Source organism: Lactuca virosa, chromosome 8 (assembly GCF_052849685.1).
Source record: "Lactuca virosa cultivar CGN04683 chromosome 8, Lactuca_virosa_CGN04683_v6, whole genome shotgun sequence".
NCBI lineage: Eukaryota > Viridiplantae > Streptophyta > Magnoliopsida > Asterales > Asteraceae > Lactuca > Lactuca virosa.
This window is the reverse complement of record NC_136433.1, coordinates 260,255,067-260,399,245: the sequence shown is the minus strand read 5'-3', so window position 1 is coordinate 260,399,245 and position 144,179 is coordinate 260,255,067. Positions and strand designations below refer to the sequence as shown.

At 36.3% G+C, this 144,179-nt stretch overlaps 1 protein-coding gene and 1 non-coding gene across 2 annotated transcripts; one reads left to right on the top strand and one right to left on the bottom strand.

Moving 5' to 3' along the window:
* Positions 1 to 61,667: 61,667 nt before the first annotated feature.
* Positions 61,668 to 101,337, bottom strand: LOC145131477 (uncharacterized). The gene is made up of 3 exons (XM_079066156.1): positions 101,240 to 101,337; positions 63,258 to 64,092; positions 61,668 to 62,915 (listed from the first exon to the last, which is right to left on the bottom strand). The coding sequence occupies exons 1-3, from the start codon at positions 101,335 to 101,337 to the stop codon at positions 61,668 to 61,670; spliced, it is 2,181 nt and encodes a 726-aa protein (XP_078922282.1).
* LOC145134997 (small nucleolar RNA R71) lies at positions 63,358 to 63,464 on the top strand. Its single transcript, XR_013719479.1, has one exon. It is a non-coding gene; the product is annotated as a small nucleolar RNA R71 (small nucleolar RNA).
* Positions 101,338 to 144,179: the final 42,842 nt, after the last annotated feature.

The window sequence follows — 144,179 nt, the reverse complement described above, 5'->3', positions numbered from 1 at the left end:
GTTTAGAAGAACAACTTACTACCTTTTCCAACTTAAAAATTACATCATTTTTTAATAACAACTTATAAATAATTTCTACTTTCTAAAAACCTAACAAATTAACAATCTTTTAATCCAAATAACAGAAAATATAAGATTCTAATTGTTTGAACCATCAATTTTTTATTATTATGTTGGTATTATCATTTGTTTGGATAATCATGTCAACTTACATTTGCACTTGCACGTCCATCTTTCAAAACATACAAGTTTCTAATTCCCTATTCCATGAAACAAAACTAACATTTTGCAAAACTACCCATGATTGTATTAGTTAAATTTTAAATTTTAAATTTGTAATTTAAACTATAAAGTGCACGTCTATATAAAACTTTTATTATATATCTTTAATCAACCAAATTTTAGTTATAGTTTTTGTGAATGGAACAAGTTTGAAAGTTAGGTTCGTCATTTGACTTTTCTTTAGTTTTTATAAGATAGTTTGAAGTTTTCACAAACTTTAATGAGTTTGTGATATATTATTCTAAAAGGTATCATCTTAAGCAAATTTTGTTTCTTTAGAAAAACAAATCATTATCTTTTTCTCCTTAATAAAAACATCATTTCTTAATACAATATATAACTAATTTCTACTTTTAGAAACCTAACAAACTTTTTTATTTAAACAACAGAAAATATAATGAACAGTTTGAACCATCATTTTCTTTATTATGTTGGTATTGTTATTAGTTTGGGTCATCATGTCAACTTACATTTGTAGTTGCACCGTCCATCATTTCATATGATTAAAGTATGCAGTCATAATATATATATATATATATATATATATATATATATATATATATATATATATATATATATATGGGCCAAGATCCTCAATCCTATCCAGGATCTCAGATCTTAAAGGAATCTCAAGATCCCGAACATATTTTAGGATCCTGAGCATCGCCATTATTATTTTCTAACAACTTTAACGGCTATATTTCTTGTTTATTTCTCACATGTGCAGAAATGGTCAACATAAGACTCATTCACAACGAATAATCACTTCAACCAGACTTAAAACCCGAGAATACCAAGTCAAAGCACGTTGCAAATACCAGTTCAACAGGATCCCAGAAATATCAAACTTTTAGTTACATAACTTATACTATATATATATACTTGTAACATGCACACAACGGGACAATTCTTTGACACCTTACTCATTTAGACTCACTTTATCATTTGTAATCGTATTATCATGTTTATCTCTGTAATTCATTCTTCAATCAATAAAATCAAAAAAGGCAGGTGATGATTATCACCTCCCAATGTTTTATGTTGGCGATCCTAACAAGGATCAAGGGCTTTGCTTGTAAGCCACTCTTGTCATTTTAACTTCAATTCGACTCTTGTATTAGATATAACACCACAGTCTCTCATACAATTTGGTTGATCTTCGTATGATCGATTTTTTACCAAAACAATTTGGCGTCATCCATGGGACCGTGGTGCTCATAATTCTCGAAAACCATGTTTACACAACCAACCCTATCTTCCTCCTCTATTTCTCCTATTGCTTCAAAAAATCCCCCACCACCTCCAAGCGGACCCCCTGGTCAAAGGAAAACTTCTGATGCATCGAAGAAGAACGCTTCTCCAATTGTTATCCATGGGACTCCATGATCCCTAGGAACCTAGGATACTCCTGCTTTGATCTCTAACAACGAACTCTTCTCCATGATGAAGACATTGATGCAGCAGGTGGCTCAGCAATCGAAAGACAATAGAACACTGCTCGAGGATGTGGAAAGGATAAGAGCAGATATCTGTAAACCCCAGGAGGCAACACCCTCAATGGTACAGCCCGGGATCCTTATTAACACAGGATCCTTAGGGAAACGTCCAGAGACTACAAATCTAGGATCCACCGCTACTTCAACTTGGGATGTAGTCTCAAAAGAAAGTTTCTGATACTTCAAAGAAGAACACTTCTCCGAGCACCGGCCATGGATGTCCAGGATCCTCAGGGTTCCGGGATCCCCCCGTGTTGGTTTCCAATAATGAAATCTTCTCCATGATGATGATATTAACATAACAAGTAAACCAAAAATAGGAAGACAACAAGATAATACTCAAATAAATGGAAAGAATGAGGGCGAAGATCTATAAACCGCGTGAAACAACACCTTTAATTTTGCAACCCAGGATCCTCGAGTCTAGACAGCGCGGGATCCCTAGGGAATCATCGAGATACTACAACCTCGACACATGTTGCTGCTTCAACTTTGGTAACAACCCCAAATAATCAAACCCCTTTGATGCAAGATCCTAAAGAAACCTTCACTACCCCTAAAAACCAAGACACTGGTCTCTTCCTAAATAAAAATGCATTTAATACTAACTCTGTGGATCTTGATGCAGGCATAAGTCCTATCATGGCTAGGGAAGTTCAACAACTGAGACAGATGATCTCAAGTGTACCAGGAATAGTCCAAACTATACCAGAAGCCTCCCCCGTAAGCCATAGGATCCCAAAATTTTCTCCTACAATAGTCGATACTGAAGTTCCAAAATGCTTCTATACTCCCAACATTAAGCTTTATGAAAAAACTATGGGTTCTAAGGAACACGTAGCATAATACATGGAAAAAATGGAAATCATTCCCATCCCATTACACTTAAAATAAGCTTATTTATGTAAGGGTTTTCGTCCAACCCTCACAGGATCATCCTTGAAATGGCTTCTTAACGTTCCTCCCTATTCCATTACTTCCTTTGCTCATTTAGTTAATTTTTTTAATGACTAATTTTCTTGTAGCGGGACATTCAAAAGGCTCACTAGTGATCCCTATCAAATAGTCCAGGATCCTAAGGAATCCCTTAGGGATTTTGTAAGCAGGTTTGGCAAAGAAGCACTGAATAATCCTAATATCGACATGGCCACTGTCATAGAAACCTTCAAGATGGGCCTAATGAAAGACTCCCCCTTCTATGAAGATCTCGTAATGACCCCATGCAGGAAAATGGACAAACTCAGAAATAGAGTCTTGAGGTTCATCAGACTAGAAGAGGGCAAGGAGATCCATGAGAGGACCAACTCCCCAAATTCATATGACAATCCTAATAGGAAGGCTGATTCCTCAGCCCAAAGTTCCTATAAATCCAAACCGTATTCCAATCCTGATCATCATAGGGTTAATGCCATTGATGATAAAGGGGAAGAAGATAAATTCCCCAAGATCACTGACTATTTGTTTTCTATTGATGTTTTAGGTCTAATCTTTTTCATGTAGGATCTTGGCGACAAAGCAAGGTGGCTAAGGAAAAGAGACAAATCGAGTGGCTAAAAAGGCAAATCTAAATGGTGTGCATACCGTAAAAATTTTGGCCACATCATTAAGGATTGCATAGCCCTTAGAAAGGAGATTAGTTATCTCCTGAGCAAAGGACATCTCAAAGAAATCCTAAGAAGACGAAAATAAAGATCGGAGGAGAAGGATCAGGATCCTGCCAAGATCCTGGAAAAGTCAGGATCCCATCCTCATGATGCTAAGGTAATCAATGTTATCTATGAGGGTTCTGACATTTGTGGAACTTCTTGCTCTGCAGCAAAAAGACACGCTAAGATATCCAAGGTGGAGAAAGAAGAAAGAACCCAGAAGAACACATCGATTACAAGCAAGAAAGAAATCACCTTTGATGAACAGTACATAGAGAACATTCAAGATCCTCACCGTGATGGATTGGAAATAACTCTCGGCATCGCCAATCAGTTCGCCAGAAGGATCTTGGTAGACGGAGGATCCTCGGTGAACATTATACTCTTAGATGCTCTGACCAGGATGAACATCCCAGAATCCGAGACAATAAAAAATCCTCGGTGCTGATAGGATTCAGCAGTGAAACGAAGCATATAGTTGGAGAGATTAAATTGCCTATCTACATCGAATGGGTAAACTTTGTGCAATGCTTTTGTGTTATTGATGCTTTGTATAATGTTATACTAGGTAGACCATGGATCCATGACATGAAAGCAGTCCCATCAACATACCACGAATGTGTCACGATACCTACCCATTGGTGGACAGTGAAGACCATCAGTGATCAATAAGAGTCCAAAGAATGCTATAAGACATCGTTGAAATCTTCAACAGTACCATGACAAGCATATCAATTAAAGCATGAAGCATGAGGTGTGCTAGAAGCAAGAGAGCAATATGTAAAGGAAGTGCCCTAAACCTTGAGGATCCTGACTCTAATGTACTTGTAGGATCCTCATTACCAAATGAAATCGAGCAAGACGCATTGGCCAACTTAGAGTCTTCCCTCAGGATCCCTCAAGAGACCAGGATCCCAATAACCCACATAATGATCCTATTGATAGAAGATCCCTCCAGAAGACCAGACGACCCAGACGATCATGATTAGATGACCAATATAGCAGCAATCAGAGGCCCAATTCCTTGATCCTCTGACCAGGATCCTAATGTTTAGGATCCCGATCCAAACATTCAGGATCCTCAGATACATTTGATATCCTAGACACAACCCATCATAGAGTATCTCCAGAATGGTACAATCCCAAAATAAGAAAAAAGAGATAAAGCGTTCAATAAGAGGATCTCACACTTTGTGATGATCCATGGAGTATTATACAAGAAATCCATAACATATCCATATCTAAAATCAAGACGCCATGGAAGTTCTAAAAGACATACATGAAGGGGATTGTGGCAACCATAATGGGGGTAGATCCTTGTGTTCTAAAGTGTTAAGAACAGGATACTATTGTCCAACCATGAAGAAATATGCCTTCCTACATGCTAAAAAGTGTGATGCCTATCTCATTAATTCAGAAGCAGGAATAGAGGCATATTGGCTAGCTACCCTAGAAGGAAGCATCTTGCCAAGATCCTAAAATGATATACACCTTAAAGCACACTCTATGTAAGTCAATTTAGTCACAATTCATCACAACCGAGTCGAGGTACATACCTACTCCTTACCCTCATTTCTTTTCTTTGTTTATTTTTATTCTAAGAACACTACTGAATTAAGCATCAAAAGGATGTTAGCCAAGCTAACGTTCGCAACATATAAAAAGTCAAGTCTCCTAGCCACTATGAATAGAGACTGATCATCTCTCCTCCGATTAAGGGTACTTAATCCCCTCTAAGGTTTAAAGATTTAATAACCTCTTTCATCCGTGTTTGGGTTTCCACACCCCACTTAGACGCACGATATCTTACTATGGGATGTGAGTAAGGGGAACATTTCACGCTTTAGTGACTTGGAAACCCTCTTATTTTTGAACATATGTTAAGATCCTAAGGTTTAAAGATTTAATGACTTCTTTCTCATGATTTTAAGTTTCTACACCTCGCTTGGACGCATGATATATAACTATAGGATGTGAATAAGGGGATCATTTCATGCTTTAGTGACTTGGCAACCCTCTTATTTATGAACATATGTTAAGATCCTAAAGTAAATTTCTAAGGTTTATTACATTATCATGTTATCCTAAATTGGGATCCTCCCTGTTAGGTCTATATATTTGTTGTGTCAAATGGTTGTGTTCGGAATTTTTATGTACATATTTCGATTCCGAAATGGGCTTGTCCATTTTCGGATTCCTAGCTTTTTCTGTCTATATATAGCGCTTAGTATTCCTTCTTCTGTAGCAATCTTTGTAACAGTCAAGCACACATAGAATAGTTCCAAATTGCGAACTGTTCTTTGTGCTTTGTTAATGAAGATTAAGCTTACTTCATGTAACACCGTTTCCGTTTACTGAATCTTTTTAACATTTCATATTAAATATAGAATCTATCGGCCTCATCAATTGGTATCAAAGCAGGAGATAGTGTAATCAATCGCTATTCTTCTGTCGAGTAAAAGGGTTTTCGTTTAGGGTTTTCAAAGTTTTTCTCAAATTATTTTTTGTGTTATCTCAATCATTTCCGCAATTTTCTCTAAGGTTTAAAGATTTAATAACCTATTTCACCCATGTTTAGGTTTCCACACCCCACTTGGACGCACGATATCTTAATATGGGATGTGAGTAAATGGAACATTTCACACTTTAGTGACTTGGCAACCGTCTTATTTTTGAACATATGTTAACATCCTAAGGTTTAAAGAGTTAATGACTTCTTTCTCAAGAGTTTAAGTTTCTACACCTCGCTTGGATGCATGATATATAACTATAGGATGTGAATAAGGGGATCATTTCATGCTTTAGTGACTTGGCAACCCTCTTATTTCTGAACATATGTTAAGATCCTAAAGTAAATTTCTAAGGTTTATAACATTATCATGTTATCCTAAATTGGGATCCTCCCTGTTAGGTCTATATATTTGTTGTGTTTGGAATTTTTATGTACATATTTCGATTCCGAAATGGGCTTTTCCATTTTCGGAATCCTAGCTTTTTCTATCTATATATAGTGCTTAGTATTCCTTCTTCCGTAGCAATCTTTGTTACCATCAAGCACACATAGAATAGTTCCAAATTGCGAACTGTTCTTTGTGCTTTGTTAATGAAGATTAAGCTTACTTCATGTAACACCGTTTCCGTTTACTGAATCGTTTTAACATTTCGTATTAAATATAGAATCTATCGGTCTCATCAATTGGTATCAAAGCAGGAGATAGTGTAATCAATCGCTATTCTTCTGTCGAGTAAAAGGGTTTTCGTTTAGGGTTTTCGAAGTTTTTCTCAAATTCGTTTTTGTGTTATCTCAATCATTTCCGCAATTTGCTCTAAGGTTTAAAGATTTAATAACCTCTTTCATCCGTGTTTGGATTTCCACACCCCACTTGGACGCACGATATCTTACTATGGGATGTGAGTAAGGGGAACATTTCATGCTTTAGTGACTTGACAACCCTCTTATTTTTGAACATATGTTAAGATCCTAAGGTTTAAAGAGTTAATGACTTCTTTCTCACGAGTTTAATTTTCTGCACCTCGCTTGGACACATGATATATAACTATAGGATGTGAAAAAGGGGATCATTTCATGCTTTAGTGACTTGGCAACCCTCTTATTTCTGAACATATGTTAAGATCCTAAAGTAAATTTCTAAGGTTTATAACATTATCATGTTATCCTAAATTGGGATCCTCCCTGCTAGGTCTATATATTTGTTGTGTCAAATGGTTGTGTTCGGAATTTTTAAGTACATATTCCGATTCCGAAATGAGCTTGTCCATTTTCGGAATCCTAGCTTTTTCTGTCTATATATAGCGCTTAGTATTCCTTCTTCTGTAGCAATCTTTTTAACCGTCAAGCACACATAGAATAGTTCCAAATTGCGAACTGTTCTTTGTGCTTGGTTAATGAAGATTAAGCTTACTTCATGTAACACCATAAGCTTACTTCAAGCACACATAGGAATCCTAGCTTTTTCACAAAATCCCCAATTGTTAAATTATCGAAAACACATATTCATAATTGTCGAATAAAATCCAGGATCCTCCAAAAACATAACTCCATCTCGTGTGTACAATCAAGCCGACGCCTTCCCGCGATCCTGAGAAGTACCTGAAACACATATCACATAACACGGAAAGCACGAAGCTTAGTAAGTTCCCCAAAATACCACACATACCTCATTAGCCTCTCGTGGCTATAACTCAAATAAAACCCTCCGGTCAATGTGTCTTAGTAGGAACCTCCGGTCCCATAACTCGGGTGGACCCTCCAGACCTGTATCTCAGTGAAGACCCTCCGGTCTCACAACTCGGTCTGGACTCTCCGGTCCTAACTCAGTAAGGCACAGAATAATATAGCACATATCACAAAGACAAGATGCATAATAACACATAACTCAATATAAGCACATAGGACCCTCCGGTCGACTACTCAAATAAGACCCTCCGGTCACTCAGTACATATAGTGAGAAGACTCACCTCACAGAGTAAAGCAATGTATCCCACACTTGAGTTTTTGGTCAAATCCCCGCCCCTCCATGGCCTCCAAACTCCAAAGTTGACCAGAACCCTAAAGTCAACGGAAGTCAACAGTCAAAGCTGACCTAACTCTAAAAGTCAGCAGAGGTCAACACTCAAGTCAACAGTCCATGTTGACTCAACTCGCCGAGTACAGCTCATGAACTCATCGAGTCCCCAAGAACTCAGTAAGTCGCGATAACCCGAATCTACTCGCCGAGTTGCTAGCCAACTCGTCGAGTCCATGCAGCGTCCATAAGACTAGGAAAACCCAACCTACTCATCGAGTTGTTTCATCAACTCATCGAGTCCACTCTGAAACCAAAGACGGGTAAAACCCTCTCAACTCATCGAGTTTTCTCATCAACTCGCCGAGTCTGCAACATCTCCAAACAATCGGGGTAAACCCTAACCGACTCGTCGAGTCCATTAAGTCTATTTCTCATTCAGACGTTTTTGGATAGAAATAAGGTCTCATACTCTGGATCTAGCCTCCTAAGGCTGAATCATCACGTAAAGCTGCAAGCTTTACGTTCATGCATGGCATATAGGGCTCAAAATGCTAAAAAAATCTCCATAAAGGTCTTTATGCTTGAAGACTTTCCCAAAGCTTGATAAAGCTCGAATCATTGGGCTCATAGGGACTCATATAACTCAGATCTATAGTCTCAACTTCCATGACCAGCTCAACAACTCCAAACGAAAGGATGGATGGGATAAAGCCCTAAGACTCTCTAGAAAGAGATCTAGCAAAATGAATGATCAAGGAGATAGCTTTTTACCACCAATTGACAACTAGCACCGAAAGAACAATGGAACCAAAGCTTCTTCTCATTCCAAACCTTCATGCTCTTCAATCCTCTTCTAAAAGTGCACTTGAACACAAGATCTTTAGCCTTTCTCTCTCTCATAGTGACTACAACTCGTCTAGGGTTTCTCTTAGTGTGTCTAAATGGTCACGGAGGCGGAAATGAGGGCTTAAGGGCCTTTAAATAAGGTGCAAGCCCTAAAATTAGGGTTTTCTCAATACAGACTCAACTCGTCGAGTTCATCCCTTCGACTCGATGAGTCAGCTTCATAATTCGCGCGGCCAGCTCAACTCCTACACGACGAGTCGGGACCAACCAACTCGTCGAGTTGGTCATACAAAGTGCATTATAACTCTCAAATTTCACATCCAGGATTCGGAGTGTTACACTTCATTCCATCTCGTTTCCGTTTGCTGAATCGTTTTAACATTTCGTATTGAATATAGAATCTATCGGTCTCATCAATTGGTATCAAATCAGGAGATAGTGTAATCAATCGCTATTCTAATGTCGAGTAAAAGGGTTTTCGTTTACGGTTTTCAAAGTTTTTCCCAAATTCGTTTTTATGTTATCTCAATCATTTCCGCAATTTCCCTTGAACTCCATTTTTGTTTACATATCTGGTTCTATATTCAATTTCGATTGAAATCTCTCAAAATGTCGAAGGACGACCTTCATTCACTCTCATTCAATCTTCCCAGTAGCATCAGATTAACTACGAGGATTCCAATCCCTTTCCCAGAAGATTATGAAGTCTGGGCTCTTCACTTTGAGGATTACGTGCTTGGTATTGAAACTCATAGATCTAGCATCCAGCATGCTATGACTGTGGAGACGTACAATGTTTTGGTCAAAAATAACACAAGTATAAATCATCCAAATTGAATGAGAGGTTGTGATGTTCGAATTATGTAATAGAGAAAGGTAAAGAGAATGACACGATTTTTTACAAGGGAAGCCCTTGATCCTTGCTAGGATCTCCGACACAAAACCTTGGGAGGTGATAATGATCACCTGCCTTGATGATTTTATTAATATAAAATAATGATTACAGACAGTATTTCGGTAAGAACAAGTGAAAAGTTCGTAGAGTAAGCTATGAGTAGGTAGAGTGTGCCGTGTGCGAGATACATGTGTCAATTTATAGTCTAAACTAGCTAACAAGATGTCCGATATTCCTAGGATCCTCTATGACCAGCTTTGTGAACGTTGTTTGACTTGGTATTCCGGGTCTTTAGCATAATTGAGATGACTCTTTGTTGAGAATAAGTCGTCTCTTGACTATTTCTGCACATGTGTTAATTAAGAACAAAATATAACCGTTATAAATGTTAGTAAATAATAATAACGATAATAGTCGGGATCCTGAGATAGTTGAGGATCCTGAATATCTGATGAGGTTTGAGGACCCTGAATGCTTTGAGGATCCTAGTCGTAACAATTGACCCCAAGTTATTCCTGAAAATATAGGAGTTAATTTCGAGAATATTTAAGGGATAAATTAAATTAAGAAAGGTAAAATGAGAGAGAGAAAAGTAATTTTCAAAATTAACCCTTAACATTTAAGTAATTTTGAAATCCAACGGGTGGATAACTAGCCGTCAATGGTCAAATCAACCTCAAATCTTCAATATAAATAGAGGTGATCAGTTCCACAATTCTCTTAACTCGTCTCGATTTGCTTTCTTTGTGCTACCAGTGATTTCGATAAAGGTAACATCCTCTCTGCCTCATCTTCTTTCTACCAAATTTTCGATGATGGGACAAGAAGATCCTAGGTCCTCTTGAGGACGATTTCATCGATCAAGGAGTCTTGTCTTATGACGATACGTGCTCCTGCGATGATGGTGATATCGAAGCATTGAAGGCTAGTGGTGCCTTCCCTTCTTAAGGAGTCTTCAGGCCTTATGACCCTTTGATCCAACCAGACTTCATCTCCTCTTCTTGGTTGTGCTTTCGGAGTATCCCTTCTCTATTTTAGGCCATAAATTCCCTTTGTCCGGAGTGGTCTCAGAGTTTTTCGAGATCACGAAACTTTCTTTTGTCAAAGTGATGCCTATCATTTGGAGGATCCTGTACTGGGTTGAGTGTCTGAATCAGACACATGATCTTGGCATGGGTCTGGCTGAATTGACCCATGTCTATGATCTCTCGACTTTCGGTAATTCTCGCTTCCTGTTCAAGGTCAAGTCTGGCAAGCCTCCTCTTGTGTTAAAAACAAAACACAATGATGGGGCTTGGAAGGGGAACTACTTCTTTTTCAGGCATGACTCTATTCCTGGCAGAGATCTCTTACCCAAAGATTGGGTTAAGAAGGGTAGGATTTCAATACTTTTACTTGTGATCCTAAAATCTTATTCTTATTTTGTTTTTTCTGTTACAAGTTTCAAGCTCGGGGAGTTCGTTGCTGCTGCTGAGGACACAGAGGATAAGATTGTTAATTTTCTTTCTCTCCCGGAGGCAGATAGATCTCTCAGACTTGATCAATCCAGTCTCCAAGAAGGATCTTCCAACACAGCTACTATGGCTACAAGTATATCTTTCTTTCTTTTTGATTTTAATTGTTGTCTTAGGATCTTCAATCTCATCAGGATACTTCTTTCTTGTGTAGGTTCCAGGACTGTCCGATCCAGTGTTCGCTTCACTTTGGCAGAACTTGAGGATGACATGACCAGTGGCTTGGTCAGGATCAAGCAGGAGAATCCCTTTGCTCTGCCTCCTTCAAAGAAAGCCCAACTTGACCTGGTTGTGAAGACTCCAGGATCCCAAAAGAGGAAGACTTATGACGCCACAGATTCCAACCTAGAGAACCTCAGCATCGAGGATGCTCTTGGAAAGCTAACCTCATTTTCCCAGGCTATAAGTTTCTTGAGTATAAGAATTATTTATGTTAGTTTATCATACCTGTTTCTTCTTTTGCTGATGTTTGCGTTACTTTCAGGTCTCCACTCATGTTTCTCAGTTCACCAATGATCTCAGGATCCGCGCTGAGAAAGCTGAGTCTGCTCTAAAAGAGCAGGAGAAAATCTAGAGGACCACCAATGAGGATCTTCTCCGTAGGGTGGAGTTGTTGAGCAAACAGAAGGATGGGAAGGAGGAGGAGCATTATGTGGAGCTTGAGGAGGTGATTGTCGATGCGAAGGCAAGTGCTGTTGAGGCTATCCTGGAGGCGAATATCAAGTTGGCGGAGGATCTTGAGCATTTAGGATCCTAGAATGTAGTAGGATGACGCGAGGCACTAGGCAAACTAACTGGCAAGCCTGTCACCACTGTTGAGGATCCTACACCGCAACCAGAACTAGAGAAAGAGGAGAAGAAACCCGATGATGACCAGGATAAGGTCCAGGCCTTTTAGGTGGTTAGGGTAGTGTTGTTTTTTGATGTAACCATTTGACTCCTGTAGGGCTGTAAGCTTTTTATTTTGAATATAATGGTTAATCTTTCCTTTATCTTTCTATGTTTCCTTTACCTGCATAATATGATACTAAGATCTTTGTGTAGTTAGGATCCTAAAAACAGTGAATAATTTTCAAGATAAAGTTCTTTTGGCAAATAATAGATAAAATGATTTGATAAGGATTGAATTAGTTAAACAACTAAAAATAATAACTTAAAATAATAAGAACCGACTTTGTTAAGTAATTTAAATTGTTAAAAGTTTCTTTAAAAGTTTGATGACTGACTTGTAATCCTTAAGAGTTTCAAATAATTTTTATAATAAAACAAGTATAAAAGAATTTGTTAAGAACTAATTTTGGTAAATTTAAGTGCTTTAAAACTTATTTAAATATATCAATTTAAAATAGTAAATGACTCTGAAGTGATGAAAGTTTATAAATCAATAATTGGTTTAGGATCCTGAAAAGTTTAACATCCTTAATTTTACTTAAAAATTTTGAAAGTTAAGAACAAGGAAAGATGGAACCTGATTATCTTCGAGTTTTTCCTTAAGCTTCATAAGTTTTTCAATCTTAAAATTTACTGAGGATAAATCTTAACTTAGGTAAGAACTTTGGATCCATGTTGACTTATGATGATAAGGTTCTTACTGATGAGGATCCTTACCAATGAGGATCCTTAATGATGAGGATCCTTAATCATAAGATCATATGGGAGAATTCCCTTCTTAGGATAACCTTTTTAGGTTATAGACTTTGACAAAATTCTTGGGTAACACCATAAGTTCAATTAATAACATGTTAATGTTATATAATGGGGAGGATCCCAACTTGTGACATATTTCATGGGAAAGATCCCTGCTTATGATAACATGAAGATGTTATAAACCTTATGTAATTTCTGGGGTAAGATCCCAATTTTAGATAACATGAAAATGTTATAAACCTTAAGGATCTAAACTTATGTTCAAAGATAAGAGGGTTGCAAAGCAACTGCATCGTGAAATGATCCCCTTATTCGTATCCCATAGTTAGATATCATGCGTTCAAGCGAGGTATATAAACCTTAGTTCGTGTGAAAGAGGTAATTAGCTCTTTAAGCCTTAGAGGGGATTAAGTAACCTTAAGCGTAGGAGAGATGATTAGTCTCTATCTTGTGTGTATGATAGTTTAAAGATCATACCGCTGATATAAAGGAATTGTCCAAGTGTTAAGATGTTGAGATCTTCGTGTGTCAAGATCCTTATGTTTCAGGATCTTCAACCTTGAGGATCCTTATGTTTCAGGATCAATGCTTATGGTGATCCTTAGTTGTACGTTGTTCTGCATAGCAAACGTTAGCTAGGGGTGGGCGTTAGTCTAGCTAACACCCCTACGATGCTTAAGTTAGTAATGTATTTGAGGAGAAAATAAGTAATGATGAAAATTTTAAGATAAAGAACATGTGCACCTCAGTTTTGTTGAAGATCAACTGATCTTATTTACATATAGTATGCTTTGAGATGTATAGCATTCCAGGATCTTGGAAAAATGTCTCCTTTGAGTGTTGCTAGCCAATATGCTCCTTCTCCTACTTCAGCATCTATGAGATATGGTCCACCCCACTTAGGAGCTAATTTACCTACACTAGGATCCTTGGTGTTTTGGAATGTTTTCCTTAATACCAAGTCTCCTATTTGGATTCTTTTGACTTTTATGTTCTTGTTGTAAGCCTTGGTGATCCTTTTTTGATGAGCAACAATGCGTATATTGGCAAGATCTTTGAGTTCGTCAACAGGGTCAAGATCCTGGGCTAGTATCATATCATTGTTTTCTTGATTTTGGAGCAAGTATCTTGCTGCCGAGATCACTACTTCGGTAGGGATCATTGCTTCTGTCCCAAACACCAAGGAGTAGGGTTCTGGCATGTGGCTACTTTGGAAGTAGTCCTATCTGCCCATAGGATGAAAGGAAGCTCTTCTGCCCATCTTCCTTTCTTTTCATCTAGCCTTTTCTTCAAGTTGTTTACTATGATCTTGTTGCTAGATTCTACTTAACCATTAGCTTGGGGATGAACGGGAGTGGATATTATCATTTTTATTCCCCAACTCGTGCAAAAGTCTCTTGTCCTCTTGCTTAGGAATTGGGATCCATTATCGCGTATGATTTCAGCAGGGATCCCGAACCTAGTAAAGATATTACGTTTAATAAATAAGACTACCTCTTTGTCTCTAACCTGAACGAAGGCTTCAGCTTCGATCCAATTTGATAATTAATCAGTCATCACCAACATGAAGACTTTTCCTCCTACAGCTATTGGTAATTTTCCTACTATATCCGTTCCCCATTTCATGAATGGCCATGGAGAGATAATAGGATGTAGAGGTTCTGTCGATTGATGTAGGATGTTGCTATGTCTTTGGCAAGAATCACATTTTTGAGCATGTAGAAAAGAATCTCTCTTCATGGTTAGCCATTAGTATCCGGTTCTCAATACCTTGGAGCATAAGGATCTCCCCCTATTGTGATTGCCACAGTCTCCTCCATGTATGTCCTTTAAGACTTCTGCAACTTTAGGATCTTCCAAGCATCTGAGGTATGGACCTGCCATAAACTTTTTATAGAGTTTACCTTGGATTATTACGAATCTTGAGACTCTTGTTCTGAATGTTCTTTCGCTTTTTTCTTCTGTTTGGATCGTGCCATTTTGGAGATACTCCATAATGGGATGGATCCATGATCGTAGACTTCTTCGAGGATCTTGTTCATCGGGATCCTTGTGAGGAAGGATCTAAGGGTCATGATCTCTGATGGATGCTACACTTATTGGTTGTTCAGGATCATCGAGTTTGTCGGAAAGGGCTTCTATATATGGAGTTATTATGTGGGTTATAGGGATCTTCATTTCTGGGGGATCCATAGGGAGGATCCTAAGTTGGCTAATGCGTTTGCTTCTGTGTTTTCTTCTCTGGGAACTTGGGTTAGGCTAAAGTTTTCAAAACCAAAGGCTAATTTTTTTAGGATCTCGAGTTATAATGCTAATCTTTCACCTTTCACTACATAAGATCCATTGAAGTGATTAGTTAATAATAAACAATCAACAAATACCTGAAGATCCTTGATTTGAAGATCCTTAGCCAATTGTAGTCCCATGATGAGTGCTTCATATTCCGCTTCGTTATTGGTTGCATTGAATTCACAACTAACTGCCTGGGGTAGGATGTCCCCCTGTGGCAATTTTAGTATGATCCCTAGCCCAGTTCCTTTTTGGTTTGAAGCTCCATCCGTGAATAGTGTCCATTTTCCTAAGTGTTCATCTTCTAGGAGTTGTTTAGCTTCAGTGTCTACTTCGTTTTGTAGATCATCACTAAAGCCAGCCACAAAGTCTACTAATGCTTGTGACTATATGGAGGATCTTGGCTCAGATTTGATGTCAAACGTGCTTAACTTCACTAACCATTTTTCCATCCTTCCTGACATCTCTGGTTTTCTCATCACATTTTAATAGGATAATTCGTTTTCACATGTATAACATGTGTCTTGAAATAATGTCTTAACTTAGTAAAAGCAGTTACTAATGCAAGAATTAATTTTTCGAGATGAGAATACCTAGTCTCAGGATCTAGAAGACTTTTACTTACATAGTAGATAAGATGTTGGTCTCCTTTAAGATCCTTGGCTAGGACAACAGTTACCGCATTTGAGGATACCGAGAGGTAGAGGAGAAGTGGTTCTCCATCTATAGGCTTCACCAGCAGTGTCGCGAAACTTTAGTATCTTTTGAGTTCCTGAAAAGCCTCTTCGTGTTCTTCGGTCCATTCAAACTTCTTGTTCTTCTTCAAGATATCATAGAAGGGCATACACCTTTCTGAGGATCTTGAAATGAACCTGTTGAGTGCTGCTACTCTTCCGGGTGGCCTTTGGATGTCTTTTGTTGAAGATGGAGATTTCAACTTGATGATTGCTTTGATTTGCTCTGGGCTTTCTTCTATTCCTCTCTTGGTTACCATATACCCAAGGAACTTGCCCAACTTCATCCTAAAGTGGCATTTAGACAGATTCAACTTTATGTTGTATTCGTCTAGAATGTCGAAGGCTTCTTTCAGATCCCTGAGATGATCTTTGGCTATCATGGATTTCATCACCATGTCGTCAATGTAGACCTCCATAGGGTCCCCCAGCTTGTCTTTAAACATCCGGTTCACCAGTCTTTGATATGTTGCACCTGCATTTTTAAGACCAAAAGGCATTGCAGTGTAACAATATATACATGTTGGTGTTATAAATGTTGTATCTTCTTGATTGGATGGTTCCATCTGGATTTGTTGGAATCCTGCTGAAGCATCCATGAAGGTTAAGAGTTTGTCGCCAGCCGATGCTTCTATCATGGAGTCAATGTGTGGTAGAGGAAAAGGATCCTTAGGACAAGCCTTGTTCAGATTCATTTAGTCTACAGATACTCGCCACTTGTCGTTCTTCTTCTGTACAACAACTACATTAGCTACCCATCTCGGGAACTTCACTTCCTTGATCATCCCTGTCTTGAGGAGATTTTCCACTTCTTCTTGGATGATTTGATTCCTTTCGGGTGCAAACTTCCTTCTCTTTTGATGTATCGGTCTAAAAGAAGGATCAATATTAAGCTTGTGAGTGATAATACTCTTGTCTATACCTGTCATATCTTTGTGTTTCCATGCGAACGTCTTGCTTCTGGTTTGAAGGAAGTTTAACAGGTCTTGCTCAATTTGCTCGGGTATTGAGGATCCTATGAGGACTTTGGCTTCAGGATCCTCGCTGCTATGGGGCACTTCCTTCACATTTTGCTCCTTCGTTTCTAGAACATGTCGTTCCCCCTGCCTTAATTTCTATTCTTGTTGGGGTTTCACCGTAGGCATCATATAGGTTTTATAACATTCCTTTGACTCTTGTTGATCTCCCATGATCTTCACTGTTCCCCACAGAGTAGGCATCTTTACAGACTGATGATATGTTGATGGATCCGCTTTCATCTTGTGGATCCACGGTCGACCTAATATCACATTATAAGAAGATAAGGTGTCAATAACACATAAATTTTGTATATAGTTTACCCCCTCTATGTATATTGGTATATTTATCTCCCCGACGGTGTGTTTTGTTTCTACGCTAAATCCTATGAGGACCGAGGATCTTTTGATTATCTCCTATTCCGGGATGTTCATCCTCTTCAGTGCGTCCAAGAGTATGATGTTGACCGAGGATCCTCCGTCAACAAGGATCCTTCTGAAGAAGTGGTTGGCAATCTACAGTGTTATCATGAGTCCATCATGGTGAGGATCCTGGATCTCTTCCCTGTCCGTCTCGTTAAACGTGATTTCCTTTTCATTGCTAACCGAGGTATTCTTCCGTGATCTATCCTCCTTTTCTGTTTTAGAGACCTTGGAGTGTCTTTTAGCTAGAGAATAAGAAGTACCACAAATGTTAGATCCGCCTGAGATAACGTTAATTATCTTGGCATTTGGGGGTGGAGACCCTGGTTTCTCCAGGATCTTGTGACCATCCTGGTTGTTCTCCTTGGACTTTTCTTTCTTTCTTCCGAGGATCTCTTTAAGATTCCCTTAGCTAAGGAGATAGTTGATCTCCTTTCTTAGGGCTATGCAATCATGCGTCATGTGACCGAAATCTTCATGGTAAGCACACCATTTGGACTTGTCTTTCCAACTGGTGGACTTGTTATCCTTCTTTGGCCACCTTGCTTTGTCTCCGAGATCCTGCATAGCATAGATTAAACCTGAAACATCCACAAAAAAACAATAGTCAGTGATCTTAGGAGATTCCTCTTCCTCTCCTTCATCTTCGAGGACATTAACCCTATGATGATCTGGTTTGGAATAGGGCTTCGATTCGTAGGATCTTGGAGCCGAGGATTCGGCCTTCCTATTGGGATTCTCATATTGACTTGAAGGGTTGGTCCTCTTCTGGACTTCTTTATCCTCTTCAAGCCTTATGAACCTCAATGCTCGACACCTAACTTCGTCCAATCTCTTGCATGGAGTCATCACGATATCTTCATAGAAGGGTGAATCCTTCCTTAGACCCATCTTGAAGGCCTCCACAACAGTTGCCATGTCAATGTTGGGGATCCTCAGAGCTTCCCTGCCAAACCTGTTAACAAAATCCCTAAGTCGTTCCTTAGGATCCTGAACCACCCGATAGAGATCACTAGTGATCTTCTCGAAGGTTCTGCTACAAGAAAACTGGTTATTGAAAATATTGAATAAATGTGCAAATGAAGTAATAGAATAGGGAGGAACATTTAGTATCCATTTAAGAGCTGATCCCGTGAGGGTTGAACCAAAGCCTTTACATAGGAAAGCTTCCTTCAAGTGCATTGGGATGGGAATGATCTCCATCCTCTCTCGGTATTGTGCTACGTGCTTAGGATCTTTGGTATCGGTTATCGCAGGAGCAAATATCGATATCTTGTGACTTGTTGGAGATGCTTCTGGTATGGGGTGAACTACCCCGGGTACGCTTGAGATCATCTGTCTCAACTGCAGAAGTTCCTTAGCCATGTTTGGACTTATTCTTGCATCAACATTCATAGAGTTAGTATTGATGTTTAAGAAGTTACTAGAATCAAGGTTTCTAGGAGTATTGAAAGGCTCATCGATATCATTGATCATAGATGCTCGATTGTTCATAGTCGTCCCACAGGGTGATGCAGCAGTAGCCGGAAATGTGTTCACCTGTTGATTTCCTGAGGATCCTGCATTCTCGAACTTCAGGATCCTTGGTTGTACAACTGTGGGCATCATTTCCTGGGATCTCTGAAATTCCGCCTTCATCCTCTCCACTTCTCTAAGTAGTGTTCTATTGTCTTCTTGCTGCTGAGTCATCTGTTACGTCATTTTCCTCATCATAGCGAAGAGTTCAGCAGTAGTTACCGGAGCAGTCAAATCCTGGAGTCCTGAAGATCCCAAACTTTCTTGGTTAGTGACCGGAAGGGTGTTTCTCTTGGAAGTATTAGGCGCTTTCCTTTGACCAGGGGTCCACTCGGAGGTGGTGGTAGGTTTTTGGTTGGAATGGAAGGAGCATAGTATGAAGAAAGGATCAGTTGTGTAGACATGATCTTTCGAGGATTTTGAACACCACGGCCCCACGGTGGGCGCCAAATTGTTTTGGTCAAAAATTACACAAGTATAAATCAACCAAATTGAATGTGAGGTTGTGATGCTCGAATTTTGCAATAGAGAAAGGTAAATAGAATGACACGATTGTTTACAAGGAAAGCCCTTGATCCTTGCTAGGATCTCCAACATAAAACCTTGGGAGGTGATAATGATCACCTGCCTTGATGATTTTAGTAATATAAAATGATGATTACAGAGAGTATTTCAGTAAGAACAAGTGAAAAAGTTTGTAGAGTAAGCTAAGAGTAGGTAGAGTGTGTCGTGTGCGAGATACATGTGTCAATTTATTGTCGAAACTATCTAACATGATGTCTGATATTCCTAGGATCCTATATGACCAGCTTTGTGAATGTTGTTTGACTTGGTATTCCGGGTCTTTAGAATAGTTGAGATGACTCTTTGTTGAGAATAAGTCTTCTCTTGACTATTTCTGCACATGTGCTAAATAAGAACAAAATATAACCATTATAAATGTTAGTAAATAATAATAACGGTAATAGTCGGGATCCTGAGATAGTTGAGGATCCTGAATATCTGATGAGGTTTGAGGATCCTGGCCCTAACATACAGGTACTCCGGAAATAGAGAATAAGTTAATACTCAGGCTCGGTATGATGCAACTGTTGCTGATGACACAAAGATCACAAACGATGAGAAGGACAACTCATGTGCAATCTGAAGGCTATGCGAAGCATCCAATTTGCTCTTCCTCTTGACACCTTTCGCCTGGTAAATTTGTACGATACTGCCAAAGGGATTTGGGACAGACTGAAGGAGCTGTACTTTGGTGATGACGAGTTAGAACATTCTCTGCAGACTACTCTCCTATCAGAATTTGGGTCATTCGTACAAAATCCAGAAGAGAATCTCGAAAAGACAGTCAATCGTTTCAATCTTCTGTTGAGCAGGATGTTGAAGTATAACCTTCAGAGAAAAGTTATTGAAGAGAAGGTTACATTCATGAATGGTCTCAGATCTGGATGGAAGTCAATTGTCTCTACTGTGAAAGCTCATGAACAATTCAAAAATTACTCCCTGGCAAAACTGGTTGGGATTCTGAAATCTCATGAAGAAGAGGTTACGAAGGAAGCAAAGTTGGTTTCAAGTGTTGGTTCATTGGCGTTAGTTACAAAAAGTGATAAGCAGATGAAATTGATTGTTGATGATTCGGAATCTGACATCTCAATTGACGATCTCACAAAAGAAGACAAGGCGCTAATGGTGTCCAATCCTAAGAAGTTCTTCAAAAAGAATTTTTCACGTTTCAGAAACAAATACAAGCCTGGAAACTCAAGCTATGAGAAGCCGAGAGAAGAAAACTACAAGAGCTTTCGGAACGATGAAAAGAAGAATGAGAAGAAATTAGTGGGTGACTCTGGATACAATTGCAATTACTGTCATGGGAAGAATCAATTCGCAAATGAGTGCATGTTAAGGAAGCAGAACGAGAAGAAGGAGAAGGTGAAGGATGAATCATATTATGTTCAGAAGATTGAGGAAATCCGAAAGCAGGCAACAGCAAATGCAAAACCGGTGCTGATGGTTCAGGAAGACAGCGATGATAGAAAGATGGAGGTGTGGTCAACAGATTCTAAAGATGATGAAGTGCGAAGGCCAACTCATGTAGAATCTTTCATGGTGAAATCGGAAGAGAAAGGATTTTCTGGAAGGTGTCTGATGGTGAAGAGTATGAATTCAGAAGCTAAGGGTTATGCAACGGATGGTGGAAGAGCTCTTGCTAGCTGCCTCACAACGAAGTCAATCAAGGAGCATGTCAGTGAATGCGAACGAGTCGTGGATAAGGTACATTCTATTCTTAGATCTCTTAATATTCCTGCATCTCATTATGATTCCAAACTGAATGACTTACGTTATAAGATCTCTGATTTTAGCGATAGCTTAAAAAGGACTCATATAAGTAATTCTAATATGAATGATACTCTCAGCAGGGTAACCTTTAAAAATAAGGAGAGGAGAATAAAAATAGAGGCGTTGGAAGTAGAGCTGAATACATCGAGAGACGATATGATTTTACTTAAAAGAGATAGTCGAGTGATTTTGAAACAAAGAAACATATTCTGTTTAATTGCAAAACATCTGTATTTTAATATTTCTCAGTTATATTTGAATTGTGAAGTTGGTAATAATATGCACAAAATGATTTTACCTTTCCTTGAGTTAAAGGAAGATGAAACTGATGCAGAGTGTTATCAGTGTGAATCTATTGTTTATTCAGGAGATGATGTTTCTGGTTCATATAAAGTTGGACTTGAGAAAATTGAAGAATTCATTAATTCCAAAGAAAACAGAAACATGTTGAATAATGTCTTAACTGAAGAAGATAAAAACGAAATATCAATGAACACTTCGCAGAAGTATAACTCATTGTGCGAAATCTCAATGAACACTTCGGATAATAATCTCATTTCGGAGAATATTTCTGAATTTGATGAAAGCAATGAGTGAAATTTATGTGGACGATGAAATTGATTGTTCAGCTTTTGTGAAAGAAAATGATGAACCAAAGAACAATTTAATTTTTGAAGATTCAATTGAATTTGTTCGAATTGTCGAAAATGCAGGTTCAAAAGTTTTGAAAACGAAAGCAACTGTTTTCCCAAGAATTCAGAAAACCCCTAATTAAGTTTTTGTATAATCAGGACTGGACAAAAATGACACTTCTGAATTAACGTCCATTGTTGTTTCTGATAATGATAAAGGTTGTGAAGAATATTTTTGGTCAAAGCCAATTGATAATGCAGATGAAACGAAAGGTCTTTCAGAAATGACATCTTGGAAATCTAAAGGAAAATACGTTTCAGAACCTCTGAATCGTATAAGAAATGGGTATGATGTGGCAGGACTAAGTGGTCCAAAAGATGTATCCAGTGATTCTTCGTTCGAAAAGCGTGATTTACCTCAAAGAAAAGAAAAACCAAAACCAACTGTTCGGAAATCGATTGAGGAAATCATTGAAAGAAAAAGGAGAATGAATGCTCGATATAAAAAGAATTTAGCCAAAAGAAAACAATTTTGGAAGAAAATAATGAATTCTAATCAATGTTCTGTTTGTTCGCCAAAATCTCCAAATCAAAATAATGATTTATCTCACAATGAGAAACCAAAATCAAGTGGTTCTCTAAAATCTCAACCTTCAAAACGGGTTTTAAAACAAATGATGTTTTTGTAAAAAAGAAAGTTGTTTCGAAACCAGAAGTTACTCTTGAAGAGTATGAATCAAAGTTGAGAAAGGAAGAAAATGATTTTAAGGAAAAGATGTGATTACATCACAAAAAGTACATTAATAATAAAAGTTCAAATTTAGTGGAAATAAATCTTTGTGATAACAAAATGATGGTTTACAAAATGGAGAAAGGAGCAAATAAGACCTTGATCAGGAAATCTTTTTGGGTAGATAAAACAAAAGGTTATCCAATCAAAACAAAACTCTCACAAGGACCCAAGTCGGTTTGGGTTCCTAAATCTCATTAATTTTGCAGGTGATGTGTGACGAACAGTACGATTCAGAATGGTATATAGATAGCGGTTGTTCGCGTCACATGACTGGAAGGAAATCAGAACTAAGAGAGTTTCGCACATTAAAAGACGCTTGAAAACTGAAGTACATAAACAACGCAACTGGTGAAATAAAGGGCTACGGAATAATAACAATGGCGAATTCACAATCCGAAAGGTAGCATATGTTGAAGGCTTATGACATAATAGGATCAGTGTTTCTCAATTGGTTATAAGTACAGGGCTTAAAGTTTCCTTTGACGATGAAGGTTCAGAAATCATAGAGAAGAAAACAAATGCTGTTCTTTTAAAGTCAAAAAGAAAAGGAGAAATGTAACCTCTTAACCTCAATCCAATTCAAGGAAAACCTTCTATTTGTCTACTCACGAAAGCATCTTCGAATGATAGTTGGTTATGGCACAGAAGGCTTTTTCACCTGAACTTCAAGGATATCACCAAGCTCGTTCTTGGAGACCTTGTTCGGGGACTTCCACTTTTGAAATTCGAGAAAGTCCACTTGTGTGCTGCCTGTGAACTTGGAAAACAAACCCGGAAAGAGTCATTCATCCATCATGAATACCAAGATCATTGAACCACTGGAGTTAATTCATACTGATCTTTGTGGTCCATCGGCAGTAGAAAGAATTGGCGGTAACAAATATATTTTGGTTATTGTTGATGATTTTTCATGATCAATTATATCAAGCAAGTGGAGCTGCAGTTGCGAAAACTTGTTCGGAATATATGAAGCGATAATGGTTTGGAATTCAAAAATCATGCATTGGAAGAGTTTTTGACGAACAAAGAAATTTCCCTCAACTTCTCTTCACCTTATACTCCACAGCAGAACATTGTAGTTTAAAGACGAAACCGTTCTCTCTGTGAAGCTGCAAGGACAATGCTTTCGTTTGCAAATCTACCTTTGTATTTCTGGGTAGATGTCATAGCTACAGCTTGTTTCACTCAGAACCGATCTTACATAAATAAACCTTTTTCGATTACTCCGTATGAGATTCTGAACAATCGGAAACCTAATGTTAAATTTTTTCATGTGTTCGGATCCAGGTGATTTATCTTCAACACCAAGGAACATCGGAACAAGTTTGATGAAAAGGCAGATGAGGGTATCTTTATGGGATATTCTTTAACATCAAAGGTGTACCGTGTTCTGAACAAAAGATCCAAAAAGATAGAAGAAATATATTATGTCACCTTCGATGATAATTACATGAAGACATATCAAAAAATTGATTGTCAATCGAAAGAGATCTTTCCATCAACAAATACAAAAACTGTTCCACTCATGAATCTATATGAATATTTTCTAAATTTTTTTGATGAACCTGAAAAGGCAATCTCTTTGGAATCCAAAGCCAAAGAAATCAGGAAGATGAATTGTTGAAAACCATTGATGATGTTGCTGAAGTTCTTGAAACTCAGAATGAACAACTGATTTCGGATTCAACTAATCCTCCATATCCTTCCGAACCTCATATTGACGCTACATTCGAGGTGGATAGTCCCACTCTGACTGTTGAACCAAGTGCAGATGTCCAGGGGGAGGATCAAGCACATAACGACTCCGACGCTCAATCGGAATTTGAGGAAGTTGTTGCAGAAATTGATCCCATTTACGATCAAAAATTCCCTCCATTATCAAAATGGACCAAAGATCATCCGAAATCCCAAGTGATCGGAGACACTTTCTCGGGGGTTCTCACTCGTGCACAGCCAAAAGAGAAACAAAATGCTTTATTTTCCAAACTTGAATTTTGCATGTTTAATTCATTTGTTTCTAAGATTGAACCTAAAACCATGAATGTTGCGCTTGATCATGCAGATTGGGTTCAGTCGATGCAACAGGATCTAAATGAATTTTGAGAGGAATAAAGAATGGAGATTGGTTCCCACTCCAGAAAATGCTTCAGTTGTTGGTATGAAATGGGTGTTCAGAAATAAAATGGATAAAGAAGGAAACGTCATTCGAAACAAAGATTTTCTGGTCGTTAAAGGCTATTGCCAAGAAGAAGGCATTGACTACGAAGAGACGTTCACTACGGTGGCAAGTCTTGAATCAGTTTGGATATTTCTAGCATACACCGCTCACAAAAACTTTGAATTCTATCAAATAGATGTGAAGTGCGCATTTCTAAATGGATAACTCGAGGAAACAATGTATGTGGAACAACCACCAGGTTTTGTAAATGATAAATACCCCAATCATTTTTACATACTGGACAAGGTACTATATGGTCTGAAACAAGCACCTCGTGCCTTGTATGAAACTTTGACTCATTTTCTTAAACAATCAAAATTTAAACAAGGTTCGGTTAATTCAACCTTCTTTCGGAAGAAAGATGGTGACCATTTGATGATCGTTCAGATTTACGTTGATGACATTATTTTTGTATCCACTAATCCAAGATTAACAGATGAATTCCAAAATTTAATGGAAACTAAATTTGAAATGAGCTCGATGGGTCCAATTAACTTTTTCCTTGGTTTAAACATTAGACAGAGTTCAGAAGGCATATTTATCAACCAAGAAGAATATACAAAGACCTTGTGTGCAAAATTCGGAATAACGGGTGATTCAAAGGTCAAAGTTCTGATGGATTTCGGAACGAAACTCACTCCATTCTCAGACAAGCCAGCAGCAGATATCTCATTATTTCGTCAGATGATTGGATCAATAATGTATCTAACATCGAGGCGTACTGATATAATGTTTGTTGTCTGTAATTGTGCAAGGTTTTAGGCGAATCCTCGTGAACCTCATATGGTAGCTGTGAAGAACATATTTCGATACCTCAAAAGAACAACATCACTCAGAATATGGCATCCCTCGAATTCGGGAATCTTCGTGCAAGCATATTCCGACACTAACCTTGGTGAGTGTGGCTTTTATAGGAAGAGTACATCAGGTGGATATCAGTTTCTGGATGGCAAGCTAGCTAGCTGGCAATCCAAGAAACAAACATGTGTCTCATTATCCACAGCAGAAGCCGAATCTATTGTAGTGGCTTCTTGTACATCTCAAGTGGTGTGGATTCAGAATCAACTGCGGGACTACGGACTCAACATGAAGAGAATTCCCTTATATTGTGATTCCAAAAGTGCCATCAAAATATGCAACAATCTAGTGCAGCACTAAAAAACGAAGCATATAGCGTTGAGATACCACTTCATGAAGGATCACTTCATGAAGGATCCTCGGATCAGTTAGCTGATATATTCACCAAAGCATTACCTGAAGTATCTTTCAATCGGATCCTACAAGGGTTTGGGATGACTGAAGTTAACTCGGTCCCGAAATCGTCTTCGCAATAATGCAAGTTATTGTAGTATTCCTAATGGTTCCGAGCTTCGGAATCCATCAATTTAACTGTTCACTTCCGATTTATTCCGATCTTCGGAGTACTTTTGAAGTAATTGTTCATTCGGACTTTGAAATTATTTCCTTTTCAAAAATCCAAAAATATTTTTCTTTATCTTTCTTTTTCAGAAAACCAAAATTTTAAAAAATATTTTCTTCATTTCTGCATTTTCTTTTCAGAAATCCAAAAATTCTCATATTTTTTTTCTTTTCTGTTAAAACCAAAAACAACAAAAATATTTTTCTTTTCAAAGGCTCGCAAGGAAATTCATTTATGAATTTCATAATGACATAAGGAATTGACGGTCGACTTCACAACTTCTATCTATCATATCTTATCACATATTCCACGTAATCCCCTGATTATTGAAACAAAACCAGTTTCGGTATAGGATTACAAACCTCTAGTTCGTGATCATAAAATCATTGTCACCAAGATTTTCGTGAAACTCAACCATTCTACTCCCAATCTATTATTCTCCATCAATTTCGTGTTCACAATCGTAACCCTTCTGGCTCTCAGGTATTACCGTTGAGGTTTAGGTTACAGAACATCTGTGTTTATTATCTTGAAATTGTTATCACCACGATTTCGAGTGAAACCTAACATCCGACTCCTATTTCTGAATTGACGGTGAACAATTTATTGTTCTATATTTTTACTTGCTGAATTGACGATGAACAATTTCTTGTTCTAGATATTTACGCATTGAATTGACAGATATACTCTTTTTGTTTTGTACCATAAATGTTCAAAATCTCATTTTTCCTTTGTGTGATCTTAATGAAATGTTCTCATCCTAATACATTTCTTCCCAATAGATCCAGGTTTTTCAAAATTTTAAATGAGATTTCACGTTGAACATTGTTATAACTACCCAGTTACTTCAAAATATTTCCAAAGCTTACTTGTTTTTATGACTACACCGGTCAAACAAGTACTTCATTCAGATGTTCAGACTTATGTTAAGTTTGAGAATCTCTTTGAATCTAAAGCCACCCTTAAAGCCTAATAAAAGAAGTCGTTAACAGTTTCTTAATAAACTGATGATCGTAATTCAACGGGACACCACACAAGCACTTCGGAGTCTCTCTTGACTCTGAAGGAAGAAATTGCTACCCACACTCTCAGTACCACTATCCTCACCAATCTTTACTAATTCCACAATTCCAACCATCTGATCACTATCTACACCACACGAAGTCCCTGCATTCGAATCCGTTACGGAGGAGATGCAAACTTCAACTGTTAATATTGGTGGTTTTTTCAGAACCGGGCTCATTCTCTGTTCCTCCATTCCATAAGATGATGATATCTTGTTCGGAGACAATCTAGAAACCTTTACTAATTGTGTCTTCAGCCCCTTCACTACCAATATCAATAGTGACGAAGACGACGCTCCAATGACCAAGGGTCAAATCAAGCAGTTGGACAAAAAGATTGACTCGATAATTAAGCACTCCAACGCATTCTCTTCTACAAAGTGGGAGAACTTATTAACCACTCACAAGGCCAGTGTTGAGTTCCTCACCTCCACTAATGCGAAGGTCATTGAAGAATCCTCCAAGGCCATCAATGCTTCTGAAAAGAGGATTTCTGAAGTGACCGAAAAAGTCGAAAAACTACATCAAGATGTGCAAACGTTCAATAATGATTTCCGAACCTCTTCGAACAAAAACACGGCTGACATGAACAATGTGATAGAAGGATTTCGTTTATCACTGAAATCCGAGAAAGATGCTCTGTCCAAGATACATGCAGACATCAAGGTTGAAAATGCCGAACTGCATACAACCATCTCCTCCAAGATTGAAAAGTCACAAGATGACTTAGCCATTGAAAATAAGATAATGGATGAATTGGCTGAGAAAACTCATAAAACCAAGGTTCTTTCTGTGAAGTTGAAGAATGCTACCCAGAACATTACCCAACTTGAAGATGAGAGAGTTTTGGTTAAAGGGTGCATTTATGAAATCAACAAATTATTGATGCAAATGATTTAAACTCATGATTCCTCGTTCACTATCTCTGTTAGACGGAATCTCTCTGAAAATCTTCAACCTGTATTTGCCATGCTAAATCAGATGTAGGGTGTTTTGGGAAGCAGGGCTTCTGCGAAACAAGGGGGAGATAAGGAAGAAAAGATAAAGACTGAAACTGATCGGAAAGATAATGAAGCTTCCGGATCAGGAAAACACAAAGGAAAAGGGATCACTGAAGAGGAAAATGATGAAAATCCAAAAATGTCTGAGTTTGAAAGGATTTCAATGGAGAAAAGAGACAAAGACCTTGACGAGCTCAATGGTATTCGGAAGAAGTTTGAGGCAGAAAAAGTTGAGGCCAAGAATGCGAAACTTGTTCTTCAAACTCAAGAATCTTTATTTCTAGCTTGGTCTCATGAGCGCATTCAGAAGGAGGCCATAGATGATCCGAATCTCTACTGGTTGGAGCCCATAATCTCTTTTGATTTAACCAATGATGTGGAATGTCAATTTGATTTTCTCATCACTCCAAGTGCATTTCTCTTTCGGTGTTTCGAATCGATTGAGAAATCCATGATCTCCGATAGTGCAGTAAACCGAAATCTCTTTTCGTTTTACTTGAAATATGCGAAACTGCAGTATGATACATGGAGCTTAAAGAGAATCGTAGTGTTGAAGGTTGGACTGCCGATTTAGACTGAAGACTTCCTGAATATCCAGTTTAAAGGATTTCGAGGTGCCAATCATGTACTTCATGAGTTCACATTGGCTGACTTGCCATACATGAACCCCTACGATTGGTTATCTATATTCTACATTGTGGAAAAGGATATGTAGAAGTATGAGACTATTATTGAACACTTGAAGCGGATGATCGAGTGTTATATTCTTGAAATTGCAAAGATGGATGTCGAGATCACATCTGTTTTGAAGAAGAGGCCCACTATGAATCCAGAAGAACAACCAAAAGATACTCAACACTTGAAGGCAGGAATTATTCAAAGGGAGCAATGGAGTATTGTTTACAAGAGAAAAGAAGGTGAAGTGGTTCACAACTGCATGTTCTTTTTAAAGGACAACCACCTATACTCATCATCAGCTCTCAAAACAATCTTATCCTCTGCTGAAGCTCACAAAGCAAACTATGTTGCTGACATCAAATGTGTTGCGAATATGATACATTGGTATCTATCAGTTCGAGGCGCTCTTCTGAAAATAATGTTGAAGATCTTTGTTACGCAAAGACAACCATGAAGACCTCCTTCCGATTTGACACAAAGGGGGAGATTGTTAGGTCTATATTTTTTGTGTCAAATGGTTGTGTTCGGAATTTTTATGTACAAATTTTGATTCCGTAATGGGCCTGTCCATTTTCGGAATCCTAGCTTTTTCTGCCTATATATAGCTGTTAGTATTCCTTCTTTTGTAGAAATCTTTGTAACCGTCCAGCACACATAGAATAGTTCCAAATTGCGAACTGCTCTTTGTGCTTTGTTAATGAAGATTAAGCTTACTTCATTCCATCTCGTTTTCGTTTACCGAATCGTTTTAACATTTCGTATTGAATATAGAATCTATCAGTCTCATCACTCTTGGGTAAATTTCTAAGGTTTATAACATTATCATGTTATCTTACCAAATGAGATTTTTCCCAGCTATAATCTAAGTTGGGATCTTCCCTAGTATTTCTTAAGTTTGGATTTTCCCCAGTAAAACTCTAAGTTGGGATCTTCCCCGGTGAATTACTATGTGGGATCTTTTCCAATATTACCTGATTTGGGACTTTTCCCAGTAAACTCTAAAGTTGGGATCATCTCCCAAAAACATATTCATAGGAACTCTCTTCAAGATGATAAAACTTATCCAAAGAAATGATCAAAGAGATTACCAAAAGATCAATTGGAGTTTAAGCTGACATCAGGTTCTATCTGTCCTTACACCTAAGTTTGTCATTTACAATTCTTTTTCTTTGAAAAAATTCTGCAACAACTTTCAAGATTTTCTTAAATAAAATTTAAGGATCCCGAATATTACATGATCCCGATCAGATGGTTATTTATTTCAGATTATTAAGATCCTAATAGTGTGTATAAACTCTAAACTTCTTAGGATCTTAATAATCCGAAAAGCTTTGAAAAATTCATTATCCTATTTCTACAACCAAAGCATCAAATTTAAAAGGGGTTGCCCTCCAACCCAACAAAAAAATATTGTTTTACATACCCAAAATTAAATTTTTTTTTAAAAATTAATCAAACCTTATTCAATGTTTGATCACCCCCAGTTGGGGTATCCTTTTTCTCATTCTTCTTTTATTCTTTTCTATAGGATCCTGAATGACATTAACATGCCTACCAGTCAACTTGCCCAGAGCTTCACGCCATCCAGCCACATTCCAAGATCCTACGTTCTCCACATCCTTCGCCAACTTAATCTTCGTGTCCCAGATGGCTTCGGCGACACTGATCTAAATCTCTATAATCACCTCCTTGATCTCCACGGCGTGCTCCACGAGGACGTCTTCTCCTTCTTGGCCACGAGCTGACCGCTAGACATGGCCTCGTCAAGTTCCGAGAGGGAGAAGCGAGCGCTAGAATATGTATCCTTGGATCCTGAAAATTACAAAGAACCCTCATCGGTTCTAGATCCCCAAAATGAAACAAGTAAAAAGAAGGATCCTTACCAGCAGACATCAGAGTAGTGATGGAAGAACCTTCTTGGAAGTTGGAATGGTCAAACTTGAAAGATCTTTCAGCCTCAGGCAAAGCGAGAAAGCTTTCAATCTTCTCCTCAGTATCTTTAGCAGCTAGAACAACTTCCTCAAACTTGGCGTCAATACAAACAAAATAAGGAAGCGTGAATTTCGGGATCCTTATTATAATTAAATAAAATCCTACCCTTTTTAACCTAGTTTATTGACAGGAGATCGTCGTTGGAGATAGAGTTGTGTTTCACAAAGAAAAAACTTTCTTTCCAGGCACCATATTTTTTTTTGATTTCAAAATTAAAAGCAATTTGTTGGTTTTGACTTTAAGCAGGAAATGAGAAGATTCAAAAGTTTGAAGATCATAAGCATTGGCCAATTCAGCTAACCCAATGTCAATGTTTTTAGACTGATTCATCCAATTGATCCAAAAAAGGATCCTCTAGATTGCAGGCATAGTTTAAAAATAAGAAATTTTTGTAACTTCGAAGAACTCATAGATGATGCCAGAAAAAGGGTATGTCAAGCCCAAGGAGAAAGGATATTACGGAAAACAAACCCAAGTAGGAAAGATGAATCCAGGTTTGGCCTTAGCATCAAAAGGATTGAAAATAATATCGACAGGAAAAGCTCTGATCAATTTCAAGGACTCAGTGTTGTTATCATCAAAAAGAGCAAGTCTATTCATAAGATGGGATCTTTTGATTCATGAAGTCCTCGTCGGAAAGACTAAAGATGCTTGAGTGAGAACGGGGTGCCTTTTTACCATGATCATCAAAGAAGAAAAATGAGAAGAAAGGAACAAGAAATTTACCTTCAAGATAACCGATAACGTTTGAAAGAGAGCTAAAAGAAGTAATAGAAGATCGATAACCATTAACCCATACTTATGTGGAGAGCAGAAGATAAAAATAGATTTGACAACATAATCGTATCTTTTGAACGGATACAATTCTATCCGTTAGAGTTTGAATTTCAAATCCTTTATTTCCAATTAAATAAATTATACATTTTAAACACTTAAAATTACTTTAAATATTTTGCAGGTATAATTTGGGGGAAATTGTTAGGGCCAAGATCCTAAGTCCTATCCAGGATCCCTGATCTTAAAGGAGTCTCAGGATCCCAAACATATATCAGGATCCTGAGCATCACCATTATTATTTCCTAACAACAGCTACATTTCTTTTTTATTTCTCACATGTAGAGAAATGGTCAACATAAGACTCATTCACAACGAAGAATCACTTCAACCATGCTTAAAACTCGGGAATACCAAGTCAAAGCACGTTGCAAATAACAGTTCAACAGGATCCTGGAAATATCGGACTTCTAGTTACATAACCTATATATATATATATATATATATATATATATATATATATATATATATATATATATATATATATATATATACACACACTTATGACATGCACACAACGGGATAATTCTTTGACACCTTACCCATTTAGACTCACTTTATCATTTGTAATCGTATTATCAAGTTTATCTCTATAATTCATTCTTCAATCAATAAAATCAAACAATGCAAGTGATGATTATCACCTCCCAAGGTTTTATGCTGGAGATCATAACAAGGATCAAGGACTTTCCTAGTAAACCACTCTTTTCATTTTAACTTCAATTTGACGCTTGTATTAGCTACAACACCACAACTCTCATACAACTTGGTTGATCTTCGTTTGATTGATTTTGACCAAAACAATATATATATATATATATATATATATATATATATATATATATATATATATATATATATATATATATATATATATATATATATATATATATATATATATATATATATAGTCTGAATCTGGTAGTAACCCAAAAATTCGTAGGAACCGCGAAAACTATTCTCCACCAATCATTTCGTCAAAGGTCACAAAAGTCAAACTCATTTACTTGGTCGTGACACGTTCGCATGCGACACACGCCCATGGAACGTAATATGGACACGAAGGAATCATCATATGCGACGAGCGTCCATGGAACGTCATTTAAATTAGTTTTTCTTTTCTTTTTTTATTTTTTTCTTTTTTTTGTTTTTTTTTAATTAAAAAAAATTAGGTAATAGTTTATTCGATTTTTAAGTTTTTTTTTATTATTTTTATTGTTTTTTAGTTATTATTATTATTTTTTTTATTTTTTCGTTTTTTTAAAAATCATTTTTTCTTTATTTCATTTTTTTGTTTTTTTAAATATCTTTAGTGCATACTTGCAGATACTATGGTTTTTTTTTTCTTTTTTGATTTTTTAAACTAATATTGGTTTGAGTTTTTTAATGTTTAACAGTTATAAAATTTTAAATAAAAAAAATATTAAGAATCATAATATTTCCCATTCATACTTTTTTTAATCATATTATTTTTTTTATCATAAAATTTTGAATTATAGTATTTTGAATCATAACGATATTATCGATCATACATTTTTGGATCATATTAATTTGGATCATTTTAATTTGGATCATAATATATTGAATTAAATAAAGTTTTTGTTCAATATAAAATTTGTATCATTATAATTTTTGAATCATTTAATTTTAAATCATAAAACATATAATAATTAAGGATCATTAAATATTTGAATCAAAATATTTTTAGGTCATAACAAGTTAAGGATCAAAAACATATTGAATTATAATATTTTTTAATCGTAAATATTTTGAATTATCTCTATTTGCATCATATTATGTTCAACATTTTTTCAAAAAACTTTTAATATTTTAAAATCAAGTTTGGTATCTAAAACACCTTACTTTTGAAAAATTCTTTTTACAAAATCATTAAAATAGTGAGTAGAAGTATTCCTTAAATTTTTATAATTTTTGGATAATTTTTTTCTGGAGTTTTTTTTATAAATATAAAAAATAAAAATATATATATTTTTTTTTTCAAATTTTAATGATTCTACTCATTTTGTAGAGAATTAAATTGTAAGAAGTTTGGTTTTTTCAGATTTTTTATTCAAAGAAAAAACAAAGTTATGGCCGAAAAACTATGCGGGTGGAAAAAAAATCCATCAGCCAATAAGGGCTCAACATTTGTCATGTTGGGGGTGGGGGCATGTACCCTCAAAACAGTTAAACTTCCTCGAAAAATATTAAAATATCGCAATTAATTATGAAAATGTCATATCATCTCGCGTGTCACACCCCCGGCCACTGGCGGAAAAGCCAAGGTGTGTGATGTATATCAGTGATCACAGTTATTGAACATACATTGAACAGTACAAATATAATCTTCTATTTTTACTGAAATAGAAATTATATTGACAAATGCTATTGCTAAATCGAGACTCACACCTAATAATCTGGCGTTTACAAATATATAATATAAATATCGGAGAGTCTTCTGAGCGAACACTTCCGACCTGCTAAATAACCTGATAATACATGCATTATGATATGTCAACAAAATTGTTGGTGAGTTCTACAGGTTTTGACACAAAGTATTTTTATAACCAAATGTATTTTATAAAATTTAGCTGGTTGACCAACTTTTACAAATATTTACTTTTCTATCAAAAGTGTAAAATAAGTGAGTTATAAAAGTGTATTTGGTTTCATTTAAAAACATCATGCGTTCAAATCCAAAAGTACAAAATTTTGGATATATATATATATATATATATATATATATATATATATATATAAGTAATTCAAACTTATATCAAAAATGCATTTTTATATAAAGATTTTGAATATAAAATAATATAAAAATAAGCTATGTTACCCTTTATGAGAACATAAAATAACCAACTTTACTCTTGAAATTTTATATAAGAAATAGTATAGTTTATATTTAGAACCCATAAGTTTTAAATTTATAAATTTTGTAAAATCGTGTCGTGGCATTAATTAATTATTATCTTACTTAATTTAGGAACCGACACTTAACAAGTGGGGTAAACTCCTCCCACATACATATTGTGTTTTCGTACAAGAACAAAGGGTTTATATAAATAACTTGTCAGCTGTAAGTTATTAAACCTTAATCAGTCGTGTCATGATATTGATTAAGTGTTATATGACTTAATTTCTGGTATTGACACTTATTGTTTTAGGTCACAAACTAATCCACTACCTACACTAATCCACTACCTACAGTCTCTTTCAACTAGTATAAGTGAACAAAAACCCCGTATGAACCCAATATTGATTCTATACGGTAATGAAACAAAACTATGATTTTATAATGAAGTCATAACCGAACTCGTGACACTACACTTTTTGCATCGGCTCCATAGTAGGGCATGCTTAAGTCATTCACCCGGTTATAACACATGGTAATGTTCAATGGTACTAACGTCAACGCCAAAATTCGTCTCGTCAGACGTAGTTGTAGCTAGCAACTCCATGCCGACCGTACAAGATCAATAGTATGACACTTATACTTGTCGTTAGTCACTCTTTGCGGATTAACGGTTATGAAAAAAAATAATGGGTTTTCCACCAAGACACACAGTCTTAGTATACCCAACAACATAGCCCAAATGGCTTAGGAAACGAACCTAACTCATATGGCTTTAGAAACAATGTGACAACTATAAGGAGACCCTGGAGTGTTGGATCCTAACAATGTGTCTAGGCATCCTAGTCCTATACTTCTCGTTATAAGATTGTTGAATATTTATGATTTTTTTTTTTGTTTAAGATTAATGTTTGATTGAAGTCTTTTAGTATTTGAGATACGTAAGACTTAATGAATTTCCAAATTTCTATTTTCTATTATGACAAAATTTAGGCAGCATAACGACTGATTTTATAATATTTTCCAGGTTTTAATCAACGTGAAACAAACAATTCCCATGATATTTATAATTCCAGAGATCAATACAGTACACTATTTCGCAAATAACGACTCTTAAAACTTTAAGTCGATCATGTTATTTATTGTCATAGAAATCCATATCTTAGTAAAAATGATTTATATTTTTATAAATAATATAAAATATATTAATAAATTTTACATTCATTTTTACATAACTTATATATATTAAAAGCTAAATTTCAATAATTTCAACTATTAATTATACGATTTCATAAATTTGACTTTTTTACCAAATATGACAATGTACTTTCATTTTATACGCGGATAATATTTTTCGTCATTTTTATATCTTTTCATGCTTTCATGAGATACTTTAACTTATACATATAAAATCATCATTTTTGTGATTTATAATATCAACTTGTGTTATTATAGCAATTTACATATAATCTCGTGATTTTTCTCAATAATTATATTAATATTCACGACAAGGTATAATTATATTATCTTTTAGCAATCTACTTTAACTTAATGAATTTATTATTGATTTATCACATTTTTAGATTGCTATTTCATATACTTTAACCAATAATAAAGGATGATGTTATTTTGTATATAAAACTTGAAAATCATCAAAACATAAATAGACACGCATGTATTCTCCCTCAAATATGAAAACCGTAAAAGAGGGATCGTAGAAACACACATTCGATGCGTGATCTCTATCTATGTTCGTTTGGTGGAGCTTTCATGAGAATCCGCAATCAACACCTTTTTGAGTTAAAACACACCACCAGACCGTTTTGTAGTATTTTAAACTAAACGAATTGTTTGTAATAATTTAAAATTATGGGAAAAGGATTTTGTAATAATTTAAATTGAATGGGACAATTTTTAAATAAACGAACTATTGGAGGGCTGATTTTGTCAAAACATGTAAGGGCTATTTAGGTCAATTACTACAAAAGAGAAGGTTAATTAGGGCCAAAAAATAAAGATTAGAGATCTTGTGTCTTTTGGGTCTTGTAACACAAACGAGGGGGAAAGGGGAAATGAAACCTCTGATTCTCGTTTGATCGGAGAAGAAAAACGGACGAAAGCAACAACAAGGTGGATCGGTGGTGGCTAGAAATCGTGAGCAGGGAAGGGGCAGCCGACCTCCGGCAAGCTAAAATTATCATTGGATATCATATCATAATTTGTTATATCGTAATTTGTTATTGATTTCAAAAATTATCGTTGGATATTATATCTTAATTTGTAATGCAACATTGGTATACTCGAATCATTAGGATAATTTTATGTTTGGTAGTCACTCTGCCGAAATGTCATGGATAATATTATGTCTACTTGTTATACTGCATAAATATTTAGGATAATAATATGCCCGATAGTTACTCTGCTCAAATATTTAGGATAATATTATGCCTTGTTGTTATTATGGCCAAATCTCATGGATATCATTGTATTTAGACATTACACTGCCCAAATATCCATTCGAACTAACTAAAATAATATAAAAATATAGTAAAATATACTTATATGAGAAAAAAAATCAAAATCAAAAGTATACTATAAGGCTAATCAAAATAGATGTTAATGAGGCAACTATTCATCCGTTAACTAATTAAACTTTAGCAAATCTCAGACCTATAATCGCTAAATCTTAAGTGAGCGAGAAATGTATGTATAGATCAATACAGAGCTAACACCCCCACCTGCGGTTGCTAGTTACAACCTCGACATGGATAACTTTCTAATCTACTATGACGTCCGATGAAGCGTTGTGCGGGGCAAATATCAAGTCAAAAGCTCGATTATGCGAACTCATTGTAACATTGTTCCGCCAGACTTAATTAATTAAACTTCCTAGATGGGAACGCCTTGAACTAGTAATAGTATACATAAAACAACTAGTAGGGAAAATACTTTAAAGGGAAGTAAACAAAAATTAAACGATAAATGTGATATAATTCTTTGAAAAAGTATCTTACAAAAACATCTAAAATACTTAAAACCACACACAAGGATGTGTAGGAGTATTTTCAAAACATAAAAACATGTGAACTCACCAACATTATGTCGACGTTTTAAATCGCATTGATTATTAGGAAAATGAGAGTCATAATTGGCAATGTCATCGGAGATTCACACAAGGCATAGATTTGCAGTGTTATTTGTTTGTCCATGTTTGAATTATAGTTTGTAATTGTCATGATTGTACTACGATAAGACAATGTAATATATTATACTATTAATAAAAGTTTTAACAGCCCAAAAACCAAATAAAAATTTTCATTTTTAAAACAAATACTATAGGTATAAAAATTGTTCCAAAACCATCACAATGTATAAATGTCACATCATCAGAGTACAATATCATAAATGAGGAAATAACGGGAGAGAATGATGTGCCATCATGTCGGACCCTTCCCCTTAGTACCGGACGTACCTGAAACCATAAGCACAAACTATAAGCAAACGCTTAGCGAGTTTCCCCAAAGTACCACATACCAACATACAAATTAATGATATGGGTCAAATCATAGTCTTACATATAATTCTTGCCGAGGGACAAATCTCGGTCTTCCGTACAATTGCCAGGAGCCAGATCCTGGTCTTTCATGCAACTGCCAGGGGCCAGATCCTGGTCTTTCATACAGGTGTCAGGTGTCACATCCTGGTCCTTCATATAATTATCAGGGGCCAAACCCTGGTCTTTCATACACATGTCACACAAATAATCTGTATCCTATAATACAAATAATGGGTCGGACTTGGTGCCTTCGGCCCATTGATACAGTGAGAAAACTAACATCAGTCTACTGGAAACAACAAGATGCTCGGCTGCTGAACCGGAAAGTCCCACACTAACACAAACAAATAACCCTAATCAGAATTAGGTCATAATCCTAAATTATGGGCCTAAACCCTAAGTCCAAACTCCTAATATAAGGGCCCAATTGTCTTTCCCATAATGGGTTTAACCCTTCTTGGCCCAAACACAATAACGGGCTCCAAGGCCCAAAAGGCCCAACTACAACACTTAAGGCCTATTCGCAGAAGTCAAAGGCCCATCTACTCTAAAAAAGTCAAATCCCAACACTAACTAAGGCCCAATGATCCAAAAGCCCAATCGAAAGTCTAAAAGCCCACTGGGGGCATACGCGCAGCGTAATCTCGGCACGTCCGACGTACTCGACCGCATGCAGTACGCGCTGCATACATCCCGATACGCTCGGCATACTGAGCTGCTCAATACCTTTAGTCATTTGGTGCTTAATCCTTGTAGCCACTTAGTCTAAATTCCAGATCTTGATGATTAAGGGGGGGTCCTAGGGCATAAAGTTGGCAACTTTATGCATTAGCATGTCTTGTGGGAGTCCAACATCAATTTTGTTCATCAAAGCTCACATTAAGGACCTAAATTCATGCATGGTTGCATATCAACCACCAAGATAACATTTTTTAGGCCTCTAACACATCATAGGGACTAAGATATAGCATTTCTAACTTATGGAGTTGCCCACACTCACAAAAGAGAATCCATGGACCTAAATGAGCTCATAAAGAAACCCTAAACTCTAACTATCAAAAGGATCAACAAGGTATGAGCTTTTTACCTTCAAATTCAGGATCTGGAAGCTCAACCATGTTCAAAGCTTGATCACCAATTTCTTTTTCTTGCAAACACACCAAAAAGGCCACTAAAGATACTTCCAAGCTCAAATATCACTCACAATGGAAAACTAGGGTTTTAGGGACGTTTATAGCAGTGGAGGCTGATAAGGGTGAGGGTCCAAGGGTCATAAGTATGTTTAAATAGGGCTCATTCCCTAAAATTAGGGTTGTAACTTTGGCTACTTACACCCTGAGTACATTTCGTACGCCCATCTTACGTGGCTTAGGTTCCCGATCCATCATGCCCATGTACGCTAAGCGTACAAAGGCGTACGCCCAACGTACGAGGGGACCTCTTTCGAAAATATATTTTTGTTTCAAGGACTAAAAAGAAAAATACATGGATTCGAGTGTTACAAAAGTAATGTTCGAAATTATATTTTTGTGCACCGTTCAATGTATTCAATATCTGTAATCCATATCAACATCGTGCAACTCGACGATTTCGCCGCCGACTGGGGGTGTGACAATACATTCTTGCTTTTGGGAATTATTTTATGAAAAAAATTAAGAGTTATTGATGGAAATTGACTATATTATTTATTTTAAATTAATTTTATATAATAATACATATGTAAAATATCATAAGTACCCATTTGTGCGTCTGATTCTATGGACAATGATGCATCATTTTACTATGCACCCTTCTAATCTACATCATTCATATAAAAGCTCAAGGGTTATAAGAATAGTTCTATGGTTCTATGAGTTTAAAGTGGTTCTACATTGATAACGAACTGAACGTTCTGTAACATCCCGAGATTCAGGTACTTCTAAATTCATCCCTATGGGTCATATGGCATTTTAGTCCCTAAGTCCATGAGAATGAGCCTTGAAGCCTTGTGGCAATTTGGTAATTTGAGCAGGATGAGTACACTAAGAGTACATGAGGGTACGCTGAGCGTACTAGGGCGCGCCCTAGTACGCGGGCTGTACCCTTGTCAGGAGAAAACCCTAATTTTTAGGGTTTGGGTGGTATATAAGCATCATTATGGCTCATTTCTCCCCACCTTTTCAGCCTCCATACCCTTTGAGTCGTTTTTGGAAAACCCTAGTCCCTTAAGAGTGTGTTTGAGCTAAAAAGCGTGTTCTTGGTGTACTTAAGGAAGAAGGAGTTGCATCAAGGAGCTTAGAAGTTGAAGCAAGCTTATGGATCTTGGATCATTACCTTCTTCAGAAGCTCTAGAAGGTAAAAAGTCTTCACCTTGATGCTTTGTTTGCTTGGATCTCATTTTGGTAACCTTATGTTGTTCAACTTGTCTCAAAAGTCCCATTTCATGCATGTTTGGTTTTAAGACGTTTTGAGCTGTCTTTCTAGACCCTAGGAAGGGTTCTAAGCCATAAAAATGAGGTCCCCTTAGCTAGTTTGGCTCCATGCATCTTGTAGAAGGTCTTAATGGATTAAGACCTTGTGTTAAGGACTTTATGGACTTGTAAGGTCATAAAGCTGGAAACTTTATGACCCTAGTATGCCTCTGGACCTTGGATCTGAAGTATGAGCTTAAGTTTTGAAGCCATTAAGCACTTAATGAAGAATTTAAGGTTGCGAGGTTACGCCCCGCGTACCCGGTCAGCCACCCCGATGGTGGTTCTCTGCGAAGCTTCGTGTACGTTGAGCGTACCTCCGGAGTACGCCTCACATATTCGCATTGGTCAGCCCATTTTGAGTTAACTCGGTTGGGTTGACTCGGTGGGTTTATTGATTTTGACCAGTTGACTTTGAGTTTGACCAAGTTTGACTTTGAGGGTATTTTGGATATTTTGGGATTTTGATGGAAGTGGTCACTTGGTGGATGTAGGAATTGAGTAGAGAGTTGAGATTCAAAGTAAGACCTTATCAGTTCTGTTCAGCTTGTGAGGTGAGTTTTCCTCACTGTACTTTCGGGTCAAAGGCACCAAGGCCGACCCATTGGTTTGATAACCTGATATTTGTTGAAATGTTGAGTATGGAATATATATGCATGCTAGATTTGATATGCTAGTCTGGTAGATCTATAGGACTACATGTGATATTGTCTGTTTATCTGTATATGATATTATCTGTTATATGTCGACATATTGTGTAGGTTGGGTTGAGGTTGTACTGCTCCGTGCTGTAGCCAACAAACGCAAGAGCAAACCAAATATGAGCTGAGGGCCGGGGAGAGCATGCCAAACTCATACTGAGGGCTCATGAGCATTCCAGATACGAGCTGAGGGTCGGGAAGGTCATGCCAGACTCATACCGAGGGCTTAGTGGTATTCAGTTCCAGGACTGATCAGGCTGGGGAGCAAGCTAGACATAAGTTGTGGGCCCAGGGGGCAAGCAAGACTTATGTTGTGGGCTCAGGGAGCAAGCCAGACATAAGCTGTGGGCCGAGGGCAATCCAGACTTATGTTGTGGGCTCAGGGGTAATCCAATCTGTTAGCTGTGGACCCATTGCATGTTGTTATTATATATATGTGCTATTTGTTTATGTATTGGTATTTTGGGTGAAATCACTAAGCTTTGGGATTACAGTTTTGGATTATGTTTCAGGTACCTCAGAGGATCGCGGGAAGGCGAAGGCGTGATCGTGCACCTCCTCGAGTTTTGTTTTATGATTTTGAAATACTTTGATATTAAACTTGTTTTGAAAACTATTTGTAAACAATGATGATTTATGGGTTGTTTGAAAAGTTGAAATTTTTCATGAATTTTATGGATGTTACATGTTCAATGAACTATTTGAGAACCGTTCGGCAGGAAGTTCGTTTATGTTCATTTATTTAATAAATGAACGAACCGGAACACAAATTCCCGTTCGTTTAGTTAAACCGACGAACATGAACAATTGTCTCGTTTGTTCGTTTATGTTTGTGAACATTCGTTAATGTTGTTCGCTTACGTTCGTTTATGTTTGTTCGTTTAAGTTTATCATATGTTCATAGAAGTTCAATTGTTTTGTATTACATTACTATATTATATGTTCGTTTATGTTCATATATGTTAAATTGTGTTTGTTTATCTTTGTTTGTTCGTTTATAATGTTCACGAACATAAACGAACGAACAATGTTCTCGAACATAAACAAACGAAGATGAACATGGTAATTTGTTAAACGAACAAATATATATATATATATATATATATATATATATATATATATATATATATATATATATAGGTTCTGTTGAGATTCCGAAAAAATAGAGATCTGGAGATTCAACATCAGCCACATATTTTTCATTTACCGTTGTAGTGCTCCAGGACCGATGCGGCGGGAGAGTTATAATCGTAAATGATTATAACATTCTTCCACCAGCCTTAATTAATTAAACTGCCAAGACCGGAACACCTTCAGATAGTAATAATATACATAAAACAACTAGTAGGGAAAATACTTTAAAGGAAAATAAACAAAATTAAACGATAAATGTTATAGAATTCTTTGAAAAAGTATCTTAAAAAATATCTAAAATACTTAAAATCATACAAGGATGGGTAGGAGTATTTTTAAAACATAAAAACTTATGAACTCGCCAACATTATGTTGACGTTTTCAATCACATGTATTTTCAGGAAAAAGAGAGTCGAAAGTGGCAATGTCATCGGAGATTCACACAAGGGATTGATTTGTAGTGCTATTTGTTTGTCGACGTTTGAATTATAGTTTGTAGTCGTCATGCTCGTACTACGATAAGATAATGTAATATATTATACTATTTATAAAAGTAATGTTTGTAATTATATTTTTGTGCATTTTTCAATGTATTCAATATTTGTAATCCATATCAACGTCATGATTCCGCCGTCGGCTAGGGGTGTGACAATAAATTCTTGATTTTGAAAATTATTTTATGAAAAAAATTAAGAGTTATTGAAGGAAACTGACTATATTATTTTTTAAAATAAGAGTTATCGAAATTGCCACTTTGAGCCAAAAGGGTTTGGACTAGCACTCATGGTTCAAAGGTTTTCATTTTATTGCCACTTTGGTCCAATTTACTTTAAATTTTTTTATAATGACAATTTTACCCTTGGTTTTTGTTTTTTAAATTTATTTATTTATTTAAATACTTTTATATTTAAAAGAAAATAAAAAAGAAAATGCATCTCTCTCTCTCTCTCTCTCTCTCTCTCTCTCTCTCTCTCTCTCTCTCTCTGCTCCCCCCACAGTCTTTCAATGACACCACCGCCGCCCCAACACTACCATCACCATCACTACATCTTGAAACCATAAGTCTGAAAACTCTGCCTCAAAGTTTGTTATCATTCAGGCCACCCAGTTCCCCCGGCGAAACTTTGTTTCAATCCTCACCCTCGTCTTGTTCAGGCACCATGATTCCACACTCAATTGAAGTAAAATCTCCAAAATCAAAATGAAAAATCGTTGCACAGGTTCTACAATTAATCTGAAACACAATCGTTGCTCAGGTTCGTCATTGGAGAAGGAGATTGACAAAGTCGTCGCCGCCACCACTACCAACCGTAGCTTCGATCTATGTGTTACCGCCTGAATCTTTAGGGTTAGGTTTTTGTTGCGGGAGCTTCGATCTGAAATCCCAATGGAGGAATAGCTCTGATTGACAGTCCCGGTTTTTACAAAATAAATTAGGGATTTCACAACTTCAGCGTTGGTAATAAGTGGTTTGTTATCGTCGGGGAGAGATAGATTAAGTAGCACTGTAATGGCGCACTCTTGAGTCCAAGGATCAGTGTGCTCTTGTAACGGTGTGCCCTAAGCAAACTTCAACCATGGTACCGGAGGCGGTGGTCGTTGACTGCGTTTGTTGGTTGATTGTGGTCTATAGACCATATGTTGAAGATTTACCGTGGTACTGGAGGGTGTGTTCGGGGTGGGTTTTCCGGTGATAGTGAAAATCGAGCCACAGATGGAAAAGATGAACTAAGAAGGGGGTGGTGCTGTAAACCGATCGTGATGAAGAACACAAACATATATGAAAACATATGGAGAAGACGAACATATCTGAAAACAGATGGAGAAGACTAACCCTAGATATGATTTCTCATTCTCTTTTCTCCATCTCTATTGACAACCGACGAGTTCAACAATTTGTTCTGGGTGTTGTTTTGTTCTTGGTGTTTTTTTGTTCATCTGGACAATTTTCAGGAAGAAGAAGATGGGTATTTGGAGAGAGAGAGAGAGAGAGAGAGAGAGAGCGATTTTCTTTTTAATTATAAAAGTATTTAAATAAATAAATAAAACTGAAAAAATAAAATCCAAGGGTAAAATCGTCATTACAAAGAAAATTAAAGTAAATTGGACCAAAGTGGCAACAAAATGGAAACTTTTGGACCATTGGTGCTAGTCCAAACCTGTTTGGCCCAAAGTGGCAATTTTAGACATACCACAGGGACCATTCTTACAATTTTGTCTTTTATTTAATAATACTTACGTAAAATCTCATAGTTACCCTTTTGTGCATCTAATTCTATGGACAACAGTGCACCATTTTACTATGCACCCTTCTAATCTACATCATTCATATAAAAATTCAAGGTTTATAAGAGTAATTGTATGGTTCTACGAGTTTAAAATGATTCTACATTGATCCTTTTATATATATATATATATATATATATATATATATATATATATATATATATATATATATATATATATATATATATATATAACATTAAACGAATTGAACGTTCAATGAACTGTTTGTGAACCGTTCGGCAAGAAGTTCATTAATGTTCGTTTATTTAGTAAATGAACGAACTTGAACAACGGTCTCGTTCATTCATTTATGTTTTTTGATACACAAAAGGCAGTGGACCTGTCAATTGGTGGTATAAATTAGCAAGCAGGGTATCCAACTCAGGGAACGAAAATTAATCTAACTACTAGAATTATCTAAAACAATTAGTAAAATAGAAGGGGTTTCTCTAGTTTTGCAAGACTAGAAACTTAACTGAAACTTAACTAACAGCTAAAAGCAAGTAAAAATCAACTAAATTCACTAATCAAAAGGGTTTCTGTTTAGGTTCGATTCATTTACTCCTATGGTTAATTTTATGACAATGCAATGGATTAATTGTTATTGGTTACCGACTAAAGTGATTAGATTCACATCCGCTATTACCAATCCTTAGAAAACAAATTAATTTAAGCAGTGATCAAGTGACTAAACTAATGAATTTCCTAGTTTAATTATTCGGATTAAATAAGACTTGTAGTTAGCTAATTAAATTGGTAATTCAATTAACCCCTTGTTGATGGTTTATCATACAAGCTAACACATTAATTTACCCATTCTCTAGTTAATCATAGTTTCACATTCACTATTCCTAGGCACATAACAATGTGTTCACATAAATCACATTAGATAAGCAATTAAGAGATGTTCATGCAGCTTAATTACTTAGCAATTAACAGAAAATAGTATATTTAATGCATAAGGGTCTTTAACAAGCTTAATTTAACAAAAATTCACCAAATAACAATCAATCCAAACATAAATTAATCCATATGAGCAAACTTATCTACCCTAAACAAAAACTAACGAAATTAGTTCATAATTACAGCAGATAAAAACCTAAAAACGAATTCAATCAATCCAAACATGGTTCTATTCAAAGATAAAGTGGAAAAGTAAACTTATGTTGCCTTAATCTTCTTAGAATTGAGGATTAGGGTTCTTCTCACATTCCTCAGGTCTCCAGCAGTCTCCTTAGTCGCTAAGTAATCTTCCAAAAAGCCAGAGAGAGTTTTGGACTCGGGTATATCCTCTATTTATAGATTTCAGAAAACAGAGGCTACTCGTCGAGTAGCCAACCGACTCGCCGAGTCCCCTCGAAGAATCCGTGTACGGCAAGGACTTTGTGTTTTACTTCGCGAACATTCGTGCCTACTCATCGAGTAGACGTCCCTACTCACCGAGTACTTCAGGATTTTGGCTCTTTTTCTTCTTTCTTCAATTCCCGAGCTTCCGAATACATCTCCTGCGTCCTTTTGCTTCCGAGCGTATCTTTTGGATTGAAAATACAATTTAAACACAATTAAGCACCTTTTGTCCATAAATTGCAAATAATTAGCCAATAAATAATAAAAATCTATACTAAATATATAGCTAAATATGCACATATCAAAATACCCCACACTTGACTTTTGCTTGCCCCCAAGCAAAACTGAATTTTAGCACACTAATATTACATAAGACAATCCCAATTAAACCCAGCCATTATGCCAAGACCACAACGCATGCATTTGTGTCTAAAATTTTCCTAAGTACCCCCTCAATTCTAAATACTCACAATCCTCATAAACACTCGCCCACTTCTTTTGAACAATGCTCATTTTATGCATCCCTCCGAATCCATCCGCAGAAAACCTCCTAGCCTCAAGGTATTTTTGGTTGAGCAACCCAAGCATACATAATCTAGATAACTACAAAAAAAATTTATACCATTATTGAGCTTTTGGAATTCTTCACTTCTTTGATAATTGATCTTTTATTTGAATTCACCACCTTCTTTGTTTGATTTTTGGGTATCTTCAACTTTTGGAATTTCTTTAGAATTTTGATCTTTTGATCTTCACTTTAATTGCTCCAAAACTCTTTCAACTTTTTGTTTTGATTCCCTCTCTTTTTTTTCACATGTAACTCACTTTTTTTCTCACTCAAAAACTACATGCTTAAGCAAGGGTGCTCAACTTCAACCTTTATTGATTAAAGATAAAAAATTTCCTAGATACATTTCAAGTACACGATGTTAAACATATTGCATCCCTCAAACTAAGCGAGGTTGTGTTTTTGTCCCATGATTTCACTAGAATAAAAGAGGCCACAAATGCACTAGAATGTATATTGGCTCAACTAAACATTTGGGTCTTCATGCAATCATCAAACATAACACTAGCATGATGCCTAATTGCTTTTTACCAAATTTTCTAAATTAAGTCCTAGCAAATTTAATGCAAAATTTTGAAAATTAAGCCTAAAATTAAGCCTAAAATTAGGATTCTAATTAACTAACATAACCAACCCCCTACCCCACACTTAATTCATGCAATGTCCCCATTGCATGTTATGCATGATAAAGAACATAAAAGTAAAGAGAGAATTGGAACAAACTCCCCTGGGATAGTAGTCGCGAGGTTGATTTTCTTCTTTGAAAGCTCCATCTTCAATTGGCTTTAGACATGGGAACAGCTCATCCATGTCTTGGGTGTCAAATCTCGTGTGGTATAGCTCCAAATATGCAGGAAAAATAGTCTCAAAAATCTTCAGGAATTAATCTTCAAAGAATATCAGCAAAGCCCGTATCATATGTGGTCAAAATCCAAGTTTTGGTAGTGGAATATTGAGTGACTCGCCGAGTCACTACGGCTGCTCGGCGAGCAAAGGGCTTTTAGAAGAAAAGGCGTGGTATCTCAAGAGGACTCGTCGAGCCCAACTTATGCACTCGACGAGTACAACACTGAGTGATAAATAAATCTTCTGCTTTTGAGTCCGTTTCTGATGTGATTGGGTATGGCAATTTAGTGTCTCTCCTTCATTTTTCTTCAATAAATAACACTCTTAAACCCTCTTCGATAACAGACTCGACCTTAAACTCAAAACTTGCACATTCTCATCTAGACCCGACTCGTACTCTACCCTTGACATTTGAGACTCTTGCATGCATCCTAGCTTCAATCTGAAAAATAAGAGCAAACACAAGTGATAAAAAAACAAACTCCTACTTTAACGTCCTAAAAGTTCAAAACCCACAAAACAAATAAAAATAGTTTTCAAACATCCAAATTAAAAACAAAACAAAACATCAATATTCATCCTCCTCTTCGTTTCCTCCAGTTCCACTTCCACCAACTTGGTTCCTTCTTGCTTGCACTCTCTCCTCCCAACTTGGCACATAAGGAAATCCGGGTCCGGGCCTTGGTGCGATATTCATTTGTTCAAATAAATAAACAAATGATTCATTGTTTTAGTTCATGCTTCTTCCAAGGTCGTCCTGGTACCTTCTTGCCTCCATGTTGTACCAGTCCATGGGTAACTCTTCATCCACCAGAATGACCGGTGGGTCTTCTCGGACGGGCTCTCTTCTTTGCCTTACCCTTCTTCCTAGCTCCTCGGGCTCTAACACTGCATCTGCATTCGGGATTCCAAAATGTCCCCCACTATAATCCTCAATGATCCTTGTCATCCTGAATAATGTGGTGCTAAACGGAGGAGAAGGAATCATTGTCAATACCCTTGTTGCACCTTGGTCCAAAATCCCATACGACCTCGCCATCTTCGTAACAAACATGCCCCCGTTGATTTTGGAAGTGATCCGCTCCTTAACCGCTCCCTCTGCTAAATATTTTGCCAAACAATATGGCAAATTGCAGAAAACATCGGGAGTGATAATGCTCCACATGTAGAAAATGTCAAGAGTAGGGACCTTATCATCATCCTTTCACATGTTAATAGTACTTGCGATTAGACGATGTATCAGGCGATGAATTGGGGAACAGATACTCCCCTCTTGAGCAGACGATGGAATGTAGACCCGGTTTGCAATTGTATTCCACCAAGTAGATGCAACCACCTCTTCGGGCAAGTCCTTGTGACAGTGTTCCAAGAATGTTACAAAGTTTTCAGACATGATCACATTTTGATCATAAATTCCCAATCTCCATGCGAGCTCCGCCATGCTGCACTGGCGCACTTCTCCTCCAAGACAAAATGTAATAACATTTAGACTATAATAATCATCACCGCCTCAGAAGGAGATGGTAGCAAAGAATTCCCAGCAAAGTTCTTGGTAAACTGGCTCTTGAATCTTGAACAATCGACTCCAACCGTCACAAACTATTGTCATCCCATCATTTTTGAAAGACTTGACCAAATAAGGAGTTAACTCTTCCTCCAACCCGGTTTGACCCATCCAATGCCAGTCGATTGCGTTGGGGACATAAATCTCCTTTCGTTTTAGTGTTTCCAGCTTAGTTTTCGTACGGGCGAGTGAAGATTTGGAGGTTATTTGAGGAAAATTCAGCCATGGGATGTCCCCATAACCGCCTCCCCTTGAACTTTGTCCACGCCTAGACATATTATCTACAAAATAAAACCAAGAACACCACAAACAAAATACCGAAAAATTAAAAATGTCAAAATAATGGGCATCTGCAACATGGACTCGCCGAGTAGAAGTCCTGCTCGACGAGCAGGATGAACTGTGCGAGTCGGTCCATGTTTTAATTCTGATTCGGGCAAAATCAACCATCCAAACACACAAATTAGTCCAGGGGTTTGTCTTGGTATGTCTATTAAGCATAAATTTGCAAGAAATTTCGTCTAAAACAACCTAATTCGTCCTAAAAATCAAAACCCTAAGATTGGAGTAAACCCCAAAATTGGGTTTTTCATGGATTACAGCCACAAATCTACCCAAGACATGAACTTTAACAAGATTAAGTGGGAAAAACGTATGAAGTTGTGATTTACCAATTAGGGGAGAAGATGAAGGCTTGAGGGGAGAAGATGCTCGACGAGCGGATGGTGGCTGCGTATGAAGTTGTGATTTACCAATTAGGGTTAAAACCCCTTATTTACAGAATGTAAATTAAATATTTTTTTCGGGTAAATACGTGTACTCGCCGAGTAGGCGTACCTACTCGCCGAGCAGATACGTGAATCCGCGTTTTCTCGGGAATTTCCAAATAGACTCGCCGAGCATATATATCGACTCGACGAGTTTTTCGTTTTGTTTAAAAATTTTAGTTTTTAATTTTTATGCCACCAACCCCACACTCGAACAATGCTTGCCCTCAAGCAATCATTTTAAGCACATAAAAATATTGATAAAAGCAAATCCTAAAAGAAACAAACACAAAAGGAAAGAGAAATGTAAAAGAAAGCAAACTCTAAACTCGGGTTGCCTCCCTGAAGCGCTTCTTTTTGAGGAGTCTTTAGCTGGACTCCATCCCGCTTTACGTGTTGCTGCTTCCTCCATTAGAACCTCCTTCTTCAGTTTCGGCACTTTATATTTTGTCTTGTAAAGATGGATCCTTTTCTTATATGCCCTTTTCACTTCTTCTATTCTCTTTCTTGCAGCATTTTCTTCAGCCTTACGCTTTATCCCTTGACCATGCTTCTTCTTATTCACTCCTTCCTTTTTATGCCCCATTGTTTCCGTTCCTTCTTGATTTCCCCCGGTTGCCTTATGGGTCATTACTTCATCATTACTTGAAGGCAAAAATTGTTCCTCACTTTTAGCACATATAACGGAATCCGGTGGTTTGAAAGTGAAAACCTCAAACGTAGTAGAGACAAGGGCACGAGGCTTGGTTCGTTTGCTTTTGGTTGACATTCCTTCTTGATCTAGTATATGTGATTCAATAGAAGAGTGATTCTTATCATTATTCCAAGTTTTAGTATCCTCTTTATTTTCGAAAGTTGCGTTATCCACTTCTTGGGCAGCCTCATCATTTTGCACAATTGTTTCAAGACAAGCCAAATGTGCATTCTCAAAGTTGATAAAATGTCACACCCCCGAACCAGACGGTGGAAACGTCTGGGGGCTTGTGTGTGACTACATCTTGAAATATCATTACAGTGAATATAAATGAAACATAACATCATCATTATCATGCATAATATAATACAACTGCCATTGTTTTACATCATGTACAATCTTTTAAATAACATGACCAAAACATTCAATGTATGATGTTTAACAATACACAAAACAAAATCCCATATTCTTGTTGATTCTTCTGCTTAACGAGTCCCTGAGAATACAAGTTATTTTGAAAACGTCAACATATATAATGTTGGTGAGTTCATAAGTATATTTGAGAAAATGATTTGTATAACTTTGTAATCACAAGAAAATCCTGTATTTTCTTAAAATAGTTTGGTAAGTTTATGTCCGATCTTGTATTAATGCATGTGTGTTACTGTTTAATAGAATGTCGAAAGTGATAGAAGAAAATGTAAATATAATGCCCCCAGACAACCCGATGTTGCCCGAAAAAGAAGAATAGATCATGTTGCCGTACCAACACCGAGGTTGAGTACCAGTGTGAGTAAGTTTCCGAGTAATCCAAAATAAAAGAAAATAGTCTTCCGCAAACTTCATAACGTTAATTCCTCTAAGTGAGCCGTCATAACCATACTAAATAATGACAATTTCGCCTGTCTTGGCGTTTGTGAACGCCGACTAAAAAATAGAATAAGGTTATAGTCACCCTAGACTGATGTAGTCTAACTGTTGCGAACAGCTCAGGTGTGGGGTGTCATCCCCGTATAGATCTATACACAAAGAGGCTACGATCGTACACTCAATAGGTGTCAACTGACTAAACTCACTAGATCCTTAATCGAATTTACGCGAAGAGAAATGTACAAAACTCATTCCAGGTCCAACGAACCATGTAAGCGAACCACTAGGGCATCGCTAAACATGTGAGTCATTTTCAGACCTAATATGAATGAGATTTATATCACATGAGCCCGAAATATATGTAAAAGTACAACTAAGGCCCATCTCACATGTAAAGTATTTACAGGCCCAAATAGCACGCAAATAGTATCCAAGGTCCGTCACACATGATAATGGGTTAATAAGGCCCAATAAACATATAAATAGTATTCAGGACCTATCAAACATATAAATGGGTCACTAAGGCCCAATAAACTAAAAATGATCAAAATTAATCCGTTTATTAGTTTATTGTTGGTTTTGGTCCAATTAGTCACTAATATAGCAAAAATACCAACTTTTTGTAAAAATGACGTTCTTGGCCCAATAAGCCAAAAATTTACATTAAGGCCCAATTTTAGTAAAAACAACACTTTAGTCCCCATTTTGTTCAAAACTTGTATTTATCACTAGTTTTTGGTAAAAATAACATTTTAAACCCATTTTTGTCAAAATACCATTTTGGCTTGAATTTTTGTGAAAAGACACATTTTTCTGGTTTTTGACTTTTCTGACCTGGTTGTTGGAAAATTTGTAGAAACATCATCGTAAGTATAAATTTGGATCCGTAAATTCTGGAAGTTTGGAAACTTTGTCTACTTTGTTCACAATTTTTCTCATAATTTTTAATGGCCTCTAACAGGTGTGAAATTGCTCACCTTCACAGGATGGTCCGGAATTATTTCAAATATGATAGGCAGTTTTGTAAAATTCGCCAAAAATTGTAGAAAAATCGTATGAAAACGGGAGCGTAGTCATTTTAAAGGTATAAACCTCAACCTTTTGCATGTAAAATATTTTTGAAAAATATTATCATTAAGTTGATCAAAACAGTCCGAGATTGGACCAAAACGTTTCTGTCAAGGGCTGATTTATGAGTTTAGTTTATAGATCTTTGAACACAACACTCATTTTTGCTATTTTAAGTGTATAAAACCCAGATCTACAAGTTTACATGTATTATATGTGATAACACATACTTTTCTCAAGGTTTTCATGTAGATCCAAGTGATAAACTTAATGTTCTTAACATATTTTTAGATTTATGAAGTAAATAGCACATAATCAACAAATAAGTCATGAAAAACACACATATTCATGCATATACACATAGATCTACATAAAGCAACTTGTATTCTCCCCCAAAACCAAGTAAAAATAAAAAATAGGGGGTATGAACTTACATTTGCTTTGATGTTTCGGTTTTGAAGAAGAAATGAAGAGATTTTTGGTCCTAGCAACACCTTGGAGTAGTTTTCGGACTTAGATGATTTCTAGGGAGTTAGATCATGAATAATTGTTTAGAAGGAGTGTTCTAACATAAAAAAAATGGAGTTATGAAACTTGGATATGTAAGAACTCACCAAGGAATGATGATATTAGTGAAGAGTCTTCTTGGAACACATGCAAAAATTTTGAAAATCTTGATGGAAGGAGGAGTGTTCTTGAGAGATTTGAGAGTGTTTGAAAATGAATCATGTGTGTGTGTGTTTCATGCTCACGGCCAAAGAATAAAGAGGAGAGGGGAAGAGAGGGCTTGCATGGATACATGAGAGTGCTTAGTTGTTTGTTGTATAATGTGCCTAGTTGTCCATCAAACAAAAATGAGGTGGCATGGCTTGGGTAATTAACCATTATATAATTAAAATGTTCTTTTTTTTACACTAATGGGCCGAGAAAGGGAAAGTATGGAGGAGCTTGGGCCTTATCTTGATTTGGTTCGAGTTTATGAGGCTCATAGAAAAAGGTTTTCGGCCCATTGGGCCTTTAGATGTGTTTATGGTCCATTAAAAGTCCATTAGGTTGTTTTATGGCTCTTTAGGGTGATTGGAGTTGTTATGGCCCAATAAGGCCAATTAAGGGTAAACTAATCCATTTTAGGCTCATTATGGCCCAAAATGTTTAGTTTTATGAATGTGGGTTCATTTTGAACCCAATGAGTGTTTCTAGACCCCAAAATAGTCAAATTGAAGGTTTATTGGCCCAAAAGGCCCAATAAGAGGATCCTAGTCCGTAATGAACTTGAATCGGGATTTCTAGGGTTTTCAACCCATAGTTGAACATGTGAGATGTATTGTATTAGGTTTTGACCTTCATTCAAGAGTTTGGATTCAAATGGATGACGTTGATTGAACATAGAATATGATATTAACTTAGAGTACAAGCCTTACAATAGATGATGTTTTCATGAGAATAGAATTTCCTAGCAAAAATGCCAGTTATGACATCATCCCCCCGTTAGAGGGAATTTCGTCCCGAAATTCTTTCGAAAGGTAGGGTCATGAATGAGAGAATAGGTGAGGGTACTTCTACTTCATCTGATCTTCGCGTTCCCATGTGAATTTCGGTCCACGCTTAACGTTCCATCGAACCTTCACAATCGGAATGCGGCTCTGCTTTGTACGCTTTACTTCCCTATCCAATATCTCGACTGGTTCTTCGACGAACAGGAGATTCCCGTTGATCTCGATCTCTTCTAGAGGAATGACAAGTTTTTCTACTGATAGGCACTTTTTCAGGTTTGAGATGTGGAACACGGGGTGAACGTTGCTAAGTTTGGCAGGTAGCTGCAGCCTATAAGCCATTGGCCAATCCGGGCGAGAATCTCGAACGGTCCGATGTATCGTGGCTTTAGTTTTTCCCCATTTTGCTAAAACAGATCATTCCTTTCCAGGAAGAGGCCTTCAATAGCACTTGATCTCCGACCTGGAATTTCAGAGGTTTTCGTCGTTTGTCGACATAACTCTTTTGTTTGTCTCGTGAAGCTTGAAGTCGAGTTCTGATTTGGATTATCTTCTCCGTCGTTTCGCGAATGGTTTCTAGTCCCGTGAGAGTACTGGCGAGTGATCTGCATTTATGACCATAAAGAGCCTCAAAAGGAGAAACCTTGATGCTTGTGCGATAGTTGTTATTGTATGAGAATTCAATCAAGGGCAACCGGGTATCCCATGACTTGCTGAATTCAAACACCCAGGCTCAGAGCATGCCTTCCGAAGCGACTGTCAAAATCTTGAAGTAAATTCGTTATCCCGATCCGAGATAAAAGATGCTGGTTCTTCATGGAGTCTCACGATCTCCTTGATGTAGATTCGTGTTAATCTTTCAGTCTTGTTTGATTCCTTTATTGGCGTCAAAATGAGCAGATTTGGTTGACCTATCGACTATCACCCAGATAGTGCTCAATCCAACTCTTGTAAAAATAAGCTTCGTCTTTTTGACTGCGAGAGTTTTATCCAGTCTACGCAGTGCTTCCTTCGCGATATTCACTGGCTTCGATGCCTCCAAAGCCGGTCGTAGGTGTTGATAGTGTTTGTTCTTGTTTCGTGAGCCGTCGAGTATGTTATCGATGAAAATAATTAAAAGGCTGACTAGGAATGAGTGGAAAGCTCGGTTCGTGGGGTCCATGAATACCGTGGGGGCATTCGTTTGACCGAAGGGTATCGCGACGAATTTGGAATGGCCATATCGAGTTCGGAAAGCAGTTTTTGGAATGTCCTCTTCTCGGACTCGGAGCTGATGATAACCGAATCTTAGATCTATTTGGAGAAGTAACTAGCTTCTTAAAGTTGGTCAAATAGGTCGCCAATCCGAGGAAGTGGGTATCGGTTTTTGATAGTGCATATTCAATTCCCTAAAATCGATGCACATTCTGAAGGATCCATCTTTTTTATGAACAAGACCGGAGCTCCCCAGGGTGAGAAGCTTGGTCTGATGAATCCTTTGCTCAGCCATTCTCTTAGTTTGACTAGATAACTTCTGAATTTTGGCGGGAGCTAACCTGTAGGGTGAATTGGCAATTGATGTGGTTCCCGGTATGAGGTCGATTCGAAATTCGACCTGTCTCTCTGGGGTACTCCCGGAAGTTCTTCGGGAAATATATCCGGAAAATCATATGCTACTGGAATACCTTGTATGCTTACTTCTTCCTTGGCCTTATCCACAACGTGAGCGAGGAAAACATAGTTTTTCTTGTGCAGGCACTTCTGTGCCTTAATGCACGAGATAAGACGAGGATTGGCGCCAGGTTTATCGCCATAGTTTATTAGAGTTTCGTGATTGGGGAGGTGAAGGCAAACGACCTTCTTGCGACACATAATATCAGTATGGTGGGGGGCTTAACCCGACCATGCCGATTATCACATCAAAACTCCTATTATTTACTGGCATCAAATCTATTTGAAATGAATGGTTGTTTAGTGTTATGGTGCACCCTACATAAATATCTTTGTTGATTCGGTCTTTCCCATTAGCCATCTCCACCGTGAAGGCTTCGTTTAGCTTCTGGGGTTGTTGTTTTAGTAAGTGCTCGAATTTGTTACTAACGAAGCTTCGCTCAGCTCCACTATCGAATGAGATGTAGGAGAAAGGGTTGTTAAGTGGGAACGTACCAGTAACAACCATCGGGTCTTGAATTGCTTCGCCTTGACCTAGGGTTAGGACCCTTCCTGATCCTCCTGTCCCTTGATTGTTAGCCTTGGGGCAATTGCATCGGGAATGGCCGGTTCCTCCACACCCATAACAGGTGTGACTGGCCCCAACATTGATGTTGTTGTTACTGTCGTTGCGATTGTTGTTGTTGTTTGGCTGTTGATTCTGTTGTGGATAAGTTCTGCAGTATTTGGCGGTGTGACTCTTTCGGTTGCATCTATTACAATACGGCTCCCGGCAGGCTCCCTTATGATGTAAATTGCCTTGGTTGCATTTTGGAAGGCTTCCAGCATATGATCTCGCTGGTGTTGATGTAGTAGGTGTTATGGTCGCATGGACAACAACAACATGTTGCTTCTTCGAGAACCCTTGAGTTGGCTGTCCCTTTCTCTTACTTCCAGACTTTCGCTTCCTGCTCTTACACTTGGGGTTTGGAGTGCCTTGATAAGCTGTCACTTGTTGGTTTCCGTGCTCATTCCTTCGGCTGGAGTTGTCGATGCTATTTCCACCTCTATTGGTGTTGTTTGCGTTGAGTTGTGCCATAGCAGCAGTTACTGCCGTTGTTACAGCAGCTTGGAATGTAGCAGAGTCCATCTGTAGGAGCGGTGTCTCGCGGGTGTGCTTGTTATTTCTGTGGGATGACATTTTCCTGCTGCATGTTGATAAGCCAGATCGTAAGTAATGATCGTCATTCCTGGTTGTACTCTATAAATTTCGCGTCTTGTCGTATGATTCTCATTGTTTCCATCTACATCCCTATGATCTATTTACGGTAGTAGGTAATCCCAGATTTGGCACGATCGTTACGTCTATCCTTAGAGTATATGGGTTGTTTTGGTTTCGAGATCCTTAAGTATCTAGCGGTTTCGAGGGTTCGGTTGTGCATATAATTGAATTTATGCAATAACATGAAATAAAGATAGCACATACTTGTTTCATTGGTAAGTACCGTCTTAGTACACGAAAGAGAGTCATATCGGATAGTAGGGGGAAAAGCTGATCCTAATCGTGACGGAAAGTGTCTAGTGGTGGTGCTGATGAAGTGGATGCTCCCCGGAGACGAGCTACTTGTCGCTCGGTATCTCGTAGTCGTACCTCCCAACTAACTGTCTTGCTTGGGAGTCCCCGATCACTCCCCGTGTTTGTCTCTCAGCTCTTTCCACAGTAGTCCGCATTTGGTCCATTTGATTGGGGGTTTCCTGAGCTCAGTTGCCAATGTCTCGGGTGTTCCGGGCCATGACTGGGAGGGCCCGGTCAGCTAGTCCTCTATGACTAAGATCGAAAAGATCTCGGGTCATACCGTAGGGCGGTCGTATCCCCTGCTAGCGAATCTATCTCCAATATCGAGTGCCCATGAGGCGGGGGGCCACCGAGGCCCATACGATAAGTCGGTGCTCTGGCCATGTATGGAGGATTGATGACATCGGATTCTGCATCCGAGGCATCATCGTCATTGCCCTCGAGCTCTTCCTCTTCGAGGTCCACCACTGATTCGGCGGGTCCATCTGCAAGTTCTACTTCATGTTCCTCCTCTCGTTCTTCCTCTGAGTCTCCTTATGGGTCTTCCTCTGGGTCGAGCCACCCTGATTTTCCCTGACTAGGGAGATAGGGATTTCCTGGCTAATGATACCCGTCTATAGTGTATGGCACGAAGGGGTATAAATACTAGAAACAAATAGCACACCAATTACTCCCATAGTATTTTAATTTTGTTTAGGTTTGGTTCTATAAGCTCTTTGGATAATTAAATGGTAAGTTTTTGATTCATTGTCCATCACAATTACTCCCGAACACATGTTGTTCGTATTTTGAATGAATGTAGTTGATCAGGCTACATTCACCCCCAATACGACTACATTACTGCCCGGGTTTAATAGCGATGTTCAAATCCTCCAAAGACTTTTACTGTTCTTGTTGTGTTATTACTCTAAAATGCACACATAAGTATGTATTTTAATTATTATGTTCAGAGTAGTTTAGTCCCATTGTATTTATAGTTGCATATCTTGTATGGTTAGATATGTCAGTTCACTATAAACAATGCTCTGATACCAATCTGTCACACCCCCGAACCAGATGGCGGAAACATCCGGGGGCTTGTGCGTGACTTCATCTTGAAATATCATTACACAGAATATAAATGAAACATAACATCATCATTACCATGCATAATATATTACAACTGCCATTGTTTACATCATGTACAATCTTTTAAGTAACATGACCAAAACATTCAATGTATGATGTTTAACAGTACACAAAACAAAATCTCATATTCTTGTTTATTCTTCTGCTTAACGAGTCCCTGAGAATACAAGTTATTTTGAAAACGTCAACATATATAATGTTGGTGAGTTCATAAGTATATTTTAGAAAATAATTTGTATAACTTTGTAATCACAAGAAAATCCTATATTTTCTTAAAATAGTTTGGTAAGTTTATGTCCGATCTTGTATTAATGCATGTGTGTTATTGTTTAATAGAATGGCGAAAGTGATAGAAGAAAATGTAAATAGAATGCCCCCAGACAACCCGATGTTGCCCGAAAAAGAAGAATAGATAATGCTTTCATACCAACACCGAGGTTGAGTACCAGTGTGAGTAAGTTTCCGAGTAATCCAACATAAAAGAAAATAGTCTTCCGCAAACTTCATAACGTTAATTCCTCTAAGTGTGCCGTCATAACCATACTAAATAATGACAATTTCGCCTGTCTTGGCGTTTGTGAACGCCGACTGAAAAATTGAATAAGGTTATAGTCACCCTAGACTGATGTATCTAACTGTTGCGAACAACTCAGGTGTGGGGTGTCATCCCCGTATAGATCTATACACAAAACCCCGCTCTCCCTCAAAGAGACTCTGATTATAACTACAGGCTACGATCGCACACTCAATAGGTGTCAACCTACTAAACTCACTAGATCCTTAATCGAATTTACGCGAAGAGAAATGTACAAAACTCATTCCATGTCCAACGAACCATGTAAGCGAACCACTAGGGCATCGCTACACATGTGAGTCATTTTAAGACCTAATAGGAATGAGATTTATATCACATGAGCCCGAAATATATGTAAAATGACAACTAAGACCCATCTCACATGTAAAGTATTTACAGGTTCAAATAGCACGCAAATACTATCCAAGGTCCGTCACACATGATAATGGGCCACTAAGACCCAATAACCTATAAATGATCAAAATTAATCCGTTTATTAGTTTATTGTTGGTTTTGGTCCAATTATTCACTAAAATAGCAAAAAGACCAACTTTTTGTAAAAATGACGTTCTTGGCTCAATAAGCCAAAATTTACAATTAAGGCCCAATTTTAGTAAAAACAACAATTTAGTCCCCATTTTGTTCAAAACTTGTATTTATGACTGGTTTTTGGTAAAAATAACATTTTAAACCCATTTTTGTCAAAATATCATTTTGGCTTGAATATTTGTGAAAACACACATTTTTCTGGTTTTTGGCTTTTCTGACTTGGTTGTTGGAAAATTTGTAGAAACATCATCGTAAGTCTAAATTTGGATCCGTAAATTCTGGAAGTTTGGAAACTTTGTCTACTTTGTTCACAATTTTTCTCATAATTTTTAATGGCTTCTAACAGGTGTGAAATTGCTCACCTTCACAGGCTGGTCCGAAATTATTTCAAATATGATAGGCAGTTTTGTAAAATTCGCCAAAAATTGTAGAAAAATCGTATGAAAACGGGAGCGTAGTCATTTTAAAGGTATAAACCTCAACCTTTTGCATGTAAAATATTTTTGAAAAATATTATCATTAAGTTGATCAAAACAGTCCGAGATTGGACCAAAACGTTTCTGTCAAGGGCTGATTTATGAGTTTAGTTTATAGATCTTTGAACACAACACTCATTTTTGCTATTTTAAGTGTATAAAACCCAGATCTACAAGTTTACATGTATTATATGTGATAACACATACTTTTCTCAAGGTTTTCATGTAGATCCAAGTGATAAACTTAATGTTCTTAACATATTTTTAGATTTATGAAGTAAATAGCACATAATCAACAAATAAGTCATGAAAAACACACATATTCATGCATATACACATAGATCTACATAAAGCAACTTGTATTCTCCCCCAAAACCAAGTAAAAATAAAAAAATAGGGGGTATGAACTTACATTTGCTTTGATGTTTCGGTTTTGAAGAAGAAATGAAGAGATTTTTGGTCCTAGCAACACCTTGGAGTAGTTTTCGGACTTAAATGATTTCTAGGGAGTTAGATCATGAATAATTGTTTAGAAGGAGTGTTCTAACATAAAAAAATAGAGTTATGAAACTTGGATATGTAAGAACTCACCAAGGAATGATGATATTAGTGAAGAGTCTTCTTGGAACACATGCAAAAATTTTGAAAATCTTGATGGAAGGAGGAGTGTTCTTGAGAGATTTGAGAGTGTTTGAAAATGAATCATGTGTGTGTGTTTCATGCTCACGGCCAAAGAATAAAGAGGAGAGGGGAAGAGAGGGCTTGCATGGATACATGAGAGTGCTTAGTTGTTTGTTGTATAATGTGCCTAGTTGTCCATCAAACAAAAATGAGGTGGCATGGCTTGGGCATTTAGCCATTATATAATTAAAATGTCCTTTTTTTTACACTAATGGGCCAAGAAAGGGAAAGTATGGAGGAGCTTGGACCTTATCTTGATTTGGTTCGAGTTTATGAGGCCCATAGAAAAAGGTTTTCGGCCCATTGGGCCTTTAGATGTATTCACGGCCCATTAAAAGTCCATTAGGTAGTTTTATGGCTCTTTAGGGTGATTGGAGTTTTTATGGCCCAATAAGGCCAATTAAGGGTAAACTAATCCATTTTAGGCTCATTATGGCCCAAAATGTTTAGTCTTATGAATGTGGGTTCATTTTGAACCCAATGAGTGTTTCTAGACCCCAAAATAGTCAAATTGAAGGTTTATTGGCCCAAAAGGCCCAATAAGAGGATCCTAGTCCATAATGAACTTGAATCGGGATTTCTAGGGTTTTCAACCCATAGTTGAACATATGAGATGTATTGTATTAGGTTTTGACCTTCATTCAAGAGTTTGGATTCAAATGGATGACGTTGATTGAACATAGAGTATGATATTCACTTAGAGTACAAGCCTTACAATAGATGATGTTTTCATGAGAATAGAATTTCCTAGCAAAAATGCCAGTTGTGACATAAAATCTTTAATAGCTTTGTTCCCCTCCAGAAGATTCTCCAAGTAATCAGGCAAAACGTGCACCTCTGGTCCAGAAAGGGTACTAATGGGTTGCAAACCAAAATCTTCAATAAATCGGGATTTTTCGTATGTACTCGTCGAGTCAGTAGGTGCTACTCGGCGAGTCATTGAGCTTCCAAAACTTTTGAGGCCTTCTTGATAATCAGCTTCCTCGATCAGCCTCTCAATCTCCTCCAGATCTCCTTCAACATCAGAATTCTCTTCCAAAGATAATAAGAACTACTTTGGATTGCTTTCTTGTAAATTTGCAAGCTCTTTTTCTAACAATTTATCCTCTAAATCTATTGAGGAAACTTTATCTTCTTTGGACTTTATGTGCTTAACCTTTTCATCAGCTTTAAAAATCACCGATTCATCCCCCACCCTCAAGGTTAGTGTAGATTCACGCATACATACCAAGGCATAAGCGGTATTCAAGAACGGTCGGCCAAGAATGATTGGTACCTTAAGGTCTTCTTCCATGTCATATATTATGAAGTCAACAGGAAATACTAGTTTATCAACTTTGATAAGAATATCTTCACACACTCCCATTGGATGTATTACCGTTTTGACGGCTAGATGAATCTTCATTTGAATAGGCTTTGGAACCGGGAGGTTTAACTTTTGGAAGAAAGAATATGGCATGATATTAATGCTTGCCCCCGAGTCAGTCAATGCTCGTGTAGTCATTATGTTCCCAAATTGACAAGGTACGGTGATGCTTCCCGGATCGCCCCTCTTTTCTGCCAGTTCATTCAGCACTATTTCAGCTACTTCTCCCATATTTTTCCGAGTCGTAAAGAGGTTTTTAAGCAAACTTGCGTATTTTGGTGTTTGAACTATTGTTTCAACAAACGGAATATTCACTTGGAGTACCTTTATGTGCTCCATAAACCTCCTATATTCTCGAATCTGCTCATTAGGTATAGCTCGGCTCGGAAATGGAAAAGGGGCCCGATAAGGTTTTAAAAGAGAGTCGTTTGTGTCATCAGGTCTCGGACTCGTCGAGTCCTTGTTGGTGACTCGGCGAGTCGACTCGGGTTTACTCGATTCCCAGATATTTGCCTCTTCTGTTTGCACCTTGTTGGGATTCTTCTGGATAGGGGTCAGAGGAGTGAAAACTGTCTCAGAATCCGTTGTTATGGCCTTCATATGCGCCATTCTGGGGTTTTGTTCGGTATTGCTAGGAAGTTCACCGGGTGTTCTTTGGTTGATTTGTTGCGCAAGTTGGCCTAGCTGTTTTTCAATGTTATGAATAGAGGCTTGCTGATTCCTAAGCATATTTTGCTGATCTTTCATCATAACTTGGTGCTCTCTAAGCATAATTCGTTGCTCCTTCAATTCATTGTCGGTATCATTATGCCATTTCTCGGACGCAGCTACAAATCTTGTGAACACATCCTCCAAATCAGATTTCTTCTCCAGCACCGGTTCCTCTTTTTGATAAAAACCCCTTTCCTTTTGCTTATATTTCTCTTCCTTCGCCTTTTTGTATTCATCATAAGGTAGCCATACTTTCTTGGGTTTCCGCCAATTGTCATCATACCTATCACCACTTGAATATCACACTTGCACTTTCCGGTTCCCGTTTTCGTCAAGATCGCAATCTTTGGTAAGGTGAGGCCCTTTACAATTCTCACAACCCACCCTAATGGCATGGATGGATTGGTCCATCTTAGTCATTCTTCGATTCAAATTCTCCAACTTAGCCATCATCGCTGCCATGCCATCATTCACTGAATTCACTACCCGTCGACTTAGTTCATTCCTTGGGTTATGATATTCTCTAGAATGTTTAGAGAATTCTTCAATTAGCTCTTTTATCACCGAGGGTGCTTTCTTTGTGAGAGGTCCTTGCGAATCAATGAGCTGCCTAGTTGTTACATTTACTCCATCATAGAAAATGGAGACTTCTTGTTGACTATTCAAATCGTGATGTGGGCAGTTCCTTAGTAATCCTTTGTATCTCTCCCATGCTTCATAAAGTGACTCTCCAGCTTGTTGTTCAACATTGGCTATGGTTTTCTTCAACTTGGCTATCTTTGAGGGAGGGCAAAATTGGTCTATAAATTCCGTCTTCATTTTGGCCCAAGTAGTGATGGATCCGGGAGGGAGTGATTTCAGCCAATCTTTCGCGGCTCCCTTGAATGTGACCGGTAGCATACGAAGTAACACGGTGTCGCGAGCCATATTGGGGACATTAAAGTAATCGGCTATATCGTTGACCTCGTCTAGGTGCTTGTATGCGTCTTCATGATCCTTCCCGTAGAATGGAATCTCCTTAAGTTGACCAAGTATGTAGCCTTTAAGTTCAAAGGTGGCAGTCGCAGGAATTGCGGGTTGCACAAGTCCTGGGCCGGTATCATCACGTATCCTTTTCTTCCATTCTCCCATGGGAACTTCATCGATGTTGGCCATGGTGTTGTCAAAGTCTCCTTCTAGGTCGCTTCCTTCTTCGTATTCTGAATCGTACTCGTACTCAAATTCGGGTTCTTTGTGGAATGTATCATCTCCAAGATTTTCAAGGTTGCTTATGTCACTCTTTTGACTGCTAGACTCACCTACGTTGTTGTTCTTTTTCTTCCCAAAAACAGATTTGAGATTCTTCAACGGCGAATTCTTCAATGTTGCGGTTTCTCCTACGGTTTTGCCTTTGTTTTTCCTCAAATTTGCTTTCGGGTCTTCAAGTGGTGGAATCAACTATGTACCTCCTCCTCTGGTCATAAGCGACTGCAATCAAAACAGAAAACACGCGTAAAAAGAACAAAAATAAAATCAAATCAAATCAAAACTGGAAAACAGCTATGGACTCGACGAGTAGCTTTGAGTGCACTCGGCGAGTTCAAGGCAAAAACAGAAAAAAATATTAACTAAAATTCTAGAAACAGAAAACTTTAAAACTTATCCTAATAACTAATTACTAAAGCAGTAACTTTGTGCAAGATAAATCTCACACAAAGGATCGATAACACTAGAAATTAGAATTAATTTTTGAACCGTTCCCCGGCAACGGCGCCAAAAACTTGATGTGTGTAAAACGAACAAGTTTTATCCTACTTTTAATTATGGATTTGATACACAAAAGGCAGTGGACCTGTCTATTGGTGGTATAAATTAGCAAGCAGGGTATCGAACTCAGGGAACGAAAATTAATCTAACTACTAGAATTATCTAAAACAATTAGTAAAATAGAAGGGTTTTCTCTAGTTTTGCAAGACTAGAAACTTAACTGAAACTTAACTAACACTTAACTAACAGCTAAAAGCAAGTAAAAATCAACTAAATTCAATAATCAAAAGGGTTTATGTTGAGGTTCGATTCATTTACTCCTATGGTTAATTTTATGGCAATGCAATGGATTAATTGTTATTGGTTACCGACTAAAGTGATTAGATTCACATCTGCTATTACCAATCCTTAGAAAACAAATTAATTTAAGCAGTGATCAAGTGACTAAACTAATGAATTTCCTAGTTTAATTATTCGGATTAAATAAGACTTGTAATTAGCTAATTAAATTGGTAATTCAATTAACCCCTTGTTGATGGTTTATCATACAAGCTCACACATTAATTTACCCATTCTCTAGTTAATCCTAGTTTCACATTCACTATTCCTAGGCACATAACAATGTGTTCACATAAATCACATGAGATAAGCAATTAAGAGATGTTCATGCAGCTTAATTACTTAGCAATTAACAGAAAATAGTTATGGTTAATGCATAAGGGTCTTTAACAAGCTTAATTTAACAAAAATTCACCAAATAACCATCAATCCAAACATAAATTAATCCATAGGAGCAAACTTATCTACCCTAAACAGAAACTAACAAAATTAGTTCATAATTACAGCAGATAAAAACCTAAAAACGAATTCAATCAATCCAAACATGGTTCTATTCAAAGATAAAGTGGAAAAGTAAACTTATGTTGCCTTAATCTTCTTAGAATTGAGGATTAGGATTCTTCTCACGTTCCTCAGGTCTCCAGCAGTCTCCTTAGTCGCCAAGTAATCTTCCAAAAAGCCAGAGAGAGTTTTGGACTCGGGTTTATCCTCTATTTATAGATTTCAGAAACAGAGGCTACTCGTTGAGTAGCCAACTGACTCGCCGAGTCCCCTCGAAGAATCCGTGTACGGCAAGGACTTTGTGCTTTACTTCGCGAACATTCGTGCCTACTCGTCGAGTAGACGTCCTTACTGTTGGATAAATGTCTAAGTCCATAACTATATTTGGTATGTACTTGACCCGACCCGGCATGGTCCATTTGGGTTGCACTTCACCGGCATAATTTATATGGATAGTCTTTTGAGAATAGTATATTTATAATTTATATTAATATATTATAAGTTCTAATATATTAATATGGAATCATATTATTTAATTAGTATTGATCAAGAATTAATTAAGTGATCAAAAAGAACTAATTAAATATGGACTCTTATATATATGGAATGGGCCAAGTTCATTTCGGTTGGGCTAAGCTTTTATGGATGGTCCATGGAGCTTTTAACCCATGGATCCTATGTAAATGAAAGGTCATGGGTATTAGGGTTTACATGGATGTAACCCTAATCCTCCATGATATATAAAGGGGTCCTTGGCTCACAAAATTGGCACAAGTGTTTGAAAATAAGAGTGGGCCGATTTTAGTGTGCATACATATTCTCTCAAGTTCTTCCAAGGTGTTTTGGTGATTTGTGATTCCATTTGAGGCTTCCACACTATTGGGGCTAAGCTTGAAGACATCAAGCTACATCAAAAGGTATGTCATCTAACTAGAACTTTGTAGTATAGGTGCTTCATAATATGCTAGTTAGGATGAAACCTTGGAATAGTTAATATTTGCATGTATAATAGAGAAAACATAGATCCAAGGTTTATAGGGTTGCATGTACACCATAGGAGTGTTAGAATGCTCAAAACCCAACAGTGATATCAGAGCCAGGTTGTTTTCTATTATATTTGATGCAAATGTATTTTTTTTTTCAAGTTGAAGGAAAAAAAAGGAAAAAAAAACATGAAGTTTGTCATATTTTAAGATAATTACTTGATTTTATGAAAAACTAATTATTTTTAAAATTTGAGTCACTTTACTATATGAGTTGAATTAGGTCAAATTTAGTAAAAAATAAAATGATATGATTATTTTATTAGTTTTAAAAGTTTGATCTAAAGAGTTTTTTGAAACCTCCATAAGTTATGGAACATGAAAAGTTTTTTTGTGTTACCTTGTTTTATGAGTTAATTTAGATTGATGAAAAATATTATTTGTTAAGTTGCTTTCAATCCATATTAATCTAAAAGAAGTTCATAAAAGGTGTTTTTGTAACTTTTCTTCAAGTCACATAAAAGGTCACATTTAAGAATCTTAAAACTCATAAAAGTGTCATAGGTTACACAAAAATGAAGAGTTTTTTTTTCATTAAACTATTTTATGACTCCATAACTTGTCCTCAAGTTATGGATGTATAAGAGTCACTTCTTTAAAAGTGTTATTAAAGAATAAGAGGTTACATAAAAATGAAGAGTCTTCATTTTAAAGAACCATTAAACTCATAAGTTATGAAATGAAAGGTTTTGAATAGTTTCAAAACTTGCCCTCAAGTTTTGGAATTTGTAAAGTCTCACACACATTAATGCTTTAATTCCAAACTCTACAATTTTAAAAGTTAAAATTCAAACTTTATGGACTTCATTAAATTAGTTAAAGTGTTTAATTAAAATAGTTAATAATTCCATAAAGACATGGTTTAAGTTTAATTAAATTAAGAGTATAGTTTAATTAATAGATTAAACCACCAAGTATTTTAAATGTTTAAAATACACCCTTATACTATTATTATAATTTTAATTATATAGATATGTATAAGATAAAGTCAATCTTACCGTTAGTAGGCCTCATTCACAAAGCCGGTCTATAAGGGGGGTATAAGGTTGTTGCCTATAAAATGACAGCTTAATGGGTGTACACTCTCACCCACCGCTTCCTTGACTGGTGGAGGGTCGTTAGCCGAACGGGTAGGACAAGGACTATAATTATCCCTTCATTAAAAGTATTAATGATAAATACTAAGTAACTAAACACTTATAAATTCCCAATCTTAGTTACTTAGGAAAATGTGAATTTGGTGCTAACCCATGAAATTACACTTTGCACTTTGTTTAAGTCGGTTAGTGGAGCGTGTGTGGTTAACCGGCACACTAACTCGTATTTAACCAGGTAGGCAAAGGGTAACTTAATGTTTATCATAGTATCGATGGAGCATGTGTGGTTAACCGGCACATCGATTGAGGGGTAAATATTAAGGGTACCAAGTATATTTGCATGGTTACTTCACACCTTGTTTTGTGATCCTCGGCATCCCAGTCACAAAACCTGAAGGGCACACTCGAGATTGAAACATGCCATTGAAAAGTTCAATGAATCTCAAAAGAATCTAGGAGTTTCAAAACCAATTAAAACCTAATAATACATTTCGTTTATCTTGGTGGAAATTGGTGAATCGTCATTCACCTACCTTCAAATATTTTATAGCTTGGATTACAGCATCCCTCTTCCAAGTTATAAAATAGTTTGTTGGGTCCTAGCCTTAATATATCATATTGGGTGTTATATTAAGGAATTAAATCAACTTTACGTGAATTTCTCCCATTGTTGATATCTGGTTTAGATAACAATGATCTTCCCAAACCAAGCTTTCCTAATGAATATGACTTCCCGAGTTTGGCTCATGGAAGTCATACTTCTCTTCCTCCACCTCCTCCAATTATTCTCCCTAGCCCACAAGTTCAAGGTCACTCAAGCCCTAATGCCAAGCAAGGTCTATGTGTGATCACATCTTAGAGATGAAGTCACATATTGACAAGCCGGGAGAGTTGGGTGTCAAACTCTTGAGAAAGTTGGTGGTTCAATCACTTTCTAAGTCACATAGTGAATTCCTTTGGGATTACTATGAAACAGACTATGACATGACCCTTAATGATCTTATCTGTTTGGTTGGTGCTGCTGAATCAGCAATAATTTGGAGCACTGGGAGAGCAAATTTGATTAGTAGATCAACTTCCCAAACTACCATGGACATTCACAATGGTAACATTGGATATCTAGAAAAGCCTTCTCTTCCCAAGGAAAGGGATTGACCATAGTCAACTAGGTTGACCAAATGGTAAAGAGAAAGGCTAAGTCTGCGATAGTCCCATGTACCATTCCCAAAGAGTCCCTATGTTTCTCTTGCCAAAGGAAGGGGCATTGATTGCGAAGCAGCCTATTTACCTGAAAGATCATAAGGTTGAGCAAGTCAAGAAGATTGACTCTACTTCAGGTAAAGCCCACTATCTAACTCTGTTAAGTTTCTATTCTGAGATTCTTGTTACATGATGTGACTGGGTCACATGTTGATGTTTTAAGAATCAAAGAAAAGTGAAGAAACTTAAAGGAAGTATATACTGATTCTGATCGCGAAGATAGATCTCGATCGCATGGTTCTGTGATCAGAATTTTGAGTGTTTGCTTAGGAGTTATGATATATTGCTTAGGAATAGATAACAACAAAGTTTTTCATGTGCTTTTGCACTGTAAGGATAGTTTTTCCGCAAAGTTTTTAAAATAAAAGAAAAAAAATTTGATTTTATTTATTTTAAAATATCCTTACAATGGCATTTGTGAAAAGGAAAAAAATTGTTGCTTATATGATTCCATTAATAGCAAGAGTGGAAATATGAATTTGATTCTTTCATTTGTGGTAGTGTCTAAATTTTCCAAATAAGGAAAGATTCTCATCACCCAAGTTTCAGTTGGATAGAAACTTGGAATCATGCAAGTTGTATAGTATGATGAATGAGAACTTTCAAGCATTGGAAAATTAAGACTAATTACTTCTTCACAAGGATGTGTGAGTCAAGTAAAGGAATAAGGGATCGAGTACACATTCTTGTGCACTGATCAAGCCCACCACAAATGTAACTTGAGTGACACATCTTAAAGAAGGTTTATTAACACTAGTGAAATGTAAGAGTAAAAGGTTTTCTACTCTTGTACATTTGAATTTGGTAAATTGTGATGTTTTGGATAAAACAGAGACCAACTTAGGCCAATTGTGTTAAGTGTTTATCTTAATTAGAATCCACACTATCTCTTGAATATTTGGCAAGAAAGTCTTATAGGTCAAGGAGACAGTGGGAGTCTAAAAGATCCTGAAAGGGTTTCAAGAAGTAATCAAGAATAAAACCTGTATTTCATCACTAGTACACAACTAGAGGTTTATAACCTATCGTGTTGACATTTCTGTGCCCATTCCAGTTAAGTTGGCTATATATATTTGAGTTCTACATGTTCTCAATTGTTTGCATAACTACTTGGAAGCAATGGTAGGCCCTTGTGCTGCCAGGTGGCAAGAGGTTAAGATTGCACAAGTTCAATCCATATGAGTTAGGATTTGTCACTAACCTAGTCTTGTGATTATGGTTTGACAAATTCACATGGATAAGAACACATACACCATAAAATCTAAGTGTCATAAGGTTTCTCTCCGATTCATGAAAATGATGGTGAGGAAATTCTTTCACTAAGTAGATTTTAATTGATAGCAATTGTGATATTTGCAGTTCTCAAAGTCGTTAGTGGAGCGTGTGTGGTTAACCGGCACACTAACATTGACTTATGAGAAATGGCAAAAGGTCTAAACAATTGAGACTATGATTATGGCATCCTTTTTCATAGTTCTGAAATTGTTTAGACACACCTGTGATCTATCTAAGATAAGGTGTATGATTTTGATAAAGTCTTATCAAAGCAATCTAGTATCAGAAATCTGAACTTTGGTAAGAAAGTCAATAAAGTATTGATTTCTAGAAGTCCAGCTGATTTCTGAGTACATGTCAAAGCTAGTGGGAGCATAAGTGTTATGGTAATAATCATCATGTTAGTGGGAGCATGATAATTATTGTTAGTGTTGCAAGTTAGCAATGTTAATTATAGAAAACAAAAGTTTCAATTCGTGAGGCTGCAGGGATTAAAAAAGTTGTTTTGCTATAATTAAGGGAGAAGATATACTTCATTTCAGTTCTAAAGGCTTAGATTGAGACCTTAATAATCTTTAGTCAAGAATATATATATGAATTTCATGTTGGATTGATTCAACTTAAGGAAATTCTATATATTGCGTTCTTAAAATTTGATTATGATTACGGCATCCCTCTTCATAGTCAAATTTTGAAAACATGGCAAATAAAAATATTGTAGCAAAAGACTGGTTTAGAATCATGTCTTTATGTGAGACATCATGAATCGTGTACCATTTGCTTTGGGTACAGGATCGATTGCATGTGCTATAATATTTGTCATTTCTAAATTTTTCCAAATGCCCAGAGGCATTAAGAAGGGAAAAGGTCTAGAATTGGATATGACTAAAATGATTAAGCAATTGTCGAGGACAATCTGAGGTTTACCAAAGATTGGTTGCTCAGGGACAGTTGGAAGTATAGTGCTAATTTTGGAAGGACCATATTGACATATTCTGAAAAGAGGCATCTCTTATTCAGAAGTGATAGTCAAAATGAGAATATGGAGTTGTCTCCATAGGTGGAAGTTATATGTGTAAGATTAGAAAACTTAATGCAAGAAGCATGTCCAAAGCAATGTACTTTGAATATGAGACTTAGTTTCCATGGAGTTGATCTCCATTAGAATTCCTTATAATGACTGTTGACAAGTCTTTGTGACTTTGTACATATTCATTACAGGAGGGTCAGTGCATATAAGTTTAAAATCTAAACAGATTTCGATAAATGATAGGAATTTGAAATTCTCACATTTTTCGATAAGGATTTGGGAGTGTGAAATTAGAATCATTGAAATTATGTTCAATTGGTTTATTTCACAAAATAAGGATCATAGACAAACATAGAGTGCATACTTGGTGTATGGCAAAACTATTGTTTAAGAAAAACATAGTGTACATGCTTGGAGCATGGGACAACTAGTGTTTTTAATTCAAGTATAAAGTTGATAAAACCGAAACAATGAATAATGAGTAATCAGTATGGTGATAAATAAAAGTGTTTATTTATATTCATAGGGTTTGATACAATATTTGATTCATTTATTCTTGTGTTTCACTTTGCATGTTTTGACTTCCAGAATAACTAAGTCGCTCTTCCTGAATGATTAAGTTATTCAAACCATCCACAGTCGTTCATATGTTGGAAGTAGATATGAATCAAGACTGTCATGGGTTGGTTTGTAGAGGTCCAAGTTGGTGGAAAAAGTGGTGCTACAACACTCATGAGTGCTCATAAGTTCTGAGTATTGGATTCAACCCGCGCTCATTTGAATCACTTCATGGATTTTATCACGAGTGATCATGAGACGATAATATCTTATATTCTTCAAACCTGGAGATATGAGTTGTTACTATGAGTTGGTTATACATTGATTGCACGAAAACGCATTTGGTAACTCAATGTTATAAAACGTGCCTTTGTGTATGATTCAACAAGTAGTAGAACAAGCCATATGAGTCGAAGTTTATCCATTCCTTTTACCTTCCGGATAAAAGCGATATATGTGGGCCCCTCGATGATTTAGCGATGACACATGTGAGTGCTTGGCCAAGCCAGGACTGATTTGATTTGTTCAATCAGACAGTCATCATAAATCGAAAATCGGGAAACAACAAATGGACAGAGAGAATGATTATAATCCATGTCTCAGTCCATATGATATCTAGAATGGAGGAATATATGATCCCTTATCTAATGGACAAGTCATTGACAAGGTCAGAGTTCGACAGCGGCTTTAAGAGCTACGATTGCCAGTTAGGTTTTGAAGTCATACTCAATAATAGTTTTAGACTTATCCAAGTGGGAGACTGTTGGATTAATGTCTAAGTCCATAACTATATTTGGTATGTACTTGACCCGACCCGGCATGGTCCATTTGGGTTGCACTTCACCGGCACAATTGATATGGATAGTCTTTTGAGAATAGTATATTTATGATTTATATTAATATATTATAAGTTCTAATATATTAATATGGAATCATATTATTTAATTAGTATTGATCAAGAATTAATTTAGAATTAATTAAGTGATCAAAAAGAACTAATTAAATATGGACTCTTATATATATGGAATGGGCCAAGTTCATTTAGGTTGGGCTAAGCTTTCATGGATGGTCCATGGAGCTTTTAACCCATGGATCCTATGTAAATGAAAGTTCATGGGTATTAGGGTTTACATGGATGTAACCCTAATCCTCCATAATATATAAAGGGGTCCTTGGCTCACAAAATTGGCACAAGTGTGTGAAAATAAGAGTGGGCCGATTTTAGTGTGCATACATATTCTCTCAAGTTCTTCCAAGGTGTTTTGGTGATTTGTGATTCCATTTGACGCTTTCACACAATTGGGGCTAAGCTCTTAAATCTTGAAGACATCAAGCTACATCAAAAGGTATGTCATCTAACTAGAACTTTGTAGTATAGGTGCTTCATAATATGCTAGTTAGGATGAAACCGTGGAATAGTTAATATTTGCATGTATAATAGAGAAAACATAGATCCAAGGTTTATAGGTTTGCATGTACTGTTGAAAATATACGATCTGATTACCACGAATAAAGGCTCGGATACCAGTTACTGGGTGACAGATATATATATTTAAGGAGATAAGATGCGGAAAAAAAAATAAGAAGTGCGGAATAAATATAAACTGGAAAGCTATAAATGACTTAAATCTATAAATGAAATAAATGACAGTATTTAAATGACGTAAAGCTGTAATAAAATATATAAATATATAAATATATAAATATATATAAAGTCGGTTCGTCTATAAATTGACTGAACTGGTTTAGAATTGGACTGGATCTTAATAGACTGTGTCTCTATTTGTTCAAAGTTCAATCCGGTAAGTAACAATAAGTTCTTTTTATGTAACAATGAATTGTTTACAAAACGATACAAAATACACGGGTAATGTTTTTTGTATGTGGGTATGGGGTTTTTTAAGGTGATTTGATGAGGTTGAAGTGGGTATTTGGAGGGTGGTAGAAGGTGTAATAAGGTTGTAGTTTTGGTGGTATAAGGTAACAAAGAGGGTGATGTTGAAAGAGCTTTGGGTGGTTATGAATATAGATTTTCGTAGTAAATCTCTCTGGATAGCCAATACTCTCTCGCGTCTCTCTGGGGTTTGCATTGTTCAAAAAAATCGAGGAAAATTCCTGGATGTAGGTAAGGTCCTGAATAAATTGCGGTGCAAATCTCTCCCGTATTATCTTGTTGAGTTGTGCTCGGTGAATTTTTTCTTAACTTGCAAATTCTGATGTCGAAAATCAGCAAGGTGATGATGGTTGTGGTGATTTGAAAGGGTTTTTTGGAGGAGGTTTAAGGATGGTATTTGGAGGTGTTTGGAGATTATTTTGAGGTTGTTTGTAGGTTGTTTTGAGATGAAGGAGTGCAGGAGATATTACAAAGAAACACACAAAACACTTAAACTCTCACAATGACAAACTCACGTATGTATCTATATATATATATATATATATATATATATATATATATATATATATATATATATATATATATATATATGCAAAATTAATCAAAAGAAATCTTCCACTAGTGTTTGTAAATGAAAAAGAATTTGTTGGTGGATGTAATAGTTGGTAGCACACATGGTGTTGGGTTCTTTTTGCTTTGTTCATTTCTTTCCATTATATATATATATATATATATATATATATATATATATATATATATATATCCAATTGTGAATTGAATTTCCATTTTTGACCCTTGAGGTTTTTAAATTCTTGACAATTTTAGTCATGATTTGTTTTGTCTTCAAACGACCAAATATTGCGTCTATTTTTCCATCTTTGCGTATTTCGTCTTTTGCATATTTTTCTATTTCATAATTAAGCACGAATCCACGCAACTTGAAATAACTGATAATATTTGTTAGATAATATAAAACCAATTCGTCTTATTTCAGTGATGATCACATATAAAAACATTTTTCAACAATTTCCCCCTATGTGATCATTGATGAAATAAGGATAGATATAATCACATTAACAATTTTAATCTTGAAGATTTGGGATAAAAGTTTTGTCAATGAGAAGATATATATATATAAAACCATTGTAATCGTTTTGAAAGTTTGTGACTTGGTTTAACATATCTTATGTAAAAGATTTTCAGAAATTTGTTTCCGAATCAAAGTCTCGGGTTCGGTTATCAAAGGGTAGTCATATATGTATCTAAAGAAATTTCCTTAGATTTTATAGCATTATTAATGACGACAAGTGGTCTAACAGGTCGATTCAGATGAACGCTCATAGGTATAGCTCACACTTCACTTGGGTGTTTGGTTGTTCTGGCAGCAGAACAAGTTAATGATCACTAAAAATGAGTGATATCTCTCTCTGACGACTCACACTCATATCGGAGGTGTTCACCTATGCTTTTCCTGTAAAGTCACTTAGTCGCATTATTAGATAATCAATCACATAAGACTAGTTTCGGCATTACTCAGCGGGTTTCTTCATTCATGCCATTAAAGTTCACTCTCTCTCCGTCGGGAAATACATGTAGAGGGGTTTAGCAATTTTCATAGTGCAGTTTGCAACTAAGATTCTTCAGTGATGAAGGCTACAGTATCCCGGGAAATCCATTGTTGTTGCAGCTTCTTCTTTGATAGTATCCTGTTTGTTGATCAATATCGATTTATTGTAAAAAGATATTTTGTTTTAGCATTGAGAATTTGCTACATTTGAGACCTTTTTAAGAGTATTTGACTTGAGTGATTGAGATATCTTCTTTTGTGAAAAATGGTTAAAACAAATCGCGGGACTTTATGATTTTTGTTTTGAAATAACCATTTGGTTGAAAGTTTGTTTGAAAATACCAAATATAGAATATATTTTTTTTGTTTTGTTTGGTATATCTTTATTGAATCCATTTGTTTTCTTGTTGATTTGTCTTTGAGGATTGGATGTTGATAGATATTTGTTTTTCCTTTGGTTTTCTTGTAAGGATATGTCGTTGTTTGCTTGATGGATCATGGGATCGCAAGTCTTCATTTTTGGTTGGCTTTTATCTAGGTAGGGATAGGTGGCATAAAAGACAGTTTGTCTAGTATGTAAGAAATGAATGTATCGTCCCTGGTCATTTTGATATCTAAGCAAAAATGAGACCGTGACAAGGTATAATTGGGTATACCTTATAAGCAATAGTAACACACCTAAGCTCACAAGAAATGATTTCCACAATGATTTAGATCGACGAGGCACAAATTCTCACATGGGTTTTTGTTTTCATCTGAACCTCCTAACCTTATGTCCCTTGATTGTTTAAAATCGTCAATAATGAAATAAAATCGAAGGAAATAAAGTTATATACATTATTAAAAGTAGGATATTTGAACCTTCACTCCAATTGAGAATCAATATGACTTAAAATCTTCATCGAGCATAAGCATCTGAAAATTAAGTCAAGAGAAGATTAATCACAAGGTTCTATAAAAGCTTATTATGGCAAGTCTTTTATTAATTTTTTTTTTGAAGATTTGTTTTTCTGAATGTTTTTGGAAATATTGGTTATTTGAATGTTTTTGGTATTTTTTTAAAAGGAAAGCAATTTTCAATTGTTTTTGAATTTTCCTTTTGAATGAAAGTAAACACACTTTTGTACAAACAAAAAGTAAAAGTTTAAGGATAGATGTTATCTGGATTTAACATTCCTAGACGGCCTAGGAAGTATTGAAACTTTGTTTCATTGAGAGCCTTAGTGAAGACATCGGCAATTTGATCTTCGGTGTTGATGAAGTGCAATTCGATATGACCCTTTTGAATGTTGTCTTTGATGAAATGATATCGAATATCGATGTGCTTTGTCATGGAATGGTGAACGGGATTGTGAGAAATGGCAATTGCACTGGTTGAGTCACAAAATATGGGAATTTGTGAAATTTTGAAGCCATAGTCTCGCAGTTGAGTTTGCATCCATATGACTTGCGAACAACAGCTGGCGGCAGCGACATATTCAGCTTCTGCTGTTGATGTGGATACACAAGTCTGTTTCTTTGAAGTCCAACTCACTAGTCTACCTCCTAGGAATTGACAGCTACCAGATGTACTCTTTCTATCTAACTTGCATCCTCCATAGTCTGAGTCGGTGAAAGCGTTCAGCTGAAAATCGGATTTAGCTGGATACCAAAGGCCAAGTTTGGGAGTGCGTTTTAGGTATTTGAAGATGCGTTTCACAGCAACTACATGGGATTCCATAGGATTTGCTTGGTATCTGGCACAGACACATGTAGAAAACATGATGTCAGGTCTGCTGGCAGTGAGGTATAAGAGTGATCCGATCATTCCACGATATCTTTTCTGATCAACAGGTTTTCCATTTAAGTCTGCATCGATTTTGTATCCAAAAGCCATTGGGGTTTTTGCGGTATTGGATTTGTCCATTGAAAAGCGAGTGAGTAGGTTTTTGACATAATTCTCTTGGTTGATGAAAATGCCATCAGTTGACTGTTTGATTTGAAGTCCGAGAAAAGTAGTCATCTCCCCAATCATGCTCATTTCAAATTTGCTATTCATTAGATCTGCAAACTTAATACTCAAAGATTCATCAGTAGAACCGAAAATAATGTCATCAACATATATTTGTACGATTAAAAGATGTTTATTATAGATTTTACGAAAGAGGGTTTGATCGATTGAACCTCTTTTAAAACCTAATTCTTCGAGAAAGGTTGTCAATGTGGCATACCAGGCTCGGGGTGCTTGTTTCAAGCCATAGACAGCTTTCTGCAATTTGAAGCTGTGATCAAGAAATTTGGGATCTTCGAAACCTGGTGGTTGTTGGATGTATACATCGCGATCTAACTCTCCATGTAGGAATGCACATTTAACATCCATTTGGAATACTTTAAAGTTCTTATGTGCAGCATATGCAAGAAAGATGCGAATTGCTTCAATTCTGGCAACTGGAGCATATGTTTCATCGTAGTCGATTCCTTCTTGTTATGAATATCCTTTGACTACGAGACGTGCCTTGTTTCGACAAACGATTCCTTGATCGTCAGTTTTGTTTCTGAATACCCATCTTGAACCTATAACAGAAACATCGGGTGGGGTAGGGACAAGATTCCAGACGTCATTTCTTTCAAATTCTTCTAGCTCTTCTTGCATAGCTTTTACCCAGTCTGGATCTTTGAGAGCAGAATGTATGGTTTTGGGTTCAGTCATGGATAAGAAGGCTCCAAATAAACAATCATTAGAAGTTGCGGCTCTAGTTTGGATGCCTGAGTTTGGATCTCCGATGATTTGGTCAGTTGGGTGGTTTCTGGTCCATTTTATTAAGCGATTCTCTTCCGCTATAATAATTGGAATTTCAGTATCCCATTGTTCTTCTCCGGGAGTTTCATATTGGAATAGGTTTGAAGGTTTCCTCATAAATGATGCATCAGGATTGTTTTGGATATTTGGGGATGGGGTATTTAAAGGAGGATGTGGTGTTTGTTCCAATGAAGAAGTATGTGTAGGTGGTTCCCCCTCGAATTGATCTGCATCATTTTGGTTTGTTTGTGGAGTTCCTTCAGTGGTTGTTCCTGTAGAATCAATAGAAGTAGTTAGAAGTTCAGAATTGTAAGCGGTTTTGGGTTGTTCAAAAAGTAAATCAAGATCGATTTCAATATCTCTGTCAGGAGAAGGTGTTTGTTGAATTGGATTTTGAAAAATATTATCGATCATTTTTGAACCAAAATGTTCACGATCCAATTTCCTGACATAAAATTCATCGAAATGAACATCGGTACTTTCTTCAATTACTCTGGTACGTTTGTTCAGTACTCGATAAGCAGCTGAGGAAAACGAGTAACCAAGGAAAATTCATTCGTCCGACCTTGATTCAAATTTTGAAAGGTGATCTTTATTGTTCTTTATGAAGCATCGACAACCAAAAATATGGAAAAATTTGATGTTTGGTTTTCGGTTGTTAATGACTTCATATGGTGTTTTATGAAGATGTTTATGGATTAAGGAACGATTTTGAGTGTAGCAAGTTGTGGCTATTGCTTCTGCCCAGAATTATTGTGGCAGATCAGCGAAGATAAGCATTGATCTTGCAGCTTCACATAGAGTTCTGTTCCTTCTTTCGACAACGCCGTTCTGTTGTGGAGTGTATGGGGCTGAGAAGTTATGTTCAATTCCTTTGTCTTTGAGAAATGAATCTAGAGTCTTGTTTTTGAACTCTAAACCATTATCACTTCGGATTCTTCGAACAGGTCGTTTGAGCTTCAGTTCGATTTGTTTGATGAAGTTGATCATCTCTTCAGGTGCTTCTGATTTTAGTCTTAAGAAAAAGACCCAAGTAAAGCGCGAGAAGCCATCAACGACAACAAGAATGTACTTCTTCCCTTGTATGGTTTGGGTTTTGGCAGGGCCACAAAGGTCTATGTGCAGCAATTCTAGTGGTTCGGATACACTAGATTCTGAGATGCTTTTGTGAGTGGATTTGGAAAGTTTTCCCTTTTCACATGCAGCACACAGAGTTTCATTATCAAGCTTCAGAAGTGGCAGTCCTCTAACAAGATCATCGCCGATCAGTTTGTTGATGTACCCAAAGTTTAGATGGGAAAGGCGGCGGTGCCATAACCAACTGATATCTGCTGGGGCTTTTGATAGCAGACATATATCGGGTTTACCATAGATAAGATCCATGTCAAGTGGATACATATTTCCGGCACGGTAAGAATCAACAATGATTTCTTTGGTTTTGGCGTCCATGATCAAGCTTCTTTGTTTGGTGAATAGGACTTCAAGATTGTTATCACACAGTTGAGAAACACTGATGAGGTTGTGTTTCAGGTCATCGACATAGGCAACTTTCTTTATGGTGAAGTTACCATTTGTTATGTTTCCATAACCCTTGATTTTTGCCGTCATGTTGTTGCCAAAGGTAACGTCTTGATTGGTTTGGGTGGGTTTGAAGTCACGCAGGTAGTTTCGGTTTCCTGTCATATGCTTGGAGCAGCCACTATCAATATACCATGTATCATCATTGGGTTCTCCAACATTAAATACCTACAATTAGACAGAAGGTTTAGGTACCCAAATCTGAATGGGTCCTGGTTTGTTAGTTGTTGTTATTTTGGGTGTTTTGCTTAATGAATTTCTTATAGCATTTGACTTCACGTTTCTATAAGAGTTTGGTTTATTAGGATGGAATGGTTGAGGTTTGATTTTATTTATCAAGTTTTCCCAAAATGTGATTTGTTTTTGAAAACATGTGGGTTTATAAAATCTGTGATTTGGTGAACGATATCCTAGATGTGAAGATTTGTTTGAAAAGTTCTCTTCATATATGGGATGTGATTGGCGGTTATGAAAAGCTTTTTGAAGATGATGGTTTGGAACTTTCTGATTTAGTCGTTTTTTAAAGTTCCTTGAATGGTTAAAGGTGATATCTTGAAAGCGGTTTTCAAAAGGTTTTTGAAAAGGTTTTGGTTTTTGTTTGGAAACCTGTTTTTGAGGTATGAGGTAAGGTTGAACTGGTTTCTTTGGTTTGTTTTCAAAAACTTTTGGTTTGTTAAGTGGGGTTTTGGTGGTTTCATTGGTATGTTTGATTTGGTGAGTTGAAGAACTAGCAGAGTTTGTTTCAGATTTTACAACTCTTTTTATAGACTTTTTGGAAACAGTGAAAGCAGTATCATCTGGGCTACAGTTGATAACTGTTTCGTCATCAGAATCTTCCTCATTAGCAGATGTGAAAAGATCTGGAAGAGTGGATTCAAAGTTTTCACAAATTGTCATGTTTTCTTGTTTAGCTAGTTCATTTTCAAAGGATTCTCTTCCAATTCCTGGTCTGTAATTCGTATCAATTTTGCCAGTTCCTAAGGTGTTTGCTTTGGTGAAAACATCATCACTTAGTTTTCTAGCAATTTTGATAGAATTCATATTCCATATCAATCTTTTGTTTTCAGATTCAAGAAAATTGGTTTGGTTTAAAGAATCAGTCAGTTTTTCATTTAAAGTTTTGTATTTTTCAGTTGATTCTTGAAAGTTTTGTTTCAACTGAAGGATTTCCTTTTCTAAAACATCTTTTGTTTCAGAGGAAATGACTGACTGATTTTTTTGTTCCAAATCCTTTTTCTAAATTAGGGTTTGATTTAATTGTTCCAAGACGTGATTATAATCTTCTGATTTTCTTTCAACGTCTCTTTCCAATTTGTTCTTTATCCTTGTTGATTCTCCAAATTTGAGTTGTAAGGTTTGTAACTCAGATTTGCAGATATCGGAATTGATCATTGTGTCATGATATTTTTTGAGATCAGCTTCTAGACTTTTCTCAATCTTGGTTATATGGGACTCAAAAATTGATTTCGAAAGACCACGTTCAGAGATCATAGACCATACCTGTTCTATGACGTTTGGAGCTCTTGAAGGTCTATCAACACCAACTACGAAATAGAAGTTTGATTGTGTTGGTTCATTGTCAGCTTTGTCTTCAGAAGTTGGCCAGTATTCCACGTTTGGTTCATGGATTGCCATCAATGCTCTTTGCTTATCTTGATTTTCCTGTTTCTTTAATTCATCGGCTTTTTGAGCGTAGTATGCTGAGTCTTTGACTTTGGTTTTGTTTTTGGCTCGGCATTCTCTGGCATAGTGATTAGTTCCTTTGCAGTTGTGACAAATGATCACTTCTTCATCACTGTCATCCTTTTGACTTTTAATCGGAAGTCTTTCAGGAGCTTGAGTTTGGATTTGTTGGGAATATTGGGAAGGGTTCTGTTGGAATCCAAAATTTTGGTTGTTTTGAAAGCCATTGTTTTGATTAGTGTAACCTTGATTTTGGAATCCTCTGTTTTGGTTTTGAAAACTGTTGTTTTGGTTATTGTTATGATGACTTGAGTTGGGATTGTTTTGAAATCCCTGGTTTTGAAAACCTTGGTTTGAATTGTTTTGGAAGGAAGGTCTTTGAAAATTTTGTCCAAAATAAGGTCTTGGTTGAAAACCTGAGTTGTTTTGAACAGGTTGAGGTCTTGGTTGAAATCCAGAATTATTTTGTCCAAATGATGGTCGGTTTTGAAAATTTGGTTTAAAATTCAATTGACCGTGATTTGGAATAAATCTCTGGAGGTTTGTGTTTGCTACCAAAGCACACAGTTGTTGGTAGTCTGCTTCATCATTTAAATCAGATTGATCAAAAGAATTGTTCAAAAAGGGTTGGTTTTGAAAAGATGTCTGATTAAAATGATTGAAGTTTTGTTCATTAAAAGGTGTTTGGTTTTGAGAAGATGTGGAAACGAGAGCAAGTGGTCCTCCAAAAGCTGTAGTGGTTGGTGGGTCAATCGAGGATTCATACGATTGAAGTTCTCCATACAAATTGTATAAAGTTTCAGTATGAATGGCTGGATTTCCCTGAATGATGAGTTTAACCATCTTCCAGCTTTCGTAAAGATTGTTTAGAAACTTGAGATTTATCTCGTGTTGTGTCTTTTTGATGCCCAAATTGTTCATTTTTACCATGATAAAATTGAACCTATCATGAGCATCATGGATGGTTTCTGATGAAAGCATCTTGAAATTATCGAATTCATTTAAAACGGATGTTCTTTTGTTTCCAATAATTCTTTGATTTCCACAAAAACGATTTTTTAAATTTTCCCAGATTTGATTTGCAGTCAACAGTATTATGTCATCCATTTGACTTAGAATACTGTGGGGAATTCCAGACACAAGTTCCTTTTTGGCTTGGAGTTGCAGCCTTTTTTCGGTTTCAGCAAGAGTGGCTTGATTTGTAACAAGAGTAGTCATGTCTTCTGGAGTAATATATGTTCCTTCTACACAATTCCAGACATCTTCACTTATGGTGTTAAGATGAAGATTCATACGGCCAACCCACGAATTATACTCTTCAGGAATAAGTATGGGTGCCCGTGAACCAGATCCCAAGCTGTTAGCAATAGAAACAGAGTTCATGTTGGAGTAATTAGCAGAAGACATATTTTTGTTTTGAAAGGATTTTGAACAAGTGATATTAAAATGAAATTTTTAAAGAAAAACTTATGGAAGGTTTATAAACGCTAACCAAAAGTTTTCGACAAAAATTTCAAAGTAAATCACACAAGCTCTGAATTTTTTTTTTGTTTAAGATTTTTTTTTTTAATTTTTTAATTTTTTTTTAAGGATTTTGAACAAGTGATATTAAAATGAAATTTTTAAAGAAAAGCTTATGGAAGGTTTATAAACGCTAACCAAAAGTTTTCGACAAAAATTTCAAGGTAAATCACACAAGCTCTGATACCAATTGTTGAAAATATACGATCTGATTACCACGAATAAAGGCTCGGATACCAGTTACTGGGTGACAGATATATATATTTAAGGAGATAAGATGCGGAAAAAAAAATAAGAAGTGTGGAATAAATATAAACTGGAAAGCTATAAATGACTGAAAGCTATAAATGAAATAAATGACAGTATTTAAATGACGTAAAGCTGTAATAAAATATATGAATATATAAATATATATAATGTCGGTTCGTCAATAAATTGACTGAACTGGTTTAGAATTGGATTGGATCTTAATAGACTGTGTCTCTATTTGTTCAAAGTTCAATCCGGTAAGTAACAATAAGTTCTTTTTATGTAACAATGAATTGTTTACAAAACGATACAAAATACACGGGTAATGTTTTTTGTATGTGGGTATGGGGTTTTTTAAGGTGATTTGATGAGGTTGAAGTGGGTATTTGGAGGGTGGTAGAAGGTGTAATAAGGTTGTAGTTTTGGTGGTATAAGGTAACAAAGAGGGTGATGTTGAAAGAGCTTTGGGTGGTTATGAATATAGATTTTCGTAGTAAATCTCTCTGGATAGCCAATTCTCTCTCGCGTCTCTCTGGCGTTTGCAGTGGTAAAAAAAATCGAGGAAAATTCCTGGATGTAGGTAAGGTCCTGAATAAATTGCGGGGCAAATCTCTCCCGTATTATCTTGTTGAGTTGTGCTCGGTGAATTTTTTCTTAACTTGCAAATTCTGATGTCGAAAATCAGCAAGGTGATGATGGTTGTGGTGATTTGAAAGGGTTTTTTGGAGGAGGTTTAAGGATGGTATTTGGAGGTGTTTGGAGATTATTTTGAGGTTGTTTGTAGGTTGTTTTGAGATGAAGGAGTACAGGAGATATTACAAAGAAACACACAAAACACTTAAACTCTCACAATGACAAACTCACGTATGTATCTATATATATATATATATATATATATATATATATATATATATATATATATATATATATATATATATATATATATATATATATATATATGCAAAATTAATCAAAAGAAATCTTCCACTAGTGTTTGTAAATGAAAAAGAATTTGTTGGTGGATGTAATAGTTGGTAGCACACATGGTGTTGGGTTCTTTTTGCTTTGTTCATTTCTTTCTATTATATATATATATATATATATATATATATATATATATATATACACACACGAACACTTGTATATATATATATATATATATATATATATATATATATATATATATATATATATATATATATATATATATATATATCCAATTGTGAATTGAATTTCCATTTTTGACCCTTGATGTTTTTAAATTCTTGACAATTTTAGTCTTGATTTGTTTTGTCTTCAAACGACCAAATATTGCGTCTATTTTTCCGTCTTTGCGTATTTCGTCTTTTGCATATTTTTCTATTTCATAATTAAGCACGAATCCACGCAACCTGAAATAACTGATAATATTTGTTAGATAATATAAAACCAATTCGTCTTATTTGAGTGATGATCACATATAAAAACATTTTTCAACAATGTACACCATAGGAGTGTTAGAATGCTCAGAACCCAACACTTACTCGCCGAGTACTTCAGGATTTTGGCTCTTTTTCTTCTTTCTTCAATTCCCGAGCTTCCGAATACATCTCCTGCGTCCTTTTGCTTCCGAGCATATCTTTTGGACTGAAAATACAATTTAAACACAATTAAGCACCTTTTGTCCATAAATTGCAAATAATTAGCCAATAAATAATAAAAATCTATACTAAATATATAGCTAAATATGCACATATCAATGAGCAAGCCAAATGAAAGCATCAAGTCTTGTATTTATAGTAGAAACAATTCCTTACTTTATGAATAAAATAATCACAAGACCATGCCCTTATTTAAATAATCAAAGAACCATTCTCTCATTTAAATAATCAAAATGCCATATTCTTATTTAAATATTCAAAGACCCATTCTCTCATTTAAATAATCAAAAGCCCATAACTCTTTTCTTCTTGAAAATTATATAAAAAAAAGAAGCGTTTGTTTAAATTTTATAAACTCAAAGTTTATAAAATATAAACTTTGTCTTTTGAGCAAAAGACAAAAGGGTTTCAACTGGTCCATAAAGTTGTACATAACTTATTAATCCATACAATATGAATTATATAATATTACTTGCTAATGAAAATTATTATTTCCATGAAATAAATAATTTCCAATTTAATTATAAGAGTTTTATTGAATATTGATTAAAATCAATTTCTAATAAATAATCAATTTCTAATAAATAATCAATTTCTAATAAATAATCAATTATATCAAGTTGTTGTTAGTGTGACCCATTAGTATCAAATGTTAATTAGCAATATCACTTTAATATGATTCTTGAGCATACTAGATCTTTCATTCCCGAGTTCAACTTAACGAAAGAAAAGAAAAGAAATGGGTGGAAATGAGAAGAAAATAAAAGAAATTGGAGTTCCCGAGTTTCATTAAATGAAAGAAGAGGAGGGAAATAGAATGATCACTTTCCCTCCTAACTTTCCTTCTGATTTGGGAGGATTTTGAAAGAAATAACAAAATGATTAATTTTCCTTCCACTTCTCTCCAACTCGAGAACAAAAAAGAAAATTTTGTTTTCCTTTCCTTTCTCTTCTTTTCTCTTCTTTTGTTAAACTTATGAACTAGGCTTTAGCTTAACAAACAAACAAACATGGATGTAACATCCCAAGTTCAGGTATACCTTGTAACCCTTGGACTTTTGAGTATTTGTCCATTTTAGCCCTTTTTGAGAAAAGGTGGTGAATGAGTACGCGGGGCGTACAAGAGTGTACGCTCAGCATACTCATGTGCACGCATTTGACGCGGAAGCCACCTAGTACGTTGGGCGTACCAGAGGGTACACTGGGCGTACTAGGCCCAGAGTGAAAACCCTAATTTAGGGTGAGTCCCCTATATAAAGGATATGATGGCCTCATTTCTGGTCACCATTCTTAGACAACAAACCCTTTTGTTCCCTGACCTTCGTTTTTAGAGCTTGAGAGTGCATTTGAGAGCCTTTGAGAGTTCTTGTGTTTTCTTGAAGTAGAGAAGAAGCTTTGGGGAAGAAGGAATGGGAGTCCAGGCCCTTGGACCTGATCATATCTGAATTGGGAGCTTCACATAGAGGTATAAAGCTTCAAACTTTCCCACTCTTTTGTTTTGTGCATCATAGTAGGGTATTTTAGGGTTTTGTCCCAAAAGGTTGAGACTTTATGAGATATTGAGCTCCAGAGACTATGACCAACCCCCTTTGAGTGTATTAGTGGTGTAATGTCATAAAAATCCAATCTTCGTCGTTGGAATCAAGCCATGCATAAGATATGAGCTTTTTGAGATAAGAGAGTGAGTGTTTTGTGTGTTTGTGACCATATCAGCCATGTAAAGGCTTAAAGTTACTGAATTTATGGAGGAAGAGCTATTAGGGAGTCCAGATCTAGATACGAGACAAGGTCTGAACTGGTTAAGACCAAATGAGTGAGAAGAGTGAAACTGGGGCGTACATTGGGCATAATCCCAGTACGCGCAGCGTAGGGGTCAAGCATCCCCAATGCTTGCATGGCAGCCGAGTACGCCCAACATAGAAAGCTGGTACACGCAATGTACTTGAAACATCCCAAAAACACAGTCTGAAAATTTCGTTTAATTTAATAATAAAAACCATAGTCGATAAACATCATATAAAAATCATAAGCAATGTATCTCAAAATATTATAACAACTGTCAAGTATATCAGAGTATAAACATCCCAGGCTGAACAAATGGTGTGTGCACTGCAATCTTCCTGAGCTCCTCTTTTGAAAACTGAGTACCTGAAACCAACACTGAAAACTATAAGCACGAAGCTTAGTGAGTCTCCCCAAACTACCACATACCATACAATAACACATAAAGCACATACTGGGCCTTGCCCACTACATCGGGCCCCGCCCGGCATCAGACCGAAGTTTGGCATAATTTGGGCCCCGCCCACTGCATCAGGCCCCGCCCGGCATCGGACCGAAGTCCGGAATAACTTGGGCCCCGCCCACTGCATCGGACCGAAGTCCGGAATAACTTGGGCCTTGCCCACTGCATTGGACCAAAGTCCGGAATAACTTGGGCCTTGACCACTACATCGGACCGAAGTCCGGAATAACTTCAGCCTTGCCCACTGCATCGGACCGAAGTCCGGAATGACTGAACATAACATATACATAAACTTGTAACATAAACATATAACTACTGCATCGGGCTTGCCCGGCATCGGACCGAAGTCCGGAACACAAAGCACATAACATAAACATGCGTGAATCACAAAGACATCAGGCATACACACTACTTCTCGGGATCACCCCGGCATCGGACCGAAGTCCGGAAGCATATAAACTGCATCGGGCTAACCCTGGCATCGGACCAAAATCAGGAACTACTAATATCTAAACGGGTCGGCATTGTGGCCGTAGACCCGTTCCTAAAGGAGGAAACTCACCTCACACTGCTGAAGTCCCGTTGACAAAACCATAGCTGCTCGATGACAGATTCCCGATCTGTCAATATCAAAATAACACCCAATTAATAATTGGGTTCCAACTCATAAACATAAGTCCATACTTGGGGTAAAAGACTACTCTACCCCTAACTTGGCTTGATTCAAGCCCAAGGCCCAATCCAAAGGCCCAAAAGTCCAATTATGGCTTAAAGCCCAACATATGGCCCAATTTTCCAAATTGGTCCCAAACCTCTATATGGACTTCCCTTAAGGCCCAATTGTTCAGTCCAGTCCAACATGTCTCATTCTAAGGGCCCAATATCATACAACCATCTAGGCCCAAACTGTCACACCCCGCTAAAGCGGAAACACAGGGCGTGGCAGTACAAAGGGTTTCATCGCAAAAGTTAAAAGACAACACCAACCATAGTATTAAAAATCATTACAAATTCACAATGGGTTTGAACAACTTTTAAAAGAAATTACAATGTAAATTGAAATACAACACATGCGAATGCTCCTAAAAGTGAAGTGTCCCTAAGTGCCACTTACTCGATGATTCCTGAAAAAAAGCATGTAAAACGAGCGTCAAATATAAAAATAGTTGGTGAGTACTCACAGATAAACAAAATAATACTGGTTCCATGAATTGAAATCAAAGTTTTGATAAAAGTTTCCAATAATAAAAGTATATTGTTAAGATGGGTAAATAAGTTTGTAAAAACAAAGTTCTTTGTCATCATGAGAGATAAGGTATGTTGCCCAAATAAGATGCAACATTCATATTCTCATGGAAGATAAAGTTCGTTACTCAAACGAGTAAACAAGTTTCATTGCTAAAATGAGCAATCAATTTCGTTGCTACAAGGAGCAAACAATTTCATTGCTAAAACATGTATATAAGTTTTCAGTAATAACAGTTCGTTGTTGTAATGAGAAACAAAGTTCATTGCTATAATTAATAAACAAGTTTATTGCTATAACGAGAAACGAGTTTGTATGTGTATGAGCAAACAATGAGTCTCAACCAAACCTATGACTGAAGCCCTATCAAGATCTATGCTTATCGTTCCATAGATGAATATGGTATCATGCACTCCAGCAATAGGGCGAGTGAGGAGTTGTCAATTCCTAATAGCGCTATCCATAATGACCATTGGCTCAAAGAGTTAATGGTTAGAGATAAGGGAAGGGCATTAGTACGATAAGTTCTCATGTTCCGTGTTGCATAGACATACATAGAGAGACATAGCAATAAAATAGCAATCATGTTTGATACAAATCAATTTAAATACAACATTCAAATAATAGTTTTTCGGGACATGCTTTTCCACCCCAAAACATAAAAACTGAAAATAGGGGAGTGCGTGAATACTCACAATATGCAAAATATAGCAACCAAGTTTATACGAGTCAAATAAATACAACGAATATAAATAGTTTAGGACATGCTTTTCCACCCCAAAACATTTAAAAACCGAAAATAGGGGATTGGTGAATACTCACAATATGCATTGAGATGATGCAAATGATGCCTTGAGCTAAGTTCCACTTGTACCACTATCGATTCCTACAATAATGGTATTCGCTAGTGAGTCTCTAATCGAAATCTAACATTAGTATACTTACTACTACAATAGAATTATGCCAATATTGTGTCAAAATTTAATATTGATAAGTTACAAACATTTTTCTATGAAAATTAAATTTCAATGAATCAATTGTTATATAACAATTTAAGTGGAAATTTCCCATTATTCAAATGCTAATATTTAACAATTTAAGAGGTGTTCCAATGATTAAATATTCAAAAACTAAATTAATTTAGTTCTAAAATTTCCCAAAGTTTGCATTTCAGTTTTAATTGAAGTGAAAGACCTCAAGATAAATTTTCTTGAATTTTTTATTTGTCTGACTATTTTTCACGATTTTAGTTTCTTGAATAACCATAAAATCTTGAAAAATACTAAACAGTTAATAAAAATTACCAAACTTCAGATTTTGGTTCTAAATATACTAAAAGACTTCTAGATAAATTTTCATGGAGTATGAATATGTATAACCATTTTTCATATATTTAATTCTCTAAATAGATACAAATTCATGAAAAATAGAAATCAGTTTCCAAAATTACCCAAACTTTTTGTATTACTATTATTAAACATTATTAAGCTGGGAAAAATATAAAAATTGATTTCTAAACTGTTTAACCCAATTTTATGATTTTTGAGCATTTATTCTAATAAAAATTGAAATAAATAGAAAACAGTTTTCAAAATTGCCCAACATTTTTGTAACACTTTTATTATACATGTAGAAGCTGTGAAAAATATAAAATATATTTTTCAATTAGTCTTTCTATTTTTCTTTGTTTTATCCTCTTAAATAATCATTAATTGGAGAATAATTATCAAACAGTTAAAGTAAATTACCAAAATTTTTGTACACTTCATTTACAGAGTAAATAATCTGGGAAAAATACCAAATGTGGTTTTTATATACTGCAATCCGATTTTGTGTATTTAAGTGTATTTAATCTTAGAAAATAGGAGAAAAATAGTATATAGAAGAGAAATATCATCAAAAATTTTATGTAGCCTCTTAACGTACTAAAAAGTGTTCTGGTAAATTTTCATGAATTTTGGGTTAGCAGAACTATTTTTTCTATTTTTAGGCCATTATAAATACAAAAATCGGGGAAAAATAGGAATGCATTATGAAAAATTCTGAAAATATTTTTCTAAGTCTTATACCTCTGGTAGAAGCTGCGAAAATTGTTATACAGCCTTTTCCAATTGTCTAAAGTGGTTTTATGATTTATTGGGGCTAAACAAAAAGAAAATTCAAAACCATATTAAACAGTAACAAAAGTCATTGAAACTTCATGGGAGATGTTTACTAACTTAAAGAACCATCCAAGAATTTTTTCTGAATTTCTTTACTAGTGTAAGTATTTTATATGATTTAACACTTTATTTTCTTATTATTTTCATACAAAAATAAAGAAAATATATATTGAGCTGAAAATTTCCAGAATGCATCTTCGTACAAGTTAACAACAATGAAAAATTGTTTTCTTATTTTTGATGTTGAAAACCATGCCTAAAGACTCAATAAAATGTATAGAGAAAACTTGGTTCTTGTGATTTATGTAAAGATTATTGATGTTACTTTGACAATTTTTGCAACATGTTACAAAGACTTTTGAATCAAGATCTTTTTGTTCCTATTAATACATGATATTAAGAGTTTAAAATAATTTTTGAATGATTTGTAGTGATGAATAAGTCCTTTGAACATGCAACACAAAACAAATGTTCATAAGGAAAGTGCTGTTTGAGTAACAGTTTTGTAAAAATTGGTAAAAATCGAAATATTGGAATTTTCCAGTGAGGTCAGATGGGTTTGAAAGCTAACTCAAAATATTATATCTCAGAAAAAGAATCACGAATTTTGGCTAAGAAATGAGTGAGATATGACAGTTTAAAGTCAGATAAAGAAATCTGGCAGATTGCATGCATGATGATTGGTTAGAAAAGTGGGTTTTCATCATTTCCTTGAGTAAATCTTTTCAAGTATTTTAAATATATCATGATAAACTCATATTTTAGTCATGTTTTCAGAGATCAAAAGATTAAAACTTATCAAAATGTATACATGCATTTATGAACAAAATTTTGTTTCTCAAAAACTCTTAACTTGAGTTTGATGTTTTACTCCTTAAAATCGATTTTTGCACTAAGATAATGAACATGCAACCTTGTTTATCATACATGCATGGTGTTAAAACACATCCATCATGTTGTAAAAACCATTTTAACAAAAATAAAACAAGTTTGAAGAAGATGAAGAAGGAGAAAGTGTAAGAAAAAGAGCAAAACTTGAAGGAAAAGTGAAGTAGAAATCGATTTTACCTTCAAGAATACCACAAGATGATGAAGATTTCGAGTTTGAGGAGTGTTCTTGGGTTTGTTTTCTGGAAAATTTATTGGTTCTTAGAAGGAGGAAGAGAGAATGGAGTGGTGTTTGGAGAGAAAAAGTAGAGAGAAGGTAGAGAGAGTTTTCTAGAGAGAGAAAGAAGAGAGATGTGTGTGTGTTGGAGAATGAGAGTGTGAGAGAGATATGGGGAGAGAGGGATCCGATTTTAGGGGAGGAGAGGCTCTCTCTCTCTTGTTTCTTTTATAAAAATTCAAATCTTTTATAAAAATATCCAACTTTTTATAAAATGTGCACCTTAACCTAGTTTTTATGCATAAAACTCTTGATTTTTGACTTATAAATCAAGGGTAAATGTTAATAACTAAATCTTTATTTTTCATTGAATTTTATTTCATAATAATTATTATGATAAGATAATATTATAAGGTTCATAATTGTTTTTATAGGATTTTTAAGGTTAAAGTTTATAAATATGAGTTTTTAGGGCTTTTAGGGTTTTAGAGTTTAATAAACTTTGAATATCAAAATAAATAGAATATTTGAGACTTTAAATTATCTTATGGTATTATAACTCTTTTATAGTTATAAATAATGTTTGTAATTTATTTTTTATCGGTTTATTGGCATTCTATGTAGTGATTCCGAGATTCAAGCGAAATTGAGGAATCAAGTATACTAGTCCTAGTCTTCAAATTTGACTTAAGTTTCTATGAGACTTTGAACTAACTTCTACTTCTAGGTCAAGTGCATGATGTGTGTACATGATTCATGAAATATTGTTCGAGTCAAAGAGTGATCCAAATATGGATAGTCACTACAGCTTAGTAGATGTAGAATTCACATATCAAGGTGAAATCTAAGTACACCATCCATTGTTTCTATCTGTTTCCAAGTTTCTAGTAGGGTATAACTTAGCTTCTAATTACTAAGTCTAATATGTGTTGTGCCTATATGTGCAACTAAGTTTATCAAATCTAGAACTAACTCGAATTTTGACGGTTGTCACAGTCTCCCCCGGTTGAAAGAATTTCGTCCCGAAATTCAATTCGTGACACATTCTATTAGAACTCAGCCGAATACAATTGTATAATTGGAAAGATGATGACTTGAAGAGCTCTTTGATTATTTTGGGTTAATTCCTCAAGGGAACAGCCCAACTCTTTAGCTATAATCAAATTAATGGTTCCCTAATTCGAGTTCTACAGTCTAGATTGCGAGAAATTAGGATCATGGAAATCATGATCCAACCATGGCGACCTAGTTGAAAAAGATTATATAGTTAGATATTATCTAACTTAAAAGAACGTTATAAGTTTTGCTGAAGCACCAACTGCACTGAGCGTTAAATCCGCATTGATGCTTAAGTCGCATTCTAAATTAACACTAAGTGTAACTTCGCCACTTAAAAAAAAAGAGATTAGGAACAATTTGTTCACTTTCGGGTTGGCTACTAAATCTGGAAAAGATATATTCCAAAATAAGAAGGGGTACCACGAATGAAAGGGAAGCGGTCGAGGGTAAGTTCCTAAAAATACGTAGTAAGGGTAGGCAACGAAGTTTTGGTACATCTCAAATGTAAAGGCTAATTAAGTGTCGTCGACAAAATAAATTACGAAATGATTGAGCATCTCCGAGGCTATAATTACTACTACGGTTACTCTTACAATAATAAAACCTTATTCGAAAAATAAATATATTTAGAGAGTCATTGTTGCAAATGGAAGCGATGAAAGTTTATGATAAGTTAAATCACATTGTGTAGATAGCATTTTAAGTGTTTAGAAGTGATAAAAATCTCACTGTTATCAAAATGTGTGTTTAAAAATGATAATTAATCTCACTATTATCAAAATGTGTAATAATTCCAAGATAATGAAGATACATGTGTGGCGATCCAACAAAGTAGTAAAATAATATAAAGATTAATTAAGGTTAAAGGTTTAAGTCGTCATTAAAGGAATTTGTATAGAAATATTTGTATTAAACTTTTGAGAAATTGTCCAATTGTCTAAGTCAGGACAAATTCAAGCTTACGGGCCAGACTATTTATGAAAACAAGTTTGAGAGTTTAGGGACTCACTGAAAATTGCAAAGTAAAATACTATTTTAAGAAAGGTGTAAAAATGTTAATCTTTGAAAATAGTGCATTCATAGTTTAGTGTTTCTACAAAAACAATCATTTAGAGAATAGATAATTGTAAAATTCAAAACTTTTGATGTATTTAAAGAAAAGAAGAAACATAAGGAAATATATCCTTCACATATATTTTTCAGATATAAAAAAATTATAAGCATAAGGGTATTCATCTTTGTATTACTTATAAGGAAAAATACAATGAAACTTGCATTTTAAATCAAGTTTCCGAATTTAGAACGAAAGGGCAAATGTAAATAAGGAATACTTGTTTATTGTAGATTTCAAAATAAAAACAAGATGTATATGGTAAAAGGCGTAATTGAATATATCAAAGTTGACTAAATCAAAATTATGTCTCACGACTATACACGTATAAATCGCTCAAAACGAAAAGGGTAGACTTCTAGTCTGTATGTGTACGAACATGATACTAGGAGAAGCAAAATAGAAAGAAACAAAATTAGACAATGTATTATGTTACTATTATGGGCGTGCGAGATCTAAAATCATAAGGAGAGCAAGAAATCAAGTGTGGGGGAAAGAAAAAGGAAGGTAGCGGCGGCAATGATTGTTATTGTTAAAATTATAAGAACAATACCTATAGGTAGATTAAAAACCAAGTTTAGATATATTTCAAACTTCAATATTTGATGTATATTGATGATTAAATAGACATATGGGAGTTCTAAAGTGTTTGCTAAGGATTGCTAAAAATTCATAAGTTACATATTAAGTTAAACTCCATTTGTGAAAAAAAAAAGAAGCCCTACAAATGGCAATTGAAAATCTGACAATTTTGACTTTTTTTTTTACTGGGGTCCAACAATGGTTAAAACGGATAAGGTAAAAACTTACATATTTAGATGAATAATTGTGCATTGTCGAAAGTGCGTCACTGGAATTTTAAAAGTGAGCACTAAGTTTTCAAATGCTATAAATTTTAAAAAACGTTATAGATTATAAAACCATATTGAAGCAAAGTACACAAATAAGCTATGTTTTGAAATACAAGCATTAGAGATGTCTTATAAACATGTTTGAAGTAGAAATTTTCATAAATATCATGTTGGGTTTCGAGAAAACACATTAAAGTAAATTACAATGTCTAAATGAGAAAGCTGTTAAAAAGTCAAATAAAAGTGTTTTGAAGATTCAATGAAACTTTTTCACATAATATGAACTTCAATGTCATATGTTTAAGTTTTATAGCATAGAGTTTAAACACTTTTATAAAAGAAAATGTTTCTAAGTTTTTCGAAAACGTGTCAAAATGGTAAGCAAGGTTTAAAATGGTTTATATGCCCTTAAAAGCATATCTATCCGTTGAAATGGATTTGAATTGAAATTGAAATAGCAATGTTAAAAAAAAACCAATATTGGTTAAATTGAGTTTTGAAGAAAAGTGTTAAGTTAAAGCAAGTTATCAAAAGATTTTTATCGAGAATATGGCTTAAATTGTTAGGAAAGGTCTAGTAAGTTGTATGAAGTGGTTATAAAGTATTTTATCGATGATAAATAAAACCGATGAAACGAAATAACTTTTCGATGGAAGATTAGGAATTAAGGAATAAGTAGATTAGTGTAGCTGATCGTACCTAAATACTAAGGAGAGTATAAGACGAGTATAAGGCGAGTACCGATGTCTTTTTCCTAAGATAAAGGACAAGAAAAATTGTTTGAAAAACATTTCATGGCGTCAATGCAGTTGACGACCTTTTATAGAGGTCAAAGGGATATCATATGTTAAGTTTTAACCTCAAGGTGGAAACAACCTAGACCTAAATCGTAGCGTAGAAATAAGATCTCACATATAGGTTAAACCTCCGTGTCTCCTTGTGAGTCGAATCCGGAATGCCCGCCAATGGTATCCAAGTGATTATTTAGTGGAGACTCATCTACCTCCTTACGCGATGCTCCAATTATCATTCGTGTCGGTATCGAAACGCTTTTTCCTAGTTGTAACTCTAGTACGAAGAGGATGAAGAGGTATTGAGGGATAACTGGTATTGGTTTCGACTTAAGATTATTACTAGTGTATATCTAACTACTAACCTTATATCTAAAGTCAATAGCTACCGAGGAATACCCATTATCAGTACTATGTGCATTGCTCTTAGAGTGGCTAGTGATATAACCTAAGTGGTTAACCTAGCACTTGATAGGGGATAAGAATATTTCTAAATAAGGGCATTGATATAACAGTGAACTTGGTTTCTAAGTGTATCTAGATGAATGCCTATAATATGCAATGCCCGTACGCACACTAAAAATTTTGTTTTTCAAAAGTTTAAGTTGAAAATTGTTTTGAACATAATTCTACTATAACCGTTTCAAGCCTCGCATTAAGTTTCCTTAATTAAGCATAGTTGGCCAGGCTATACTTAATTAAAGTCCAATAATGTGTACTCGAATTAGTTATACCAGTAGTATGTTCAGTATTTTAAAAACATTTTGAAAATTTTTGGCTATAGTTGTGGTTCTCCAAAGGAAAACCGGTATTCTCTATAACCTTCGGCTCTGATACCATTTCCTGTCACACCCCGCTAAAGCGGAAACACAGGGCGTGGCAGTACAAAGGGTTTCATCGCAAAAGTTTAAAGACAACACCAACCATAGTATTAAAAATCATTACAAATTCACAATGGGTTTGAACAACTTTTAAAAAAAATTACAATGTAAATTGAAATACAACACATGCGAATGCTCCTAAAAGTGAAGTGTCCCTAAGTGCCACTTACTCGATGATTCCTGAAAAAAAGCATGTAAAACGAGCGTCAACTATAAAAATAGTTGGTGAGTACTCACAGATAAACAAAATAATACTGGTTCCATGAATTGAAATCAAAGTTTTGATAAAAGTTTCCAATAATAAAAGTATATTGTTAAGATGGGTAAATAAGTTTGTAAAAACAAAGTTCTTTGTCATCATGAGAGATAAGGTATGTTGCCCAAATAAGATGCAACATTCATATTCTCATGGAAGATAAAGTTCGTTACTAAAACGAGTAAACAAGTTTCATTGCTAAAATGAGCAATCAATTTCGTTGCTACAAGGAGCAAACAATTTCATTGCTAAAACATGTATATAAGTTTTCAGTAATAACAGTTCGTTGTTGTAATGAGAAACAAAGTTCATTGCTATAATTAATAAACAAGTTTATTGCTATAACGAGAAACGAGTTTGTATGTGTATGAGCAAACAATGAGTCTCAACCAAACCTATGATTGAAGCCCTATCAAGATCTATGCTTATCGTTCCATAGATGAATATGGTATCATGCACTCCAGCAATAGGGCGAGTGAGGAGTTATCAATTCCTAATAGCGCTATCCATAATGACCATTGGCTCAAAGAGTTAATGGTTAGAGATAAGGGAAGGGCCTTAGTACGATAAGTTCTCATGTTCCGTGTTGCATAGACATACATAGAGAGACATAGCAATAAAATAGCAATCATGTTTGATACAAATCAATTTAAATACAACATTCAAATAATAGTTTTTCGGGACATGCTTTTCCACCCCAAAACATAAAAACTGAAAATAGGGGAGTGCGTGAATACTCACAATATGCAAAATATAGCAACCAAGTTTATACGAGTCAAATAAATACAACGAATATAAATAGTTTAGGACATGCTTTTCCACCCCAAAACATTTAAAAACCGAAAATAGGGGATTGGTGAATACTCACAATATGCATTGAGATGATGCAAATGATGCCTTGAGCTAAGTTTCACTTGTACCACTATCGATTCCTACAATAATGGTATTCGCTAGTGAGTCTCTAATCGAAATCTAACATTAGTATACTTACTACTACAATAGAATTATGCCAATATTGTGTCAAAATTTAATATTGATAAGTTACAAACATTTTTCTGTGAAAATTAAATTTCAATGAATCAATTGTTATATAACAATTTAAGTGGAAATTTCCCATTATTGAAATGCTAATATTTAACAATTTAAGAGGTGTTCCAATGATTAAATATTCAAAAACTAAATTAATTTAGTTCTAAAATTTCCCAAAGTTTGCATTTCAGTTTTAATTGAAGTGAAAGACCTCAAGATAAATTTTCTTGAATTTTTGATTTGTCTGACTATTTTTCACGATTTTAGTTTCTTAAATAACCATAAAATCTTGAAAAATACTAAACAGTTAATAAAAATTACCGAACTTCAGATTTTGGTTCTAAATGTACTAAAAGACTTCTAGATAAATTTTCATGGAGTATGAATATGTATAACCATTTTTCATATATTTAATTCTCTAAATAGATACAAATTCATGAAAAATAGAAATCAGTTTCCAAAATTACCCAAACTTTTTGTATTACTATTATTAAACATTATTAAGCTGAGAAAAATATAAAAATTGATTTCTAAACTGTTTAACCCAATTTTATGATTTTTGAGCATTTATTCTAATAAAAATTGAAATAAATAGAAAACAGTTTCCAAAATTGCCCAACATTTTTGTAACACTTTTATTATACATGTAGAAGCTGTGAAAAATATAAAATATATTTTTCAATTAGTCTTTCTATTTTTCTTTGTTTTATCCTCTTAAATAATCATTAATTGGAGAATAATTATCAAACAGTTAAAGTAAATTACCAAAATTTTTGTACACTTCATTTACAGAGTAAATAATGTAGGAAAAATACCAAATGTGGTTTTTATATACTGCAATCCGATTTTGTGTATTTAAGTGTATTTAATCTTAGAAAATAGGAGAAAAATAGTATACAGAAGAGAAAAATCATCAAAAATTTTATGTAGCCTCTTAACGTACTAAAACGTGTTCTGGTAAATTTTCATAAATTTTGGGTTAGCAGAACTATTTTTTCTATTTTTAGGCCATTATAAATACAAAAATCGGGGAAAAATAGGAATGCATTATGAAAAAATTCTGAAAATATTTTTCTAAGTCTTATACCTCTGGTAGAAGCTGCGAAAATTGTTATACAGCCTTTTCCAATTGTCTAAAGTGGTTTTATGATTTATTGGGGCTAAACAAAAAGAAAATTCAAAACCATATTAAACAGTAACAAAAGTCATTGAAACTTCATGGGAGATGTTTACTAACTTAAAGAACCATCCAAGAATTTTTCCAGAATTTATTTACTAGTGCAAGTATTTTATATGATTTAACACTCTAGTTTCTTATTATTTTCATATAAAAATAAAGAAAATATATATTGAGCTGAACCAGAATGCATCTTCGTACAAGCTAACAACAATGAAAAATTGTTTTCTTATTTTTGATGTTGAAAACCATGCCTAAAGACTCAATAAAATGTATAGAGAAAACTTGGTTCTTGTGATTTATGTAAAGATTATTGATGTTACTTTGACAATTTTTGCAACATGTTACAAAGACTTTTGAATCAAGATCTTTTTGTTCCTATTAATACATGATATTAAGAGTTTAAAATAATTTTTGAATGATTTGTAGTGATGAATAAGTCCTTTGAACATGCAACACAAAACAAATGTTCATAAGGAAAGTGTTGTTTGAGTAACAGTTTTGTAAAAATTGGTAAAAATCGAAATATTGGAATTTTCCAGTGAGGTCAGATGGGTTTGAAAGCTAACTCAAAATATTATATTTCAGAAAAAGAATCACGAATTTTGGCTAAGAAATGAGTGAGATATGACAGTTTAAAGTCAGATAAAGAAATCTGGCAGATTGCATGCATGATGATTGGTTAGATCTTTTCAAGTATTTTAAATATATCATGATAAACTCATATTTTAGTCATGTTTCCAGAGATCAAAAGATTAAAACTTATCAAAATGTATACATGCATTTATGAACAAAATTTTGTTTCTCAAAAACTCTTAACTTGAGTTTGATGTTTTACTCCTTAAAATCGATTTTTGCACTAAGATCATGAACATGCAACCTTGTTTATCATACATGCATGGTGTTAAAACACATCCATCATGTTGTAAAAACCATTTTAACAAAAATAAAACAAGTTTGAAGAAGATGAAGAAGGAGAAAGTGTAAGAAAAAGAGCAAAACTTGAAGGAAAAGTGAAGTAGAAATCGATTTTACCTTCAAGAATACCACAAGATGATGAAGATTTCGAGTTTGAGGAGTGTTCTTGGGTTTGTTTTCTGGAAAATTTATTGGTTCTTAGAAGGAGGAAGAGAGAATGGAGTGGTGTTTGGAGAGAAAAAGTAGAGAGAAGGTAGAGAGAGTTTTCTAGAGAGAGAAAGAAGAGAGATGTGTGTGTGTTGGAGAATGAGAGTGTGAGAGAGATATGGGGAGAGAGGGATCCGATTTTAGGGGAGGAGAGGCTCTCTCTCTCTTGTTTCTTTTATAAAAATTCAAATCTTTTATAAAAATATCCAACTTTTTATAAAATGTGCACCTTAACCTAGTTTTTATGCATAAAACTCTTGATTGTTGACTTATAAATCAAGGGTAAATGTTAATAACTAAATCTTTATTTTTCATTGAATTTTATTTCATAATAATTATTATGATAAGATAATATTATAAGGTTCATAATTGTTTTTATAGGATTTTTAAGGTTAAAGTTTATAAATATGAGTTTTTAGGGCTTTTAGGGTTTTGGAGTTTAATAAACTTTGAATATCAAAATAAATAGAATATTTGAGACTTTAAATTATCTTATGGTATTATAACTCTTTTATAGTTATAAATAATGTTTGTAATTTATTTTTTATCGGTTTATTGGCATTCTATGTAGTGATTCCGAGATTCAAGCGAAATTGAGGAATCAAGTATACTAGTCCTAGTCTTCAAATTTGACTTAAGTTTCTATGAGACTTTGAACTAACTTCTACTTCTAGGTCAAGTGCATGATGTGTGTACATGATTCATGAAATATTGTTCGAGTCAAAGAGTGATCCAAATATGGATAGTCACTACAGCTTAGTAGATGTAGAATTCACATATCAAGGTGAAATCTAAGTACACCATCCATTGTTTCTATCTGTTTCCAAGTTTCTAGTAGGTTATAACTTAGCTTCTAATTACTAAGTCTAATATGTGTTGTGCCTATATGTGCAACTAAGTTTATCAAATCTAGAACTAACTCGAATTTTGACGGTTGTCACACAAACTATGGCCCAATTTTCCAAATTTGGCCCAATACTTCATATGGGCCTTACCCTATAGGCCAACTAATTACTCTAGTCCATTTGATTATTCTTGGATGGCCCATTAATAAACCAATTACCAAAGCCCAATGGAAAGGCCCAACTCAAGGCCCAAGTGAAATTAGGGTTTCACATAAAATGACGATTAGGGTTAAGTGTTTCTCACTTAACCCATTAAGGACTTAATCCATTAAGTCCTTTACTCTACTAGATAAATGATATGGAATAATTTGGGCTTAATACACAATCCAATCCCAATGGCCCAAAGGTGGGTCTCAATAAGTCCAAGGCCCAAAGTATCAAGAATTAGGGTTTTCTAAACCCTAATTAGGGTTTCCCACCCAAACATGGCCCAATAGACCCAAAACTAATCTTTAAGCCCATTAGGGTTTTGCTAGTGGGGCACCACCCACTACCACCTCGGGTAGTGGTGGTCAATGGCGGCTCATGGCGGCGGCCACCACCTTACGGTGGTGGTTATGGTTCTTTTCATTACATCTTATACTAATTACAATTACAAGCTTTTAATCCACAAATAACACACACACTAACTACTCTAACACACACACAGCCACTCTAGTGGTGGCCGGCGGTGGTTCAAGGCGGCAGCCACCACTTCACGGTGGTGGCAGTGGCTGTTCTTGGGAATTCCGGCTAAACAAAACACACACACACACACATCACACACTAAATATAAAAATATTGCCCCACACACGTTTCTCATTAATTTGCACTAAGGACCCAGCCACCCACCTGGTGGCTCACGGCGGTCCGGCAGCAACAGCGAGATGGCGTCCAACAGCATCAACAGCGGCACGGTAGCGGCTGACGACGGCAGTAGCTTTACGGAGGTACAACCGCATTGCGGCGACAACAACAATGAACCCAACAGCCGCAAACACGACCGGTTCTCCCACGACCACAACGTCGGTCCCTGAGGTCTTTTCCCGGCTACAACAGCGCCCGGTGGCAGAAGCTATAAGTGGAAGAAGGTGAGGCGGCGATCGATCGTTTATCCCTCTGGCAGCAGGTCCGTCATGGTCTTACGGAGGCAGCGGCTGTATGGAGGGATAAGGGTGGCAGCGCCGGACTTGCATGATTGGAAGAACGGACGAAGAAGGAGTCGGCAGTCGACTTTGAGCTCCGATCTTCCTTACTCGCACGCCGGAACCACGGTTGCTGCCTTTGTCGGCAGCGGAAACAGCAGCACGGTGGTCTTAGGTTTCAACGGCGGCGGCTGGGGAGACTGAGAAGGAGGTGGCGCCGGAGATGGGAGGCATAAGGTGAAGGTGGCGGCTGCATAAATGGTCCGTAGGGTTAGGGTTTCCAGCGAAATAAGGATACATATATACCCGCCCATATGACCTCTTTACCATAATTACAATTATGGTCCCTCCCCATGGGATCTTTTCATTTTTAATCCATTATTTACCCTTTTACCCCTGGTTCTATGATTTCCTTTCATAATAGATCCCTAAATTACCAATAAACCCTTAAGCCTTCAAATATTTTCAATTTAAGTCCATTAATTACCGAACACACCCTGACTTCAGTAATTATGACTTTTAACTCCTCGAAACTAACGTCTCGCTCAATTATTATTCATTTTAGGGATTCTATACATTTATTTATTTATTTTATAAACGGGGTGTTACAGTACTCCCTGTCATTGACTTTTGGTTGACTTTTAGGTTTTGGTCAATTTGTGGACAACCATGGCCATTGAGGGGTAAAATGGCCGTTTACCCTTCTGTGAGTTTGTAGAAGGGATAGTGTAGCTTCTTGAGAGCCGCGATTAATTAGGGATAATTGTTGTATGTGTTATGCAGAGGCTAGACCGGTGATTTGAGTTCGAGTTAGCCGATTTCTTGCAAGGTGAGTCTTCTCACTATACTTACCATGTGCGGTATCTTTGTGTGACTGAGATGTCTTATGTGCTTATCTGTGTATTGTGATATTCTGCATTATGTCTTTGTGATTTATGCTGAGTATTATTATTATGAGCTTATTGAGTTAGGACCGGAGGGTCCACCCGAGTGTAGGACCGGAGGGTCTCCACTGGAACACATTGATCGGAGGGTCGTATTGAGTTAGCCTCGAGTGTCTAACGGGATGTGTGTGGTATTTTGGGGAACTCACTAAGCTTCGTGCTTACCGTTTTATGTGTTATGTGTTTCAGGTAATAATGAGGATCGCGGGAAGGCCCCGGCTTGATTGTACACACACTTGCATTGGAGATATGTTTTTGGAGGATCCTGGATTTGTGATAAACAATTTTTGAAAAATGTGTTAATGTTTGATACCTGAGATTTTGAGAAATGTGACATGTGTTTATTTGTGTTTGAAAATGAAAATTTTGGTTTGAAAATTTACGGTGTTACAAGTTGGTATCAGAGCCTTGGTTTGAGGGATTTGGATGCACCTTCGGGTGTGTTTGGACTCAAACTGAGGATTTGAGAAAAAATTTCAAAAGAAATGATTTTCTAAAACGAGAAAGAGTTTTAAGAGAAAACGAGCTGGAGCAGTGTGTACAATGAGCCAGAGCCCGAACGGTGATTTCCCAAAATACCCTTACTTATTCGAGTTATGAGATACTTATGAGATATTAGAAATGCATGCTAGAGAATAGGCTAGGTAATTCATATTCTAGGGCTAGAGTTGCCTGATTTGTGATGCCTTAGCCTAGGAGATGCTTTTGAGCGGTGTTATGTGCTATTTTCTCTGAGTATGTGCTGAGTTATGAGTTGAGGGGTGATCTAGGAGAGATACTTAGATGAGCATGTGAGTAGCCTGAGAGAGTAGTCTGATATTTGTGAGAGATAGAGTACTTGTGAATTAGAATCCTAGGAGGAGGAATTGGGGTGGCTACAGGTGTAGTGTGGAAGGTAGTATTGGGCCCGTACTACTAAAAGCACTAGATCTGCAGGCAGCCTAAGTAAGAATCCTTAGGGTGCTAAGGAGCAAGTAGGGGCGAGTGATCGAGTGTGAGTATACTCGAGCGAGTCTCTAATGATTTTGTGTTGTGTTTCAGAGATATCATGGTAGGTACACGCCACACCCCAGAGAGCAGTGGAGTTAGCGATGACGAGATTCGCAGGATGATTCACGACGAGGTGGCCGCAGCCATTCGAGAGGCTATTCCGGAGATGTTTGGGTCTATTAAGACCACTCTGATCGAGACATTTGACGAGCGATATGATGTTGTTTCCGAGGCGGCTGCTGCTACTGCCACCGCTGCTGTCGCTGCTGCCAGGCCACAGGGGGTGACTCGTTGCTGTATCGGGAGTTCAGCAACAGGAAGCCACCAGAGTTTGATGGGACTCAGGATCCGATTACTGCGATGAGATGGATCTCTTATATCAAGGGATGTTTCTACACTTGTTCATGCCCAGAGCATTTGAGGGTTCGGTTCGCGCTAAACCAGCTTCGCTTGGGAGCGAATGACTGGTGGAAGTTTGCGACAACCAGTTTTACTCCTGCAGAGCATACTGCAGTGACTTGGGAGAGGTTTGTTGTGATGTTCCGAGAAGAGTATGTTCCCCCAGTGGAGAGGGAACGGTTGGCCCCAGGAGTTTCTGTCTCTCAGGCAGAAGGCATAGTCGGTGACTGAGATTACACGGATGTTTCATGAGAGGGCATTATTCTGCCCTGAGCATGTGTCGACTGAGCAGGCACGCATGAGCCGGTATTTGAGCATTCTGAGGAGGGATATTCGAGAGTTCGTGGCGAACTCGTCTTATCGGATATTTGTTGAGCTTTAGGCAAATTCCAGGAGGAGGGAGATCAAGCTTGAGACTCAGGCCAGGGAGGATGCGGAGTCTCAGGGGAGAGACCGGCGGCCGGCACAGTCGCAGCCGACACCCAAGCAGGCTAAGCCCGTTGATTCAAGATCAAGAGGCCATAAGGGCCGCACTTGTGGCAAGTGCGGAAAGAGTCATGAGGGATCTTGTCGGGTGGGGATTTGCTACAAATATGGCAAGGAGGTGCATATGGCGAAGGATTGACCCAAGGGATTTGCAGTCTGTTTTCACTGCAATCAGACCAGCCATCGGAAGGCTGAGTGCCCTCAGCTCGTTCAGGGATCATCATGGGGTTCCACTACTGCTGCTTTGCGTGCTACTGATGTTTGGCCGGTGAAGGCCGAGGTTCCAAGGGCTCGTGGGAGAGCTTTTCAGCTGACAGTGGAAGAGGTCCACGCAACACCTGATGTCGTGGCTGATGGGTTTTAGGTGAAAAAAATAAACTAGAAAAACAATTCCTAAGTTCACATGCAACCTACTTTGGATCTATGTTTTAACTATTGAACATATAACTTTGATTTGCAAAACAAGAACCCTAAGGAGAGAGGCTATTTTCTAAAATAACAAATTAGGGTTTAGAGTTACATACCTTTCAATTGTTATAGCAAATAGTTGGTAATCCTTTGATCTTGATCTTTTTGGAAGCCTAACACCACAAATGTAATGCCTCTAATGGAATCACAACCAAGAGCTAGCAAGAAGGAAACTTATGAGGAGAGAGGCTAGGGCATGCAAAAATCGGCCTAGGGTTTCTTCAAAAGAAGGAGTGCTAATTTTGGGAGCCAGGAGGCTCTTTATATAGCTGAGGGATCTAGGGTTTAGGGAAAACCCTAATGTTCCTTTGCTTAGGGCCTAAGCTTATCCAAAGGCCTTATCTAAGCCGCTTGGACGAAATCATTAGGGTTTCCCCTATAGATTTCGTCCACCCCCTTCCAAGGAGGTTCTGGAACCTTCCACTCAACTATTGGATAATTGCAAACTAGTCCCTGCACTTTATAATTAACACAGTTAACCCCAAAATCAATTCTAATTAATTTTTGGCTAACTATTAATTAAATAATATGATTTCTAATTAATATATTAATCTTTTAACATATTAATAAATCATTTATATTAATTTATTAATCTTATAATAAATAAATATCTCTCCTTTCATAATTTCCCTGTCTAGTTGCTAGGTTTGAGGGCAACCCAAAAGGACTATGTTGCTATCAATTCAAGTACATAACAATTATAGTTATGGGCTTAGACACCTAATCCAACAGTCTCCCACTTGGATAAGTCTATAACTATAATTTCTAGTATGACTTATAAATTTGACCAGCAAATTGTAGCTTCCAAAAGCTGTTGCTGAACTCTGACCCAGTCAGTTACGTGTCCTAAGATAAGTGATCATATAATCCTTCGTTCTGCAAGATATCCCTAAACATAGGACATGGAATATAAGCAATCTCTTTGTCCAAAAGCTATGTTTCCCGATTTCTGATTTGTGATGATATAGGACTTCTAGTTGAACACATCAATTTAGTCATGGTTGGGCCCAACACATAATTCAACACCAAATTATCGAGGGGCCCACAGATATCGCTTTTCCCGTTAGGGCAAAAGGAACGAATAAACTTTGACTCATATGCTTGTATCTTTCACTCATCAAATTATACATGACAATGCGTTTTATAACACCAAGTTACTGATGCATTTTCGTATCACCAATGTATAACCGACTTGCAAATTACAACTCATATATCTCCATTTCAAGATTATAAGATATTATCGTCTCAATATTACTCGTGATGAATTCCATGAAGTAATACTTTGAGCGAGGGTTTATCCAATACTCAAATCTCTATTTCTAAGTACTCATGAACATTGCAGCAATTCTATTGCTATGTCTAACTCCCTTAGATAATCTGCAATCCAATTCATGACAGTCTTAATTCACTACTTACTTCTAAAAGTACGAACGACTGTGGAGTTTGAATAATCACATTATTCAGGAAGTAAAACATGCAAAATACGAAACACAAAAATAAACAATTGACAAAAGGCAGTAAACAAACTCATAAATAATACTTTATTATTTAATTACCAAAAGTCGATTACATTTACTTTGTTACAAGTTTCAAAATAAAACTAATCTAACTGCTAAAACTAATATCATCTCTCAATCCAATGCTCTGAGCATGCTAAATATGCTTAACCCTACTCAGACTCTTTGTGAGGGGGTCTGCTGGGTTATCCTCAGATGATACCCTCTTTACAACAAGATGGCCTTCTTTTACTCTATGTCTTATGAAATGGTACTTTCTGTCGATATGTCTGGTCTTACCATGATCCCTAGGTTCCTTTGTCAAGGCAACCGCTCCTTCATTATCGCAGAACAGTTCCATGGGCTCCAGGATGGTCGGAACAACTCCGAGATCTTCGATGAAGTTCCTTAACCAAGCTGCTTCTTTCGAAGCTTCACTCGCTGCTATGTACTCTGATTCACAAGTAGAATCAGCCACCGTATCTTGCTTGTAACTTTTCCAAGTAACTGCTCCTCCATTCAGTAGAAATACCCATCCAGATTGAGAACGGAAGTTATCTCTATCCGTTTGAAAGTTGGCATCACTATAACCATCTACTCTCAAAGTATCATTGTCACCAAGTACAAGGACCCAATCCTTTGTACTTCGCAAATACTTGAGTATATTCTTAACCGCTATCCAATGAGCTCTACCTGGATTTCCCTGATAGCGACTGACCATGCTCAAAGCAAAGGCTACATCAGGGCGAGTACATGTCATAGCGTACATGATCGATCCGACAGCGGAAGCATAAGGTACACGACTCATGTCAGCCATTTCCTCATCTGTACTCGGGCATTGAGTCTTACTCAATTTGGTATTGCTTTGGATAGGTAGCTCTCCCTTCTTGGAATTTTCCATACTAAACCTCTTTAGTACATTGTCCAAGTATGTGCTCTGACTAAGTCTAATCAATCTCTTCTTTCTATCTCTCAATATTCTAATCCCAAGAATATAGGCAGCTTCTCCAAGGTCTTTCATGGCAAAACACTTTCCAAGCCAAGACTTAACATCTTTCAAGGTCGGAACGTCGTTGCCAATGAGTAATATGTCATCGACATATAACACCAGAAAAGTCACTATACTCCCACTAGCCTTGATATATACACAGAACTCATCTTCACTCCTAGAGAAACCAAACTCTTTGACTTTCTCATGGAAAAAAAGATTCCAATTGCGAGATGCTTGTTTCAATCCATAAATGGATTTCTCAAGCTTGCACACTCTATTGGGAAACTTTGCATCAACAAAACCCTTTGGTTGATTCATGTAAACATCCTCAGCCAACTTCCCGTTAAGGAAAGCAGTCTTGACATCCATCTGCCAGATTTCATAGTCATGAAAGGCAGCTATGGCGAGCAATATCATAATAGATTTAATCTTAGCTACTGGCAAGAAGGTCTCATCATAGTCAACCCCCGGGGTTTGAGTGAAACCTTTTGCAACCAGTCGAGCCTTGATGTGTGCACATTTCCATCCATGTCTGTCTTCTTCTTGAAGATCCATTTGCACCCAACTGTCTTACGACCTGGTGCACTATCAACCCAATTCCAAACTTGGTTGTCATACATAGACTTTATCTCGCTGTCCATTGCCTCTTTCCACTTGGAAGCCTTTGGGTCTGCCATTGCTTCCTTGTAAGTAACTGGTTCATCTAAATTTACCAGTGTCCTATCACTGATGAATGTGTCACCATCTGAAGTTATATGGAAACCATACAACTCAGGTGGCACACACACCCTAGTGGATCTTCGAAGAGGTAATGAGTTATCAACTGGTTCAACAGGAACTGTTTCCTATGGTTGAGTGCTAGTGTCATCTAAGGTTCCTTCATTGGTTAACTCTTGAATTTCTTCAAGGTCAATGGTGCTCCCACTGTCCTCTTTCAATATGAGATCTCTTTCTAGAAAGACTCCTCTTTGTGCCACAAAGACCATGTTTTCACTAGGTCTGTAGAACAAATATCCAAAAAACTCTTTTGGGTAACCAATAAAAACACATTTCTCACTTCTAGCTGCTAGCTTGTCGTGAGTCTCTCGTCTTACAAAAGCTTCACAACCCCGGACTTTAATATGTGCTAATGAGGGAACTTTCCCCGTCCACATTTCGTGAGGTGTTTTGGCAACCTTCTTTGTAGGGGCAAGATTGAGGATGTGGGCAGCTGTCTCTAAGGCATACCCCCAGAAGTGAATAGGAAATGAAGCACGAATCATCATAGAATGAACCATGTCTAACAAGGTTCGATTATGCCTCTCAGCCACACCATTTAACTGTGGTGTCCTAGGAGGAGTTAATTGTGAAACTATTCCACATTCCTTTAGATAGTCGTTGAACTCGATACTAAGATACTCTCCGCCTCTATCGGATCTAAGTACCTTTATCTTCCTGCCTAATTGATTTTCGACCTCATGTTTAAACTCTTTGAACTTTTCAAAGGTTTCTGACTTATGCTTGATTAAGTAGACATAACCATATCTGCTATAATCATCAGTAAAAGTCACATAAAATCGATTAGCATCCCTTGTAGTTGATCTGAAAGGTCCACATACATCTGTATGTATGAGGTCCAACAGACCTTCACCTCTTTCACAAGACCCTGTGAATGGTGATTTTGTCATCTTTCCCAAAATACAAGATTCACACATATCATCTGATTTTAGTTCAAATGATTCCAACACTCCATGCTTTTGGAGTTGGGCTATGCGTTTCTTGTTAATGTGTCCAAGACGACAATGCCACAAGCATGCCTTGTCTACACTATTATACAAGTCAATATTAAATACATTATTACCTAAGCTATCAACACAAGTCACTGTTTCATACACACCGTCACAAGGTAAAGCTTCAAACACAAAAACACCATTCTTATAAACAGAAATTGAACCATTCAAATCGTTAAAAGAATACTTAAAACCTTGTCTGAACAATGCATGTAATGAAATAATGTTTCTCATCATCTCAGACGAATAGCAACAATTCAATAAATCTAATCTAACATCATTATTAAGCAAAAGTTGATAAACTACGATCTTGGTTACTGGTGAAGACTTTCTGTTTCCCATAATCAAGTTTATCCTCCCTCGCTCCACCTCCTCACTTTCTTTTAGCCCCTGCAAATCAGAACAGATGCGAAAACCACATCCTGTGTTAAGGACCCATGAACGAGAAGATAATGAGTTATTAAAAGAAATAGTGTAAATACCTGCTGAAGATGGCTTTACTTTGCCATCTTTGATGTCCTGCAGATACTTTGGGCAGCTTCTTTTCCAGTTCCCTTTGTCATTGCAACAAAAGCAATCGGCGTCTTTTGGGTCGGAAACATGGGGAATTACAACATTGGGCTTGGCCTTTGGGCCACTGCTTGATGACCCAGCTTGGGTCTTGCCCTTCCAATTTTGCTTAGGAGGACCTTTCCTCTTTTTCCCCTTTCCATGTCTAATAGCCAAGATAGGGGCACTAGCAGGAGTGGAGGCTACACTTTTACCCATCATTCCTGCCTCTGCTGTCTGCAACAAGTTGTGCAATTGGGCCAATGTCTGCTCGGTGTTGTTCAAATGGTAAGTTAGGATGAACTGACCATAACTATCGGGCAATGAGTTCAAGATCATGTCTATGGCTAATTCCTCATCAAATTCCACGTTGAGCTTGACCAAACGCTCTATGTAGCGTTGCATTCTTTGCACATGACTAACAACCGACTCTCCTTCCTTCATCCTGCAAGCCATGAGTAATTTGACTACCTCGAACTTTTCTTGATGAGCTCGCTTATGGTAATTTTCCATAAGGTCCTTGTTCATCTCAAAAGGCCAGTAGCCCTCATAGTACCTCTGCAGTTCTGGGGACATGGTTGCGACCATGATGCATGCCACCTTGGTGGCATCGTCATAGTGCTTCTTGTAGGCAGCATATACTTCGGGAGTGGCTTTGGATTCATCAATTTCTTTGAGCTCCTTTTCAAGGACATACTCTTTGTCCTCAAAACGAAGCGCCATTTTGATGTTGCGTATCCAATCGTTATAGTTTGAGCCATCTATAACGACTTTGGAGCAAATGTTGAGCAAAGAAAAGTTGTGGTTGGAGGCTGATGAAGCAGAAGTGTTTCCAGGAGTAGACATATGAAAAGAAAGATAATTTTAGTTAGATTTCAAAATACCTTAATATAATAACCCAAAAATATAATATTAAGATTAGGATCCAACTATGAGGATTCACAACTTAGAAATGGGATGCCGAGATCCAAGTGTGAATTTCATAAAGGTAAGTGAATGACGATTCACTAATTCCACCAAAAGACGAAACGAATGAAGTGAAATTCCTAATTCTTTTGAGATATATTGAAACTATTCAATGGCATGTTTTGATCTCGGATTATGCTCTTCTATTTGTGACTGAGATACCGAGGATCAAAAACAAGATGTGAATAACCATGCATATTTGCTTGGTAACCTCATTGTCTTTATCATTATCTATTGATGTGCCGGTAAACCACACACGCTCCATCAAAATAATAATAATGAGATACCCATTACAACTCTTTATTAGTCCTAATTAGTGTGTCGGTTAACCACACGCGCTCCACTAACGACTTATAAAGCCTAATGTGCAATTTCATGGGTTAGCATACTTTTCACATTTTTCCTAAAGTAACTAGAGTTGGGATTTTATAAAATAATGTTCTAGTAATTCATTAATAACATTATACTTTTAATGAGATTAAGTTGTCCTATCAAATCCGTTCTGCTAACGACCCTCCACTAATCAAGGAAGCGGTAGGTGAGAGTGGACACCCATTCAACTACCATTTTATAGGTATTTTCCTCATACCCCCTTATAGACTAGCTTCGTGAATGAGGCATACTAGCGATTTGACTAACCAATTCTTATACATATATAATATTTAACTTTTAATTATAATATATATAAGGTGTGTTTTAAACTTTTTAAAATTTTAGGGTTTATATAAAATTTTCAAAAATTAAACCATTAATTTTTTAAATTTAAAATAAACCAAAAAATAGATTTAATAATTATCTATTAATTAACTTTTAATTAATTTATTAAATCTTGTGAGGATTATCTAATCAAATTAAACAATTAATTTAATCCTAATCCTTATCCCTCTAGATTTCGAAAATTAGGGTAAAGGATAATTTCCTTATTTTTCTCAATTATCCAATTAGGCAATAATTATCCAATAAGATAATAATTATCCAAAATAAGATAAAACCCTAAAATAAGAAGCAAATTTCGAAATTCAAGGGAGGAGGCTAGGGTTTTCCAAAACCCTAACCCTAATTTCGATTAGGGTTCATGGAGGCTAGGGTTTTTCGAAAAACCCTTTGAACCAAAAACCCTAAAAACGAACCATGGCCCTTTAGCGTTTAATACTTATAAACCCTAATTTGCAATTCAACTATAATAGCTATTCAATTTAAAACAAAACCAATCGCTCTGATACCACTGATGGGTTTTAGGTGAAACAAATAAACTAGAAAAACAATTCCTAAGTTCACATGCAACCTACTTTGGATCTATATTTTAACTATTGAACATATAACTTTGATTTGCAAAACAAGAACCCTAAGGAGAGATGCTATTTTTTAAAATAACAAATTAGGGTTTAGAGTTACATACCTTTCAATTGTTATAACAAACAATTGGTAATCCTTTGATCTTGATCTTCTTGGAAGCGTAGCACCATAAATGTAATTCCTCTAATGGAATCACACCCAAGAGCTAGCAAGAAGGAAACTTATGAGAAGAGAGGCTAGGGCATGCAAAAATCGGCCTAGAGTTTCTTCAAAAGAAGGAGTGCTAATTTTGGGAGCCAGGAGGCTCTTTATATAGCTGAGGGATCTAGGGTTTAGGGAAAACCCTAATGTTCCTTTGCTTAGGGCCTAAGCTTATCCAAAGGCCTTATCTAAGCCGCTTGGACGAAATCATTAGGGTTTCCCCTATAGATTTCGTCCACCCCCTTCCAAGGAGGTTCTGGAACCTTCCACTCAACTATTGGATAATTGCAAACTAGTACCTGCACTTTATAATTAACACAGTTAACCTGTCCAGTTGCTAGGTTTGAGGGCAACCCAAAAGGACTATGCTGCTATCAATTCAAGTACATACCAATTATAGTTATGGGCTTAGACACCTAATCCAACAGTGGCTGGTACGTATTTCCTTAATTATTTATTTTAAGATTTATTGTGCTTATTCTGTGCTATATTTAGGTACATTTATCGTGAGTTCTGTACCTGATTTAGTGTTATTTGACTCTAGTGCGAGTCGATTCTTCGTGTATTTAGCTTTTTGTCGTCGCATCAGTATCCGATGTGAGGCGTTGAGTGGACCTATGAGGGTTTCCATAGCTGACGAGCGTGCAGTTTTTGCTACTGATGTGTTCCGAGGATGTGTGCTGGAGATTTTTGGTGTCGAGTTTCCGATTGATCTGGTACCGATTGCGATGGGTGATGTTTGTGTCATCGTGGGCATGGATTGGTTGAGCCGTTTTGGAGCAGTAATCGACTGCAAGCGTCAGTTGGTGACTATACGAGACCCCGGTGGGGGAGTGCTTACAGTGTATGGCGAGGGTACCAGGTGTGGGCCAGCCTTTTGCTCTGCTGCCAGAGCGAGGCAGAGTTTAAAGCAGGGTTGTATGGGCTTCTTGGCGTACGTGATGGATACGCGGATTGTTTCAGAGAGGCTGAGTTCTATCTCCAAGGTTCCGATAGTGTATGAGTTTCTTGATGTTTTTCCCGAGGAGTTGCCGGGTGTGCCTCCCGAGAGGCAAGTGGAGTTTCGGATTGATTTGGTTCCGGGAGTGGCGGCTATCGCCAAGGCACCTTATCGCCTTGCGCCACCAGAGATGCAGGAGTTATCCTTAGAGCTTCAGGAGCTGCTGGGGAAGGGATTTATTCGACCGAGTAGCTCGCCATGGGGAGCGCCAATCGTTTTTGTCAAGGAAAAGAATGGTTCACACCGGATGTGCATTGATTACCGGGAGTAGAACAAGCTGACGGTCAAGAACCATTATCTACTTCCGAGGATCGATGATTTATTCGATCAGCTGCAGGGGGCATCTTGGTTTTCCAAGATTGATTTGAGATCTGGATATCACCAGATGAGAGTATGCGAGGAGGATATACAGAAGATGGCCTTTAGAACTCGTTATGGGCATTAAGAGTTTGTGGTGATGCCTTTCGGGCTCACCAACGCACCGGCGGTGTTCATGGATCTCATGAACTGGGTGTGCAGGCCTATGTTGGACCAGTCGGTGACCGTGTTCATCGATGAGATCTTGGTGTATTCAAGGTCCAGAGAGCAGCATGAGGAGCACCTGCGAGAGCTTCTTGGGGTATTGAGGTCGGAGAGACTGTATGCCAAATTCTCCAAGTGTGATTTCTGGTTACGAGAGGTCCAGTTCCTGGGACACCTCATTAATTAGAATGGGATATTGGTCGATCCGGCCAAGATTGAGGCAATTATGCAATGGGAGGTGCTGAGATCCCCATCCGAGATTAGGAGTTTTTTGGGATTGCCCGACTACTATCGGAGATTTATCAGGGATTTCTCCAAGATTGCGGTTCCCCTCACCAGATTGACCCGGAAGGGCGTTAATTTTGTTTGGGGGCCTGAGCAACTGGCATCATTCGAGACTCTTCGCTATAGATTGTGCGAAGCTCCAGTGTTAGCCCTTCCGGAGGGAGTGGAGGACTTCATAGTCTATTGTGACGCGTTCATTTCAGGGATGGGTGCAGTGTTGATGCAGAGGGGTCATATGATAGCATATGCGTCGAGGAAGCTAAAACCGCATGAGTGGAGGTATCCCACCCATGATTTGGAGTTAGGGGCGGTGGTGTTCGCCCTCAAGATTTGTCGCCACTATCTTTATGGTGTCCGGTGTACCATATACACGGACCATAAGAGCCTGAAGTACCTGATGGATCAGCCCAATCTGAATATGAGACAGAGGAGATGGTTGGAGGTAGTGAAAGACTACGACTGTGAGATCTTATATCACCCAGGCAAGGCTAATGTGGTAGCCGATGCCTTGAGTCACAGAGCCGAGAGCGCTCCGATCCGGGATGTGTGTATGAGAATGACGGTGATGACTCCAGTCTTGGATACCATCCGAGAGGCTCAGGTGGATTTTGTGAGGCCGGAAAACCGCAAGAGAGAGCGTGTGATTGGCTAGGTGTCCGATTTTATGACAGACAGTCGTGGGCTTATGACCTTTCACGGGTGGATTTGGGTGCCCTATACAGGTGGAGCTCGTCGTGTATTGATGGAGGAGGCGCATAGATCGATATTCTCGATCCACCCAAGGGCCACTAAGATGTATTTGGACCTGAAAGAGACTATTGGTGGCCCTGTATGAAGAGAGACGTGGCGTGGGTTGTAGAGAGGTGTTTGACCTGTCGTTGGGTTGAGGCGGAGCACCAGCGACCACATGGTCCATTGCAACCTCTGGAGATTCCCCAGTGGAAGTGGGAACAGATTTCTATGGATTTTATCACCAAGTTACCGAGGACTGTGCGTGGAGTTGATGCGATTTGGGTGATTGTGGACCGGCTGACGAAGAGTGCCCACTTCCTTGCTATTAGTGAGAGATCTTCTGCAGAGAGACTGGCCGAGATTTATGTGAGAGAGGTGGTAGCTCGGCATGGAGTGCCGACCTCGATAGTGTCAGATCGAGACGTGCGCTTTAATTCTAGGTTCTGGAAGAAATTTCATGAGGAGTTGGGTACACGGTTACACTTCAGTACTGCATACCATCCGCAGACAAACGTGCAGAGCGAGTGGACGATTCAGACACATGAGGATATGTTGCGAGCATGTGTGATGGACTTCGGAGGAAGTTGGGACACTTATTTGCCCTTGGCTGAGTTTTCTTACAACAACAACCACCATTCCAGCATCGGTATGCCCCTCTTTGAGCTTCTATATGGAAGGAGGTGTCAGACTCCCATTTGTTGGGGAGAAGTGGGGCAGAGAGTGATGAGTGGCACTGAGATAGTGCTGAAGACGACTGAGAAAATTCAGCAGGTCTTACAGAGGTTACTGACGACCCAGAGTCGCCAGAAGAGTTATGCAGACAGGCAACGATCCGAGCTAGAGTTTCATGTTAGAGATTTTGTCCTCCTGAAGGTATCCCCATGGAAAGGGGTGATCCGATTTAGGAAGCGGGGCAAGCTGGGGCCCCGATACATCGGTCCTTTTAGAGTGGCCGCCAGAGTGGGCAAGGTAGCTTACCGATTGGAGCTACCTGCAGAGTTGAGTCAGATTCAAAACACCTTCCACGTGTCCCAGTTGAGGAAGTGTGTAGCCGATGAGACGGCAGTGGTACCCCTAGAGGACATTCAGGTGGATGCGAGCCTGAATTACATTGAGAGGCCGATCACGATTTTGGATCGAAAGGTGAAGGTTCTGAGGAACAAAGAGGTGGCCCTGGTTCAGGTTCAGTTGCAACATCGAAGAGGGTCCGAGTTGACTTAGGAGCCGGAGTCAGAGATGCGGGAGCAGTATCCAGAGTTATTTGTTGAGCATAACTTCGAGGGCGAAGTCTAATTCTAGTGGGGGAGAATTATAACATCCCAAGTTCAGGTATACCTTGTAACCCTTGGTCTTTTGAGTATTTGTCCATTTTAGCCCTTTTTGAGAAAAGGTGGTGAATGAGTACATGGGGCGTACAAGAGTGTACGCTCAGCGTACTCATGTGCGTGCATTTGACGCGGAATCCACCTAGTACGCTGGGCGTACCAGAGGGTACGCTGGGCGTACCAGAGGGTACGCTGGGCGTACTAGGCCCAGAGTGAAAACCCTAATTTAGGGTGAATCCCCTATATAAAGGATATGATGGCCTCATTTCTGGCCACCATTCTCAGACAACAAACCTTATTGTGCCCTAAACTTCGTTTTTAGAGCTTGAGAGTGCATTTGAGAGCCTTTGAGAGTTCTTGTGTGTTCTTGAAGTAGAGAAGAAGGAGTGGGAGTCCAGGCCCTTGGATCTGAGCATATCTGAGTTGGGAGCTTCACATAGAGGTATAAAGCTTCAAACTTTCCCACACTTTTGTTTTGTGCATCATAGTAGAGTATTTTAGGGTTTTGTACCAAAAGGTGGAGACTTTATGAGATATTGAGCTCCAGAGACTATGACCAACCCCCTTTGAGTGTATTAGTGGTGTAATGTCATAAAAATCCAATATTGGTCGTTGGAATCAAGCCATGCATGAGATATGAGCTTTTTGAGATAAGAGAGTGCGTGTTTTGTGTGTTTGTGAGCATATCAGCCATGCAAAGGCTTAAAGTCGCTAACTTTATGGAGTAAGAGCTATTAGGGAGTCCAGATTTGTGATATGAGACAAGGTCTTAACTGGTTAAGACCAAATGAGTGAGAAGAGTGAAACTGGGGCGTACGTTGGGCGTAATCCCAGTACGCGCAGCGTAGGGGTCGAGCATCCCCGATGCCTGCATGGCAGCCGAGTACGCCCAACGTAGAAAGCTGGTACGCGCAGCGTACTCCCTGTCGTTGACTTTTGGTTAACTTTTAGGGTTTGGTCAATTTGTGGATAATCATGGCCATTGAGGGGTAAAATGGTCTTTTACCCTTCTATGAGTTTGTAGAAGGGATAGTGTAGCTTCTTGAGAGTCGTGATTAATTAGGGATAATTGTTGTATGTGTTAGGTGGAGGCTAGACCGGTGATTTGAGTTCGAGATAGGCGATTTCTTGCATGGTGAGTCTTCTCACTATACTTACCATGTGTGGTATCTTTGTGTGACTGAGATGTCTTATGTGCTTATCTGTGTATTGTGATATTCTGCATTATGTCTTTGTGATTTAAGCTGAGTATTATTATTATGAGCTTATTGAGTTAGGACCGGAGGGTCTCCACTGGAAGACATTGACCGGAGGGTCGTATTGAGTTAGCCTCGAGTGGCTAACGTGATGTGTGTGGTATTTTGGGGAACTCACTAAGCTCCATGCTTACCGTGTTATGTGTTATGTGTTTCAGGTACTACTGAGGATCGCGGGAAGGCCCCGACTTGATTGTACACACACTCGCATTGGAGATATGTTTTTGGAGGATCCTAGATTTGTGATAAACGATTTTTGAAAAATGTGCTAATGTTTGATACCTGAGATTTTGAGAAATGTGACATGTGTTTATTTGTGTTTGAAAATGAAAAATTTTGTTTGAAAATTTATGGTGTTACAAACGAACGAGATTTCTTTGTACATGTTTACTCGTTTAGCAAATTACATTGTTCATGTTCGTTCGTTTATGTTCATGAACATGCAAAACTAACATAAGCGAAAAACATAAACGAATATAGATAAACAAACGTAAATGAATATATATATATATATATATATATATATATATATATATATATATATATATATATATATATGAACATAAACAAACATATAATATAGTAATGTAATCAAACATTTTAACATATATGAACATAAAACAAACAACATAAACGAACGTTTACGAACATAGTTGAACGACCACGATATTTTTCACGTACAATCATTAAATTAAATGAGCGAGAATTTATGTTCATAGTCGTTCATTTATTAAATAAACGAATATAAACGAACTTTATGCCGAACGGTTCACGAACAGTTCGTTGAACATTAGGTTTGTTTACAGCCCTAAACATGTATAATAATATATGATTATACCTTTCCGACATATAATCATTTATGATTAGACATTATCCCCTCGTGCTGATACGTTGGAGCGCTAGAGCGGCAAATGAGAAATATGTGGCTGAAATTGAATCTCAAAATCTCTATTTTTTCGGAATTTCAATGGAACTGTCATCTCTCTCTCTCTCTCTCTCTCTATATATATATATATATATATATATATATATATATATATATATATATATATTTGTCATTTTTACTCTTGTTATGTAGTTTATCTACTAAATTTTATTTAATATTATAATTTTAGCAGATAGTTTATGACGTAAAATTTAATTCTTCGGTTAAAAATTAATTTTTAAGTTAAAATTTTCAATCAAACACACAACAAATAAAAACACAACAAATGAAAAGATAAAAAGATAGAGATAAGGTGAACAATTATGCATATTAGGTCATCCGTTGTATCTATCACTAACCATAAATATGGTGGATGTCATCTCATTACCACACACAACCATTAAGACCATCTCCAACCCACTCTCATTTTCCCCCCAAAAATGGAGTAAAAAATGACGTAAATAGTATTTCATCTCCAACTCTACTATATTTTTACCTCGTTTTTACCCCCAAAAAATATATTTCATTCTTCCAACTTATATAAATTGTCAAACATACCCCTTCTATTAATTTGATTTTAACAAATATATAATCTATATTTTTTTATTACAATAATATTAAATAAATAAGATTATATTTATAACACTTAATTATAAGCTTTTGTAAAATACGTTATCATGTTTTAAAATTTCAGTATGTATTTAAATTTTAATATGAATTTGATAAACAAAAAACAAACTTTATATTTATAATTAATTAATAAATTTAATATATAACACAATATTATAAGTATTAAATATTACACTTAAATCATAATTAGTAGATAAAAATAAACAAGAAATATATAAATATATAAAAATAGGAATTAAAATCGACAACTCAAAGTTCATCCCCATTTTGGGGGAAATGAATAGTATAACACCATATTCGGTGTTATACTATTCATTTCCCCCAAAATAGGGAAATAAATGGGGTAGGGTTGGAGAGGAACGAGGGAGAAATGGGGGAAATAATGGAAATGAGAGTGGGTTGGAGATGTTCTTAAAGGTTGGTATACTCACCATTATATCTCTTTTATTTTTTATTATTTAATTAAAAAGTATGTTTTTTTAAATTAATTAAAATGTAGAAAGAGATAAAAAGAGAAAAAAAGATGATTAAGTGTGGTGGTTAGTGCTCCCCACCACTAAACACTTAAGATGGTGTTCACATTCGTGGTTAGTGGTCAGCTACACCACGAACCTTTTCGTTGCGAGTATAAATGGGGCTCTTATCTATATATTTATATATCTATTATAATAGATGTCAAAATATTTGAACCTCATTCATTTGAAACTCTCATTACAATGTAAAAAGTGTTATAATTAATCATTACAACTCTTAAGCTTTTTAACTTTTGAGTATTAATTGAGCTATATGAATAATATATAAGTAAGTTTTATTCACAAAAAAACTCATGTGTTTGTAGAGGATTTTTATTCAAATATGAAGAGTTGCAAAAACGAGTTTTGTCACATCAATGAATATTGCAACACAAGGTTTTTTTTTTTTTTTTTTTTTTTTTTTTTTTTTTTTTTTTTTTTGAGATAATAGTTTTTCTATATATCAAATCTATGTTGATTTTATATTCTTTTGGTATGATTTGTATGTGTTTAATAAGTTTTTTTTTTTCATTCAAATGATGTAGTGATTTTGTAGTTTTTTTATGTTATTAAAAGTTATAGTATTCTTTTTAATACTATTTGTTATCCGTGTTTTATATATATATATATATATATATATATATATATATATATATATATATATATATATATATATATATATATATATATATATAACATACGTTTAATATACAATTTACACAATTTAAAACGGTCAATAAATTATAAAAAATTATAGTATTTATTTTATCATATTATTTTTTATTTGTTATATATAAAAATCATCATGCATTCTATAAAACGGTCTATCAAATCAGCAGGTCGACACAACCAGTTATTTATAACTATTGTGTTTAATAAAATATAGGCTAACTACAAGTTTGCGTTGCTATTAATTGAATTTTTCGTATATAAATATCCATTCATAATTTTGTTAAAAGTTAATAACGTATACCATGACGCACGCTTTTTTGCGTGTGAAGCCTTGGAACATGATCACTCCCTCTTTCATGTATTTATTTTATGCTTTTCCTTTTTACACTTTTTACTTTTCGCATTTTCATCATGGGTTGCACACTTGCAGTACATGATTTATGCTTATTCGTATCCATAAATCTTTAATATTTATTAGACATATCTTTAACCCTGATATAAGATTTTTTGATCAATACAATTGCTTATTAGAAAATAAAAAAAAGTTTTAACTGTTATTCCTAAAAGGTTTGGTCTAGTTACAAAATAGTTGTTAAAAAAATGCTTGTTATAATCGGTCCTTTTATGATACAACTAGCTCAAATCTCGGCATATGAAAAAGTTGCGCTTAGAACCTCCATTGATAAAATGATGACCACATGGTGGAGCCTTTTTTTTTTACTTTAAATGCTTCATTTCTTCATTAGGGGACATGTGTACAAAATTTGTTTATTGATAATGTAGTAATAAAATCTAACATATACTCATGTTTTTAAACTTTCTTATATAATTAATTTAAAATAGGAACTTTTATTTATAGCTTTGACTTTGATTTTAAAAAATAGTATAAATTGCTTGATTAGATGGTCTAACTAGCATAGTTGAACAAACATTTGGTAGGGTAGATTGACTTTCTATTCTATTATACAAATCCCCAATGATTGTTTCTTAATAACACAATGATGATTTAAAATATTTAGTGTATTTTTAATGTTTATGTTATCTTATAATTTAAAAGAAATGCTAACTCATAATTATATTAATATTGATCTCCAAAAAAATTATCACTTTAGTGGTTAAGTTTATTTATATTATAAATTAAAATAATATATATCTAACTATCTAAAATGCTTTTAAAAACTTCTTCATTTAATTAGTCAATTTTAAATATAAATCTTAATACGAATGTATAAATACGATTATATTGGTTTTTTTTATATGTATACGTAACATGTGAAAAAAATGTTATATTATAGTTAACAAAAGAAAAGAAACATTAAAAATATTATGTTATCTTTATAAAATTAATATTTTATAAATGAGATGTCACTAAATATTTAATAGGAATAACTAATTATTAAAGAAATAAAAAATATTAAAAACTAAATTGAAGTTAAAGGGGTAAAATGAAATATCATTAAAATAAAAAGGGTTATATATACAATTTATGAAAATACAGACCACTCAATATATATTGAGTGGTCAAAAATAAAAAGAGTAAATTACACGAATGGTCCCTATGGTTTCGGGTAATTTGCATGTTTGGTCAATAACTTATTTTTTTAACTCGGAAGATCCATATTATTTGTTTTTGTTACGCATTCGGTCTCTGTCTTACCTAAAAATACTATTATTTAAATAGGAAAAAAATGATGAGATAGGTAAGGTAAGGTGAGGGTGAGATTGTGGGTGTGTTTTTATAAATAATCTAAAAAATCAAAGGCAAAATAGTCTTTTTTTTAGGTAAGACGGGGACCAAGTGTGTAACAAAAACAAACATTAGGGACCTTCCGAGTTAAAAAACTAAGTTAGGGACCAACGCGCAAATTACCCTAAACCATAAGGACCATTCGTGTAATTAAGTTAAATAAAAATAGAAAAAGTTAAAAGGTCCAATAAATATATATATATATATATATATATATATATATATATATATATATATATATATATATATATATATATAAGATCACATTGAAGATGCTCTTAGAACATTTCTAATGGTTAACTTTTGTTATAGTTTAATGTTATTGTCACCTCATCATGCTACTAATTTTAACCTCTAAATAAATGACTTTTGTAATGGTTAAGGTTATTATAATGGATTTTTTTATAAATTAACTAATTTATCGCCGTCTATCTAAAATATTTTGTAAAACTAGTCATTTAATTAATTCTTTTCTAAACATGGATCATATTTTAATATGAAAATATAAAATACAACTATTTCAATTCTTTATATATATACGTAAAATATGAAAAAAAATTAGTATTTTTAATTTAGCTATAAAAATAAAATAAAAATATTGAAAATATTATGTAATACTTTTAAAATGAAATATGTTTAAAGTAGAAGGGGTTAAATATACAACATATGATAGTATAATGACTGCTCAATATATATATATATATATATATATATATATATATATATATATATATATATATATATATATATATTGAGTGATCACAATAAAAAAGAAATAAATTATTTACTCTAATAATGTTAAGTGGTTAATAAAAAAAAGTCAACTGTAACAAGGTTTAAAAAACCTTTCCATTAAAAATGCTCTTAGTTTTAAAAGACTAGGTTTTTTTTCAAGCTAAAGCAAAACAAAGATATTATAAAAAATTAATAGTAAATTGACATCCAAGTTAAATTTAATCAATAAAACTATAAGAAAGACTTTGTAGCAATTTTGTTAAATAATTTTTTTGGAACAACAGAAATTTTATAAAAAACTAGAAAGAAGCAAGAAAAAGTCATCACAACAAATTACAAGCTAAAAGAGGATTATGTAACCAAGAGGTCTAACCAAATTTAGCTTTTCTACACCTATTGGAAATCCAAAAGAAAGCTCTGTTTATCACCTCATCTAAAATAACTGATTTCCTAGGTAAAGCCGATCCAAAAATGACAGAATTAAGAAATTTCCATAAACACCATAACGTAGTCAAAATGACCGCATCAAAGGCTTGGCGTTGCCCACTTCTCAAGGAAATAGAATCCGACCATGAAAGAAGATGTTCAATAGAAAAGTGTTGAGGAATTTGGACACCCCACCAAATAGCAACACGGGTCCATATCTTTAACAACTGGCTACAACCTGCAAAAAGGTGATCAATAGTCTCAACAATATTGGATTAAGCAGGGCATAAAATCGAATCCACAGTAATGCCTCGGTGAGAAAGTGTCTCTCTAGTAGGAATACTTCGTAACTGCAATCTCCAGATGAAGATGTTCACCCTGATAGGAACCCAACTATTCCATCTAGTTTCACAACCACCCATGAACAACATCTCATTGTCCAAAAAAGATCGGGTTGAAGAAACAGAAAAGGAATCAGGCACGTCGATAGTCCACCCCAAACGGTCTGGTATCGACTAAAGTTGTACATCCTGCATCAAAGAAGTAAAAGCATCCCACTGAGTCTGCTCAATGCTTCCCCTAGGAGTCCGCCTGAGAGAATCAGAATCCCATCCAAAAACACTCTATCTCGAATCGACAAAGATCTATGAATGTCCAGCGCGAAAATCCTATGAAAAGACACAGCCAGAGGAGCACCCCCCTTCTACACATCAAGCCATAAATAAGCCACTCTCCGATCACCAATCCTAATGGGGCAAAAAGACTGAAGATCTAAACCACGATCTTTGAGTTGGACCAACATCCGAGTAATTCCATTCCAAGGACCCACCATCCCTCTCCTCATGGAAAGAGAGCTACAACCACCATCAGAACCATAAAGAGCTTTGACGACCATAACCCAGATCAAATCCGGATTATGAAAGAATGTCCAGCACCATCTAAAAGGTAAAGCTCGGTTGAAGGAGATCAAACTACCAATACCAAGACCCCCCTCTTTTTTGTCAACTAAAGCTCTATCCCAACGAACCCAATGCATGCATCTCTCATCCAAATTTGCACCCTAAAAAAACTTGGCTCGAAGAGACTCCGGTGTTGGCAACAGAGATCAGAGCCATAAAGATAAACATCAAATAACTAACCAGAATTCCAAGAACATACTTAATCAAAGTAAGGCGACCTCCAAACAAAAGGCATTTCGCCTTCCAACCCGAAAGTTTAGAACGAAACCGATCCACAACAGGGGACCAAGCAGAAACCCGAGACAACTGGAGCTCCAAGATGAACAAAAGGACAAGAATCCAGAGCACACCCCACCTTACGAGCCACCACCTCCACCCAAGGAAAAGGAACTCCCACTAGTTTATTAGTTTAACTAATGTAGATCTTATCAAATGTTGTCTTTTTATTTATTTTTATTTTTATTTTTTTGTATTTTTTTCTAGCTCACAGATGACAACTAGATTTTTTTCCTTTTCTTTTTTATAAAATCTTAGACAATCTAAAAAATATGTTATAAACCATTTAAAATATACATTACTTATTGGAAATACATAAAATTTCATCTATGAAAATGAATATTTTATAAACATGTCTTCAGTATATGGTCATGGTTATAGAAACAACATTTCTTATATAAATTTTCCAAATTTAGCCTTTTAACTATTTACTATAGAATATTTTGTTTAAAAATGAAGCAAATTAAACAAAGAGAAGAGGTATTAGTTCTAAAAACCTAATATTTATTAATTAAAGAAATGACTATTTATATGTCTTAAATAAACGGGAAAAGAGAAAATTTTAACATATAATTATTGGAAAATATACCCTTAAACTTCTTGCATCCTTAATAATAAGACTTCCTAAAGACATGTTAAACAAAATAGAAATTGAAAACATAATCGACTCACAATCTCTCATTTTCTACATATTTTAATTCACACACACAACAGTTTTTTAAGTTTTGAAACTGTAAAGCGTGAGAGACTTTGTGAATATATCTGATATATGCTCCTAAATTCCATAATGGACCAACTAGACTTTTATATTATTTGAAGATTCTCGTAAAAAATTAAATTAAACTCCAATATGTTTTCTTTTCCCATGCATGATTGTGTTATTGAACATTTCAATAGTTGAACGATTATCATAAAAGATTGTTACGCATCCATTCCTTTTGTAGCCAAGAGGATTATTTTCATCCATATTGCCTAACATACACATGTTACATCATCTACGAGTTCCGCCTTATATGAAAGAGGGGTAATTGTTACTTCGTGGAAGACCAAACTAGAGTTTCTTAACGCATAATAAATGCATAACTTGATGTACGTTTCCCATCATCCACACAATCTGCATGGTCATTATATGCATATCCTACTTTAATATCATTAGAATACTTCTGATATAGGATTCGATACCTGCTTGTGCCAAAATAATATTGTAGTGGTGTTGATTATGATGGCATGTGCGGAATAAGAAAAGATCTAGTGAATCATCATGCAAACTCAAGAACACAAGGAGTAAATAATTATGTGTAAGCTCATATTAGATCTAGAAAGGATATACAAATGGGTTTGTACACAATTTCTCTCTCTAGTCTAACACTCCAAAATGATCCTTTACTCTAAATATGAGTGTCACTCACTTCCTATTTATAGGAAAGACAACTCATTAATACATACAAAGGAGTAAAGCACAAATACATCCAAGACTGACTTTGCACCCTAACATTCTCCCCCTCAAAGTTAGGATCGGATGTCCGGCTTTAATATCCAACGAGCTCGCGCGATCAAGACCAAACTCCCCCTCGAAGTAACACCGGTCTTCAAATCCGCAAAGAATACCCGAAAAAGTTGCTTCGAATACCCATCATTCTCTCCCTTTTTATAATCAAAAAATGATTATAAAACCCATTAAGGGTGAGAAGCGCCCGAGGAATAAACTTCATAATACTCCCCCTTGATGTGTACCAAAAAAGAATCACCAAAAATCTTGCACGGAAAAACAATCACGAAAAAGCCTCAAAAAAATTTCCAATTTGTGAAAATTTTTGACTTTTTGGGTGAAAGTTGCAAGATTTTCCAAAATCCAGGTAAAAATCGTCACTTTCTGAACTCTGCAGGGACCCGTTGCGCCAATAACAGCCAAATATGCGAAACTCTATCCCATTTGCGAAACTGGGCATAAAGCGTAAATTCGCACAAACTACAGGGACCAGAAATGAACATTCTTCAATTTCTCAGAAAATTAGTCCAATTTCGAAGTTGGGTATTTGTTGCCAACTTTTCGAAACATTAGGGACTCATATCGAAACTTCTGCATTCTTCACATCCAAACTTTCGAAAATCAGTCCATTTTCGAATTTGGGTAACAAATGTCAATTCTTAAAAGTTCCAGGGATGCAAATCGAAAATGTTTCATGTTCTTCCCCAATTCACTTCGTTCCCAACACGCTAAAGAGTAGCAGCAACAGTCGAATATGAGTTCGACCCCACTAACCCCAACAAGTAATATTGAGTATAGACTAAGCATCCACAAACCTTCGTTACAAACTCGATGAATTCGACATCCAAATCAAAATACCAACATTGAATACTCGATTTCTACCCCAACACGACCTAATCCAAATCAAACTTGACTCCAATGAGTTCCATATATCCATACCATTCGACCTTAAGCTATTTGATTTCGACACTCAAATCCAAAACGCAATTTCAGATGCGAAAATTGATCAGCACACAACGAAATCACTATTCACAAATCGACTCAATCACTTCAAGTCATTCACTTCAAGTCAAAGGAGTAGCACATTTTCATAAAAACACGGGAACGCATATTGAACATATAACACATAACATACAATTGTTCCTATAATTTGAACTCACCGTGAAATAACCGGAGGTTAAAATAGTAATTTGGGCAGCACTTCGTTCCTATAAATAACTTTCTTTGATGAAAATCGGGAGTTTTATTGAAAACCGAGCCTTGCGAGGGTTGAGCTTCAAACCGAAAAGATAAAATTTTCAGGGTCTTCGGGCACTTCGGGATGTTTTTCAGGTGTTAGGCAGGTTCCCGGGACTTCGGGGGTTGTAAAGAAGTTTATGGGAGTGAAAAATGTGTAAAAAGTGTGAATTTTCAAACCAAAACCGGGAGGGTTCGCACCTCCCTTATATAGTGTGCGAGGACTTGGATCGAAGAGAGAAGAGAGACACGCGACGGATGCGAGGCGAGGGGGAGGGGTACGCGGCTCGCATGCGAGGGGCCAGGTGGCTCGCTTCGGACGCCTCCACCACGAAGACACACATCGGTCTCGGACTGGGCCGCACATCGGATGAGTCAGCAGCTTCAGACACGGGGCAGCATGCGAAGATCCGGATGATGTGGCTGATTCTAGGCCTTGCATGCATGCGAAAATTCTCGGATTTTGTGCCCTAATCTTCAAAAATTCATATATTTTGCATACGAGCTCCGTTTTTGACGTTATTTATATGCACGCATAGGCGAGATTATACTCTACAACTTTCGTTTAGACTCTGTCAGCTAATTTTGACTTTATTTTTAATATTATTATTTTTAACAGACCGGGATAAGAAAATCCGTTAAAAATTCATAACTTCTTCATCCGACGTCCGTTTTCGTATGTCTTTTACCGTTGTACTAATATTGATGAGACCTTCGATTCTCGTTTAGGTTGTGTCGGCTAAAAATCATTCGATCTTTATTTTGAGTTTTTAGCTATATACTGCTATACTGAAACTTAGAAAAATCATAACTTCCTCATACGAAGTCAGATTTGGACGTTTTTTTTATGAAAATTCTCGGTTTAACAAATACTACGACTTTCATTTAGATCACTAAAGCTAAAAAGTAGTTTATTGAAAACTCACTTTTTACGCTAAATAGTGTTTTGCCGGTTTTGTCGCGAATCTTCGATTGGTCATAACTTCTTCGTTATAACTCGGATTTCGATGAGTGTTTCGCCTAAATGTTTCTAACGAAATTATCTACAACTTTCAATAACATTATTTTTAGTTATTTTCAACTTTATATTTTCGTTAATTTCAATATTGACTTTTAATTGGAATCTCATAAGACTTCCAATACATGTCTGGTGATTCTCAACATAGTTTTACTTTAATTCTCGTAAAAACTATCTTGTTAGAAATCAACACTCAAAAACATATAATATTATTCATTTTAAGCTAATAAGCTTTACAAAACACGATAATCGAACAAGGTTATTAACGTGTATGTTACAAATACCTCCTCCTTTTGAGGATTTCGTCCCCGAAATCAAAACGATTAAAACAAATGGGGATATTTCGTTCTTATCTCGTTCTTATTTTCCCAAGTATAATTTGGGTCTCGATGATGTTTCCAATTGACAAGCATCAACTCCACTTCTTTATTACGTAGATTAGTCGTTCTTTCGTTAACGATCTCTTCAGGCTCCTCTACATATGTTAACTTATTATCCAGTTTCACTTCGGATAACGGAACCGTTTCATCATATATGCTCAAACATTTACGTAGATAACTTACATGAAACACATCATGAATATCTGCCAAATCTTCGGGCAATTTCAAGCGGTATGCTTGTTTACCAATTCTCTGGATGATTTTGAAAGGACCAACAATTCTAGGACTTAGTTTTCCTTTCTTCCCAAATCACATAATTCCTTTCCATGAGGATACCTTTAGCATTACGAAATCACCCACCTGGAATTCTATGGGTCGTCTCTTCCTTTCTGCATAGGACTTTTGTCGATCCTGGGCCGCTTTCATTCTTTCTCGTACAATTTAAATCTTGTCAGTGGTGTCTTGAATCATTTCAGGGCCTCCAAGGATTTTCTGTCCTACAACACGCCAACATAATGGAGTACGACATTTACGCCCATATAGTGCTTTATATACCTTCAATATATTTTCTACTGTTTGGATTGTTTCCTCCGTCTGATCATCTTTCTGGGGATGATAAGCTGTGCTGAGAGTAATATGAGATCCTAATTCATATTGCATACTCGTCCAAAAATGAGAAGTAAAGCTACTATTATGATCGGAAGTAATTCTTTAGCGGTACACCATGTCTCGCAACAGTTTCATCCAAGTATACCTGTGCGTATTTCTCCATTGAAGTTGTTTCACGCATGGCAAGAAAATGTGCACTCTTAGTTAGTCGGTCGATAATTACTCAAATTCTATCATTCTGTCTAGCAGTCTTTGGCAATTGGAGCAGCACTAAACATAAAGTCAGTTCAGAATTCTATTTGCCTATCCGGAGTAGTCTAGGCAAATCATCGGGGAAAGCGTCAGGATTTTCATTAACAACGGGAACATCATTTATAGTTTTCTTCCCCTCTTTTGAGATATCAACTGTATAGGCTAGATAAGTAGAATACTCCTTCGATATAAGTTTACGAGTTTTTAGGAAAGAGATTATTTTTAAGATTTTAAGTCTTTGTTCACCGTAGACATAAATAGGATTCTTTCCTTCAATAGGAATGCGTATTATCTTTTCGTAACACAAGAGTTCTACGTGGTTCTTTAAGAATCAATCCATGCTGAGAATAATATCAAAGTTGGGCAAGGAGATAGAAATCATGTTAGCAAGAAAACTATAACCTTCAATTTCTATGACACAATCTATATAGACTTTATCAGCAAGTAATGATACACTTCCCGCGGTATCTACATGAAATGATTGGGCGAATGTATAACAAGCAATTTGAAAAGAATGCGCAATTTCATGAGACACAAAATAATCTGAGGCATCAGAATCAAATAAGATGTGAGTAGGTCTAGAGTTGACGAGAAATGAACCAGTCACAACTTTCGGGTCCTTGCGTGCCTTTTCTATGGTAATCTGAAATGTACGACCCTTAATTAAACGATTGTCAAACTCTTCAAACTTCTTAATTGATGGCGGTGCTCAAATCTGCACTTGCTCTTCGTTCTCTATTGGGCTTTCTGTCCTAATCTCCGAGTTAAAAACTCAATTCTCATTGCAGACTCTTACTCCTTCATGAATTTGGGTTATAGACTCAACCCAAGATAAGGTCTTCACTTTTGCTACAACAACAACTCGAATGGTCATATTCTAATGACCTTTGATTTCATAATGCAGAAGACAGACAATGAACCATACTCTTATTTCTAGTAGTCTAACACTATTATAGAAGAAACCTTCCTTCATGTTCTAATGTGATATAATGTCTTCATAACTAGTAGCATTTCTAGCTAATAGTTGTTTAATCCTTTAATGAAGGCTGTTATACTTTTATCGACTACCTCGCCCATCTCCTTCTTCAATCTTCTGACTGAAGTTTCGTCGCTACACAAGACATGGTTCTCTGAACCAATCAACTCAATTCACAGATTTATATTAATCATAATCGATTCTTTATGACCACTAAGGTCTGAACGAAAATCATCTTCTTAGTCATCACCAAAACGAAGGTAATGACATACTCGAACAAAAACGGAATCAATTTCTAGCTTCTTGGTCACATTGTGACTTTCCCTTATCTAAGTGTGAGTCTTGTGCTTACAGTAGTATAGGCCTCTACTACTATTCACACCTACTCATACTCGTCCCAAGTATTGTCTCGCAGTTCCCAAGTCACCATTCAAAAGTTTTCACAAAGCAACTTTTCACACCTGAGTGTGTTCAAACAAGTACATACAACAATTTCTCCTAGACTTAACTAGGGATTTCACGTTTCTATCAAACATATCCTGGATTTCTTAAATTCACCTTCTAGAATTCTTTTATGCATAAGCTCGATCTAGCATATCCTAATATTTTTCTTAGGTCGATTGAAATTTCACTTCCAAATTCTTCATATAAATTCTTTCTCGGGTAGTGTCTACTTTACAAGACACACTATACCAGAATTTACCCTAGTAGTGTGGAGACAAGCGATCTCCAACTATCTGCATCATTTCCTAATTCATGCAAGTCAACATGCATATTTATTCATTTCATTATCCTTTCATGACATCGTCATTCCTTTATATGGAAAAAAATTTCCTCTCATGGGTGTATATTTTAAGTCTACTTCATAGGAATCTATCCTAGGAAGTCTGCATTTTAATTGCATCTCATCATGTTCTACTAGCTTCGACTTGGTTCTCTATCATTCCTAACAACAACATCTCTTCTCATACGACACTATGAGTGTATATCTTCTTCAACTATATACTCTACCTTACTCTGACTAGTAAGTCATTCAGCCTAACTAAATGAATCATTTCACCATCCTAATCAAGTATGTTAAAGTCGGCTTAACATGCTATGGAACTTTCATAAGGATGTGATAGAAGTCAATTGTCACTCGGTATTATTAAATACTAAGTCTGAGCATCTTGTATAGGGTTACATATCAGCTCTTACCATACTACTCGAACTGCATACTACATCACAATGTTAGGCAAGGTCTTGGCCTATTGAGTCTGAAAACATTGTTAGCCTTTCCTTTGATCTTCATTGAATTCTTCTAAATCTTGCACAACATCAATTTCGATATTGTTGAAGTATTTATCACCATCTTCAGTTCTTCTAACTATGTAAGCAATCACTGCTTCAATCTGGTCAGCGATGGAACAACTTCATGGATTACATCAAAATATTCATCTCGTCCGAATGTACTTTGAACACGCAATATTCCTCCAAAGGTGTTATTATTTCATCATATATAGTTTGAATGTACAACACCACTCTATAGGTATTAATATACTATTTACGGTATCACTTGATAAATTTTATTTTACGATATTCTTTTACTGTTTATTTATGAAGTTATCGATTTCAACTATCGTGAGTCTCCTTATCATCTCGAAAAGTTTCATGCCGATGGAATAAAAGAAACAGAAACAGTTCTACCGACACGTGGATGCTTCGAAAGAGTGACACCACGTATCTGTTGGGTTATAAGCATACTAACACTCCTATGGTGTACATGCAACCCTAGAAATCTATGTTTTCTCTAAAATACATGCAAGTTTGATTTCCAAAGTTTACAACCTAACTAGCATGTTATGGGGTACTTATAATACAAGACTTTAAGTAGAATAACATACCTTTCTTTTGTGGTTGATTGCTTGGAGTTTATGAGCCTAGCACCAATAGTGTGGATGCCTCAAGTGGTGTCACAAATCACCAAAACAAGTTGGAAGCACTTGAGAGAATAAGAACGCTTCTAGAAATTGGCCACACCTATGCTCACACACACATTAGTGCAAATTCTAGAACCAATGACTCCTTTATATAGTATGGAGGATTAGGGTTAAACCCTAATACCCATGACTCTTTATTTACCTAGGATCCATGGGTTAAAAGCTCCATGGACTATCCATGGACTCCATGTACTCTTAGCCCATCCTAAATAAATCTTAGCCCAATCCATATATATAAACAAGAGTCCATATTTAATTAGCTACATTTTGATCACCAAATTAATTCTAAATTAATTCTTGATCAATCTAATTAAATAATTATGATATCATATTAATATATTATAACTAATAATATATTAATATATATCATAAACCTCTTATTCTCAAAAGTATATCCATACAAGTTGTTAGGTGAAGTGCAACCCAAATGGACCATGCCGGGTCGGGTCAAGTTGATACCAAATATAGTTACGGACTTAGACACCTTATCCAACAGTCTCCCACTTGGATAAGTCTGATAACTATAATTGCAAGTATAACTTCAGGAACTAACCAGCAATCGTAGCTCTTTAAAACTCTGTTGAACTATGAAGCGCCATTTTAGATAAGTGATCATATACTCCTCTGTTCTCAAGATATCAGCCGGACAAACACATGGAACGTGGTCTATCTTATTGTCCAACATTTGTTTCTCGATCTCTGATTTTTCTGACATAGAACTAAATTGAACACATCAATTAGGTTCTGACCGGGCCCGACACATAGGTCAAACCAAATCATCGAGGGGCCCAGATATCGCTTCTATTGCTAGAAGGAACAGATAAACTTCGACTCATATGCTTGTACTAACTACTTGTTGGATTATGCACAAAAGCACGTTTTATGACATCAAGTTACTGATGCGTTTACGTACAATCCATGGATAACCAACTCATAGTCAACAACTCATATCTCTAGGTTTGAATATATATATGATATTACCGTCTCGCGATCACTCGAGATAAATTCCATGAAGTGATACAAGCGAGCGTGGGTTTAATCCAATACTCAGAACTTATGAGCACTCATGAATGTTGTAGCTACCATTGCTATGTCTAATGCTCCTTAGACAAATCTTACAAACCAAATTCATGACAGTCTTGATTCATATCTACTTCTGACATATGACCGACTGTGGAGAGTTCGAATAAAATAATTATTCTGCAAGTCAAAACATGCAAATTGAAACAATAGTAAACGATCAACTTAGGATAGTAACACTTTACTCATAAATAAACAACAACTTTTATCATCAAATGTCAATTACATTTTACAAGTTTCAGGAATCTAATTATTAAAACTAATATCGTCCCTCAGCCCGATGCTTCTTGCATGTTGCAAATGCCTAACCCTAGTCAGTCCCTTCGTGATGGGATCTGCAGGGTTCTCTTCTGACGATACCCTCTTTGCCACGAGGAGTCCTTCTTCTATCTTGTGTCTTATGAAGTGGTATTTTATGTCAACATGTCTGGATCTACCATGATCTCTCGGTTCCTTGGCTAAGGCAACCGCACTATTGCTGTCACAGAAAATATCCATAGGCTCTTGTATAGCTGGCATAACTCCAAGATCTCCAATGAAGTTCTTCAGCCATATTGCCTCCTTCGCCGCTTCACTCGCTGCTATGTACTCTGACTCACAAGTAGAATAAGCTACTGTCTCCTGCTTGGAACGTTTCCAAGTAACTGCTCCTCCATTTAGGGTAAAGACCCAGCCTGACTGAGAGCGGAAATTATCCCTGTCAGTCTGGAAGCTAGTATCACTATACCTAATCACTCTCAAGTCATCACTCCCACCAAGGGTAAGAACCCAGTCCTTAGTCCTCCGTAGGTACTTGAGAATATTCTTTACCGCAGTCCAGTGCGCCATGCCAGGATTTCCCTTAAATCTGCTAACCATGCTCAAAGTAAAGGCCACATCAGGGCGAGTACAAGTCATAGCATACATGATCGAGCCGACAGCGGAAGCATATGTAAATCGACTCATCTCAGCTATCTCAGCCTCTGTACTCGGACTCTGAGTCTTACTCAGTCTGGCATTGTGCTGGATCGGTAAGTCCCCTTTCTTGGAATTCTGCATGTTGAATCTTTTCAATACCTTATCCAAGTAGATACTCTGACTAAGTCCAATTAGTCTCTTACTCCTATCTCTCATTATCCTTATCCCGAGGATATATGCAGCTTCTCCAAGGTCCTTCATAGCGAAACACTTCCCAAGCCAGGACTTAACCTCCTGCAAGGTTGGGATGTCATTTCCTATGAGAAGTATGTCATCCACATACAACACCAAAAAGCTAACTATACTCCCACTAGCCCTGACATATACACAGGACTCATCCTCGCTCCTCAAAAAACCAAACTCTTTGATTTTCTCATCGAAGCAAAGATTCCATCTGCGAGATGCTTTTTTTAATCCATAAATGGATTTCTCAAGCTTACACACCCTATTAGGGTACTTTGCATCGACAAAACCCTCTGGCTGAGCCATGTAAACATCCTCAGCCAACTTCCCATTGAGGAAAGCGGTTTTGACATCCATTTGCCATATTTCATAATCATGAAATGCAGCTATGGCCAGCAAAACTCTAATAGACTTAATCTTTGCTACTGGTGAAAAGGTCTCATCATAGTCAACTCCCGGAGTTTGAGTAAAGCCCTTTGCCACCAGTCTTGCTTTGTAGGTGTGTACCTTCCCATCCATGTCGGTCTTCTTTTTGAAGATCCATTTGCACCCAACTGTCTTACGACCTGGTACATTGTCAACCAAGTTCCAAACTTGATTATCATACATGGACTGAATCTCGCTGTCCATGGCCTCCTTCCATTTAGCAGACTCAGGTCCTGCCATGGCTTCCCTGTAATTTTTAGGTTCATCCAAATCTATTAGTGTACTATCACTGATAAATGTATCACCTTCAGTGGTGATATGATAACCATAATAAAAATCAGGTGTGTTCCTCACTCTAGTGGAACGCCTCGGAGGTACAGACTCATCTATCGGTTCAACAGGAGTTTCCTCCTCAGGTTGGACGATAGTATTTGAGGTTCCTTCACCACTTGACTCTTGAAGCTCTTCAAGGTCAATTTGCCTCCCACTGTCCCCTTGGCTTATAAATTCTCTCTCACAAAAGACTCCTCTTCTTGCTACAAAGACCACATTATCACTGGGTCTATAGAAGAGGTAACCAAAGGATCTCTGTGGGTAGCCGATGAAAATACACCTCTCACTTCGAGGTTCAAGCTTATCATGAGTCTCACGCCTCACGAAAGCTTCACAACCCAAAATCTTGATGTGATCTAAATTGGGAACTTTACCAGTCCACATCTCGTGAGGTTTTTTAGCAACCTTTTTAGTAGGGACTAGATTAAGGATGTGGGCGGCAGTCTCTAAGGCATACCCCCAGAAAGAGATTGGTAACGAAGCTCGACTCATCATGGAAGGAACCATATCCAACAAGGTTCGATTGCGCCTCTCAGCCACACCGTTCAGCTGTGGTGTTCTGGGAGGTGTCAATTGTGAGACTATCCCATATTCCTTAAGATAGTTAAGGAACTCAATACTAAGATACTCTCCTCCCCGATCGGATCGGAGCATCTTGATATTCCTGCCCAACTGATTCTCGACTTCCTGCTTAAACTCTTTGAACTTTTCAAAGGTTTCTGAGTTGTGCTTGATTAAGTAGATATATCCATATCTGCTGTAATCATCAGTGAAAGTCACATAGTACCGATTAGCATCCCTTGTGGTGGTTTTGAAGGGTCCACACACATCTGTGTGTATGAGGTCCAACAAACCTTCACCCCTCTCACAAGAACCAGTGAAGGGTGACTTTGTCATTTTTCCAAGTAAACAAGACTCGCAACTATCATCTGACTTTAGGTCAAATGATTCCAAAACTCCAGCCTTCTGGAGTTGGCCTATGCGCTTCTTGTTAACATGTCCAAGACGACAATGCCACAAGGATGCTTTATCCAAGCTCATCGAAGAATCAATATGATACACATTATTTCCTAAATTGTCTACAATCGACATAGTTTCATATACACCATCACAAAGTAATGCTTTAAAATAAAATACATTATTATAAAAAGCATCAATAGCACCAATTTTATTATCAAATGAAAAGGTGAAACCTTGTTTGTACAAACTATGAAGGGAAATAATATTTCTCGCCATTTCTGACGAGTAACAACATTTATTCAAATCTAAAGTTAACCCATTATTAAGCAATAAAGAATAAACTCCAATCTTGGTCACATGTGATGCTTCCCTATTGCCCATGATTAGGTTTATCTTCCCGTGCTCCACTTCTTCACTACTTCTTAGGCCCTGCAAATCAGTACAAGTGTGAATACGACAACCTGTATCGAGCACCCAAGAGTTAGTATGTAATGAGTTACCAGACAATATTGTATAAATACCTGCATGGGTGGGTTTAACTTTCCCATCCTTCACATCCTGCATGTATTTAGGGCAGCTTCGCTTCCAGTGCCCTTTTCGTGGAAGTAGAAGCACTGTGCTTCCTTTGGGTTTGAAGAAGGAGGAATGAGACCTTTCTTGGTCCCACTTGAAGAGGAGCCATCAAGGGACTTTCCCTTGGTACCCTTCGAAGGGGTCTTCCTCTTCTTCCCCTTTCCCTGCCCAATTGCCAGAACAGGGGCTGCTGTAGGAGTAGGAGTAGAGATAACAGCCGACTTACCTTTAAGGCCACTCTCAACGGTCCTTAAAAGTCCTTGGAGTTTGCTAAGTGTAACTTCCTCCTTGTTCATATGATAAGTCATACGAAACTGATCATAACTTGGAGGTAAGGAATGGAGAATGATATCAATCGCCATGTCCTCTGGGAAGTCCACATTAAGCTTCAGTAACCGGTCCACAAACCTTTGCATCTTTTGCAAGTGACCGGTGATGGATTCACCCTCCTTTATCCTGGCTATTATCATAGAGGAGATGATTTCATACCTCTCTTAACGCGCACTCAGATGGTACCTTTCCATCAGATCCAAATGCATCTCATAAGGGTAGAAATCTTCATAGGATTTCTGGAGTTCGGGAGTCATGGTAGCCAACATGATGCAGGACACTTTGGTAGCATCCCTTTCATGTGTAGTGTACTCCGTAAGCTCCTCAGGAGTAGCAGTGGACTCATTGATGACCTTAAGCTCCTTATCAAGGACATATTCCTTGTCCTCATAGCGGGTAATCATCCTGATGTTTCTAATCCATTCACTGAAATTAGATCCATCAAAAGTGATTTTCCCACACAAATTCATGAGGGAAAAGGAGCCTGTAGGGTTTGAGCCAGCAACAGTGTTGTTTGACATCTGAAAAGAAAGAAGGACAAGTTTAATTAGATGAAGAATCCTTAATAAGTCACCCAAATGAAATATTAAGGCTAGGACCCTACAAACTATTTCATAACTTGGAAGAGGGATGCCGTAATCCAAGCTATAAAATATTTGAAGGTAGGTAAATGACGATTTACCAATTTCCACCATGAAAAACAAAATGAATTATTAAGTTTTAATTGGATTTGAAACTCCTAGATCTTTGAGATACATTGAACTTTCAATGGTATGTTTGAATCTCGATTGTGCACTCTCAAGTTTGTGACTGGGATGCCGAGGATCACAAACAAGGTGTGAATAACCATGCAAATTGACTTGGTACCCTTAATTTTATCACCTAATCGATGTGCCGGTTAACCACACGCGCTCCACCGATCTATAATAAAACTTAAGTCACCCTTTGTCACTCTTACTAGTCCTTGTTAGTGTGTCGGTTAACCACACACGCTCCACTAACGACTTGGTAAGGTACAAAGTGTAATTTCATGGGTTAGCACCAATTTCACATTTTCCTAAAGTAACTAAGATTGGGAATTAATAAAGGTTTAGTTACTTTATAATTTCATTATACTTTTAATGAAGATTTAGGTCCTATCCTACCCGTTCGGCCAACGACCCTCCACCAGTCAAGGAAGCGGTGGGTGAGAGTGGACACCCATTAAACCGCCATTTTATAGGCAGTAACCTTATACCCCCTTATAGGCCGGCTTCGTGAATGAGGCCTACTAACGGTAAGACTAACTTATTCTTATATATATATATATATATATATATATATATATATATATATATATAATAATAATAATAATAATAATTAAACTTTTAATATTATAGAAGTATAAGGGATGAATTTTAAACTTTTAAAATTCCAAGGATCTATTTGGAATTAAAGTATTAATGTGTGAGACTTTACAAATTCCAAGACTTGAGGGCAAGTTTTGAAACTATTCAAGACTCTTCAATTCATAACTTATGGGTTTTAATGGTTCATAAAATTGAAGACTCTTCATTTTATGTAACCTTTCATTCTTTAATAACACTTTTAAAGAAGTGACTTTTGGTTATCCATAACTTGAGGACAAGTTATGGACTCCATCATTAGCCATTAAGATCATGAATCATACTACAAGCAAATTACACATAATTCCTATGATCTTCTAAAAACTCATAAGAACATAACCATTCATATCAAAATTTCAAGAATCATATTAACACATATCAGCTCTTACCATACTACTCGAACTGCATATTACATCACAATGTTAGGCAAGGTCTTGGCCTATTGAGTCTGAAAACTTTGTTAGCCTTTCCTTTGATCTTCATTGAATTCTTCTAAATCTTGCACAACATCAATTTCGATATTGTTGAAGTATTTATCACCATCTTCAGTTCTTCTAACTCTGTAAGCAATCACTGCTTCAATCTGGTCAGCGATGGAACAACTTCATGGATTACATCAAAATATTCATCTCGTCCGAATGTACTTTGAACACACAATATTCCTCCAAAGGTGTTATTATTTCATCATACATAGTTTGAATGTACAAAACCACTCTATAGGTATTAATATACTATTTACGGTATCACTTGATAAATTTTATTTTACGATATTCTTTTACTGTTTATTTATGAAGTTATCGATTTCAACTTTCGTGAGTCTCCTTATCATCTCGAAAAGTTTCATGCCGATGGAATAAAAGAAACAGAAACAGTTCTACCGACACGTGGATGCTTCGAAAGAGTGACACCACGTATCTGTTGGGTTATGAGCATACTAACACTCCTATGGTGTACATGCAACCCTAGAAACCTTGGATCTATGTTTTCTCTAAAATACATGCAAGTTTGATTTCCAAGGTTTACAACCTAACTAGCATGTTATGGGGTACTTATAATACAAAACTTTAAGTAGAATAACATACCTTTCTTTTGTGGTTGATTGCTTGGAGTTTATGAGCCTAGCACCAATAGTGTGGATGCCTCAAGTGGTGTCACAAATCACCAAAACAAGTTGGAAGCACTTGAGAGAATAAGAACGCTTCTAGAAATCGGCCACACCTATGCTCACACACACATTAGTGCAAATTCTAGAACCAATGACTCCTTTATATAGTATGGAGGATTAGGGTTAAAACCTAATACCCATGACTCTTCATTTACCTAGGATCCATGGGTTAAAAGCTCCATGGACTATCCATGGACTCCATGTACTCTTAGCCCATCCTAAATAAATCTTAGCCCAATCAATATATATAAACAAGAGTCCATATTTAATTAGCTACATTTTGATCACCAAATTAATTCTTGATCAATCTAATTAAATAATTATGATATCATATTAATATATTATAACTAATAATATATTAATATATATCATAAACCTCTTATTCTCAAAAGTATATCCATACAAGTTGTTAGGTGAAGTGCAACCCAAATGGACCATGCCCGGTCGGGTCAAGTTGATACCAAATATAGTTACGGACTTAGACACCTTATCCAACAGTCTCCCACTTGGATAAGTCTGATAACTATAATTGCAAGTATAACTTCAGGAACCAACCAACAATCATAGCTCTTTAAAACTCTGTTGAACTATGAAGCGCCATTTTAGATAAGTGATCATATACTCCTCTGTTCTCAAGATATCAGCCGGACAAACACATGGAACGTGGTCTATCTTATTGTCCAACATTTGTTTCTCGATCTCTGATTTGTCTGACATAGAACTAAATTGAACACATCAATTAAAATAGTAATTTGGGCAGCACTTCGTTCCTATAAATAACTTTCTTCGATGAAAACCAGGAGTTTTATTGAAAACCGGGCCTTGCGAGGGTTGAGCTTCAAACCGAAAAGATAAATTTCTCGGGGTCTTCGGGCACTTCGGGATGTTTTTCAGGTGTTAGGTGGGTTCCCTGGACTTCGAGGGTTGTAAAGAAGTTTATGGGAGTGAAAAATGTGAAAAAGGTGTAAAAAGTGTGAATTTTCCAACCAAAACCGGGAGGGATCGCACCTCCCTTATATAGTGTGCGAGGGCTCGGACTGAAGAGAGAAGAGAGACACGCGGCGGATGCGAGGCGAAGGGGAGAGGTACGTGGCTCGCATGCGAGGGGCCAGGTGGCTCGCTTTGGATGCCTCCACCACGAAGACACGTGTTGGTCTCGGACTGGGCCGCGCATTGAATGAGTCAGCAGCTTCGGACACGGGGCAGCATGCGAAGATCCGGATGACATGGCTGATTCTAGGCCTCGCATGCATGCGAAAATTCTCGGATTTTGTGCCCTAATCTTCAAAAATTTATATCTTTTGCATACGAGCTCCGTTTTTGACGTTCTTTATATGCACACGTAGGCGAGATTATACTCTACAACTTTCGTTTAGACTCCGTCAGCTAATTTTGAATTTACTTTTAATATTATTATTTTTAACAGACCAGGACAGGAAAATCCGTTAAGAATTCATAACTTCTTCATCCGACGTCCGTTTTCGTCTGTCTTTTTACCGTTGTACTACTATTGACGAGACCTTCTATTCTTGTTTAGGTTGTGTCAGCTAAAAATCACTCGATCTTTATTTCGAGTTTTTAGTTCTATACTGCTATATACTGAAACTTAGAAAAATCATAACTTCCTCATACGAAGTCAGATTTGGACGTTCTTTTTATGAAAATTCTCGTTTTAACGAATACTACGACTTTCATTTATATCACTAAAGCTAAAAAGTAGTTTATTGAAAACTCACTTTTTATGCTAAATAGTGTTTTGTCGGTTTTGTCGCGGATCTTCGATTGGTCATAACTTATTCGTTATAACTCGGATTTCGATGATGTTTTCGCCTAAATGTTTCTAACGAAATTATCTACAACTTTAAATAACATTATTTTTATTTATTTTCAACTTTATATTTTCGTTAATTTCAATATTGACTTTTAATTGGAATCTCATAAGACTTCCAATACATTTATGGTGATTCTAAATATAGTTTTACTTTAATTCTCATAAAAACTATCTTGTTAGATCTCAACGCTCAAAAACATATAATATTATTCATTTTAAGCTAATAAGCTTCGCAAAACACGATAATCGAACATGGTTATTAACGTGTATGTTACAGTGATTCTCGCCTCTATTTATAGACTGAGTCCGGTACGAATGTGGGGCGTTCCCTTGCTGAACGTTGGGCGTTCGTGGCTAGGTGTCATCATCTGGTGCCAAGCCGTGGTGAGGAAGCAGTGGCTCAGATCGCGCACGTGTCACCTCCTGGTTATTCCAAAAACTAATTATCTTCTAAAATCCGTAACTTTTGCATACGAGCTCCGTTTTTGACGTTCTTTATATCCACACGTAGGTATCGATGTGATCTATAACTTTCATTTAGACTCTGTCAGCTAATTTTGACTTTATTTTTAAATTTATATTTTAACAAGCTTAGACAGTTAAATTCCGTTAAAAATTCATAACTTTGTCATCCGACGTCCGTTTTCGACTGTCTTTATATCGTTGAGCTCCTATTAATGATATCTTCCATTTCCGGGCTGTATACTGCTATAAAACATCTTAGAAAAATCATAACTTCCTCACACGAAGTCAGATTTGGGCGTTCCTTTTACGCATGCTCTCGGTTTAACTTATACTTCGACTTTTGTTTAGATCTCTAAGGCTAAAAAGTAATTTATCAAAAATTCACATTTTATATTACGTGGTGTCCCTTTAGCCGTAAAACTGCGACGAGTCATAACTTCTTCGTTATAACTCGGATTTCAGTGTTCTTTATATGTACGGAATCCTTGTGACATATACTATAACTTAATTAAGATTATTTATTCTAAATAATCTTCTATCAAAAAGTCATTTTTGACGTCTATTTTCTCCAAATTGACTAACCCAAATCTGCGGGCGTTACACAGATTCTCTACAAGGTTGTAATATGTGTTAGCGATCGCCACCGCACAATCATTCTTTAATTTTTTTAAAATAAGCACAATTAAATTATAAACAACCTTACATCTCAAACCTTCTTAATACTTCCAATTCATATTGTTTACATATAAACATACCACTTTCTAAATGATAAACTTTATTATCTAGAAAAACTTCTTGTTATGTCATACGTGTGGAACTCCTTCATCATTGACTCCTTGAACTCTCTTATCATTTTATCATCATCCCCATTACATATATATATATATATATATATATATATATATTCACATCATCAACATATAAGCTGACTATTATGTTGATACCTCAATTTGTGCTCTTCACAATAAGTTATGTTCATTGAATAAACTTTTAAACCCCTTACTTAAGATATAACTTTCTATAAGATTAAACTAAGCACATGAGGGCTTTTTAGTCCATACAAATCTTTTATTAACTTGTATTTGAGAGGTTTTCATTCCTTTACAAAACACTTTGGTTGTTATCTCGAAAATAGTTTTTATTCCAACACAATTACGAAACCAAGCATATCCGTAGAAGAATATTTTTAAAATTCTATTATCCCCACAAAAGGATATAGTTATAACATAATTGTAGGGGGGTCAATTTTACTACTTCAATTAGAGTTGTCATTTGATGTAGGAGAACAATAATCACAAACATGTTAACTCTATATAAATCCACACAATGCTTGGATAAATAGTTGATCGACAAACCAACTTTAATCAAGAATGATCTCTATATTATCTTGCTTGAGTTCGTCAAATAAAAGGAGATGAAGAAAGTTGAGTGGACGGTGCCAAACAGAGGGAGAGGTTGGGAAAATTATTAGGGTTTTCTATGTTTTCCTTATTTCCAGAATGTCTTATGAGCTCCCCTTCTATATTAAGTAGTTTAGTGAGATTTTGAACCTTTCTTAGCCAACTAACTTAACTAGTGAAAACCGATTAATTAATTAATTGACATTCAATTAACTTATACTGTGTTATTATATTTATAATAAATAAACAATTTTATTTATTTATTATGATTTTGACCGATAAGTAATAAACAACTATTATTTACTTTTTTATTTATGTTGGTAAATAATAAATTTATACACTTAGAAGTACAAGTCGCAAAAGAACATATTTCTTGTTTGTTACTTATTATTTTAAACATGGTTAATGTATACATATTCTAATAGCTCACAATGTAGGAAATCATATTTTATGTCTGATTGATACAATTTCCTTTTTTGTTAATGACCAGAGCAATAATTATATGTATTGTATCCATCCCAGCCACATGAGAAACGATTTCATACTGAATAATTCCATATGAGCATATATTACTTTTGCTACTAGTCGAGTTTTGAACTTGCTTATTTCACAATGATCATTTAACTTCATCTTATAGATCCATTTTATCCCTTTGCAGTTTGCAAATTCTAGTAGATACGTTAAAATCCATGTTTAATTTTTCACAATTATTTCAATTTCATATTGTGTTACTCTCTTAGTCTTCATTCTTCACATCTTCACATCTTCACTCTTTACATCTTCTTTAAAGCATGTCAGATTAGTAGTGATATCAAAACATAGTTCATGATGCCTTCTTTCTCATTATTTTTCAGAGTGCCTCTCAACGTATGTAATCTTCCATTCATAAAGGAGATCTTATGGTTTTTAGGTTCTGCAATCGAGTATGAAGAAGTTGAGTTTGTTTTGGTTTAGTATTTTACATCCGAACTTAAAGGCTCGACTTCATCAGCCTTTCTTAGATCAACATCACTATTTTCTCTCACTTTATCTTCAGTACTCCATTCTAGCACCATTTCACTGTATTGAAAATGAT

Bases quoted from the DNA above. Each gene is read 5' to 3' on its own strand.
- LOC145131477 (XM_079066156.1), bottom strand. From the start codon at position 101,337: ATGCGGTTGTACCTCCGTAAAGCTACTGCCGTCGTCAGCCGCTACCGT. The intron at 64,093-101,239 runs GTGAGCCACCAG...AGCAAATTTGAG, and splicing joins GCTGTTGCTGCCGGACCGCC to GAAAAACAAAGGCAAAACCG. The intron at 62,916-63,257 runs GTGATAAAAGAG...GAATACAAAAAG, and splicing joins TCACAAAGAAAGCACCCTCG to GCGAAGGAAGAGAAATATAA.